The sequence below is a fragment of the Ranitomeya imitator genome, chromosome 6 (assembly GCF_032444005.1).
Source record: "Ranitomeya imitator isolate aRanImi1 chromosome 6, aRanImi1.pri, whole genome shotgun sequence".
NCBI lineage: Eukaryota > Metazoa > Chordata > Amphibia > Anura > Dendrobatidae > Ranitomeya > Ranitomeya imitator.
The window spans coordinates 3058795-3189154 of record NC_091287.1 but is presented as its reverse complement, the minus strand read 5'-3'; the positions used below and the strand labels follow the sequence as shown (position 1 = coordinate 3189154).

The window sequence follows — 130360 nt, the reverse complement described above, 5'->3', positions numbered from 1 at the left end:
ACCGTAAAAGGGAGCGAGACCGAGTGGGAGAGATGGACACAGCTGCGGAGGGAGAGAGACCGAGTGTGAGAGATGGAGACAGCCGCCGAGGAAGCGAGACCGAGTGTGAGAGATGGAGACAGCCATGGAGGGGGCAAGACCGAGTGTGAGAGATGGAGACAGCTGCGTAGGGGTTAAGACCGAGCTAGAGAGAACAACTTTGAGAGAGACCGAATGTTAGATAGACAGCCGCGGAGGGAGAGAGACCGAGCGATAGAGACCGAGTGGGAAAGAGAGTTAGCCTCGGAGGGGGCGAGACCAAGTGTGAGAGATGGAGACAGCCGTGGAGGGAGCGAGACCGAGAGTAAGAGATGGAGACAGCCGCGGAGGGAGCGAGATCGAGTGTGAGAGATGGAGACAGCCACGGAGGGAGCGAGACCGAGTGTGAGAGATGGAGACAGCCGCGGAGGGAGCGAGACTGAGTGTGAGAGACTTAGTGTGAGAGATGGAGACAGCTGCGTAGGGGTCAAGACCGAGCTAGAGAGAACAACTTTGAGAGAGACCGAATGTTAGATAGACAGCCGCGGAGGGAGAGAGACCGAGCGATAGAGACCGAGTGGGAAAGAGAGACAGCCTCGGAGGGGGCGAGACCAAGTGTGAGAGATGGAGACAGCCGCGGAGGGGGCGAGACCGAGTGTGAGAGATGGAGACAGCCGCGGAGGGAGCGAGACCGAGTGTGAGAGATGGAGACAGCCGCGGAGGGGGCGAGATTGAGTGTGAGAGATGGAGACAGCCGCGGAGGGGGCGAGACCGAGTGTGAGAGATGGAGACAGCCGCGGAGGGAGTGAGGCCAAGTGTGAGAGATGGAGACAGCCGCGGAGGGGGCGAGACCGAGTGTGAGAGATGGAGACAGCCGCGGAGGGAGCGAGACCGAGTGTGAGAGATGGAGACAGCCGCGGAGGGGGCGAGATTGAGTGTGAGAGATGGAGACAGCCGCGGAGGGAGCGAGACCGAGTCTGAGAAATGGAGACACCTGCGGAGGGTGCAAGATCGAGTGTGAGAGAGACAGCGGCGGAGGGGGAGAGACTGAGCGAGAGAGACAGCCACGGAGGTAGCGAGACCTAGTGTGAGAGATGGAGACAGCCGTGGAGGAGGAGAGACCAACCGAGTGTGAGAGATGGAGACAGCTGCGTAGGGGTGAAGACCGAGCTAGAGAGAACAACTTTGAGAGAGACCGAATGTTAGATAGACAGCCGCGGAGGGAGAGAGACCAAGCGATAGAGACCGAGTGGGAAAGAGAGACAGCCTCGGAGGGGGCGAGACCAAGTGTGAGAGATGGAGACAGCCGTGGAGGGAGCGAGACCGAGAGTAAGAGATGGAGACAGCCGTGGAGGGAGCGAGACCGAGCGTGAGAGATGGAGACAGCTGTGGAGGGGGCGAGACCGAGTGTGAGAAATGGAGACAGCCGCGGAGGTGGCGAGAGTGAGAGATGGAGACAGCCACTGAGGGAGCGAGACAGAGTTTGAAAGACCAAGTGTGAGAGATGGAGACAGCCATGGAGGGGGCGAGACCAAGTGTTAGAGACGGAGACATCCGTGGAGGGAGCGAGACCAAGTGTGATAGAGGGGCGGAGGGGGCGAGACCGAGAGAGACAGCCATGGAGGAGTCGAGACCGAGTGTGAGAGAGACAGCCACGGAGGGAGAGACCGAGCAATAGATACCAAGTGTAAAAGAGAGACAGCCTCAGAAGGGGCGAGACTGAGTGTGAGAGATGGAGACAGCCGCGGAGTGGGCGAGACCGAGTGTGAGAGAGAGACACAGCTGCGAAGGGAGCGAGACCGAATGTGAGAGATGGAGACAGCCGTGGAGGGGGCGAGACCGAGTGTTAGAGATGGAGACAGCCGTGGAGGGGGCGAGACCGAGTGTGAGAGATGGAGACAGCCACTGAGGGAGCGAGATTGAGTGTGAGAGATGGAGACAGCCGTGGAGGGGGCGAGACCGAGTGAGAGATGGAGACAGCCACTGAGGGAGCAAGACTGAGTGTGAGAGATGGAGAAAGCTGCGCAGGGGGCGAGACCGAGTGTGAGAGATGGAGACAGCCGCAGAGGGAGCGAGACCGAGTGTTAGAGATGGAGACAGCCACTGAGGGAGCAAGACTGAGTGTGAGAGATGGAGACAGCCGCCGAGGGAGCGAGACTGAGTGTGAGAGATGGAGAAAGCTGCGCAGGGGGCGAGACCGAGTGTGAGAGATGGAGACAGCCGCCGAGGGAGCGAGACTGAGTGTGAGAGATAGAGAAAGCTGCGCAGGGGGTGAGACCGAGTGTGAGAGATGGAGACAGCCGCGGAGGGAGCGAGACCGAGTGTGAAAGATGGAGACCGTTGCGGAGGGGGCGAGACTGAGTATGAGAGATGGAGACAGCCGCGGAGGGAGCGAGACCGAGTGTGAGAGATGGAGACAGCCGCGGATGGAGTGAGACCGAGTGTGAGAGATGGAGACAGCCGCGGAAGGGGCGAGACCAAGTGTGAGAGATGGAGACAGCTGCGGATGGGGCGAGACCGAGTGTGTGAGATGGAGACAGCCGCGGAAGGGGCGAGACCAAGTGTGAGAGATGGAGACAGCCGCGGAGGGAGTGAGACCGAGTGTGAGAGATGGAGACAGCCGCGGTAGGGGCGAGACCAAGTGTGAGAGATGGAGACAGCTGCGGATGGGGCGAGACCGAGTGTGAGAGATGGAGACAGCCACGGAAGGGGCGAGACCAAGTGTGAGAGATGGAGACAGCCGCGGAGGGAGTGAGACCGAGTGTGAGAGATGGAGACAGCCGCGGAAGGGGCGAGACCAAGTGTGAGAGATGGAGACAGCTGCGGATGGGGCGAGACCGAGTGTGTGAGAGATCCAGTGTGAGATGGAGACAGCCGCGGGTGGGGGGGCGAGACTGAGTGGGAAAGATGGAGACAGCCGCGGAAAGGGCGAGACTGAGTTTGAGAGATGGAGACAGCCGGGGGGGGGCAAGACCGAGTGTGAGAGATAGAGACAGCCGCGGAGGGAGCGAGATCGAGTGTGAGAGATGGAGACCGTTGCAGAGAGAGCGAGACTGAGTGTGAGCGATGGAGACAGCCGCGGAGGGAGCGAGATCGAGTGAGAGAGATGGAGACAGCCGCGGAGGGAGCGAGATCGAGTGTGAGAGATGGAGACAGCCGCGGAGGGAGCGAGATCGAGTGTGAGAGATGGAGACAGCCGCGGAGGGAGCGAGATCGAGTGTGAGAGATGGAGACAGCCGCGGAGGGGGCGAGATCGAGTGTGAGAGATGGAAACAGCCGCCGAGGGAACGAGATCGAGTGTGAGAGATGGAGACAGCCGCGGAGGGAGCGAGATCGAGTGTGAGAGATGGAGACAGCCGCGGAGGGAGCGAGATCGAGTGTGAGAGATGGAGACAGCCGCGGAGGGAGCGAGATCGAGTGTGAGAGATGGAGACAGCCGCGGAGGGAGCGAGATCGAGTGTGAGAGATGGACACAGCCGCGGAGGGAGCGAGATCGAGTGTGAGAGATGGACACAGCCACGGAGGGAGCGAGACCGAGTGTGAGAGATGGAGACAGCTGCGGAGGGAGCGACACTGAGTGTGAGAGATGGAGAAAACCGTAAAAGGGAGCGAGACCGAGTGGGAGAGATGGACACAGCTGCGGAGGGAGTGAGACCGAGTGTGAGAGATGGAGACAGCCATGGAGGGGGCAAGACCGAGTGTGAGAGACCGAGTGTGAGAGATGGAGACAGCTGCGTAGGGGTTAAGACCGAGCTAGAGAGAACAACTTTGAGAGAGACCGAATGTTAGAGAGACCGAGCGATAGAGACCGAGTGGGAAAGAGAGTTAGCCTCGGAGGGGGCGAGACCAAGTGTGAGAGATGGAGACAGCCGTGGAGGGAGCGAGACCGAGAGTAAGAGATGGAGACAGCCGCGGAGGGAGCGAGATCGAGTGTGAGAGATGGAGACAGCCACGGAGGGAGCGAGACCGAGTGTGAGAGATGGAGACAGCCGCGGAGGGAGCAAGACTGAGTGTGAGAGACTTAGTGTGAGAGATGGAGACAGCTGCGTAGGGGTCAAGACCGAGCTAGAGAGAACAACTTTGAGAGAGACCGAATGTTAGATAGACAGCCGCGGAGGGAGAGAGACCGAGCGATAGAGACCGAGTGGGAAAGAGAGACAGCCTCGGAGGGGGCGAGACCAAGTGTGAGAGATGGAGACAGCCGTGGAGGGAGTGAGACCGAGCGTGAGAGATGGAGACAGCTGTGGAGGGGGCGAGACCGAGTGTGAGAAATGGAGACAGCCGCGGAGGTGGCGAGACCGAGTGTGAGAGATGGAGACAGCCACTGAGGGAGCGAGACAGAGTTTGAAAGACCAAGTGTGAGAGATGGAGACAGCCATGGAGGGGGCGAGACCAAGTGTGAGAGATGGAGACAGCCGCGGAAGGAGCGAGACCGAGTGTGAGAGATGCAGACAGCCACGGAGTGGGCAAGACTGAGTGTTAGAGACGGAGACATCTGTGGAGGGAGCGAGACCAAGTGTGATAGAGGGGCGGAGGGGGCGAGACCGAGAGAGACAGCCACGGAGGGAGAGACCGAGCAATAGAGACCGAGTGTAAAAGAGAGACAGCCTCAGAGGGGGCGAGACCGAGTGTGAGAGAGAGACACAGCTGCGAAGGGAGCGAGACCGAATGTGAGAGATGGAGACAGCCGTGTAGGGGGCGAGACCGAGTGTTAGAGATGGAGACAGCCGTGGAGGGGGCTAGACCGAGTGTGAGAGATGGAGACAGCCGCCGAGGGAGCAAGACTGAGTGTGAGAGATGGAGACAGCCGTGGAGGGGGCTAGACCGAGTGTTAGAGATGGAGACAGCCACTGAGGGAGCAAGACTGAGTGTGAGAGATGGAGACAGCCGTGGAGGGGGCGAGACCGAGTGTGAGAGATGGAGACAGCCACTGAGGGAGCGAGACTGAGTGTGAGAGATGGAGACAGCCACTGAGGGAGCAAGACTGAGTGTGAGAGATGGAGACAGCCGCCGAGGGAGCGAGACCGAGTGTGAGAGATCAAGTGTGAGAGGTGGAGACAGCCACGGAGAGAGCGAGACCGAGTGTGAGAGATCAAGTGTGAGAGGTGGAGACAGCCGCGGAGGGAGCGAGACCGAGTGTGAGATCAAATGTGAGAGGTGGAGACAGCCGCGGAGGAGGCGAAACAGAGTGTGAGAGATGGAGACAGTTGCGGAGGGAGCGAAACCGAGTGTGAAAGATGGAGACCGTTGCGGAGGGGACGAGACTGAGTATGAGAGATGGAGACAGCCGCGGAGGGAGCGAGACCGAGTGTGAGAGATGGAGACAGCCGCGGAAGGGGCGAGACCAAGTGTGAGAGATGGAGACAGCTGCGGATGGGGCGAGACCGAGTGTGTGAGATGGAGACAGCTGCGGATGGGGCGAGACCGAGTGTGTGAGAGATCCAGTGTGAGATGGAGACAGCCGCGGGTGGGGGGGGCGAGACTGAGTGGGAAAGATGGAGACAGCCGCGGAAAGGGCGAGACTGAGTTTGAGAGACTGAGTTTGAGAGATGGAGACAGCCGGGGGGGGGGGGGGGGGTTTGGGGCAAGACCGAGTGTGAGAGAGGGAGACAGCCATGGAGGGAACGAGATTGAGTGTGAGAGATGGAGACAGCCGCGGAGGGAGCGAGATCGAGTGTGAGAGATGGAGACAGCTGCGGAGGGAGCGAGATCGAGTGTGAGAGATGGAGACAGCCGCGGAGGGAACGAGATTGAGTGTGAGAGATGGAAACAGCCGCGGAGGGAACGAGATCGAGTGTGAGAGATGGAGACAGCCGCGGAGGGAGCGAGATCGAGTGTGAGAGATGGAGACAGCCGCGGAGGGAGCGAGATCGAGTGTGAGAGATGGAGACAGCCGCGGAGGGAGCGAGATCGAGTGTGAGAGATGGAGACAGCCGCGGAGGGAGCGAGATCGAGTGTGAGAGATGGAGACAGCTGCGGAGGGAGCGACACTGAGTGTGAGAGATGGAGAAAACCGTAAAAGGGAGCGAGACCGAGTGGGAGAGATGGACACAGCTGCGGAGGGAGTGAGACCGAGTGTGAGAGATGGAGACAGCCGCCGAGGAAGCGAGACCGAGTGTGAGAGATGGAGACAGCCATGGAGGGGGCAAGACCGAGTGTGAGAGACCGAGTGTGAGAGATGGAGACAGCTGCGTAGGGGTTAAGACCGAGCTAGAGAGAACAACTTTGAGAGAGACCGAATGTTAGAGAGACCGAGCGATAGAGACCGAGTGGGAAAGAGAGTTAGCCTCGGAGGGGGCGAGACCAAGTGTGAGAGATGGAGACAGCCGTGGAGGGAGCGAGACCGAGAGTAAGAGATGGAGACAGCCGTGGAGGGAGCGAGACTGAGTGTGAGAGACTTAGTGTGAGAGATGGAGACAGCTGCGTAGGGGTCAAGACCGAGCTAGAGAGAACAACTTTGAGAGAGACCGAATGTTAGATAGACAGCCGCGGAGGGAGAGAGACCGAGCGATAGAGACCGAGTGGGAAAGAGAGACAGCCTCGGAGGGGGCGAGACCAAGTGTGAGAGATGGAGACAGCCGCGGAGGGGGCGAGACCGAGTGTGAGAGATGGAGACAGCCACGGAGGGAGCGAGACCGAGTGTGAGAGATGGAGACAGCTGCGGAGGGGGCGAGACCGAGTGTGAGAGATGGAGACAGCTGCGGAGGGGGCGAGACCGAGTGTGAGAGATGGAGACAGCCGCGGAGGGAGCGAGACCGAGTGTGAGAGATGGAGACAGCCGCGGAGGGAGCGAGGCCAAGTGTGAGAGATGGAGACAGCCGCGGAGGGGGCGAGATTGAGTGTGAGAGATGGAGACAGCCGCGGAGGGAGCGAGGCCAAGTGTGAGAGATGGAGACAGCCGCGGAGGGGGCGAGACCGAGTGTGAGAGATGGAGACAGCCGCGGAGGGAGCGAGACCGAGTGTGAGAGATGGAGACAGCCGCGGAGGGGGCGAGATTGAGTGTGAGAGATGGAGACAGCCGCGGAGGGAGCGAGACCGAGTCTGAGAAATGGAGACACCTGCGGAGGGTGCAAGATCGAGTGTGAGAGAGACAGCGGCGGAGGGGGAGAAACTGAGCGAGAGAGACAGCCACGGAGGTAGCGAGACCTAGTGTGAGAGATGGAGACAGCCGTGGAGGAGGAGAGACCAACCGAGTGTGAGAGATGGAGACAGCTGCGTAGGGGTGAAGACCGAGCTAGGGAGAACAACTTTGAGAGAGACCGAATGTTAGATAGACAGCCGCGGAGGGAGAGAGACCAAGCGATAGAGACCGAGTGGGAAAGAGAGACAGCCTCGGAGGGGGCGAGACCAAGTGTGAGAGATGGAGACAGCCGTGGAGGGAGCGAGACCGAGAGTAAGAGATGGAGACAGCCGTGGAGGGAGCGAGACCGAGCGTGAGAGATGGAGACAGCTGTGGAGGGGGCGAGACCGAGTGTGAGAAATGGAGACAGCCGCGGAGGTGGCGAGAGTGAGAGATGGAGACAGCCACTGAGGGAGCGAGACAGAGTTTGAAAGACCAAGTGTGAGAGATGGAGACAGCCATGGAGGGGGCGAGACTAAGTGTTAGAGACGGAGACATCCGTGGAGGGAGCGAGACCAAGTGTGATAGAGGGGCGGAGGGGGCGAGACCGAGAGAGACAGCCATGGAGGAGTCGAGACCGAGTGTGAGAGAGACAGCCACGGAGGGAGAGACCGAGCAATAGATACCGAGTGTAAAAGAGAGACAGCCTCAGAGGGGGCGAGACTGAGTGTGAGAGATGGAGACAGCCGCGGAGTGGGCGAGACCGAGTGTGAGAGAGAGACACAGCTGCGAAGGGAGCGAGACCGAATGTGAGAGATGGAGACAGCCGTGGAGGGGGCGAGACCGAGTGTTGGAGATGGAGACAGCCGTGGAGGGGGCGAGACCGAGTGTGAGAGATGGAGACAGCCACTGAGGGAGCGAGATTGAGTGTGAGAGATGGAGACAGCCGTGGAGGGGGCGAGACCGAGTGAGAGATGGAGACAGCCACTGAGGGAGCAAGACTGAGTGTGAGATGGAGAAAGCTGCGCAGGGGGCGAGACCGAGTGTGAGAGATGGAGACAGCCGCCGAGGGAGCGAGACTGAGTGTGAGAGATAGAGAAAGCTGCGCAGGGGGTGAGACCGAGTGTGAGAGATGGAGACAGCCGCGGAGGGAGCGAGACCGAGTGTGAAAGATGGAGACCGTTGCGGAGGGGGCGAGACTGAGTATGAGAGATGGAGACAGCCGCGGAGGGAGCGAGACCGAGTGTGAGAGATGGAGACAGCCGCGGAGGGAGTGAGACCGAGTGTGAGAGATGGAGACAGCCGCGGAAGGGGCGAGACCAAGTGTGAGAGATGGAGACAGCTGCGGATGGGGCGAGACCGAGTGTGTGAGATGGAGACAGCCGCGGAAGGGGCGAGACCAAGTGTGAGAGATGGAGACAGCCGCGGAGGGAGTGAGACCGAGTGTGAGAGATGGAGACAGCCGCGGTAGGGGCGAGACCAAGTGTGAGAGATGGAGACAGCTGCGGATGGGGCGAGACCGAGTGTGAGAGATGGAGACAGCCACGGAAGGGGCGAGACCAAGTGTGAGAGATGGAGACAGCCGCGGAGGGAGTGAGACCGAGTGTGAGAGATGGAGACAGCCGCGGAAGGGGCGAGACCAAGTGTGAGAGATGGAGACAGCTGCGGATGGGGCGAGACCGAGTGTGTGAGAGATCCAGTGTGAGATGGAGACAGCCGCGGGTGGGGGGGCGAGACTGAGTGGGAAAGATGGAGACAGCCGCGGAAAGGGCGAGACTGAGTTTGAGAGATGGAGACAGCCGGGGGGGGGGGGAAAAGGGGGCAAGACCGAGTGTGAGAGATAGAGACAGCCGCGGAGGGAGCGAGATCGAGTGTGAGAGATGGAGACCGTTGCAGAGAGAGCGAGACTGAGTGTGAGCGATGGAGACAGCCGCGGAGGGAGCGAGATCGAGTGTGAGAGATGGAGACAGCCGCGGAGGGAGCGAGATCGAGTGTGAGAGATGGAGACAGCCGCGGAGGGAGCGAGATCGAGTGTGAGAGATGGAGACAGCCGCGGAGGGAGCGAGATCGAGTGTGAGAGATTGAGACAGCCGCGGAGGGAGCGAGATCGAGTGTGAGAGATGGAGACAGCCGCGGAGGGGGCGAGATCGAGTGTGAGAGATGGAAACAGCCGCGGAGGGAACGAGATCGAGTGTGAGAGATGGAGACAGCCGCGGAGGGAGCGAGATCGAGTGTGAGAGATGGAGACAGCCGCGGAGGGAGCGAGATCGAGTGTGAGAGATGGAGACAGCCGCGGAGGGAGCGAGATCGAGTGTGAGAGATGGAGACAGCCGCGGAGGGAGCGAGATCGAGTGTGAGAGATGGACACAGCCGCGGAGGGAGCGAGATCGAGTGTGAGAGATGGAGACAGCCACGGAGGGAGCGAGACCGAGTGTGAGAGATGGAGACAGCTGCGGAGGGAGCGACACTGAGTGTGAGAGATGGAGAAAACCGTAAAAGGGAGCGAGACCGAGTGGGAGAGATGGACACAGCTGCGGAGGGAGTGAGACCGAATGTGAGAGATGGAGACAGCCGCCGAGGAAGCGAGACCGAGTGTGAGAGATGGAGACAGCCATGGAGGGGGCAAGACCGAGTGTGAGAGACCGAGTGTGAGAGATGGAGACAGCTGCGTAGGGGTTAAGACCGAGCTAGAGAGAACAACTTTGAGAGAGACCGAATGTTAGAGAGACCGAGCGATAGAGACCGAGTGGGAAAGAGAGTTAGCCTCGGAGGGGGCGAGACCAAGTGTGAGAGATGGAGACAGCCGTGGAGGGAGCGAGACCGAGAGTAAGAGATGGAGACAGCCGCGGAGGGAGCGAGATCGAGTGTGAGAGATGGAGACAGCCACGGAGGGAGCGAGACCGAGTGTGAGAGATGGAGACAGCCGCGGAGGGAGCAAGACTGAGTGTGAGAGACTTAGTGTGAGAGATGGAGACAGCTGCGTAGGGGTCAAGACCGAGCTAGAGAGAACAACTTTGAGAGAGACCGAATGTTAGATAGACAGCCGCGGAGGGAGAGAGACCGAGCGATAGAGACCGAGTGGGAAAGAGAGACAGCCTCGGAGGGGACGAGACCAAGTGTGAGAGATGGAGACAGCCGTGGAGGGAGCGAGACCGAGTGTGAGAGATGGAGACAGCTGTGGAGGGGGCGAGACCGAGTGTGAGAAATGGAGACAGCCGCGGAGGTGGCGAGACCGAGTGTGAGAGATGGAGACAGCCACTGAGGGAGCGAGACAGAGTTTGAAAGACCAAGTGTGAGAGATGGAGACAGCCATGGAGGGGGCGAGACCAAGTGTGAGAGATGGAGACAGCCACTGAGGGAGCGAGACAGAGTTTGAAAGACCAAGTGTGAGAGATGGAGACAGCCGCGGAGGGAGCGAGATCGAGTGTGAGAGATGGAGACAGCCGCGGAAGGAGCGAGACCGAGTGTGAGAGATGCAGACAGCCACGGAGTGGGCAAGACTGAGTGTTAGAGACGGAGACATCTGTGGAGGGAGCGAGACCAAGTGTGATAGAGGGGCGGAGGGGGCGAGACCGAGAGAGACAGCCACGGAGGGAGAGACCGAGCAATAGAGACCGAGTGTAAAAGAGAGACAGCCTCAGAGGGGGCGAGACCGAGTGTGAGAGAGAGACACAGCTGCGAAGGGAGCGAGACCGAATGTGAGAGATGGAGACAGCCGTGTAGGGGGCGAGACCGAGCGTTAGAGATGGAGACAGCCGTGGAGGGGGCTAGACCGAGTGTGAGAGATGGAGACAGCCGCCGAGGGAGCAAGACTGAGTGTGAGAGATGGAGACAGCCGTGGAGGGGGCTAGACCGAGTGTTAGAGATGGAGACAGCCACTGAGGGAGCAAGACTGAGTGTGAGAGATGGAGACAGCCGTGGAGGGGGCGAGACCGAGTGTGAGAGATGGAGACAGCCACTGAGGGAGCGAGACTGAGTGTGAGAGATGGAGACAGCCGCAGAGGGGGTGAGACCGAGTGTGAGAGATGGAGACAGCCGTGGAGGGGGCAAGACCAAGTATGTGACAGAAGGAGGAGGCGAGAACAACAGAGAGAGACCGAGTGTAAAAGAGAGACAGCCTCAGAGGGGGCGAGACCGAGTGTGAGAGATGGAGACAGCCGCGGAGGGAGCGAGACCGAGTGTGAGAGATGGACACAGCCGCGGAGGGAGCGAGACTGAGTGTGAGAGACTTAGTGTGAGAGATGGAGACAGCCGCGGAGGGAGCGAGATTGAGTGTGAGAGATGGAGAAAACCGTGAAAGGAGGCGAGACCGAGTGGCAGAGATGGAGACAGCCGCCGAGGGAGCGAGACCGAGTGTGAGAGATGGAGACAGCCATGGAGGAGGAGAGACCAACCGAGTGTGAGAGATGGAGACAGCTGCGTAGAGGTCAAGACCGAGCTAGAGAGAACAACTTTGAGAGAGACCGAATGTTAGATAGACAGCCGCAGAGGGAGAGAGACCGAGCGATAGAGACCGAGTGGGAAAGAGAGACAGCCTCGGAGGGGGCGAGACCAAGTGTGAGAGATGGAGACAGCCGTGGAGGGAGCGAGACCGAGCGTGAGAGATGGAGACAGCTGTGGAGGGGGCGAGACCGAGTGTGAGAGATGGAGACAGCCGCGGAGGGAGCGAGACAGAGTTTGAAAGACCAAGTGTGAGAGATGGAGACAGCCATGGAGGGGGCGAGACCAAGTGTGAGAGATGGAGACAGCCACTGAGGGAGCGAGACAGAGTTTGAAAGACCAAGTGTGAGAGATGGAGACAGCCATGGAGGGGGCGAGACCAAGTGTGAGAGATGGAGACAGCCGCGGAAGGAGCGAGACCGAGTGTGAGAGATGCAGACAGCCACGGAGTGGGCAAGACTGAGTGTTAGAGACGGAGACATCCGTGGAGGGAGCGAGACCAAGTGTGATAGAGGGGCGGAGGGGGCGAGACCGAGAGAGACAGCCATGGAGGAGTCGAGAACGAGCGAGAGAGACCGAGTGTGAGAGAGACAGCCACGTAGGGAGAGACCGAGCAATAGAGACCGAGTGTAAAAGAGAGACAGCCTCAGAGGGGGTGAGACTGAGTGTGAGAGATGGAGACAGCCGCGGAGTGGGCGAGACCGAGTGTGAGAGAGAGACACAGCTGCGAAGGGAGCGAGACCGAATGTGAGAGATGGAGACAGCCATGGAGGGGGCGAGACCGAGTGTGAGAGATGGAGACAGCCGTGGAGGGGGTGAGACCGAGTGTGAGAGATGGAGACAGCCACTGAGGGAGCAAGACTAAGTGTGAGAGATGGAGACAGCCGCCGAGGGAGCGAGACCGAGTGTGAGAGATGGAGAAAGCTGCTCAGGGGGCGAGACCGAGTGTGAGAGATGGAGACAGCCGCGGAGGGAGCGAGACCGAGTGTGAGAGATCAAGTGTGAGAGGTGGAGACAGCCACGGAGAGAGCGAGACCGAGTGTGAGAGATCAAGTGTGAGAGGTGGAGACAGCCGCGGAGGGAGCGAGACCGAGTGTTAGATCAAATGTGAGAGGTGGAGACAGCCGCGGAGGAGGCGAAACAGAGTGTGAGATGGAGACAGTTGCGGAGGGGGCGAGACAGAGTGTGAGAGATGGAGACAGCCACGGAGGGAGCGAGACCGCGTGTGAGAGATGGAGAGAGCCGCGGAGGGAGCGAGACCGAGTGTGAGAGATGGAGACAGCCGCGGAGGGAGCGAGACCGAGTGTGAGAGATGGAGACAGCCGCGGAGGGAGTGAGACCGAGTGTGAGAGATGGAGACAGCTGCGGATGGGGCGAGACCGAGTGTGTGAGATGGAGACAGCTGCGGATGGGGCGAGACCGAGTGTGTGAGAGATCCAGTGTGAGATGGAGACAGCCGCGGGTGGGGGGGGGCGAGACTGAGTGGGAAAGATGGAGACAGCCGCGGAAAGGGCGAGACTGAGTTTGAGAGATGGAGACAGCCGGGGGAAGGGGGGGGGGGGGCGAGACCGAGTGTGAGAGAGATCAAGTTTGAGAGATGGAGACCGTTGCAGAGGGAGCGAGACCGAGTGTGAAAGATAGAGACAGCTGCGGAGGGAGCGAGATCGAGTGTGAGAGATGGAGACCGTTGTAGAGAGAGCGAGACTGAGTGTGAGAGATGGAGACAGCCGCGGAGGGAACGAGATGGAGTGTGAGAGATGGAGACAGCCGCGGAGGGAGCGAGATCGAGTGTGAGAGATGGAGACAGCTGCGGAGGGGGCGAGATCGAGTGTGAGAGATGGAGACAGCCGCGGAGGGAACGAGATTGAGTGTGAGAGATGGAGACAGCCGCGGAGGGAGCGAGACCGAGTGTGAGAGATGGAGACAGACGTGGAGGGGGCGAGATCGAGTGTGAGAGATGGAGACAGCCGCGGAGGGAACGAGATTGAGTGTGAGAGATGGAGACAGCCACGGAGGGAACGAGATTGAGTGTGAGAGATGGAGACAGCCGCGGAGGGAGCGAGATTGAGTGTGAGAGATGGAGACAGCCGCGGAGGGAGCGAGACCGAGTGTGAGAGATGGAGACAGCTGCGGAGGGGGCGAGATCGAGTGTGAGAGATGGAGACAGCCGCGGAGGGAACGAGATTGAGTGTGAGAGATGGAGACAGCCGCGGAGGGAGCGAGACCGAGTGTGAGAGATGGAGACAGACGTGGAGGGGGCGAGATCGAGTGTGAGAGATGGAGACAGCCGCGGAGGGAACGAGATTGAGTGTGAGAGATGGAGACAGCCACGGAGGGAACGAGATTGAGTGTGAGAGATGGAGACAGCCGCGGAGGGAGCGAGATTGAGTGTGAGAGATGGAAACAGCCGCGGAGGGAGCGAGATCGAGTGTGAGAGATGGAGACAGCCGTGGAGGGGGCGAGACAGATGTAAACAGACGTCTCTAAAGACCACCGCAACCAAGAAAGAGAGAGCATCGGAGAACATGACAATGAGTAACTGGGGAAGCTCGGCCCAAAGAGAGGGCAGTGGTGTAATCATCTGCAGGATATATCACTATGTGTCTGTCAGGAGGTGGAGGAGCGATGCTCTGCATTATTATATCCCAGAGCTGCACGTTATGAACATGCTCAGTAGTGAGTGGTGCTGGCAGTATTATACCCCAGAGTTGCACTTTATGCACATGCTCAGTAGTGAGTGGTGCTGGCAGTATTATACCCCAGAGCTGCACTTTATGCACATGCTCAGTAGTGAGTGGTGCTGGCAGTATTATACCACAGAGCTGCACATTATGCACATGCTCAGTAGTGAGTGGTGCTTGGTGCTGGCAGTTTTATACCCCAGAGTTGCACTTTATGCACATGCTCAGTAGTGAGTGGTACTGGCAGTTTTATACCCCAGAGTTACATTTTATGCACATGCTCAGTAGTGAGTGGCGCTGGCAATTTTATACCCCAGAGTTGCATTTTATGCACATGATCAGTAGTGAGTGGTGCTGGCAATTTTATACCCCAGAGTTGCATTTTATGCACATGCTCAGTAGTGAGTGGTGCTGGCAGTATTATACCCCAGAGCTGCGCTTTATTCACATGTGCAGTAGCGTCTGGTGCTGTGCGGTTTTATACCCTAGAGCTGCACATTATGCACATGCTCAGTAGTGAGTGGTGCTGGCAGTTTTATACCCCAGAGCTGCACATTATGCACATGCTCAGTAGTGAGTGGTGCTAGCAGTTTTATACCCCAGAGTTGCACTTTATGCACATGCTCAGTAGTGAGTGGTGCTGGCAATTTTATACCCCAGAGTTGCATTTTATGCACATGCTCAGTAGTGAGTGGTGCTGGCAGTATTATACCCCAGAGTTGCACTTTATGCACATGCTCAGTAGTGAGTGGTGCTGGCAGTATTATACCCCAGAGTTGCACTTTATGCACATGCTCAGTAGTGAGTGGTGCTGGCAGTATTATACCCCAGATCTGCACTTTATGCACATGGTCAGTAGTGAGTGGTGCTGGCAGTATTATACCCCAGAGCTGCACTTTATGCAAATGCTCAGTAGTGAGTGGTGCTGGCAATTTTATACCCCAGAGTTGCACTTTATGCACATGCTCAGTAGTGAGTGGTGCTGGCAGTATTATACCCCAGAGTTGGATTTTATGCACATGCTCAGTAGTGAGTGGTGCTGGCAATTTTATACCCCAGAGTTGCACTTTATGCACATGCTCAGTAGTGAGTGGTGCTGGCAGTATTATACCCCAGAGCTGCACTTTATGCACATGGTCAGTAGTGAGTGGTGCTGGCAGTATTATACCCCAGAGTTGCACTTTATTCACATGCGCAGTAGTGTCTGGTGCTGTGCGGTTTTTTTACCCTAGAGCTGCACATCATGCACATGCTCAGTAGTGAGTGGTGCTGGCAGTTTTATACCCCAGAGCTGTACATTATGCACATGCTCAGTAGTGAGTGGTGCTGGCAGCTTTATACCCCAGAGTTGCACTTTATGCACATGCTCAGTAGTGAGTGGTGCTGGCAGTATTATACCCCAGAGCTGCACTTTATGCACATGCTCAGTAGTGAGTGGTGCTGGCAGCATTATACCCCAGAGCTGCACCTTATGCACATGCTCAGTAGTGAGTGGTGCTGGCTGTATTATACCCCAGAGCTGCACTTTATGCATGTGCTCAGTAGTGAGTGGTGCTGGCATGCTCAGTAGTGAGTGCTGCTGGCAGTATTATACCCCAGAGCTGCACTTTATGCACATGCTCAGTAGTGAGTGGTGCTGGCAGCATTATACCCCAGAGCTGCACCTTATGCACATGCTCAGTAGTGAGTGGTGCTGGCTGTATTATACCCCAGAGCTGCACTTTATGCACATGCTCAGTAGTGAGTGGTGCTGGCAGTATTAAACCCCAGAGTTGCACTTTATTCACATGCGCAGTAGCGTCTGGTGTTGTGCGGTTTTATACCCCAGAGTTGCACTTTATGCACATGCTCAGTAGTGAGTGGTGCTGGCAGTATTATACCCCAGAGTTGCACTTTATGCACATGCTCAGTAGTGAGTGCTGCTGGCAGTATTATACCCCAGAGTTGCACTTTATGCACATGCTCAGTAGTGAGTGGTGCTGGCAATTTTATACCCCAGAGTTGCACTTTATGCACATGCTCAGTAGTGAGTGGTGCTGGCAGCATTATACCCCAGAGCTGCACCTTATGCACATGCTCAGTAGTGAGTGGTGCTGGCAGTATTATACCCTAGAGCTGGACTTTATGCATGTGCTCAGTAGTGAGTGGTGCTGGCATGCTCAGTAGTGAGTGGTGCTGGCAGTATTATACCCCAGAGCTGCACTTTATGCACGTGCTCAGTAGTGAGTGGTGCTGGCAGTATTATACCCCAGAGTTGCACTTTATTCACATGCGCAGTAGCGTCTGGTGCTGTGGAGACGGGAGTCAGGGAAATTGAGGTATCGGAGGTTTGGTTTACAGTCCTGCTAATCTACGTGCTTCGCATCCTTTTAATGCTTTAAATTGAATGAGGTAAAGTAAGTGGAGTGTCTACAGGACGCCCGGCCCTTACACAAATGAGCCAGCCCCTCTCCCCAAACATCACACCTAACACGAGGCCTCTCCTGGTTGTAGAATGGGGCTTCCACGCCGCTCATACAGGAGTGATGGTCATGGAGTATGGCGGCAGAAAGAAGATCCCTCATGAGTTATGGTTTCCGACCCCAGGTTTCAGAGTCGTCATTTCACATATTTTAATGATACAACAATCACAGTATAAAAGTGCTTCTGAGAAGACATTGTACACCGAGCGGGCACGGACAGCAGTCTTAGTGTTCAGGGAGTGTCAGCCGCCCCGGCAATGACTGTTTCACCCTCCACAAATAATCAGAGAATAAATAATAGTGATCCTTCACTCTAGACCGGAGATGCAGCCAATGTCCTCCACAACGCCCACGTCTCGGCATCATGGATGTGTCTATGGTCAGCTCCTCCAGAAACAGCTACGATATCTGGAGAATATGGGAGCGGCAAGTTCCTCCATGATGAACGCACCAGGTTGGTGATAAGTACGGACTGGTGGTAAACAATTGACCAGTCCTGGGGTGTCCTCCTGCCTCTTCCCAGACATATACGTAGGTGCAGACACTTACCTTTATCTTTCCACCTCAGAACTCTACCCATAACCCTGTAAAATGTTTGTGAATGAGAAGCCCCAGGATAAAATCTACAGGACGCCATACTGTCCCTTACAGCGTCTCATGTTCGGTGCACACTGGATGTTGTCAGACTCCATATGACTGTGGCACCTGGTGCATATCCTCTTACACGAACCCCACCATCTTCTTCCTTACTTGGGCATTTGCCCAGGAAGTCGAGACATTGAGAACTTAGTAATAATGCTCCTCCTACATTGGGGAACGTGCTGAGCACCAGGTCCATCATGGAACGCAACACAACCTCATAGGACAAACATTAAAAGAGACATGATTGGAGCAGAAATGGTACACGGGCTGAAAGATCGGCATGCAATCAGGACTACAGAGCGCAGGAACGGTGCATCCGCCCCAAAGTGCACACGGGCGTAGGCTAACCATCAAGTATAAATAGTGAGGGGGACAGGAAGGGGGCAACCAGCTCCTGTCTGTCCCAACAGACTGCAGAGTATGGCCTGAAGTGAGAACACTGTGGGGACGGGGGTCTCCTATACTTTCCATTAGCACCTGGAATTCAAGAACTCGGCTCATCAAGCAGGTGGATTACACCCGTGACAGTTTTTTTTTCTTCTTATGAAATCATCTTTGGAATGGGGTGACCCCAATAATCCCCATTAACCACAGGCAGCCCCAACAATACTGTGCAGATCTCACATCATGGCACGCAGCGCCAGGTGGCTGTCTGGAGTGTGCGTTCTCTGGTGGATGAGGAGGTGGGAACTTTGGCGGAAGCTCTTTCCACATTCTGCACAGGTGTATGGCCGCTCTCCCGTGTGCACCCTCTGATGTGTCACAAGTGAAGAGTTGCGACTGAAACACTTTCCACAAACGTTACACACAAAGGGTTTCTCTCCGGTGTGGATGCGCTGGTGGATGACCAGATAGGAGCTCTGGCTGAAGCTCTTTCCGCACTCCTTACAGGTGTAGCGCTTCTCTCCACGGTGCACTCGGTGGTGCCGGTTGTAGTCAGAACTGTGGATGAAGCCCTTTCCACATTCAATGCAGATGTAAGGCTTCTCACCTGTGTGGGTCCTCTGATGGGTCACCAGGGTGGAGTTACAGCTGAAGCTCTTCCCGCAGCGCAGGCAAGTGTAGGGTTTCTCACCTGTGTGGATTCTCTGGTGAGTCACTAGCTGAGAACTTCTCCGGAAACACTTTCCACAATCAGCACAAGTAAAGGGCTTCTCGCCAGTGTGTGTCCTCTTGTGTCGCAGATACGCGGACTCGTACCGGCTAGTTTTTCCACACTCCACACAGATATATTTTTTGTCCTTTGAGTCCGTGTCCTGTAATATTTTAATCGCCTTAAATGCTTTTAAGCGTTGATCAGAAGAGTGTGAGCGCCCCCTCGGGGAGGCCAGATTGTCACCATGACCTTCGAAAGAAATACCATGTGAATCGTAGGCAAACGAGCTCTCGCCCATCTGAAAGGCGACTTCCTCCTCAATCTCAGATTCCCTGCGGGACGACTCACGCTTGCTGGCCAAGTTCTGTAGATGAGCTATGATATTAGACAGCTTACTTGCCCCTTTGGTACTGGGGCCCGCTTTGACTGATCCACTGTATGTTGATCCGTGCTTCTTTTCAGACTCAAAGAAACTTTCCTCAATTTCTTCACCAGGAGCAGATTGTGAAATATCATCATCATCATGACAATCCAATAGCACACCGCACTGCTGAATATATAGCGAGCTCTCATCTTCAGTTCCATTCATAGTCCCAAAAGAATCTACAAAAGAGGAACACATCACTAACAAAAAGCTGAGATTCATTCCTGCTCCCAGCCCTCCCTTACCACCGGCATCCCTGCAATCAGCCCTCCCTTACCACCGGCATCCCTGCAATCTGCCCTCCCTTACCATCTGCATCCCTGCTCTCAGCCCTCCCTTACCACCGGCATCCCTGCTCTCAGCCCCCCCCTTACCACCGGCATCCCTGCAATCAGCCCTCCCTTACCATCTGCATCCCTGCTCTCAGCCCCCTTTACCACCGGCATCCCTGCTCTCAGCCCCCCCCTTACCACCGGCATCCCTGCTCTCAACCCCCCCCTTACCACCGGCATCCCTGCTCTCAGCCCTCCCTTACCACTTGCATCCCTGCTCTCAGCCCCCCCTTACCACCGGCATCCCTACTCACAGCCCTCTCTTACCACCGGCATCCCTACTCTCAGCCCTCCCTTACCACCGGCATCCCTGCTCTCAGCCCCCCTTACCACCGGCATCCCTGCTCTCAGCCCCCCTTACCACCGGCATCCCTGCTCTCAGCCCCCCCTTACCACCGGCATCCCTGCTCTCAGCCCCCCCTTACCACCGGCATCCCTACTCACAGCCCCCCTTACCACCGGCATCCCTACTCACAGCCCCCCTTACCACCGGCATCTCTGCTCTCAGCCCCCCTTACCACCGGCATCCCTGCTCTCAGCCCCCCTTACCACCGGCATCCCTGCTCTCAGCCCCCCCTTACCACCGGCATCCCTACTCACAGCCCTCCCTTACCACCGGCATCCCTGCTCTCAGCCCCCCTTACCACCGGCATCCCTGCTCTCAGCCCCCCCCCCTTATCATCTGCATCCCTGCTCTCAGCCCTCCCTTACCACCGGCATCCCTGCTCTCAGCCCCCCCCCTTATCATCTGCATCCCTGCTCTCAGCCCTCCCTTACCACCGGCATCCCTACTCACAGCCCTCCCTTACCACCGGCATCCCTGCTCTCAGCCCCCCTTACCACCGGCATCCCTGCTCTCAGCCCCCCCCCTTATCATCTGCATCCCTGCTCTCAGCCCTCCCTTACCACCGGCATCCCTGCTCTCAGCCCCCCTTACCACCGGCATCCCAGCTCTCAGCCCCCCCCCCTTATCAGCTGCATCCCTGCTCTCAGCCCTCCCTTACCACCGGCATCCCTGCTCTCAGCCCCCCCTTACCACCGGCATCCCTGCTCTCAGCCCCCCCTTACCACCGGCATCCCTGCTCTCAGCCCCCCCTTACCACCGGCATCCCTACTCACAGCCCCCCTTACCACCGGCATCCCTGCTCTCAGCCCCCCTTACCACCGGCATCCCTGCTCTCAGCCCCCCTTACCACCGGCATCCCTGCTCTCAGCCCCCCCCTTACCATCTGCATCCCTGCTCTCAGCCCTCCCTTACCACCGGCATCCCTGCTCTCAGCCCCCCCTTACCACCGGCATCCCTGCTCTCAGCCCCCCCTTACCACCGGCATCCCTACTCACAGCCCTCCCTTACCACCGGCATCCCTGCTCTCAGCCCCCCTTACCACCGGCATCCCTGCTCTCAGCCCTCCCCCTTATCATCTGCATCCCTGCTCTCAGCCCTCCCTTACCACCGGCATCCCTGCTCTCAGCCCCCCCTTACCACCGGCATCCCTGCTCTCAGCCCTCCCTTACCACCGGCATCCCTGCTCTCAGCCCCCCCTTACCACCCGCATCCCTAGAACGGAGCCGTAATCCATTTTGGCTATCATTGAGGTGCTGTTAGATTGATCTTGCATTTAACAACTGTTCTGTAAATAACCTACTTAGACCGGAATATCACTCACAATTGCATTTCCCATTAAGTACATTTATCTGAAAACAGGATATGTGAACAGCATTTTAAAGTGCCGCCTATGCACACGGGGGACGTGGGAATTGCCAGCAGAGGTGAGATCAATAGACAAATTCTTACAAAAAATAAATAAAAATCTTCCAATGAATGAAGGTGTAGACTCTCATCCCATCTTACCCATGTCTGGTACCCACACCTGCCCCCTTGTCCCTCCTCTCCCTGTACACATCTGGTACGCGCACCTGACCCTCAATCCTCCCCATAGACGTCTGTTACTTGAATCTGCCCCTCATTCCTATTTGTACAGATCTGGTATCCGCACCAGCCCCTCATTTCCGCCAGTTCTGTACATGTCTGGTACCCACCTGCCCCTCATTTCCACCCTACCTATCTGGTGCCCACCTCAATCCTCTTCGTAGCTGCCCGCAGCTGCCCTTCATTCCTCCCTGTACACGTCTGGTACCTGCCTCTCATTCTGCCCTGTACACGTCTGGTACCTGCTCCTGCCCCTCATTCCTCCCGGTACACGTTCGGTACTTGCACCTGCCCCTCATTCCTCCCCGTACATGTCTGGTACCTGCCCCTGCTTTTCATTCCTCCCCGCACATGCCTGGTAACTGCCCCTCATTCCTCCCCATAGATGTCTGGTACCTGCTCCTCAATTCTTCCCATACACGTCTGGTATCTGCCCCTCATTCCTCCCCGTACACATCTGGTAACTGTCCATCATTCCTCCCTGTACACGTCTGTTACCTGCCTCTCATTCCTCCCCGTACATGTCTGGTACCTGCCCCTCATTCCTCCCAGTACATGTCTGCTACCTGCCCCTCATTCCTCCACGTACATGTCTGCTACCTGCCCCTCATTCCTCCACGTACATGTCTGCTACCTGCCCCTCATTCCTCCCTGACACATCTGGTAACTGCCCCTCATTCCTCCCCGTACATGTCTGGTACCTGCTCCTCATTCCTCCACGTACACGGTCTGGTACCTGATCCTCATTCCTCCACGTACACATCTGGTACCTGCCCCTCATTCCTCCCAGTACATGTCTGGTACCTGCCCCTCATTCCTCCCCGTACACATCTGCTACCTGCTCCTCATTCCTCCACGTACACGGTCTGGTACCTGCCCCTCATTCCTCCCCGTACACGTCTGCTACCTGCCCCTCATTCCTCCACGTACACGGTCTGGTACCTGCCCCTCATTCCTCCCTGACACATCTGGTACCTGCTCCTCATTCCTCCCCGTACACATCTGGTACCTGCTCCTCATTCCTCCCCGTACACATCTGGTACCTGCTCCTCATTCCTCCACGTACACGGTCTGGTACCTGCCCCTCATTCCTCCCTGACACATCTGGTACCTGCCCCTCATTCCTCCCCGTACACATCTGGTACCTGCTCCTGCTTCTCATTTCTCCCATACACATCTGGTAACTGCCCCTCATTCCTCCCAGTACATGTCTGGTACCTGCCCCTCATTCCTCCCAGTACATGTCTGGTACCTACCCCTCATTCCTCCCATACACATTTGGTACCTGCCCCTCATTCCTCCCCGTACACATCTGGTACCTGCCCCTGCTTCTCATTTCTCCCATACACATCTGGTAACTGCCCCTCATTCCTCCCAGTACATGTCTGGTACCTGCCCCTCATTCCTCCCAGTACATGTCTGGTACCTACCCCTCATTCCTCCCATACACATTTGGTACCTGCCCCTCATTCCTCCCCGTACACATCTGGTACCTGCTCCTCATTCCTCCACGTACACGGTCTGGTACCTGCCCCTCATTCCTGCCAGTACATGTCTGGTACCTGCCCCTCATTCCTCCCAGCACATGTCTGGTACCTGCCCCTCATTCCTCCCAGTACATGTCTGGTACCTGCCCCTCATTCCTCCCATACACATCTGGTACCTGCCCCTCATTCCTCCCATACACATCTGGTACCTGCCCCTCATTCCTCCCCGTACACATCTGGTACCTGCTCCTCATTCCTCCACGTACACGGTCTGGTACCTGCCCCTCATTCCTCCCAGTACATGTCTGGTACCTGCCCCTCATTCCTCCACGTACACGGTCTGGTACCTGCCCCTGCTTCTCATTTCTCCCAGTACACATCTGGTAACTGTCCATCATTCCTCCCCGTACACATCTGGTACCTGCCCCTCATTCCTCCCAGTACATGTCTGGTACCTGCCCCTCATTCCTCCCAGTACATGTCTGGTACCTGCCCCTCATTCCTCCCCGTACACGTCTGCTACCTGCCCCTCATTCCTCCACGTACACAGTCTGGTACCTGCCCCTCATTCCTCCATGACACATCTGCTACCTGCCCCTCATTCCTCCCCGTACACATCTGGTACCTGCCCCTCATTCCTCCCCGTACACGTCTGCTACCTGCCCCTCATTCCTCCACGTACACGTCTGGTACCTGCCCCTCATTCCTCCACGTACACGTCTGCTACCTGCCCCTCATTCCTCCACGTACACGGTCTCATACCTGCCCCTCATTCCTCCCATACACATCTGGTACCTGCCCCTCATTCCTCCACGTACACAGTCTGGTACCTGCCCCTCATTCCTCCATGACACATCTGCTACCTGCCCCTCATTCCTCCCCGTACACATCTGGTACCTGCCCCTCATTCCTCCCCGTACACATCTGGTACCTGCCCCTCATTCCTCCACGTACACGTCTGGTACCTGCCCCTCATTCCTCCCCGTACACGTCTGGTACCTGCCCCTCATTCCTCCCTGACACATCTGGTACCTGCCCCTCATTCCTCCCCGTACATGTCTGGTACTTGCCCCTCATTCCTCCCTGACACATCTGGTACCTGCCCCTCATTCCTCCCCGTACACGTCTGGTATCTGCCCCTCATTCCTCCCTGTACATGTCTGGTGTTGAATATATTGAGACCTTTAGAAGGATATTACTAAACTAGATGGTGGCCCGATTCTAACGCATCGGGTATTCTAGAATATGCATGTCCACGTAGTATATTGCCCAGCCACGTAGTATATTGCCCAGCCACGTAGTATATTGCCCAACCATGTAATATTGCTCAACCATGTAATATTGCCCAGCCACGTAGTATATTGTGCACACGTAGTATATTGCAGACACGTAGTATATTGCACAGACACGTAGTATATTGCACAGACACGTAGTATATTGCACAGACACGTAGTATATTGCACAGACACGTAGTATATTGCACAGACACGTAGTATATTGCCCAGCCACGTAGTATATTGCCTAGCCACGTAGTATATTGCCCAGCCACGTAGTATATTGCCCAGCCACATAGTATATTGCCCAGCCACGTAGTATATTGCCCAGCCACGTAGTATATTGCCCAACCATGTAATATTGCCCAGCCACGTAGTATATTGCCCAGCCACGTAGTATATTGCAGACACGTAGTATATTGCACAGACACGTAGTATATTGCCCAACCATGTAATATTGCCCAGCCACGTAGTATATTGCACAGACACGTAGTATATTGCACAGACACGTAGTATATTGCCTAGCCACGTAGTATATTGCCCAGCCACGTAGTATATGGCCCAGCCACGTAGTATATGGCCCAGCCACGTAGTATATGGCCCAGCCACGTAGTATATTGCCCAACCATGTAATATTGCCCAACCACGTAGTTATTTGCACAGCCACATAGTATATTGCCCAGCCATGTAGTATATTGCCCAGCCACGTAGTATATTGCCCAACCACGTAATATTGCTCAGCCACGTAGTATATTGCCTAGCCACGTAGTATATTGCCCAGCCACGTAGTATATTGCCCAGACACGTAGTATATTGCACAACCACGTAGTATATTGCCCAGCCACGTAGTATATTGCCCAGCCACGTAGTATATTGCCCAGCCACGTAGTATATTGCCTAGCCACGTAGTATATTGCACAGACACGTAGTATATTGCCCAACCATGTAATATTGCCCAACCACGTAGTATATTGCCCAGCCACGTAGTATATTGCCCAGTCACGTAGTATATTGCCCAGCCACGTAGTATATTGCCCAACCATGTAATATTGCCTAGCCACGTAGTATATTACCCAGCCACGTAGTATATTGCCCAGCCACGTAGTATATTGCCCAGCCACGTAGTATATTGCACAGCCACGTAGTATATTGCCCAGCCACGTAGTATATTGCCCAGCCACGTAGTATATTGCCTAGCCACGTAGTATATTGCACAGACACGTAGTATATTGCCCAGCCACGTAGTATATGGCCCAGCCACGTAGTATATTGCCCAACCATGTAATATTGGCCAACCACGTAATTATTTGCACAGCCACGTAGTATATTGCCCAGCCATGTAGTATATTGCCCAGCCACGTAGTATATTGCCCAACCATGTAATATTGCTCAGCCACGTAGTATATTGCCTAGCCACGTAGTATATTGCCCAACCATGTAATATTGCCCAACCACGTAGTATATTGCACAGCCACGTAGTATATTGCCCAGCCACGTAGTATATTGCCCAGCCACGTAGTATATTGCCCAGCCACGTAGTATATTGCACAGACACGTAGTATATTGCACAGACACGTAGTATATTGCCTAGCCACGTAGTATATTGCCCAGCCACGTAGTATATGGCCCAGCCACGTAGTATATGGCCCAGCCACGTAGTATATTGCCCAACCATGTAATATTGCCCAACCACGTAGTTATTTGCACAGCCACGTAGTATATTGCCCAGCCATGTAGTATATTGCCCAGCCACGTAGTATATTGCCCAACCATGTAATATTGCTCAGCCACGTAGTATATTGCCTAGCCACGTAGTATATTGCCCAACCATGTAATATTGCCCAACCACGTAGTATATTGCCCAGCCACGTAGTATATTGCCCAGTCACGTAGTATATTGCCCAGCGACGTAGTATATTGCCCAGCCACGTAGTATATTGCCCAGTCACGTAGTATATTGCCCAGCGACGTAGTATATTGCCCAGCCACGTAGTATATTGCCCAGCCACGTAGTATATTGCCCAACCATGTAATATTGCCCAGCCACGTAGTATATTGCCCAGTCACGTAGTATATTGCCCAGGCATGTAGTATATTGCCTAGCCACGTAGTATATTGCACAGACACGTAATATATTGCCCAGCCACGTAGTATATTGCCCAGCCACGTAGTATATTGCCCAGCCACGTAGTATATTGCCCAACCATGTAATATTGCCCAGCCACGTAGTATATTGCCCAGCCACGTAGTATATTGCCTAGCCACGTAGTATATTGCACAGACACGTAGTATATTGCACAGACACGTAGTATATTGCACAGACACGTAGTATATTTCCCAGTGACGTAGTATATTTCCCAGTGACGTAGTATACAGCACAGAGCCACGTAGTATATTGCCCAGTCACGTAGTATATTGCCCAGTGACGTAATATATTGCCCAGTGACGTAGTATACAGCACAGAGCCACGTAGTATATTGCCCAGTGACGTAATATATTGCCCAGTGACGTAGTATACAGCACAGAGCCACGTAGTATATTGGCCAGTCACATATATTGCCCAGCCACGTAGTATATTGCCCAGCCTGGTTTGTCACAGGTTAAAAAATAAACATATACTCACCATTCCGAGGGAGCCCTTGTAGTCCACGGCAGCTTCCGTTCCCAGGGTTTGTATGAGAGCGCAGGACCAGTGATGATGTCGCGGTCAAATGACCGTGACGTCATGGCAGGTCCTTCTGCCACCAGAACCTGCAACGGAAGATGGCGGCCGGCGTGAGCGGCTCAGCGGACAACGGAGGGTGAGTATAGCAGGTTTTTTTTATTTATTATTTTTAACATTCCGGACTGTGCCTGTCGCTGATTGGTCGCGGCAGCCATGACAGGCAGCTGCCGAGACCAATCAGCGAATGAATAACCGTGACAGAAAGACAGACAGAAGTGACCCTTAGACAATTATATAGGAGATGGGAAACTGAGAACAGCAGAAGTAGTTTACAAAAAGGACTAAACAAAGATCAAAACTACAATCTTCAAAGTAGATTCCTGGAATGTGTCCTTTCTGGTGACAATCCTAGAATGTTAGCGTTGGAAGGGACCTCCAGGGTCATCGGAACCTCCAGGGTCATCGGAACCTCCAGGGTCATCGGAACCTCCAGGTCATCGGAACCTCCAGGGTCCTCGTGTCCAACCCCCTGCTCACAGCAGGAGTCACTAAACCATCTCAGACAGGTGTCTGTCCAGCCTCTGTGTGAAGACTTCCATTGAAGGAGAACTCACCACCTCTCGTGGCCGCCTGTTCCACTCATTGATCACCTCACTGTCAAAAGTTTTTTCTAATATCTAATCTACATCTTCTCCCTTTCAGTTTCCTTCCATTGCTTCTCGTGTTTCTATGTGTAAATGAGAATAGCGATGATTCCTCTACACTGTGACAGCCCTTCAGATATTTGTACACAGCTATTAAGTCTCCTCTTAGACTTCTTTTTTTGCAGCTAAACATTCCCAGATCCTTTAGCCCCTTCACCCCAAACCTATTTGCACCTTCATGACCGGGCCAAATGTTACAATTCTGACCACTGTCCCTTTATGAGGTTATAACTCTGGCGCTTGATCGGTGATTCTGACACTGTTTTCTCATCACATATTGTTCTTCATGATACTGGTAACATTTTTTCGATATGACTTGCATTTGTGAAAATATCAGAAATTTGGCAAAAATTTAGCAATTTTCAAACTTATGCCCTTAAATCAGAGTTAATTCACACAAAATAGTTAATAACATTTCCCACATGTCAATCCCTAATCCTCTCCAAACAACAATAGAGGCAGCCGTGGATTGCACCTAACTCTGCCTATGCAACTCGGCACAGCCTGAGAAACTAACTAGCCTGAAGATAGAAAATAAGCCTACCTTGCCTCAGAGAAATACCCCAAAAGAAAAGGCAGCCCCCCACATATAATGACAGTGAGTTAAGATGAAAAGACGAACGTAGAGATGAAATAGATTCAGCAAAGTGAGGCCCGACTTTCTTAACAGAGCGAGGACAGAAAAGGTAACTTTGCGGTCTACACAAAACCCTAAAGAAAACCACGCAAAGGGGGCAAAAAGACCCTCCGTACCGAACTAACGGCACGGAGGTACACCCTTTGCGTCCCAGAGCTTCCAGCAAAAAATTAGACAAGCTGGACAGAAAAAATAGCAAACAAATAGCAAAGAAGAACATAGCTATGCAGAGCAGCAGGCCACAGGAATGAGCCAGGGAAAAGCAAGTCCAACACTGGAACATTGACAGGAAGCCAGGATCAAAGCATTAGGTGGAGTTAAGTAGAGAAGCACCTAACGACCTCACCAGATCACCTGAGGGAGGAAACTCAGAAGCCGCAGTACCACTTCCCTCCACCAACAGAAGCTCACAGAGAGAATCAGCCGAAGTACCACTTGTGACCACAGAAGGGAGCTCTGCCACAGAATTCACAACAGTACCCCCCCCTTGAGGAGGGGTCACCGAACCCTCACCAGAGCCCCCAGGCCGACCAGGATGAGCCACATGAAAGGCACGAACAAGATCGGGAGCATGGACATCAGAGGCAAAAACCCAGGAATTATCTTCCTGAGCATAACCCTTCAATTTAACCAGATACTGGAGTTTCCGTCTAGAAACACGAGAATCCAAAATCTTCTCCACAATATACTCCAATTCCCCCTCCACCAAAACCGGGGCAGGAGGATCAACAGATGGAACCATAGGTGCTACGTATCTCCGCAACAATGACCTATGGAATACGTTATGTATGGAAAAAGAATCTGGAAGGGTCAGACGAAAAGACACAGGATTAAGAACCTCAGAAATCCTATACGGACCAATGAAACGAGGTTTAAACTTAGGAGAGGAAACCTTCATAGGAATATGACGAGAATATAACCAAACCAGATCCCCAACACGAAGTCGGGGACCCACACGGCGTCTGCGATTAGCGAAACGTTGAGCCTTCTCCTGGGACAAGGTCAAATTGTCCACTACATGAGTCCAAATCTGCTGCAACCTGTCCACCACAGTATCCACACCAGGACAGTCTGAAGACTCAACCTGTCCTGAAGAGAAACGAGGATGGAACCCAGAATTGCAGAAAAATGGCGAAACCAAGGTAGCCGAGCTGGCCCGATTATTAAGGGCGAACTCAGCCAAAGGCAAAAAGGACACCCAGTCATCCTGATCGGCAGAAACAAAGCATCTCAGATATGTTTCCAAGGTCTGATTGGTTCGTTCGGTCTGGCCATTAGTCTGAGGATGGAAAGCCGAGGAAAAAGACAAGTCAATGCCCATCCTACCACAAAAGGCTCGCCAAAACCTTGAAACAAACTGGGAACCTCTGTCAGAAACGATATTCTCTGGAATGCCATGTAAACGAACCACATGCTGGAAGAACAATGGCACCAAATCAGAGGAGGAAGGCATTTTAGACAAGGGTACCAAATGGACCATCTTAGAAAAGCGATCACAGACCACCCAAATGACTGACATCTTTTGAGAAATGGGAAGATCAGAAATAAAATCCATAGAGATATGTGTCCAAGGCCTCTTCGGGACCGGCAAGGGCAAAAGCAACCCACTGGCACGAGAACAGCAGGGCTTAGCCCGAGCACAAATCCCACAGGACTGCACAAAAGTACGCACATCCCGCGACAGAGACGGCCACCAAAAGGATCTAGCCACTAACTCTCTGGTACCAAAGATTCCAGGATGACCAGCCAACACCGAACAATGAACCTCAGAGATAACTTTATTGGTCCACTTATCAGGAACAAACAGTCTCTCCGCTGGACAACGATCAGGTTTATTAGCCTGAAATTTTTGCAGCACCCGCCGCAAATCAGGGGAGATGGCAGACACAATTACTCCTTCCTTGAGGATACCCGCCGGCTCAGACAAACCCGGAGAGTCGGGCACAAAACTCCTAGACAGAGCATCCGCCTTCACATTTTTAGAGCCCGGAAGGTACGAAATCACAAAGTCAAAACGGGCAAAAAACAGCGACCAACGAGCCGGTCTAGGATTCAACCGCTTAGCAGACTCAAGATAAGTCAAGTTCTTATGATCAGTCAATACCACCACGCGATGCTTAGCTCCTTCAAGCCAATGACGCCACTCCTCGAATGCCCACTTCATGGCCAGCAACTCTCGGTTGCCCACATCATAATTTCGCTCAGCAGGCGAAAACTTCCTGGAAAAAAAAAGCGCATGGTTTCATCACTGAGCAATCAGAACCTCTCTGCGACAAAACAGCCCCTGCTCCAATCTCAGAAGCATCAACCTCGACCTGGAACGGAAGAGAAACATCTGGTTGACACAACACAGGGGCAGAAGAAAAACGACGCTTCAACTCTTGAAAAGCTTCCACAGCAGCAGAAGACCAATTGACCAAATCAGCACCCTTCTTGGTCAAATCGGTCAATGGTTTGGCAATACTAGAAAAATTGCAGATGAAGCGACGATAAAAATTAGCAAAGCCCAGGAACTTTTGCAGACTTTTCAGAGATGTCGGCTGAGTCCAATCATGGATGGCTTGGACCTTAACAGGATCCATCTCGATAGTAGAAGGGGAAAAGATGAACCCCAAAAATGAAACCTTCTGCATACCAAAGAGACACTTTGATCCCTTCACAAACAAAGAATTAGCACGCAGGACCTGAAAAACTGTTCTGACCTGCTTCACATGAGACTCCCAATCATCCAAGAAGATCAAAATGTCATCCAAGTACACAATCAGGAATTTATCCAGGTACTCTCGGAAGATGTCATGCATAAAGGACTGAAACGCTGATGGAGCATTGGCAAGTCCGAATGGCATCACTAGATACTCAAAATGACCCTCGGGCGTATTAAATGCAGTTTTCCATTCATCGCCTTGCTTAATTCGCACCAGATTATACGCACCACGAAGATCTATCTTGGTGAACCAACTAGCCCCCTTAATCCGAGAAAACAAATCAGATAACAATGGCAAGGGGTACTGAAATTTAACCGTGATCTTATTTAGAAGGCGGTAATCTATACAAGGTCTCAGCGAACCATCCTTCTTGGCTACAAAAAAGAACCCTGCTCCTAAAGACGATGACGGGCGAATATGCCCCTTCTCCAGGGATTCCTTCACATAACTGCGCATAGCGGCGTGCTCAGGCTCGGATAAATTAAACAGTCGACCTTTTGGGAATTTACTACCAGGAATCAAATTGATAGCACAATCACAATCCTTATGCGGAGGTAGGGCATCGGACTTGGGCTCATCAAATACATCCCGGTAATCAGACAAGAACTCTGGAACCTCAGAAGGGGTGGATGACGAAATAGTCAGAAATGGGACATCACCATGTACCCCCTGACAACCCCAGCTGGACACCGACATGGATTTCCAATCTAATACTGGATTATGGACTTGTAGCCATGGCAACCCCAACACGACCACATCATGCAGATTATGCAACACCAGAAAGCGAATATCCTCCTGATGTGCAGGAGCCATGCACATGGTCAGCTGGGTCCAGTACTGAGGCTTATTCTTGGCCAAAGGTGTAGCATCAATTCCTCTCAATGGAATAGGACACTGCAAGGGCTCCAATAAAAACCCACAACGTTTAGCATAATCCAAGTCCATCAAATTCAGGGCAGCGCCTGAATCCACAAACGCCATGACAGAATACGATGACAAAGAGCAGATCAAGGTAACAGACAGAAGAAATTTTGACTGCACCGTACCAATGGTGGCAGACCTAGCGAACCGTGCGCTTAGGACAATCAGAGATAGCATGAGTGGAATCACCACAGTAGAAACACAGCCCATTCAGACGTCTGTGTTCTTGCCGTTCAACTCTGGTCAAAGTCCTATCGCACTGCATAGGCTCAGGTTTAAGCTCAGGTAATACCGCCAAATGGTGCACAGATTTACGCTCACGCAAGCGTCGACCGATCTGAATGGCCAAAGACAGACTCATTCAAACCAGCAGGCATAGGAAATCCCACCATGACATCCTTAAGGGCTTCAGAGAGACCCTTTCTGAACATAGCTGCCAGCGCAGATTCATTCCATTGAGTGAGCACGGACCACTTTCTAAATTTCTGACAATATACCTCTATCTCATCCTGACCCTGACAAAGAGCCAGCAAATTTTTCTCTGCCTGATCCACTGAATTAGGTTCATCGTACAGCATTACGAGCGCCAGGAAAAACGCATCGATATTACTCAATGCAGGATCTCCCGGCGCAAGAGAAAATGCCCAGTCCTGAGGGTCGCCGCGCAAAAAAGAAATAACAATCAAAACCTGTTGAACTGGATCAGCAGAGGAGCGAGGTTTCAAGGCCAGAAATAATTTACAATTATTTTTGAAACTCAGAAACTTAGTTCTATCTCCAAAAAACAAATCAGGAATAGGAATTCTTGGTTCTAACATAGATTTCTGATCAATAGTGTCTTGAATCTTTTGTACTCTTGCCGAGAGCTGATCCACAAATGAAGACAGACTTCTAATGTCCATTGCTACACCTGTGTCCTGAACCACCCAAATGTCTAGGGGAAAAAATGGCAAAACACAGTGCAAAGAAAAAAAATGGTCTCAGAACTTCTTTTTTCCCTCTATTGAGAATCATTAGTACTTTTGGCTTCCTGTACTGTTATGAAAGGCAATTCAGTACCACAATGGACATAGCGGAATGTTCTGTGCTTAAACAGTGGAAACTCCCCACAAGTGACCCCATTTTGGATACTGACCCCTTAAGGGAATTTATATGTGTGGTGAGCATGTTCTTTTAGCCCCAACCTTTTTTTTCACAAGGTTAACAGGGAAAAACATACCCCCAAATTTCTTGCAAAATTTCTCCCGAGTACGCAAATGCCCCATAGTTGGTCGAAAACTACTTTTGAGGCACAGTGCAAAGCTCAGGAGGGAAGAAGCACCATAATGTTCAGAGTTTGCTAGACTGATTTGGGGGTGCTATGTCCCACAATTTCTACTGAACGTGGCAATACCTCTCATTTGGCTGTACAGTACTGCTTAGCCATATGGCGATACGCGGGAGAGACGAAGCGCTATTTACCTCCTAGAGCACAGATTTTCCAAGAGTAGTTTGCGGACTCTATATACAGAGCCCCTAAGTGATAGAAGAGCAGAACCCCCCCTCAAATGACTCCAGTTTGTAAATTATACCCCTTTGGGAATTTATGTACAGGTGTAGTGACAATTTTTACTCCATGGGTGTTTTCCAGAAAAAAAGCAGCAATGAATGTTTCCAACTGAAAATTGCCAACTGCCGTTGTAGTGACCAGTACGTTGTAGTGACCAGTACGTTGTAGTGACCAGTACGTTGTAGTGACCAGTACGTTGTAGTGACCAGTACGTTGTAGTGACCAGTACGCTGCAGTGACCAGTACGCTATGCTCATCACGTGCTTCTGGAGACATGCACTAGTAAGTCAGGCAGGCTCTCATCGCTTCAGAAATGCTAAGCGTGGACACTAGATGTGGTTTAGGTACACTGTGGGGCTCAGAAGGGAGGGGAACTTTTGGATTTGGGAGCTCAGAATTTACTGAATTTATTTTGGGGGGTGAGGAGCCATTTCACTTTTCCAGAGCCTTTGTACTACCAGTAACGTGGAAGCCCTCTATTTCCATTGACAGGTGACAGACCTGAGTGGGGACTTGCTTTTTTTGTGGATTGAGTTGAAGCATTTATTGGGAACATTTTACATAACATTTGGGATCACATTTATCCTGCGCACTTTGCTGAGCACTTACATTGGAGTCTCCATCTAAATCTCTGAGTGACGTGATTCAGATGAAACCCCTGAGGGATCCATTCACTATAATGCAGCAGAGTTACTCTGGACTCTGTCTGGCCTCTGTTCAGTGTTGTCCTTATTAGAAGTGCCCACAACTGTAGTGGACCGCACTTTTATGCAATCCTAAAAAGATGGACACCTCCAGATCACAGGTCCTATGGCGTCTGCAGTGCTTCCCTCTACCTCATTATAGGGAATCTTCTGCCAGGGGTTCTGTCTGAACCACCTATTTCAGAGATTTACATGGAAACCCCGCTGTAAGCACTCAGAGCAGGATAAATGTGCACTGAGCCTTAGGGTACCGTTACACTATACGATTTACCAACGATCACGACCAGCGATACGACCTGGCCGTGATCGTTGGTAAGTCGTAGTGTGGTCGCTGGAGAGCTGTCACACAGACAGCTCTCCAGCGACCAACGATGCCGAGGTCCCCGGGTAACCAGGGTAAACATCGGGTTACTAAGCACAGGGCCGCGCTTAGTAACCCGATGTTTATCCTGGTTACCAGCGTAAAAAAAACCAAAACACTACATACTTACATTCCGGTGTCCGTCAGGTCCCTTGCCGTCTGCTTCCCGCACTGACTGACTGCCGGCCGTAAAGTGAAAGCAGAGCACAGCGCGCTGTAGGAGGCAGAATAAACAAATCAACAGCATATGAAGAATTGGTTTTATTTTTTATTCCGTTCCTCATGCTGTATAAGTGATTAGGCGATTTTATTCTTCAGGTCGGTGCGATTACAGAGATACCAGATTTATATCGGGTTTTTATGTTTGGCTGCTGTCACTAAAAAGCTTTTTTTCATCGTCCTATTTAGACGGCTATAATGTTTCCATATTTTGGCCCACTGAGTCGTGAGAGCTTGGTTCTTTTTGGGGGGGATGAGTTGACGTTTTTATTGGTACCAAATTCTGGCACATAACTTTTTTTTGATCGCTTTCTATACAGAATGAACAAAAAACAGCAATTCAGGAACTGTTTTTTTTAGTCGTTCCACATGTGGTAAAATTGATAAGGAAGCTTTATTCTTCGGGTCAGTCCGATTACAGCGATACCACATTTATATCAGCTTTCTTTGTGTTTTGGCGTATTTACATAATATAAAGCCGAGACCTGCATTTGATTGCGATGGCGCTCAGCGTGAAGCTACACGATCATGACGCAGTATATATAAGACAATTTGTGGGAACGCAACTCCAGCAGTGAAGTATATATACGGTGCATGTCGGGAAGGGGTTAACTGCTCCTCGAAGGACATACTCTGTAGTCCACTCACCATCCTGGTCGCTCTTCTCTGAACTTGCTCCAGTTTTTCAGTGTCTTTTTTAAAATGTGGAGCCCAGAACTGGACCCAGTATTCCAGATGAGACCTGACCGAGGAGGAGTAGAGGGGGAGAATTACGTCACGTGACCTAGACTCTATGCTTCTCCGAAGATGCCAGACGCGAAACGCGCGTTAGGGGTGATGATCTTGGCACCTTTGATCCCTCCCTGGGTAAATATGCCACTGTAGCTGCATTTCTATTGGAATCTGTGTGTGCTAATATTGGGTCTGAATTTACTGACTATCTGCATATTATGTCATTACTAATGGTGGGATAGCTCTCACTTTTATCTATGGTGGGATATCCTTATTTGTAGGATTTTTTTATCCACCCATTAACACAAAATATGCACATACCCACTGTGTATTCAGGTGAGAGTGTTTCCTCCTATAAGCATTGTATACCCAATCTTCTGTTATGGATGCTGCTCAGTACAAAAGCAAACAATATGTCCTTAATTAATGGAAGGCGTCTTTCATTGTCTCAAAGTATCTATACGCTGATCAAATTTTACTGAAATAAGACAGCAGTTGATTAATATTGCAAACCTCAACGCTTGGTTAGATTTGTCTCTGTTCCAGCATCTCCCTTTTATAGAAATGTCATTTTGTATGTTCTTTGACTTAATAAAATGTATTTGCATTACTCCTAGTTCTTCTTTGTAGATTTTTCATTCTTTTAATACATCCTAGTACTGTGTTTGCCTTTTTTGCTGCTGCATCACTGTTGACTCATGTGCAGTCTGTGATCGATTAGTATACCTGTCTTTTTCACACGTGCTGTTGCTTAGTTCTATTTCTCCCATTCTGTAGATGTAATTTTCATTTTTCCTGCCCAGATGTAGAATCTTGTATTTCTCCCTATTAAATACCATTCTATTAGTCGCTGCCCATTGATCAAGATAACTCTCTACTACAACATATCAGACTCTTGCCGACCATCGAAACCTTCAAAAAGAGCCTGAAGACCCACCTCTTCTGACAAGCCTACAACCTGCAGTAACCACCGATCGACCAAACCGCTGCATGACCAGCTCTATCCTCACCTACTGTATCCTCACCCATCCCTTGTAGATTGTGAGCCCTCGCGGGCAGAGTCCTCTCCCCTCCTGTATCCTCACCCATCCCTTGTAGATTGTGAGCCCTCGCAGCCAGGGTCCTCTCTCCTCCTGTATCCTCACCCATCCCTTGTAGATTGTGAGCCCTCGTGAGCAGGGTCCTCTCTCCTCCTGTATCCTCACCCATCCCTTGTAGATTGTGAGCCCTCGTGAGCAGGGTCCTCTCTCCTCCTGTATCCTCACCCATCCCTTGTAGATTGTGAGCCCTCGCAGCCAGGGTCCTCTCTCCTCCTGTATCCTCACCCATCCCTTGTAGATTGTGAGCCCTCGCGGGCAGGGTCCTCTCTCCTCCTGTATCCTCACCCATCCCTTGTAGATTGTGAGCCCTCGTGAGCAGGGTCCTCTCTCCTCCTGTATCCTCACCCATCCCTTGTAGATTGTGAGCCCTCGCGGGCAGGGTCCTCTCTCCTCCTGTATCCTCACCCATCCCTTGTAGATTGTGAGCCCTCGCGGGCAGGGTCCTCTCTCCTCCTATATCCTCACCCATCCCTTGTAGATTGTGAACCCTCGCGGGCAGGGTCCTCTCTCCTCCTGTATTCTCACCCATCCCTTGTAGATTGTGAGCCCTCGCGGGCAGGGTCCTCTCTCCTCCTGTATCCTCACCCATCCCTTGTAGATTGTGAGCCCTCGCGGGCAGGGTCCTCTCTCCTCCTGTATCCTCACCCATCCCTTGTAGATTGTGAGCCCTCGCGGGCAGTGTCCTCTCTCCTCCTGTATCCTCACCCATCCCTTGTAGATTGTGAGCCCTCGCGGGCAGTGTCCTCCTCCTGTATCCTCACCCATCCCTTGTAGATTGTGAGCCCTCGCGGGCAGTGTCCTCCCCCTGTATCCTCACCCATCCCTTGTAGATTGTGAGCCCTCGCGGGCAGGGTCCTCTCTCCTCCTGTATCCTCACCCATCCCTTGTAGAGTGTGAGCCCTCGCGGGCAGGGTCCTCTCTCCTCCTATATCCTCACCCATCCCTTGTAGATTGTGAACCCTCGCGGGCAGGGTCCTCTCTCCTCCTGTATCCTCACCCATCCCTTGTAGATTGTGAGCCCTCGCGGGCAGGGTCCTCTCTCCTCCTGTATCCTCACCCATCCCTTGTAGATTGTGAGCCCTCGCGGGCAGGGTCCTCCCTCCTCCAGTACCAGTTATGACTTGTATTGTTCAAGATTATTGTACTTGTTTTTATTATGTATACCCCTCCTCACATGTAAAGTGCCATGGAATAAATGGCGCTATAATAATAATAATAATAATAATAAATATATCTAGTCTGTCCAGTTGTCCTATGGTAAACACCTACAATAGTGTCCTGGATCGATAAGTCACAACAAGTGATAGAAGCTTCTTCACAACTTCATCTACATAAAGTTCTTACTGATGGAAGCAGAACTGCAGAAGGCTCTGGGGACAAGGAAGCATCACACACAGTAAAGGACATGTTGCGTGCGTCCAGTTTAGGAGAATGACTGCTATTCATAAAGCGTATGACAGCTGAAGGACTCATGTACAATTCCAAGGAGATGAATTGGTAAATCCTGGGCGGAGGGCGGAAGAGTTCCGGAATGTTCAGCAAAGCGGAGGGGGCGCAGGAGTGCTCAGCAGAGGGGGCAGGCTTTGAGCAGTTCTATAAATTTACGGTGGGCTGTCATATGGGGTTGGGGCTTGGACTCCAGTGCCTAGTGCTGCCTTGGACCTGCGACATCGAGACTTGATCCTCGCTCCTCCGAGGTCATACAAAAAGGCGTTATGCATGGCGGCCAAAACACAGCATTCCAAGAAAAACACTTGCTACCCACAGTAAAATTTGGTGGAGGTTCCATCATGCTTTGGGGCTGTGTGGCCAATGCCGGCACCGGGAATCTTGTTAGGCTATGTGCACACTTTGCAGTTTCCACTGCGGATTTTTCCGCAGCGGAATTGCAAAATCCGCAGTGAAAACCCATCGCGGTTTTTACTGCGGATTTATCGCGGTTTTTACTGCGTTTTCTTCTGCGGATTTTCAACTGCAGTTTTCTATTGGAGCAGCTGAAAATCCGCAGAAAAGAAGTGACATGCTGCGGAATGTAATCCGCAGCGTTTCCGCGCGGATTTTTCTGCAGCATGTGCACAGCGTTTTTTGTTTCCCATAGGTTTACATTGAAATGTAAACTCATGGGAAACTGCTGCGGATCCGCAGCGGTCAAATCCGCTGCGGATCCGCAGCAAAATCCGCAAAGTGTGAATATAGCCTTAAAGTTCAGGGACGCATGGATTCCTCTCAGTATCAGCAGATTCTTGACAATAATGTTCATGAATCAGTGACTTAAAGTACCTTCACACTGAGCAACTTTCCAACGAGAACGATAGCGATCCGTGACGTTGCAGCGTCCTGGATAGCGATCTCGTTGTGTTTGACACGCAGCAGCGATCTGGATCCCGCTGTGACATCGCTGGTCGGAGCTAGAAGTCCAGAACTTTATTTGGTCGTCAGGTCGGCATGTCTCGTCATGTTTGACAGCAAAAGCAACGATGCCAGCAATGTTTTACATGGAGCGAACAACCAGCGAGAATGAGAAGTGAGTCGCCGTTACGTCACTGGATCGCTCCTGCATCGTTCTGCTGTTGCCGGTGTTTGACGTCTCCTAGCGACCTAAACAGCGACGCTCCAGCGATCGGCTCGTTGTCTATATCGCTGCAGCGTCGCTTAATGTGACGGTACCTAAAGTTGAAGTTACGCAGGGGATGGATCTTTCAGCAAGACAATGATCCAAAACACTGCTCCAAATCTACTCAGGCATTCATGCAGAGGAACAATTACACTGTTCTGGAATGGCCATCCCAGTCCCCAGACCTGAATATCATTGAACATCTGTGGGATCATTTGAAGAGGGCTATCCATGCTCGGCGACCATCAAACTTAACTGAACTGGAATAGTTTTGTAAAGAGGAATGTTCAAAAATACCTTCATCCAGGATCTCATTAAAAGCTACAGGAAGCGACTAGAGACTGTTATTTTTGCAAAAGGAGGATCTACTAAATATTAATGTCACTTTTCTAGTGGGGTGCCCATACTTATGCACCTGTCAAATTTAGTTTGAATGCGGATTGCACATTTTCTGTTAGTACAATAAACCTCATTTCAAGGCAGAAACATTACTGTGTCCAACAGTTATTAGATATATGAAACTGAAACATTAAGCTTAAGATTAATAGGGGTGCCCAAACTTTTTCATATAACTAACTCTGGAAAGCTTCAACAAATCCCAGTGATTTTGAGATTGTTTTTTCATGACACATTATACTTTATGATAATAAGTTTCTGTCTATATGTTTTGTGTTTATAAAAAAAAAATCAGAAATTTGAGAAAAATGTTTAAAAATTAGCAATGTTGAGACGTAGAATGATTATCCCTTTAATCCAGATGGTCATACAACAGCAAACCATTAATAAATAATATTTCCCACATGTCGGCTTTACATCAGCACCATTTGTAAAATTTTCTTTTATTTTGTTAGCATTTTAGGAGGTTTAACCCCTTTATCCCCAAGGGTGGTTAATGACCGGGCCAATTTTTACAATTCTGACCACTGTCCCTTTATGAGGTTATAACTCTGGAACGCTTCAACGGATCCCAGTGATTCTGACATTGTTTTCTCGTGACATATTGTACTTCATGTTACTGGTAAAATTTCTTTGATATTACCTGCGTTTGTGAAAAAAAACGGAAATTTGGCGAAAATTTTGAAAATTTTGCAATTTTCCAACTTTGAATTTTTATGCAATTAAATCACAGAGATATGTCATGTAAAATACTTAATAAGTAATATTTCCCACATGTCTACTTTACATCAGCACAATTTTGGAACCAAAATTTTTTTTTTGTTAGGGAGTTATAAGAGTTAAAAAAGTTGACCAGCAATTTCTCATTTTTACACCATTTTTTTTTTTAGGGACCACATCTCATTTGAAGTCATTTTGAGGGGCCTATATGATAGAAAATACCCAAGTGTGACACCATTCTAAAATCTGCACCCCTCAAGGTGCTCAAAACCACATTCAAGAAGTTTATTAACCCTTCTGGTGCTTCACAGGAATTTTTGGAATGTTTACATAAAAATGAACATTTAACTTTTTTCACAAAAAATTTACTTCAGCTCCAATTTGTTTTATTTTACCAAGGGTAACAGGAGAAAATGGACCCCAAAAGTTGTTGTACAATTTGTCCTGAGTACGCCGATACCCCATATGTGGGGGTAAACCACTGTTTGGGCGCATGCGAGAGCTTGGAAGGGAAGGAGCGCCGTTTGACTTTTCAAGGCAAAATTGACAGGAATTGAGATGGGACGCCATGTTGCGTTGGGAGAGCCCCTGATGTGCCTAAACATTGAAACCCCCACAAGTGACAACATTTTGGAAAGTAGACCCCCTAAGGAACTTATCTAGATGTGTGGTGAGCACTCTGACCCACCAAGAGCTTCACAAAAGTTTATAATAGAGCCGTAAAAATAAAACAAAAAATCTTTCCCACAAAAAATTTTTTAGCCCCCAGTTTTGTATTTTCCCGAGGGTAACAGGAGAAATTGGACCCCAAAAGTTGTTGTCCAATTTGTCCTGAGTACGCCGATACCCCATATGTGGGGGGAACCACCGTTTGGGCGCATGGCAGAGCTCGGAAGGGAAGGAGCGCCATTTGGAATGCAGACTTAGATGGAATGGTCTGCAGGCGTCACATTGCGTTTGCAGAGCCCCTGATGTACCTAAACAGTAGAAACCCCCCACAAGTGACACCATATTGGAAACTAGACCCCCAAGGAACTTATCTAGATGTGTTGTGAGAACTTTGAGCCCCCAAGTGTTTCAGTACAGTTTATAACGCAGAGCCGTGAAAATAAAAAATATTTTTTTCCCCCACAAAAAATATTTTTTAGCCCCCAGTTTTGTATTTTCCCAAGGGTAACAGGAGAAATTGGACCCCAATAGTTGTTGTTCAATTTGTCCTGAGTACGCTGATACCCCATATGTTGGGGTAAACTCCTGTTTGGGTGCATGGGAGAGCTCGGAAGGGAAGGAGCACTGTTTTACTTTTTCAACGCAGAATTGGCTGGCATTGAGATCGGACACCATGTCGTGTTTGGAGAGCCCCTGATGTGCCTAAACAGTGGAAACCCCCAATTCTAACTGAAGCCCTAATCCAAACATACCCCTAACCCTAATCCCAACAGTAACCCTAACCACACCTCTAACCCTGACACACCCCTAACCCTAATCACAACCCTATTCCCAACCGTAAATGTAATCCAAACCCTAACCCTAACTTTAGCCCCAACCCTAACTGTAACTTTAGCCCCAACCCAAACTGTAGCCCTAGCCCTAACCCTAACCCTAGCCCTAACCCTAGCCCTAACCCTAGCCCTAACCCCAATCCGAGCCCTAACCCTAACCCTAGCCCTAAACCTAACTGTAGCCTTAACCCTAACCCTAGCCCTAACCCTAACTTTAGCCCCAACCCTAACTGTAGCCTTAACCCTAACCCTAGCCCTAGCCCTAACCCTAGTCCCAACCCTAGCCCTAACCCTAGCCCTAGCCCCAACCCTAACCCTAACGGGAAAATGGAAATAAATACATTTTTTTATTTTTCCCTAACTAAGGGGGTGATGAAGGGGGGTTTGATTTACTTTTATAGCGGGTTTTTTAGCGGATTTTTATGATTTGCAGCCGTCACGCGCTGAAAGACGCTTTTTATTGCAAATAATAGTTTTTGCGTCTCCACATTTTGAGAGCTATAATTTTTCCATATTTGAGTCCACAGAGTCATGTGAGGTCTTGTTTTTTGTGGGACGAGTTGACGTTTTTATTGGTAACATTTTCGGCCAAAAACCAAAAACCAGCTATTGATGAATTTCTTTTGGGGGAGGCGTTTATACCGTTCCGCGTTTGGTAAAGTGGATGAAGCAGTTTTATTCTTCGGGTCAGTACGATTACAGCGATACCTCATTTATATCATTTTTTTTATGTTTTGACGCTTTTATACGATAAAAACTATTTTATAGAAAAAAATTATTTTTGCATTGCTTTATTCTGAGGACTATAACTTTTATGTTTTTGCTGATGATGCTGTATGGCGGCTCGTTTTTTGTGGGACAAGATGACGTTTTCAGCGGTACCATGTTTATTTATATCCGTCTTTTTGAGTGCGTGTTATTCCACTTTTTGTTCGGCGGTATGATAATAAAGTGTTGTTTTTTGCCTTTTTTTCTTACGGTGTTTACTGAAGGGGTTAACTAGTGGGACAGTTTTATAGGTCGGGTCGTTACGGACATGGCGATACTAAATATGTGTACTTTTATTGTTTGCTTGTTTTTATTTAGATAAAGAAATGTATTTATGGGAATAATATTTTTTTTTCTTTATTTAGGAATTATTATTATTTTTTTTTTTTTTTTACTTTTCTACTTTGTCCCAGGGGGGGACATCACAGATCGCTGATCTGACAGTTTGCACAGCACTCTGACAGATCACCGATCTGACTTAGAGCAGTGCAGGCTTACCAAGCGCCGGCTCTGAGCACGCACTTGGTAAGCCACCTCCCTCCCTGCAGGAGTAATTTTTCAAGGAAATTTACAAAATGTATTTTTTTAGGGACCTATCCATGTTTGAAGTGCCTTTAGGGGTCCCATATATTGGGAAACCCCCAAACGTTATACCATTTTAAATACAGCACCCCCTAGACATATTGAAGACTGCAGTCAGGTAGTTTATTAACCCTTCAGGTGATTTTCAGGAATCAATACAAAGTGACATGACAAATGACTGTGTATTTTTACCAGCTAAATGTCTCTAACTTCTGAACAGGTTACAACAGCCGTCAGACTCTAAGGCCGCTATTTGCTCGTGAATTGCCGGCAAACATCAGGACCACACAATCATGATCTGAGGGCACCAGTTGGGATAAAGAGGAAGCACCCACACTCTGTTAACCATTTATAATGATGCAGCCACTATTGACAGCAGCGTCTAAGGGGTTAAACAGATTTGGACGGTGCAAACACTGATCGTGGGTGATACAGCAAGTTGTCAGCTATAGTGGACAGCCGACAGATGCTGGATTGTCACCTGTATGGGGAGGCTATTCTCTTATATCTCAGGTCAGTTAAAAGACGTATTGGAGGTCATTAAGGGGTTAATGTTTGAAAATGGCAAATTTTTCAAAATGTTTGTAAATATCCTATGTCATGTATATACAGCAGTCTCGGCGTCTCCTATGATGTATACACAGCAGCCTCGGCATCTCCCACTATGCATATACAGCAGCCTCGGCATCTCCTATGTGATGTATACACAGCTGTCTCTGCGTCTCCTATGTGATGTATATACAGCAGTCTCGACTTTTCCTACGATGTATGTACAGCAGTCCTATGATGTATACACAGCAGCCTCGGCATCTCCCACTATGCATATATAGCAGTCTCTGCGTCTCCTATGTGATGTATACACAGCAGTCTCGACGTCTCCTACGATGTATACACAGCAGTCTCGGCGCCTCCTACAAAGTATATACAGCAGTCTCGGTGTATCCTACGATGTATACACAGCAGTCTCGGCGTCTCCTGTGATGTACATGCAGCAGTCTCGACGTCTCCTATATGATGTATACGCAGCAGTCTCGGAGTCTCCTAAGTGATGTATACACAGCAATCTCGGTGTTTCCCACGATATATACACAGCAGTCTCAGCGTCTCCTATGTGATGTATACACAGCTGTCTCGGAGTCTCCTAAGTGATGCATACACAGCAGTCTCAGCACCTCCGATGTATACACAGCAGTCTCTGCGTCTCCCACAATGTATACACAGCAGTCTCTGTGTCTCCCACAATGTATACACAGCAGTCTCGGCGTCTCCCATGATGTATACACAGCAGCCTCGGCGTCTCCCACGATGTATACACAGCAGCCTCGGCATCTCCCACGATGTATACATAGCAGTCTCAGCGTCTCCCACGATGTATACACAGCAGCCTCGGCGTCTCCCACAATGTATACACAGCAGCCTCAGCATCTCCCACGATGTATACACAGCAGTCTCGGCATCTCCTGCGATGTACACACAGCAGCTACGGCGTCTCCCACGCTGTATACAGAGCAGCCTCGGCGTCTCCCACGCTGTATACAGAGCAGCCTCGGCGTCTCCCACGCTGTATACAGAGCAGTCTCGGCGTCTCCCACAATGTATATACAGCAGTCTCTGCATCTCCCACGATGTATACACAGCAGCCTTGGCGTCTCCTTAGATGTACTCACAGCAGCCTCAGTGTCTCCCACGATGAATATACAGCAGTCTCGGCGTCCCCCATGATGTAGATACAGCTGTCTCGGCGTCTCCTACGATGTACACACAGCAGTCTCGACGTCTCTTATGTGATGTATACATACTGCAACCTCGGTGTCTCCTAAGATGTATATACAGCAGTCTCTGCGTCTCCCACGATGTATATACAGCAGTCTCAGTGTCTCCCACGATGTATATACAGCAGTCTCTGCGTCTCCTACGATGTACACACAGCAGCCTCGGCGTCTCCTACGATGTACACACAGCAGTCTCGACGTCTACTATGTGATGTATACACAGCAGCCTCGGCGTCTCCTATGATGTACACACAGCAGTCTCGGCGTCACCTATGTGATGTATACACAGCAGCCTCGGTATCTCCTATGATGTACTATATAATTGTCCAAGGGTCACTTCGGTCTTTCTGTCCTTCTTTCTGTCTGTCTGTCATGGATATTCATTGGTCGCGGCCTCTGTATCATTGAAATCCAAGTCGCTGATTGGTCGTGGCAAAAAACCCACGACCATTGCCACGACCAATCAGTGACGGGCATAGTCCGGCGGCAAAATGGCCGCTCCTTCCTCCCCGCAGTCAGTGCCCGCTCCAGACTCCCCTCCAGTCAGCCCTCACACAGGGTTAATGGCAGCGTTAATGGACCGTGTTATGCCGCGGTGTAACGCACTCCGTTATGCAGCTATTAACCCTGTGTGACCAACTTTTTTGCCGCATACGCAGCATCAATAGTAAAAAGAACTAATGTTACTAATAATAATAATAGTAAAAAAAAAAAAAAAACACTGATGAGGGGCAAATACCCCGAAACAGCTGTCTGTGGATGGATACCATGTTTTGGCATAGGTGGCTTTCCCTTTTGGATGTTGCCCTTCCCGTGGTTGTTCCTTCCCGGTGAAAGACCTGGCTATTTATTGCTTGCGGTGAGAAACACGTGATGGTGTCTCAGCGGTGTTGGATGTTTTGATCTCCCCGAGGTCATTCATCCTTATGTTTAAAAAAGCGAGGTATCCACCAATCAAAAAACAGTATGTCATAGCAGGGTATGTGTCATGATTCCAATGGAAGGAATCACAAAAGGACAAGCACCAACGAGCTCTAGGGTGATGGAACCTGAGCTGACCGCGACCCTAAACCTGAACACACAAATAACAATAGCTGGGGAACGTGCCTACGTTGGTCCTAGACGTCTCGCACCAGCCGAAGATCTAACTTCCCCTATTAGAAGAAACACAGACCTCTCTTGCCTCCAGAGAAATACCCCACAGAAAAAACAGCCCCCCACATATAATGACGGTGAAATGAGAGGAAGGCACATACACAGTATGAAAACAGATTCAGCAAAATGAGGCCCACTAAAACTAGATAGCAGAGGATACAAAAGTAAACTGCGCGGTCAGCAAAAAACCCTTCAAAAAACCATCCTGTAATTACTTGAACTCATGTTCCAACTCATGGAACATGAGGAGCAATTACAGCCCACTAGAGCAACCAGCAACAAGGAATCAAATAACTGCAAGCTGGACAAGACAAAAATAAAGCAAAACGTGGAACAAGAAAATCAAAAACTTAGCTTTTCCTGAAGATTACTGAAGCCAGAAGCTGAGGTAACAAAACACTCTGATAACCTTGATAGCCGGCGGGGAAAAGACAAGAAAGCCCGGTTAAATAGGAAACTCCCAAATGCTAATAGAACAGGTGGACACCAGAGACAGCAGAACACAAATCACCCAGTACCATCAGTAACCACCAGAGGGAGCCCAAAAACAGAACTCACAACAGGTGTGACTATTATAAAAAATAACTTTTAATATATTTTTGCTATAAATGGTATGACCAACCACATAAGAATATAACAAAATAAACATAAAGGACTCAAAGAAAAAAATCCGCATTCAAAGGGAATGAAAAAACCACCAAATCCCCGAGATCTTATGAACAACCATTAGTATGTCAATCTCTTAGGGGAGAAAGTATCAAATCATATAAGAAAACACATGACACGTTGTGGGAATATAGCTCATCAGGGATCTCTACTTTGGCCCAAGCAGGTGGCTATGGAGTCACAACGAACAATAGCAGGCTAGCGAGTTCCACACAGGTATGTGTCAGGTGTATTTATTGTACACATTTGCCGTACAATGTTACACGTGCCAAACATGAAATAAAGTGTCTAAGGCCGTCTGGCCACTAACTAACAACAAGATACTAACTACAAAATAAACCTACACAACAAGAAAGAAGTTTGTGCAACCTTACTGTGTCAGCTCCCAGACCAGCAGATGAGAGACTGAGATCCCAGCAGTTCCTTGATTATATCAGCTGAAGCAAAAGCTGGATCGTATGTGGAAGGGAAGCACCAGAGCTTTCAGGCTGATCACTAAAGAAACCAGGACCGGATTACAGAGAAATAAACAGCTTCACAATCAATACCGTGATACATATGAAATGAAACGGGGAGAAACATATCTGTTTTCTAGTACTTCTCCCCTTGGTACCTCACATACCCCCTTCCTTTGTTCGAGCCTGTAGGGTCGGACACGATGAGTCACTAAGCAGTGTGTTCTGGATAACGCATCTGCATTCCCGTGCGCTGCGCCTGCCCTGTGCTCAACGGAAAAGTTAAAAGGTTGTAATGCCAAGAACCAGCGTGTCACCCTCGCATTGCCCTCTTTTGCGCGGGACATCCATGTCAGGGGTGAATGGTCCGTTAGTAGCCTAAATTGGCGACCTAGTAAATAATAGCGTAAGGTGAATAGGGCCCATTTCACAGCCAGGGCTTCGCGCTCAACCACGCTATAATTCTTTTCTGCCCTGGTAAGCTTCCTACTCAGATAGCTTACTGGGTGTTCCTCGCCATTCACTTCCTGTGACAACACTGCACCGAGGCCGACACCAGAGGCGTCCGTTTGGACAATAAACTCCCATTTAAAGTCAGGGGCAACCAACACTGGATGGTCACAGAGGACCGTTTTCAAATACTGAAAGGCCTTCTCTGCTTCTGCGTTCCACTTTATTGTGATAGATTTTGAGCCCTTGGTAAGCTCTGTGAGAGGGGCCGCGATGGTGGCAAAATTTTTAATGAAGCGCCTATAATAGCCAACGATCCCTAAAAAGGCTCCGACCTGTTTTTTGTTGACCGGTCGTGGCCAATTCTGAATAGCGTCCACTTTATTGGTCTGTGGCTTTACGACTCCTCGCCCTATGCTATATCCCAGATAGCGAGCCTCTTCCAATCCCAAGGTACATTTCTTAGGATTGGCAGTTAACCCAGCAGTTTTTATCGAGTCTAAGACGGCTTGTACTTTTGACAAATGTGTGTCCCAGTCATCACTAAAGACAATGATATCGTCCAATTATGCGGACGCATACCGGACGTGGGGTTTAAGGACAATATCTATTAGACGTTGGAAGGTGGCTGCAGCACCATGCAACCCAAATGGCATATCACGGTACTGGAACAGTCCCTGGGGCGTTACAAAGGCCGTTTTCTCTTTGGCTGAATCCGTGAGGGGAATCTGCCAATAACCTTTTGTTAAGTCGATAGTAGATATGTACCTGGCCGAACCCAGTCTCTCTATAAGTTCATCAACTCTCGGCATCGGGTAGGCATCGAATTTTGATACCTCATTTAATTTCCGAAAATCATTACAAAACCTAATAGTCCCATCGGGTTTGGGCACTAGCACGATTGGGCTAGCCCAATCACTCCGGGACTCTTCAATAACTCCAAGTTCTAACATTTTCTCGACTTCCTGGGCAATGGCTTGTCTCCGAGCCTCCGGAATTCGATATGGTTTTAGTCGTACACGGACCTGTGGATCAGTAACAATGTCGTGTTTAATTAAGTGAGTACGACCAGGAAGCTCTGAAAAAACCTCTGCGTTTTTCTGTATAAATTCCTTAGTCTCTCGTTTCTGACTTTCGGATAGTGTCTCTGCAATACCCACCTCTGGCAATGCTACCTGGGGGTCATTTACCACAGATGGGGGTGCCCTACGAGATCCACCAATAAGGGTGGCTTTTGTCATTAGACTCTCCCTATCCCGCCAGGCCTTAAGCAAGTTTATGTGGTAGATTTGTTCGGTTTTCCTCTTGTCTGGTTGATATATCTTATAATTCACTTCACCTATTCTCTCCAACACCTCGTATGGGCCCTGCCACTTCGCAAGAAATTTATTTTCTACAGTGGGTACTAATACTAACACCCTGTCTCCGGGTTGAAAGACTCGTGTTTTAGCCGCTCGGTTATATACCGTGCTTTGGGCCTGTTGCGCACGTTCTAAACATTCTTTAACTATTGGCATGACCGCCTCAATTCTATCTTGCATAAGCATTACATGTTCAATTACACTGCGATGAGGAGTCACCTCTTGTTCCCAAGTCTCTTTAGCAATATCTAACAGGCCTCTAGGACATCGCCCGTAAACTAACTCAAAAGGCGAAAAGCCTGTGGAGGATTGGGGTACTTCCCGTATAGCGAACAGGAGATATGGTAGGAGAGCATCCCAATCCCTCCCGTCCTTATCTACCACCCTTTTCAACATTCCCTTCAGGGTTTTATTAAATCGCTCCACCAACCCGTCAGTCTGAGGGTGATATACTGAAGTACGCAAGTGGGAGATTTTTAGTAGCTTACACAAGTCCTTAAGTATTCGAGACATAAAGGGGGTTCCCTGATCTGTTAGTATTTTTTTCGGAATGCCGGTGCGAGAAAACATATTAACAAGCTCCTTTGAAATTGCTTTCGCATTGGCATTCCGCAGAGGCACTGCTTCAGGGTAACGAGTGGCATAATCTAGTACTACCAAAATGTACTGATGTCCCCTGGCAGATTTAACTAATGGACCCACTATATCCATTGCTATCCTCTCGAAGGGCACCTCTATTATTGGTAAGGGCACAAGGGGGCTTCTAAAATGTGACATAGGTGTGGTCAATTGACACGTAGGACAGGACTGACAATACCGGGTCACGTCCCCCCCTAGACCCGGCCAAAAGAAACGCTGCAGAATACGGTGTTTTGTTTTTTCTCCGGCCAGGTGTCCCCCCAAGGGATGTTTATGTGCCAGTTCCAAAACTACCTGGCGAAAGGACTTGGGCACCACTAGTTGCTCTACCGCCACCCCCCGCACTTTGTCTATATGATACAGCATACCCTGTTGCACAGCTAGGTGTGGGAACTCATTTTGAGCCCCTGGGTATAATGGTCTTCCCTCAGAGACCTTTACATTTTCCCATGCCCTTGCCAGAGTAGGGTCCTGGTGTTGAGCGGTCCCGAACTTACCACGGGCCACCTCAAGACCTGGCATTTCTATAGCCTCCTCTAGTTCACTTGCGTCACCTGCATATACGGCCAGAGGTGAGTCTACAGATTCTGGAGTTACCTCTGAGATGGACTCCCCCCCCTCTTGCTGCAATAGCTCAGGGGTTAGCCCCACGGCACCCTCCTCAACTAGAGTGCTCATGCCATTTTTAAGGTTCCACAAGTCCCAAAATAAGGGAAAGTCTCTCCCCAATATTACATCATGTCCCATAGACTTTAGGACTGCCGCTTGATGTCTTTTGGTTCCTACTGGCGTGGCAAGGGTGACCCAGGCAGTGGGGTAGTTTTTTATATCGCCATGGATGCAACTAATGCCCAGGGTTGAGTTCGTTAGGGCTCTAGGGTCCACCAAACTGGCATGTACCAGAGTTACTTGACTGCCGGAATCCAAGACGGCATTCACACTATGGCCGTCGACCTCGAGGCAACACACGTGTCGTTCATTTCCTGTGAGGACCTCTGCAACACAGACTGACTGTACATATAACGAAAGGCGTCTCATAGCGTTACAGTCCATTGGCTCTGTAGTCATTGGGCAGTTAGCTGCTACATGGCCAAGCCCGCGACATCGCCAACATTGTATAGGTCCTTGCTTCCTCGCCGGAGACGTCTGATAGGGTCTGCTGAATTGCTGTGAGACTGTACCGCCTCCATAGTTCTTTGTGGGTCTGCTACCCTTTATTGCAACGTTCTCTTCTTTTGAAGATGAAGTAGGTGTCGCAGTATTTTCTGGCGATTTCTTGGGAGCCCAGCGAGGTGATAACGTCCCTTGGAGTAGGCTTTCGGAAGCATTGTAGCGTTCGACCATATTCACCAACTGGTCGGCTGTATATGGGTCACCTTGTCCAACCCACCTCTGTAACTTAGGGGGCAAGGACCGCAGGTACTTGTCTAGAACAACACGTTCCACCATCTCTGCAGATGTCAAAATCTCTGGTTGCAGCCATTTTTTTACTAGATGGATAAGATCATGCATTTGTGAGCGGGCTGGCTGATCTTCCACAAAAGTCCATAAATGTACCCTCTGTGCTCGTACATATGTGTTTACTCCCAGCCTTGCCAGGATTTCGCTTTTTAATTTGGTATAGTCCATAGCATCCACTCCACTTAAATCGTAATAGGCCTTTTGTGGATCTCCACTCAGAAATGGCGCAACCACTTCAGCCCACGTGTCCACCGGTAAATGCTCACGTTCTGCAATACGTTCAAATACGGTGAGATACGCTTCTACATCATCGTCAGCAGTCATTTTAAGCAGGGTTTTTTGTACGGCTTTCCGTGCACCAGCAACACTTTGTGCATGATCCCTCTCATCTCGGGGCTGCCGAATCAAAGCCTGCTTTATTGCATTCAACTGCTCTTGCTGAATCTGGTTTTGCTGGTCCAGGGCTTGCTGGAAGTAAGTATTGGTCTGCTGTTGTTGCACATTTGCCTGCAATAACTGTTTCACTAGTTCCTCCATATTACTGGACTCTTGGCTCTTCAAAAGCACATGAGCTTTCAGCCAGGACATACACAGAGCACTTTATCTGCAGTCACAGTCCAACAGTCACTATGCCCGCATTCTCCACCATTTGTGGGAATATAGCTCATCAGGGATCTCTGCTTTGGCCCAAGCAGGTGGCTATGGAGTCACAGCGAACAATAGCAGGCTAGCGAGTTCCACACAAGAAAGAAGTTTGTGCAACCTTACTGTGTCAGCTCCCAGACCAGCAGATGAGAGACTGAGATCCCAGCAGTTCCTGATTATATCAGCTGAAGCAAAAGCTGGATCGTATGTGTGGAAGGGAAGCACCAGAGCTTTCAGGCTGATCACTAAAGAAACCAGGACCGGATTACAGAGAAATAAACAGCTTCACAATCAATACCGTGATACATATGAAATGAAACGGGGAGAAACATATCTGTTTTCTAGTACTTCTCCCCTTGGCACCTCACAACGTGTAATATATATAATGATTGATGTATAAAAATATGAACGATCTCACCTCTGAACTTCTTTTTTTTTGGTAAGGGTAAGACCACTCAATACTTCCACAGCGTCTGGGAGGGGGGCACAATTCTGGCCACACACAAGCCCGTCCACGCTGTCAGGAAGATAATTTAACCCCAAAGTACAAGACACCTTCCCTACGCGTTTCGTTATATAAAACTCATCAGGGGAAAATAATGTATCGTCCCACGAACTCTGTGGGGGACACTAAACGCGGGGGTATAGAGGCAATCGCTGTGGAGCAGCCCGCCCAGTGCTAACCCGAGCTCACCGGCTGATGTCATGTCCTGTGCGCCCAGCACGGAACGCAGCTCTTGGACCGCACGCGTCACTTCCGGCGGCGCGCGCCGTTTAGTTCCCATGGCAGCGTACTGCCGGGCCGCATCGCGAACGCCCACCATGGAGCGCATCGCTGTACCCTGCGCGTCACTTCCGGTGACGCGCACCAGTCCGGTTACCATAGCAGCACGACGCCCGACCGTATCCTCAGGTCCAGGCGCCCCAGCCGCTTATTGATTTCCGGAGTCCCGGTACGACGCCGCATTGGGCTAAATAGAGGCCCAGATGCCGCGTTATATTGAGAAGTATATTAACCCCTACATGGTTGCCGACCAACGCTGATCAAAGCGTATTGCACCATTTATTAAAGCAGGGCCATTTCTCGGCTAGCTGATACTGATCCTACCATAACCTTCTCATGACCTCGGGCATGTGCTAGCTGTATCTCCCAAGGGGGAAAGAAACCGAGCAAGGGGGCCAATGGATTTGGAAAAAGACCGTACAGAATTCATGTCAATTGCCCAAAAAAATGGGCTCGAAAAAAGGTCGCTATGCGGAACCAAGGAAAAACGTTTTGTGGAGAGATGGAGGGGGTAGACATGAAGACCGGCGCACAGAAGAAAGCAGGCAGAGGGATAGTATCATGTACTATACAGGCTCCTACGTCCATCACCTGCCGAGCAATGGAGGTTGGCCCCTAGGATAGAGACGCAAGCTTGGCGCCCCCATTCCACGACGGCCGTCCCTATTACTGGTCCTACTGAGCCCTAATGGAAAGATAAAAGGGGGAAGGAAGAATAGATGTTGTGTTCTTCAGATTACGGAGTCTAGCTTTCCAGGAAACAGCGATATCTTAGAGTTTCATTCAGGCCTCCTGGTGTTGGTGTCTTAAGGCGGAAAATCCACCTTGTCTCGCACTGTAATAGCATTTGATCCCAATTCCTCCCCTCTTGGGTGCACCAATCCTGTCAACCCCCATGAATTTAAGCCCCGACTGTCACCATTGTGCTCAGTATCGATATGTCTGGCCAGGGATGTGCCCCTATTTAGGGCAATATCTCTCAGGTGTTCCCCAACACGTCTTCTAAATTCGCGTATCGTTTTGCCAATGTACTCCAGGCCACACAGGCAGACTGCTCTATACATCACTCCTTTAGACCTACAGTTTATGAAGTGATACATTTCATATTCTCTCCCCGTCACTCTGCTTTGGAACTTCGATCCCCCTGCAATTACCGGGCATGCTACACAACCACTACACTTGTAGCATCCCTTTGGTGGATTTGGGAGCCATGTGTCCTTCACTGGCGGAGAGTAGTGGCTGTGTACGAGTCTGTCCCCAACGGATCTACCTTTCTTAAAAGTGACTCTCGGGAACTCCCCCACCATCTCTCCAATGTCCTCATCCATGTTCAGAATGGACCAATATTTCTGCAATATTGTCCGTATTTTTTGAGCCCCATTGTTGTAGTTAGTGATGTATCTGCAAACCGGCATTTCTTCTCTCTTTGGAGCTGGCACCAGTAAACTAATCCCATTAATACCTTTCACCTCATTGTAGGCCTTCCTTAGGAATGGGGACGCCGTAACTCTGACCAACTTTGTGTCTAAACTAAACAATAACCAGTTGGGACTTGGGCTTGGGCTGTGCAATATACTACCTGGCTCTACAATATACTACGCGGCTGACCAATATACTATGTGGCTGACCAATACACTATGTAGCTGTGCAATGCACTACGTGGCTATGTTATAAACTACGTACCTGTGTTATATACTACGTAGCTCTGTTATATACTACACACGCTGTATTACATACTACGTAGCTGTTATATACTCCGTCGGTTGTGTTATATCTACGTCACTGTGCAATATAGTACGTAGCCTGTGCTATATACTACCTACATTATTGTAGAATACCCGATACGTTAGAATCGGGCCACCATCTAGTGTATATACAACAGTCTCGACATTTCCTATGTGATGTATACACAGCAGTCTCGGCGTCTCCTATGTGATGTATGCACAGCAGTCTCGGCGTCTCCTATGTGATGTATATACAGCAGTCTCGGCGTCTCCTACGATGTACACACAGCAGACTCTACGTCTCCTATGTGATGTATACACAGCAGTGTCGGTGTCTCCTACGATGTACACACAGCAGTCTCGACGTCTCCTATGTGATGTATATACAGCAGTCTCGGTGTCTCCTACGATGTACACACAGCAGTCTCGGTGTCTCCTACGATGTACACACAGGACTCTCGACGTCTCCTATGTGATGTATACACAGCAGTCTCGGTGTCTCCTACAATGTACACATAGCAGTCTCTACGTCTATGTGATGTATGCACAGCAGTCTCGGCGTATCCTATGTGATGTATACACAGCAGTCTCGGCATCTCCTACGATGTACACACAGCAGTCTCGGTGTCTCCTACGATGTACACACAGCAGTCTCGGTGTCTCCTACGATGTACACACAGCAGTCTCGACGTCTCCTATGTGATGTATACACAGCAGTCTCGACGTCTCCTATGTGATGTATACACAGCAGTCTCGACGTCTCCTATGTGATGTATACACAGCAGTCTCGGTGTCTCCTACGATGTACACACAGCAGTCTCGGTGTCTCCTACGATGTACACACAGCAGTCTCGGTGTCTCCTACGATGTACACACAGCAGTCTCGGTGTCTCCTACGATGTACACACAGCAGTCTCGATGTCTCCTATGTGATGTACACACAGCAGTCTCGACGTCTCCTATGTGATGTATATACAGCAGTCTCGACGTCTCCTATGTGATGTACACACAGCAGTCTCGACGTCTCCTATGTGATGTATACACAGCAGTCTCGACGTCTCCTATGTGATGTATACACAGCAGTCTCGACGTCTCCTATGTGATGTATACACAGCAGTCTCGACGTCTCCTATGTGATGTATACACAGCAGTCTCGACGTCTCCTATGTGATGTATACACAGCAGTCTCGACGTCTCCTATGTGATGTATACACAGCAGTCTCGACGTCTCCTACGTGATGTATACACAGCAGTCTCGACGTCTCCTATGTGATGTATACACAGCAGTCTCGACGTCTCCTATGTGATGTATACACAGCAGTCTCGACGTCTCCTATCTGATGTATACACAGCAGTCTCGACGTCTCCTATGTGATGTGTCTGAAGAGACTTCTAATGGACCCTCTTAGACCAGGAATTCTCAGCGGACGGTGCTGCCCAATCGAGGATGTGATAACTGAAGCGAGCCTGCATTACTGAGAAGGGGTGAATACAACAGCTGCAGAGGACGGAACAGTCTCCTACAATGTCTAACTGCTGAAATCTGCTACTTCTGGAACCCCGGCCCCTCTTATCCCCGGCCCCTGACTTCTCCCTCTGCTCCCCACTCCCCTCTGGCCCCCGCCCCTCATTCCTCCCTTCCCCCGCACGCCCCATCACTTACACATCGCTCATCTCTACCTGTATAAGGCAAGGGGCAGTCATCGTCATCATCGGAGCCGGGCGGGTCCCACCTGTGTGCGCCGGGCAGCCGCTCACTCATGGCCTCTTCCTATGACTGGAGACGAGGCTGTCAGCAATGAAGAAGCATCAGTACAAGGTGCATGTGTCCTGGCCCAAGAGACCACCCACAGACCACCCAGAAAAGCCTCCCCTGGCACACACGGGGTTAACCCTCCGCCCCTCCTTCCCCGGCACTCACGGGGTTAACCCTCCGCCCCTCCTCCCCCGGCACACACGGGGTTAACCCTCCTCCCCGGCACACACAGGGTTAACCCTCCGCCCCCTCCTCCCCAGCACACACGGGGTTAACCCTCCGCCCCTCCTCCGCCCCGGCACACACAGGGTTAACCCTCCGCCCCTCTTACCCGGCACTCACGGGGTTAACACTCCGCCCCTCCTCCTCCCCGGCACACACGGGGTTAACCCTCCGCCCCTCCTCCCCCGGCACACACGGGGTTAACCCTCCGCCCCTCCTCCCCACACGGGGTTAACCCTCCGCCCCTCCTCCTCCCCCAGCACACACGGGGTTAACCCTCCTCCTCCCCGGCACACACGGGGTTAACGCTCCGCCCCTCCTCCCCCGGCACACACGGTGTTAACCCTCCTCCTCCCCCCGGCACACACGGGGTTAACGCTCCGCCCCTCCTCCCCCGGCACACACGGGGTTAACCCTCCTCCTCCCCCCGGCACACACGGGGTTAACCCTCCGCCCCTCCTCCCCCGGCACACACGGGGTTAACCCTCCTCCTCCCCCCGGCACACACGGGGTTAACCCTCCTCCTCCCCCGGCACACACGGGGTTAACCCTCCTCCCCCGGCACACACGGGGTTAACGCTCCGCCCCTCCTCCCCCGGCACACACGGGGTTAACCCTCCTCCTCCCCCCGGCACACACGGGGTTAACCCTCCTCCTCCCCCCGGCACACACGGGGTTAACCCTCCGCCCCTCCTCCCCCCGGCACACACGGGGTTAACCCTCCTCCTCCCCCCGGCACACACGGGGTTAACCCTCCTCCTCCCCCCGGCACACACGGGGTTAACCCTCCTCCTCCCCCCGGCACACACGGGGTTAACCCTCCTCCTCCCCCCGGCACACACGGGGTTAACCCTCCTCCTCCCCCCGGCACACACGGGGTTAACGCTCCGCCCCTCCTCCCCCGACACACACGGGGTTAACGCTCCGCCCCTCCTCCCCCGGCACACACGAGGTTAACCCTCCTCCTCCCCCCGGCACACACGGGGTTAACCCTCCTCCTCCCCCGGCACACACGGGGTTAACGCTCCGCCCCTCCTCCCGCACACACGGGGTTAACGCTCCGCCCCTCCTCCTCCCCCAGCACACACGGGGTTAACGCTCCGCCCCTCCTCCCCCGGCACACACGGGGTTAACGCTCCGCCCCTCCTCCCCCGGCACACACGGGGTTAACCCTCCTCCTCCCCCGGCACACACGGGGTTAACCCTCCTCCTCCCCCGGCACACACGGGGTTAACGCTCCGCCCCTCCTCCCCCGGCACACACGGGGTTAACGCTCCGCCCCTCCTCCCCCGGCACACACGGGGTTAACGCTCCGCCCCTCCTCCCCCGGCACACACGGGGTTAACGCTCCGCCCCTCCTCCCCCGGCACACACGGGGTTAACCCTCCTCCTCCCCCGGCACACACGGGGTTAACCCTCCTCCTCCCCCGGCACACACGGGGTTAACGCTCCGCCCCTCCTCCCCCGGCACACACGGGGTTAACGCTCCGCCCCTCCTCCCCCGGCACACACGGGGTTAACGCTCCGCCCCTCCTCCCCCGGCACACACGGGGTTAACGCTCCGCCCCTCCTCCCCCGGCACACACGGGGTTAACCCTCCTCCTCCCCCGGCACACACGGGGTTAACGCTCCGCCCCTCCTCCCCCGGCACACACGGGGTTAACCCTCCTCCTCCCCCCGGCACACACGGGGTTAACCCTCCTCCTCCCCCGGCACACACGGGGTTAACGCTCCGCCCCTCCTCCCCCGGCACACACGGGGTTAACCCTCCTCCTCCCCCCGGCACACACGGGGTTAACCCTCCTCCTCCCCCCGGCACACACGGGGTTAACCCTCCTCCTCCCCCCGGCACACACGGGGTTAACGCTCCGCCCCTCCTCCCCCGACACACACGGGGTTAACGCTCCGCCCCTCCTCCCCCGGCACACACGGGGTTAACGCTCCGCCCCTCCTCCCCCGGCACACACGGGGTTAACGCTCCGCCCCTCCTCCCCCGGCACACACGGGGTTAACCCTCCGCCCCTCCTCCCCCGGCACACACGGGGTTAACCCTCCTCCTCCCCCCGGCACACACGGGGTTAACCCTCCTCCCCCGGCACACACGGGGTTAACCCTCCTCCGCCCCCGGCACACACGGGGTTAACCCTCCGCCCCTCCTCCCCCGGCACACACGGGGTTAACCCTCCTCCCCGGCACACACGGGGTTAACCCTCTTCCTCCCCGGCGCACGCGGGGTCTCCCGGCCTCTCCGCACGGGCTCCTGTCGCGGCCGCACGTTTCCTTTTTACCTTTCTCATTACCTTGATGGGATTTGCACAGGGAGGCTCCATTCATCGGAAGTGCCGCATCGCCCCGCCTCTTCCGGTGCGGTGTCCCCACCCACTGCTTGCCCCGTTACTTTCCCTGAGGCAGCCTCTGGGTTCGCGTTGCATGTTGGGATGTGTAGTTTTACGGAACTGAATCCTTAGTGTCAGAGGCATGCAACACGTCTCCCGGCGACCCTTGCGGTTACCACCTGTCAGAGCTCTTCGCGCCATGCTTTCTGGGTGTTGTAGTCCGGATAGTTGGATAGTCCATGACCTCAGGAAGAGAAAGGACTACAAATCCCAGGACGCAGCGCGACTCCGTGTCCTGTGCGGAGACTCAGCTGAGCTGTAAACCTGGAGTGTGTGAGAGGCGAGAGTGGCCCCGGGTGACGGGAGCTGCAGAGTGCGGGCCCGGGGCGCGGAGAGCGGAGAGCGCGGAGCAGGTGAGAGCCGGCGGGGCGGAGAGCAGGCCGGGGCCTCCGTGTACACAGGCAGGGGCTCCACACACCGCATACAGCCGGCAACAGTGAGGAGACCGGACCGTCCGCCTGGCTCCATGTCTGGCGGCCAGTCCGGTGTAATCCACCCGCAGGGTGACCCCAATTATTATTCCATGTGAGGAGGGGGGAGGGGTACATAATAAAAACAAGGGCTCACAGTCTACAGGAGGAGAGAGGACCCTGCCCCCGAGGGCTCACAGTCTACAGGAGGAGAGAGGACCCTGCCCCCGAGGGCTCACAGTCTACAGGAGGAGAGAGGACCCTGCCCCCGAGGGCTCACAGTCTACAGGAGGAGAGAGGACCCTGCCCCCGAGGGCTCACAGTCTACAGGAGGAGAGAGGACCCTGCCCCCGAGGGCTCACAGTCTACAGGAGGAGAGAGGACCCTGCCCCCGAGGGCTCACAGTCTACAGGAGGAGAGAGGACCCTGCCCCCGAGGGCTCACAGTCTACAGGAGGAGAGGACCCTGCCCCCCGAGGGCTCACAGTCTACAGGAGGAGAGAGGACCCTGCCCCCGAGGGCTCACAGTCTACAGGAGGAGAGGACCCTGCCCCCGAGGGCTCACAGTCTACAGGAGGAGAGAGGACCCTGCCCCCGAGGGCTCACAGTCTACAGGAGGAGAGAGGACCCTGCCCCCGAGGGCTCACAGTCTACAGGAGGAGAGAGGACCCTGCCCCCCGAGGGCTCACGGTCTACAGGAGGAGAGAGGACCCTGCCCCCCGAGGGCTCACGGTCTACAGGAGGAGAGAGGACCCTGCCCGCGAGGGCTCACAATCTACAGGAGGAGAGAGGACCCTGCCCCCCGAGGGCTCACGGTCTACAGGAGGAGAGAGGACCCTGCCCCCGAGGGCTCACAGTCTACAGGAGGAGAGAGGACCCTGCCCCCGAGGGCTCAGTCTACAGGAGGAGAGAGGACCCTGCCCCCGAGGGCTCACAGTCTACAGGAGGAGAGAGGACCCTGCCCCCGAGGGCTCACAGTCTACAGGAGGAGAGAGGACCCTGCCCCCGAGGGCTCACAGTCTACAGGAGGAGAGAGGACCCTGCCCCCGAGGGCTCACAGTCTACAGGAGGAGAGAGGACCCTGCCTCCGAGGGCTCACAGTCTACAGGAGGAGAGAGGACCCTGCCCCCGAGGGCTCACAGTCTACAGGAGGAGAGAGGACCCTGCCTCCGAGGGCTCACAGTCTACAGGAGGAGAGAGGACCCTGCCTCCGAGGGCTCACAGTCTACAGGAGGAGAGAGGACCCTGCCCCCGAGGGCTCACAGTCTACAGGAGGAGAGAGGACCCTGCCCCCGAGGGCTCACAGTCTACAGGAGGAGAGAGGACCCTGCCCCCGAGGGCTCACAGTCTACAGGAGGAGAGGACCCTGCCCCCGAGGGCTCACAGTCTACAGGAGGAGAGAGGACCCTGCCTCCGAGGGCTCACAGTCTACAGGAGGAGAGAGGACCCTGCCCCCGAGGGCTCACAGTCTACAGGAGGAGAGAGGACCCTGCCCCCGAGGGCTCACAGTCTACAGGAGGAGAGAGGACCCTGCCCCCGAGGGCTCACAGTCTACAGGAGGAGAGGACCCTGCCCCCGAGGGCTCACAATCTACAGGAGGAGAGGACCCTGCCCCCGAGGGCTCACAGTCTACAGGAGGAGAGAGGACCCTGCCCCCGAGGGCTCACAATCTACAGGAGGAGAGAGGACCCTGCCCCCGAGGGCTCACAGTCTACAGGAGGAGAGAGGACCCTGCCCCCGAGGGCTCACAATCTACAGGAGGAGAGAGGACCCTGCCCCCGAGGGCTCACAGTCTACAGGAGGAGAGAGGACCCTGCCCCCGAGGGCTCACAATCTACAGGAGGAGAGAGGACCCTGCCCCCGAGGGCTCACAGTCTACAGGAGGAGAGAGGACCCTGCCCCCGAGGGCTCACAGTCTACAGGAGGAGAGAGGACCCTGCCCCCGAGGGCTCACAGTCTACAGGAGGAGAGAGGACCCTGCCCCCGAGGGCTCACAATCTACAGGAGGAGAGAGGACCCTGCCCCCGAGGGCTCACAGTCTACAGGAGGAGAGAGGACCCTGCCCCCGAGGGCTCAGTCTACAGGAGGAGAGGACCCTGCCCCCGAGGGCTCACAGTCTACAGGAGGAGAGGACCCTGCCCCCGAGGGCTCACAGTCTACAGGAGGAGAGAGGACCCTGCCTCCGAGGGCTCACAATCTACAGGAGGAGACAGGACCCTGCCCCCGAGGGCTCACAGTCTACAGGAGGAGAGAGGACCCTGCCCCCGAGGGCTCACAGTCTACAGGAGGAGAGGACCCTGCCCCCGAGGGCTCACAGTCTACAGGAGGAGAGAGGACCCTGCCCCCGAGGGCTCACAATCTACAGGAGGAGAGAGGACCCTGCCCCCGAGGGCTCACAGTCTACAGGAGGAGAGAGGACCCTGCCCCCGAGGGCTCACAATCTACAGGAGGAGAGAGGACCCTGCCCCCGAGGGCTCACAGTCTACAGGAGGAGAGAGGACCCTGCCCCCGAGGGCTCACAGTCTACAGGAGGAGAGAGGACCCTGCCCCCGAGGGCTCACAGTCTACAGGAGGAGAGAGGACCCTGCCCCCGAGGGCTCACAATCTACAGGAGGAGAGAGGACCCTGCCCCCGAGGGCTCACAGTCTACAGGAGGAGAGAGGACCCTGCCCCCGAGGGCTCAGTCTACAGGAGGAGAGAGGACCCTGCCCCCGAGGGCTCACAGTCTACAGGAGGAGAGAGGACCCTGCCCCCGAGGGCTCACAGTCTACAGGAGGGGAGAGGACCCTGCCCCCGAGGGCTCACAGTCTACAGGAGGGGAGAGGACCCTGCCCGCGAGGGCTCACAATCTACAGGAGGAGAGAGGACCCTGCCCCCCGAGGGCTCACAATCTACAGGAGGAGAGAGGACCCTGCCCGCGAGGGCTCACAATCTACAGGAGGAGAGAGGACCCTGCCCCCCGAGGGCTCACAGTCTACAGGAGGGGAGAGGACCCTGCCCGCGAGGGCTCACAGTCTACAGGAGGAGAGAGGACCCTGCCCCCGAGGGCTCACAGTCTACAGGAGGAGAGAGGACCCTGCCCCCGAGGGCTCACAGTCTACAGGAGGAGAGAGGACCCTGCCCCCGAGGGCTCACAGTCTACAGGAGGAGAGAGGACCCTGCCCCCGAGGGCTCACAGTCTACAGGAGGAGAGAGGACCCTGCCCCCGAGGGCTCACAATCTACAGGAGGAGAGAGGACCCTGCCCCCGAGGGCTCACAATCTACAGGAGGAGAGGACCCTGCCCCCGAGGGCTCACAGTCTACAGGAGGAGAGGACCCTGCCCCCGAGGGCTCACAATCTACAGGAGGAGAGAGGACCCTGCCCGCGAGGGCTCACAGTCTACAGGAGGAGAGAGGACCATGCCCCCGAGGGCTCACAGTCTACAGGAGGAGAGAGGACCCTGCCCCCGAGGGCTCACAGTCTACAGGAGGAGAGAGGACCCTGCCCCCGAGGGCTCACAGTCTACAGGAGGAGAGAGGACCCTGCCCCCGAGGGCTCACAGTCTACAGGAGGAGAGAGGACCCTGCCCCCGAGGGCTCACAGTCTACAGGAGGAGAGAGAACCCTGCCCCCGAGGGCTCACAATCTACAGGAGGAGAGAGGACCCTGCCCCCGAGGGCTCACAGTCTACAGGAGGAGAGAGGACCCTGCCCCCGAGGGCTCACAGTCTACAGGAGAGAGGACCCTGCCCCCCGAGGGCTCACAGTCTACAGGAGAGAGGACCCTGCCCCCGAGGGCTCACAGTCTACAGGAGGAGAGAGGACCCTGCCCCCGAGGGCTCACAGTCTACAGGAGGAGAGAGGACCCTGTCCCCCGAGGGCTCACAGTCTACAGGAGGAGAGGACCCTGCCCCCGAGGGCTCACAATCTACAGGAGGAGAGAGGACCCTGCCCCCGAGGGCTCACAGTCTACAGGAGGAGAGGACCCTGTCCCCCGAGGGCTCACAATCTACAGGAGGAGAGAGGACCCTGCCCCCGAGGGCTCACAATCTACAGGAGGAGAGAGGACCCTGCCCCCCGAGGGCTCACAGTCTACAGGAGGAGAGAGGACCCTGCCCCCCGAGGGCTCACAGTCTACAGGAGGAGAGAGGACCCTGCCCCCCGAGGGCTCACAGTCTACAGGAGGAGAGAGGACCCTGCCCCCGAGGGCTCACAATCTACAGGAGGAGAGAGGACCCTGCCCCCGAGGGCTCACAGTCTACAGGAGGAGAGAGGACCCTGCCCCCGAGGGCTCACAGTCTACAGGAGGAGAGAGGACCCTGCCCCCGAGGGCTCACAGTCTACAGGAGGAGAGAGGACCCTGCCCCCCGAGGGCTCACAGTCTACAGGAGGAGAGAGGACCCTGCCCCCGAGGGCTCACAGTCTACAGGAGGAGAGAGGACCCTGCCCCCGAGGGCTCACAATCTACAGGAGGAGAGGACCCTGCCCCCGAGGGCTCACAATCTACAGGAGGAGAGAGGACCCTGCCCCCGAGGGCTCACAGTCTACAGGAGGAGAGGACCCTGCCCCCGAGGGCTCACAGTCTACAGGAGGAGAGAGGACCCTGCCCCCCGAGGGCTCACAGTCTACAGGAGGAGAGAGGACCCTGCCCGCGAGGGCTCACAGTCTACAGGAGGAGAGAGGACCCTGCCCCCGAGGGCTCACAGTCTACAGGAGGAGAGAGGACCCTGCCCCCGAGGGCTCACAGTCTACAGGAGGAGAGAGGACCCTGCCCCCGAGGGCTCACAATCTACAGGAGGAGAGAGGACCCTGCCCCCGAGGGCTCACAATCTACAGGAGGAGAGGACCCTGCCCCCGAGGGCTCACAGTCTACAGGAGGAGAGGACCCTGCCCCCGAGGGCTCACAGTCTACAGGAGGAGAGAGGACCCTGCCCGCGAGGGCTCACAGTCTACAGGAGGAGAGAGGACCCTGCCCGCGAGGGCTCACAGTCTACAGGAGGAGAGAGGACCCTGCCCCCGAGGGCTCACAGTCTACAGGAGGAGAGAGGACCCTGCCCCCGAGGGCTCACAGTCTACAGGAGGAGAGAGGACCCTGCCCCCGAGGGCTCACAGTCTACAGGAGGAGAGGACCCTGCCCCCGAGGGCTCACAATCTACAGGAGGAGAGAGGACCCTGCCCGCGAGGGCTCACAGTCTACAGGAGGAGAGAGGACCCTGCCCCCGAGGGCTCACAGTCTACAGGAGGAGAGAGGACCCTGCCCCCGAGGGCTCACAGTCTACAGGAGGAGAGAGGACCCTGCCCCCGAGGGCTCACAGTCTACAGGAGGAGAGAGGACCCTGCCCCCGAGGGCTCACAGTCTACAGGAGGAGAGAGAACCCTGCCCCCGAGGGCTCACAATCTACAGGAGGAGAGAGGACCCTGCCCCCGAGGGCTCACAGTCTACAGGAGGAGAGAGGACCCTGCCCCCGAGGGCTCAGTCTACAGGAGAGAGGACCCTGCCCCCCGAGGGCTCACAGTCTACAGGAGAGAGGACCCTGCCCCCGAGGGCTCACAGTCTACAGGAGGAGAGAGGACCCTGCCCCCGAGGGCTCACAGTCTACAGGAGGAGAGAGGACCCTGTCCCCCGAGGGCTCACAGTCTACAGGAGGAGAGGACCCTGCCCCCGAGGGCTCACAATCTACAGGAGGAGAGAGGACCCTGCCCCCGAGGGCTCACAGTCTACAGGAGGAGAGGACCCTGTCCCCCGAGGGCTCACAATCTACAGGAGGAGAGAGGACCCTGCCCCCGAGGGCTCACAATCTACAGGAGGAGAGAGGACCCTGCCCCCCGAGGGCTCACAGTCTACAGGAGGAGAGAGGACCCTGCCCCCCGAGGGCTCACAGTCTACAGGAGGAGAGAGGACCCTGCCCCCGAGGGCTCACAATCTACAGGAGGAGAGGACCCTGCCCCCCGAGGGCTCACAGTCTACAGGAGGAGAGAGGACCCTGCCCCCCGAGGGCTCACAGTCTACAGGAGGAGAGAGGACCCTGCCCCCGAGGGCTCACGGTCTACAGGAGGAGAGAGGACCCTGCCCCCGAGGGCTCACAGTCTACAGGAGGAGAGGACCCTGCCCCCGAGGGCTCACAATCTACAGGAGGAGAGAGGACCCTGCCCCCGAGGGCTCACAGTCTACAGGAGGAGAGAGGACCCTGCCCCCGAGGGCTCACAGTCTACAGGAGGAGAGAGGACCCTGCCCCCGAGGGCTCACAGTCTACAGGAGGAGAGAGGACCCTGCCCCCGAGGGCTCACAGTCTACAGGAGGAGAGAGAACCCTGCCCCCGAGGGCTCACAGTCTACAGGAGGAGAGAGGACCCTGCCCCCGAGGGCTCACAGTCTACAGGAGGAGAGGACCCTGCCCCCGAGGGCTCACAGTCTACAGGAGGAGAGAGGACCCTGCCCCCGAGGGCTCACAGTCTACAGGAGGAGAGAGGACCCTGCCCCCGAGGGCTCACAGTCTACAGGAGAGAGGACCCTGCCCCCGAGGGCTCACAATCTACAAGGGATGGGTGAGGATACAGGAGGAGAGAGGACCCTGCCCCCGAGGGCTCACAGTCTACAGGAGGAGAGAGGACCCTGCCCCCGAGGGCTCACAGTCTACAGGAGGAGAGAGGACCCTGCCCCCGAGGGCTCACAGTCTACAGGAGAGAGGACCCTGCCCCCGAGGGCTCAGTCTACAGGAGGAGAGAGGACCCTGCCCCCCGAGGGCTCACAGTCTACAGGAGGAGAGAGGACCCTGCCCCCGAGGGCTCACAGTCTACAGGAGGAGAGGACCCTGCCCCCGAGGGCTCACAGTCTACAGGAGGAGAGGACCCTGCCCCCGAGGGCTCACAGTCTACAGGAGGAGAGAGGACCCTGCCCCCGAGGGCTCACAGTCTACAGGAGGAGAGAGGACCCTGCCCCCGAGGGCTCACAGTCTACAGGAGGAGAGAGGACCCTGCCCCCGAGGGCTCACAGTCTACAGGAGGAGAGAGGACCCTGCCCCCGAGGGCTCACAGTCTACAGGAGGAGAGAGGACCCTGCCCCCGAGGGCTCACAGTCTACAGGAGGAGAGAGGACCCTGCCCCCGAGGGCTCACAGTCTACAGGAGGAGAGAGGACCCTGCCCCCGAGGGCTCACAGTCTACAGGAGGAGAGAGGACCCTGCCCCCGAGGGCTCACAGTCTACAGGAGGAGAGAGGACCCTGCCCCCGAGGGCTCACAATCTACAGGAGGAGAGAGGACCCTGCCTCCGAGGGCTCACAATCTACAGGAGGAGAGAGGACCCTGCCCCCGAGGGCTCACAGTCTACAGGAGGAGAGGACCCTGCCCCCGAGGGCTCACGGTCTACAGGAGGAGAGGACCCTGCCCCCGAGGGCTCACGGTCTACAGGAGGAGAGAGGACCCTGCCCCCGAGGGCTCACGGTCTACAGGAGGAGAGGACCCTGCCCGCGAGGGCTCACGGTCTACAGGAGGAGAGAGGACCCTGCCCCCGAGGGCTCACGGTCTACAGGAGGAGAGAGGACCCTGCCCCCCGAGGGCTCACGGTCTACAGGAGGAGAGAGGACCCTGCCCCCCGAGGGCTCACGGTCTACAGGAGGGGAGAGGACCCTGCCCCCCGAGGGCTCACGGTCTACAGGAGGGGAGAGGACCCTGCCCCCCGAGGGCTCACGGTCTACAGGAGGAGAGAGGACCCTGCCCCCCGAGGGCTCACGGTCTACAGGAGGAGAGAGGACCCTGCCCCCCGAGGGCTCACGGTCTACAGGAGGGGAGAGGACCCTGCCCCCCGAGGGCTCACGGTCTACAGGAGGGGAGAGGACCCTGCCCCCCGAGGGCTCACGGTCTACAGGAGGAGAGAGGACCCTGCCCGCGAGGGCTCACGGTCTACAGGAGGAGAGAGGACCCTGCCCGCGAGGGCTCACGGTCTACAGGAGGAGAGAGGACCCTGCCCCCGAGGGCTCACGGTCTACAGGAGGAGAGGACCCTGCCCGCGAGGGCTCACGGTCTACAGGAGGAGAGGACCCTGCCCGCGAGGGCTCACGGTCTACAGGAGGAGAGAGGACCCTGCCCCCGAGGGCTCACGGTCTACAGGAGGAGAGAGGACCCTGCCCCCGAGGGCTCACGGTCTACAGGAGGAGAGAGGACCCTGCCCCCGAGGGCTCACGGTCTACAGGAGGAGAGAGGACCCTGCCCCCGAGGGCTCACGGTCTACAGGAGGAGAGAGGACCCTGCCCCCGAGGGCTCACGGTCTACAGGAGGAGAGAGGACCCTGCCCCCGAGGGCTCACGGTCTACAGGAGGAGAGAGGACCCTGCCCCCGAGGGCTCACGGTCTGCAGGAGGAGAGAGGACCCTGCCCCCGAGGGCTCACGGTCTGCAGGAGGAGAGAGGACCCTGCCCCCGAGGGCTCACGGTCTGCAGGAGGAGAGAGGACCCTGCCCCCGAGGGCTCACGGTCTACAGGAGGAGAGAGGACCCTGCCCCCGAGGGCTCACGGTCTGCAGGAGGAGAGGACCCTGCCCGCGAGGGCTCACAATCTACAGGAGGAGAGAGGACCCTGCCCCCGAGGGCTCACGGTCTGCAGGAGGAGAGGACCCTGCCCGCGAGGGCTCACAGTCTGCAGGAGGAGAGAGGACCCTGCCCGAGAGGGCTCACAATCTACAGGAGGAGAGAGGACCCTGCCCCAGAGGGATCACAGTCTACAGGAGGAGAGGACCCTGCCCGAGAGGGCTCACAGTCTACAGGAGGAGAGAGGACCCTGCCCGAGAGGGCTCACAGTCTACAGGAGGAGAGAGGACCCTGCCCGAGAGGGCTCACAGTCTACAGGAGGAGAGAGGACCCTGCCCGAGAGGGCTCACAGTCTACAGGAGGAGAGAACCCTGCCCGCGAGGGCTCACAGTCTACAGGAGGAGAGAACCCTGCCCGCGAGGGCTCACAATCTACAGGGGATGGGTGAGGGTACAGTAGGCGAGGGTAGAGCTGGTCATGCCGCTGTTTGGTGGATCGGTGGTTACTGCAGATTGTAGGCATGTCGGAAGAGGTGGGTCTTCAGGTTCTAATTTAACGAAGGAAAGTACCCTGCTGTGGTGTTCAGAATCCTCTTGCAATAGGACTTATTGGATGGCAAAAGAGGTGCTAGTAATATCCCAAAAGTAATAGGAATTAAAAAAATAACAACCATGCCAAAAGAGTTGAAAAGAATGGCTCATTTCTCGCTTTACTAGCAGAGGGACACAGCGTCATGTTGCCTCCATCCTTAAAATTTCTAAGACGGCAGTCCATTACAATAATGTCACGCAGCAGACATTGGGGACAACAAAGCTACAGACCGGCAGAGGGCGAAAACGACTCTCCACTGACCAGGCTGATCGTCCTCTTATTCCAATGTCACTCGGCAACCGCAGGATGACATCAAGTGACCTACAAAAGGAACGGCAAATGGCAGCTGGGGTGAAGTATATGGCAAGAACAGTTCGTAACAAGCTCCTAGAGGCAGGACTTAAAGGGAACCTGTCACCCCAAAATCGAAGGGGAGCTGTGGCCACCGGCATCAGGGGCTTATCTACCATATTCTGTAATGCATTCTGTAATGCTGTAGATAAGCCCCCGATGTATCCTGAAAGATGAGAAAAAGAGGTTACATTATACTCAATCAGGGGCGGTCCGTTCCTATGGGCGTCGCGGTCCGGGGCCTCCTATCTTCTTACGATGACGTCCTCTTCTTGTCTTCCTGCCTCGGCTCCTGCATAGGCGTACTTTACCCTCCCTGTTGAGGACAGAGCAAAGTACTGCAGTGCGCAGGCGCCGGGAAAGGTCTGAGAGGCCCAGCGCCTGCGCACTGCAGTACTTTGCTCTGCCCTCAACAGGACAGACAAAGTATGCCTGCATCAGAGTGGCAGCGTGAATACAAGAAGAGGACGTCATTGTAAGAAGATGGGAGGCCCCGGACCGTGAAGCCCATAGGACCGGACCGCCCCTGGGTGAGTATAATGTAACCTCTTTTTCTCATCTTTCAGGATACATCGGGGGCTTATCTACAGCATTACAGAATGCATTACAGAATGCTAGAGATAAGTCCCTGATGCCGTTGGGCTTAGCTCATCTTCCATTTTGGGGGTGACAGGTTCCCTTTTAGTCATGTAAAGCGAGGAAAAAGCCTTTCATCAGTGAGAAGCAAAGGAGAGCCAGGCTGAAGATTGCCAAAGACCATAAGGACTGGACCATAGAGGACTGGAGTAAGGTAAACTTCTCTGATGAATCTAATTTTCAGCTTTGCCCAACACCTGGTCGTCTAATGGTTAGACGGGACCTGGAGATGCGTACCAGCCACAGTGTCTTGCACCCACTGTGAAATTTAGAGGAGGATCGGTGATGATCTGAGGAGGCTTCAGCAAGGCTGGAATTGGGCAGGTTGTTCTTTGTGAAGGACGTATGAATCAAGCCGCATACAAGGTGATCCTGGAAAAACAGTTGATTCTGCTCAGGCAATGTTCCCCAACTCTGAGGACTGGTTTTTCCAGCAGGACAATGCGCCGTGCCACACAGCTAGGTCAATCAGGGTGTGGATGAAGGACCACCACAGCAAATCCCTGTCATGGCCGCCCAATCTCCAGACCTGAACCCCATTGAAAACCTCTGGAATGTAATCAGGAGGATGATGGATCGTCACAAGCCATCAAACAAAGAAGAACGTCTGACATTATTGTACCAGGAGCGGCATAAGGTCACCCAGGAGCCGTGTGAGAGACTGGTGAAGAGCATGCCAAGACGCAGGAAAGCTGGGATTAACAATCATGGTTATTCCACACAATATTGATCTCTGAACTCTTCCTGAGGTAAAACATTAGTATTGTTGTTTCTAAATGATTATGAACTTGCTTTCTTTGCATTATTTGAGGACTACAATGCATTTTTTTGTTATTTTGACCATTTCCCATTTTCAGGGAAAAAAAATACAAAATTTATTGCTTGGAACTTCGGAGACATGTTGTCAGAAGTTCATAAAAAGAAAATAACAATTTACATTTTATTCAAAAATATACATATAAAGAGGAAAATCAGACAAACTGAACATTTTGCAGTGGTCTCTTCATTTTTGCCAGAGCTGTATGTGAGTGAAATGGAGGCAGAGCCCACCGCTGCTACCAATCATCAGGACAATTACACGAGTGACGGACGAGGCCGCGGCTTCCAGTACTTGCCCAGTTATTGGAGGTATGGTATTTATTCCTCCAATTCCAGCACATGGAGTTCATATACCCGATACGGCCCCTGCCAGACTACTCGCCTCCACCACCACTCGTGTTTTGTACAGGCTGACTGGAGGCCAGGTTCTGGTAGGTACTGTATGGCTTCGGGGTGCGGGTTACAGAACAAAAGGAACAGACCTATTACATTTTATATTTAATCCAGAATGATAGACAATGTTTATAGAAAATATCCAAAAGGTTTAACAAAGGGGACAGAACAATACAGAGTAAACAATGACAAAAAATAAAAGGGGTTAACGGGAGAACTTACTGCACTGGTCACCAAGATGATTGGGCTTAGCGAAGGAGAATGCTTTGATTGGAAACATCCAGTGAACGTCAGGGCTGCCACTAGGAATTTTGGGGCCCTATACTGGCAACATTTTTGGGCCCCCTTGAGACTCCAGGCTCCACCCCAGCCCCACTTCCACACCTCGAACCATCCACAGTCCCACCGTCCACTCTCGGAAAAGCTCATCTTCTGCACCACATCCTCACCAATCTATTAAAAGTTCCCATCACCAGATCACATATATAGCCGGCAGCTTTTGTTTTGGCCAAAATAATTTTTTTAAGCCGCCACCACAACAAGGTCGATTCTTTTGGCCGGGCCCTACTCTACTCTACCCTATTAAACATTTCTTCAAATATCCAATACTCTTTTTAGGTATAGTTTTATTTGTTTTTCTTTAAGGGAATGAGTAACGTATATATTTTTTTTTTTTTTAGAATAACCCTTTACCCCCAAGGGTGGTTTGAACGTTAATGACCGAACCAATTTTTACAATTCTGACCACTGTCCCTTTATGAAGCTATAACTCTAGAACGCGTTTCTTGTGACATATTGTACTTCAGGTTGGTGGTAAAATTTCCTCGACATTACTTGTGTTTACTTGTGAAAAAAAAATGGAAATTTGGTGAAAATTTAGAAAATTTTGCAATTTTCCAACTTTGAATTTTCATGTCCTTAAATCACGGAGATATGTCACACAAAATACTTAATAAGTAACATTTCCCACATGTCTACTTTACATCAGCACACTTAATAAGTAACATTTCCCACATGTCTACTTTACATCAGCACAATTTTGGAACCAAAATTTTTTTTTGTTAGGGAGTGAAGAGTTAAAAGTTGACCAGCAATTTCTCATTTTTACACCATTTTTTTTCTTTATGGACTACATCACATTTGAAGTCACTTTGAGGGGTCTATATGATAGAAAATACCCAAGTGTGACACCATTCTAAAAACTACACCCCTCAAGGTGCTCAAAACCATATTCAAGAAGTTTATTAACCCTTCAGGTGTTTCACAGGAATTTTTGGAATATTTAAAAAAAAAATTAACATTTAACTTTTTTCACAAAAAATTTACCGTATATGCTCGAGTATAAGCCGAGATTTTCACATTTTTTTTAGGCTGAAAGTGCCCCTCTTGGCTTATACGCAAGGCATTGTTGGAGGGGGAGGGGTGGCTGTGACATACTAACCTGCTCCCGGCGCGGTCCCTGGCAGCTTCCCTGATGGTCTCCGGGCGCTGACAGCTTCTTCCAGCGTTGAGCGGTCACATGGTACTGCTCTTTGCAGTAATGAATATGGACCCGACTCCACTCCCATAGGGGTGGAGCCGCATATTCATAACTGTAATGAGCAGTACCATGTGACCGGTCAACGCTGGAAGAAGCTGTCAGCGCCCGGAGACCATCAGGGAAGCTGCCAGGGACCGCGCCGGGAGCAGGTGAGTATAATGGGGGCGGGGGGAGCACGGAGATATTCACCTGCTCCTCGTTCCACCGCCGGGCTCCGTCTTCCGCATCCTCTGCTGTGACACTCGGGTCAGAGGGTATGATCACGTGGTTAGTGCGCGCCCTCTGCCTGAACGTCAGTGCAGAGACCCGGAAGACACAGCGGCGTGCAGCGGTGGAACGAGGACAGGTGAATATTGCAAGTGGTGGGAGCCTGAGCGATGAGAGGTGAGTATGTCATGGTTTTCTTTTCGCAGCAAGAGCATATGGGGCAAATATCTATGGGGCATCTTGTGGGGCCATAATTAACCTTTGTGCAGCATTATATGGGGCATATTTTATTATGGAACATCTTATGGGGCCTATGATAAAATTTATGGGGTGTATTTTGTACGGAGCATCTTATGGGGCCCATCATGAACTGTATGGAGCATTATATGGGGCGTATTTTGTATGGAGCATTATATGGGGCTCATCATGAACTGTATGGAGCATTATATGGGGCTCCTGATTCAATATGGATATTCTAATACACTTAACCTACTGATGTCTCAATTAATTTTACTTTTATTGGTATCTATTTTTATTTTTGACATTTACCAGTAGCTGCTGCATTTCCCACCCTAGGCTTATACTCGAGTCAATAAGTTTTCCCAGTTTTTTTATGGCAAAATTAGGGGGGGTCAGCTTATACTCGGGTTGGCTTTTACTTGACTATATACGGTATTTCAGATCCAATTTGTTTTATTTTCCCAAGGGTAACAGGAGAAATTGGACCCCAAAAGTTGTTGTCCAATGTGTCCTGAGTACGCTGATACCCCATATGTGGGGGTAAACCCCTGTTTGGGCGCACGGGAGAGCTCGGAAGGGAAGGAGCACTGTTTTATTTTTTCAACGCAGAATTGTCTGGAATTGAGATCAGACGCCATGTCGCGTTTGGAGAGCCCCTGATGTGCCTAAACAGTGGAAACCCCCCAATTATAACTGAAACCCTAATCCAAACACATCCCTAACCCTAATCCCATCCCTAACCACACACCTAACCCCAACGGTAAATGTAATCAATGAAAACCCTATATTAAGGGTCACCAATCTAACCCAAGAAGAGGTGCGAAACCGGCTAAATCAGATTAAAATAGATAAATCTCCGGGTCCGGATGGCATACACCCACGAGTACTAAGAGAACTAAGTAATGTAATAGATAAACCATTATTTCTTATTTTTAGGGACTCTATAGCGACAGGGTCTGTTCCGCAGGATTGGCGCATAGCAAATGTGGTGCCAATATTCAAAAAGGGCTCTAAAAGTGAACCTGGAAATTATAGGCCAGTAAGTCTAACCTCTATTGTTGGTAAAATATTTGAAGGGTTTCTGAGGGATGTTATTCTGGATTATCTCAATGAGAATAACTGTTTAACTCCATATCAGCATGGGTTTATGAGAAATCGCTCCTGTCAAACCAATCTAATCAGTTTTTATGAAGAGGTAAGCTATAGGCTGGACCACGGTGAGTCATTGGACGTGGTATATCTCAATTTTTCCAAAGCGTTTGATACCGTGCCGCACAAGAGGTTGGTACACAAAATGAGAATGCTTGGTCTGGGGGAAAATGTGTGTAAATGGGTTAGTAACTGGCTTAGTGATAGAAAGCAGAGGGTGGTTATAAATGGTATAGTCTCTAACTGGGTCGCTGTGACCAGTGGGGTACCGCAGGGGTCAGTATTGGGACCTGTTCTCTTCAACATATTCATTAATGATCTGGTAGAAGGTTTACACAGTAAAATATCGATATTTGCAGATGATACAAAACTATGTAAAGCAGTTAATACAAGAGAAGATAGTATTCTGCTACAGATGGATCTGGATAAGTTGGAAACTTGGGCTGAAAGGTGGCAGATGAGGTTTAACAATGATAAATGTAAGGTTATACACATGGGAAGAAGGAATCAATAAAACCAGGGATTCAAGCTTCAGGAGGCTAATTTGCATATTCCAGGTGCCTTCTGGGAGAAGCGAAGTCTCCCTAAGCTAGAAGATCGTTGGGTACAGCCGGGACCAGCTGCTTCGAAAGCATCACCAAACCAGGGATTCAAGCTTCAGGAGGCTAATTTGCATATTCCAGGTGCCTTCTGGGAGAAGCGAAGTCTCCCTAAGCTAGAAGATCGTTGGGTACAGCCGGGACCAGCTGCTTCGAAAGCATCACCAAACCGCGCGCCGTAATTTTGCCTGTAGGACATTATTGCAAGAGAGCTTGGCTGAGTAGATTACACAAGAAGGAAAACACACAGCAAGTCAGCAGGATCTAGGAGCAACATGGCAGATGTGACAACCTACATGGTGAGCTGCAGCATGTGCTACATGTTCACAGATCGACCAGAAGAAGAATCCAATTTCACCTGTCAGAAGTGTAGACTAGTGGCCCTTTTAGAAGAAAAGGTGCGGGGTCTGGAAGAAAGAATAGCAACTTTGAAACTCATCAAAGAGAATGAAGACTTTCTAGACAGAACAGAAGCATCTCTACTGGTCACAGAAGGTGCAAAAAGTGTCAGAGAACCTCCAAAAGCAGATGAGTGGAAGCATGTGACCAAAAGAAGCAAGAAGACCATGGAGAAATCACCAACCACACAACTGAAGAACCGATATCAAATCTTTGTAGAGGATGAAGATGGCACACCTAAGAATGAAGCAATACCAGCAAGCAAAAAAGAAAAGGGCACACAGCAACAAGTGACAGCAAAAAGTACAGCCAAGAAGCAACGAAGAGTGGTGGTGGTGGGAGACTCACTACTGAGAGGCACCGAAGCAGCCATCTGCAGACCGGACATAACTGCAAGAGAAGTATGCTGCCTTCCAGGTGCGATGATCAAGGATGTGACCGATAGGATACCAAAGCTCTTCAGCTCCAAGGACGTCCACCCATTTCTTCTGATACATGTTGGCACCAATGACACGGCAAGGAAGGACCTACCGACAATCTGCAAGGACTTTGAAGAGTTGGGGAAGAAAGTAAAGGAACTGGATGCACAGGTAGTTTTTTCTTCTATCCTTCCAGTAGACGGGCATGGCACCAGGAGATGGAACAGGATCCTTGATGCAAACAACTGGCTAAGACGATGGTGCAGACAACAAGGATTTGGATTCCTGGACCACGGTGTGAATTACTGGTATGATGGACTCCTCGCCAGAGACGGACTACACCTCAACAAACCTGGGAAACACACATTCGCCAGAAGACTCGCTACACTCATCAGGAGGGCGTTAAACTAGAAGAAGAGGGGACGGGAAGAAAAACATTAGACTCGAACAAAGACGACCCAGGAAAACATACTCAGAAGGGAGGTAAGAACATTTCTAAAACAATCCACAGTGAGGAGATTGGAACAAAACAAAATCCTCTAAACTGCATGCTCGCAAACGCCAGAAGCCTGACAAACAAGATGGAAGAACTAGAAGCAGAAATATCTACAGGTAACTTTGACATAGTGGGAATAACCGAGACATGGTTAGATGAAAGCTATGACTGGGCAGTTAACTTACAGGGTTACAGTCTGTTTAGAAAGGATCGTAAAAATCGGAGAGGAGGAGGGGTTTGTCTCTATGTAAAGTCTTGTCTAAAGTCCACTTTAAGGGAGGATATTAGCGAAGGGAATGAGGATGTCGAGTCCATATGGGTCGAAATTCATGGAGGGAAAAATGGTAACAAAATTCTCATTGGGGTCTGTTACAAACCCCCAAATATAACAGAAACCATGGAAAGTCTACTTCTAAAGCAGATAGATGAAGCTGCAACCCATAATGAGGTCCTGGTTATGGGGGACTTTAACTACCCGGATATTAACTGGGAAACAGAAACCTGTGAAACCCATAAAGGCAACAGGTTTCTGCTAATAACCAAGAAAAATTATCTTTCACAATTGGTGCAGAATCCAACCAGAGGAGCAGCACTTTTAGACCTAATACTATCTAATAGACCTGACAGAATAACAAATCTGCAGGTGGTTGGGCATTTAGGAAATAGCGACCACAATATTGTGCAGTTTCACCTGTCTTTCACTAGGGGGACTTGTCAGGGAGTCACAAAAACATTGAACTTTAGGAAGGCAAAGTTTGAACAGCTTAGAGATGCCCTTAATCTGGTAGACTGGGACAATATCCTCAGAAATGAGAATACAGATAATAAATGGGAAATGTTTAAGAACATCCTAAATAGGCAGTGTAAGCGGTTTATACCTTGTGGGAATAAAAGGACTAGAAATAGGAAAAACCCAATGTGGCTAAACAAAGAAGTAAGACAGGCAATTAACAGTAAAAAGAAAGCATTTGCACTACTAAAGCAGGATGGCACCATTGAAGCTCTAAAAAACTATAGGGAGAAAAATACTTTATCTAAAAAACTAATTAAAGCTGCCAAAAAGGAAACAGAGAAGCACATTGCTAAGGAGAGTAAAACTAATCCCAAACTGTTCTTCAACTATATCAATAGTAAAAGAATAAAAACTGAAAATGTAGGCCCCTTAAAAAATAGTGAGGAAAGAATGGTTGTAGATGACGAGGAAAAAGCTAACATATTAAACACCTTCTTCTCCACGGTATTCACGGTGGAAAATGAAATGCTAGGTGAAATCCCAAGAAACAATGAAAACCCTATATTAAGGGTCACCAATCTAACCCAAGAAGAGGTGCGAAACCGGCTAAATAAGATTAAAATAGATAAATCTCCGGGTCCGGATGGCATACACCCACGAGTACTAAGAGAACTAAGTAATGTAATAGATAAACCATTATTTCTTATTTTTAGTGACTCTATAGCGACAGGGTCTGTTCCGCAGGACTGGCGCATAGCAAATGTGGTGCCAATATTCAAAAAGGGCTCTAAAAGTGAACCTGGAAATTATAGGCCAGTAAGTCTAACCTCTATTGTTGGTAAAATATTTGAAGGGTTTCTGAGGGATGTTATTCTGGATTATCTCAATGAGAATAACTGTTTAACTCCATATCAGCATGGGTTTATGAGAAATCGCTCCTGTCAAACCAATCTAATCAGTTTTTATGAAGAGGTAAGCTATAGACTGGACCACGGTGAGTCATTGGACGTGGTATATCTCGATTTTTCCAAAGCGTTTGATACCGTGCCGCACAAGAGGTTGGTACACAAAATGAGAATGCTTGGTCTGGGGGAAAATGTGTGTAAATGGGTTAGTAACTGGCTTAGTGATAGAAAGCAGAGGGTGGTTATAAATGGTATAGTCTCTAACTGGGTCGCTGTGACCAGTGGGGTACCGCAGGGGTCAGTATTGGGACCTGTTCTCTTCAACATATTCATTAATGATCTGGTAGAAGGTTTACACAGTAAAATATCGATATTTGCAGATGATACAAAACTATGTAAAGCAGTTAATACAAGAGAAGATAGTATTCTGCTACAGATGGATCTGGATAAGTTGGAAACTTGGGCTGAAAGGTGGCAGATGAGGTTTAACAATGATAAATGTAAGGTTATACACATGGGAAGAGGGAATCAATATCACCATTACACACTGAACGGGAAACCACTGGGTAAATCTGACAGGGAGAAGGACTTGGGGATCCTAGTTAATGATAAACTTACCTGGAGCAGCAGCTGCCAAGGCAAACAGGATCATGGGGTGCATTAAAAGAGGTCTGGATACACATGATGAGAGCATTATACTGCCTCTGTACAAATCCCTAGTTAGACCGCACATGGAGTACTGTGTCCAGTTTTGGGCACCGGTGCTCAGGAAGGATATAATGGAACTAGAGAGAGTACAAAGGAGGGCAACAAAATTAATAAAGGGGATGGGAGAACTACAATACCCAGATAGATTAGCGAAATTAGGATTATTTAGTCTAGAAAAAAGACGACTGAGGGGCGATCTAATAACCATGTATAAGTATATAAGGGGACAATACAAATATCTCGCTGAGGATCTGTTTATACCAAGGAAGGTGACGGGCACAAGGGGGCATTCTTTGCGTCTGGAGGAGAGAAGGTTTTTCCACCAACATAGAAGAGGATTCTTTACTGTTAGGGCAGTGAGAATCTGGAATTGCTTGCCTGAGGAGGTGGTGATGGCGAACTCAGTCGAGGGGTTCAAGAGAGGCCTGGATGTCTTCCTGGAGCAGAACAATATTGTATCATACAATTATTAGGTTCTGTAGAAGGACGTGGATCTGGGTATTTATTATGATGGAATATAGGCTGAACTGGATGGACAAATGTCTTTTTTCGGCCTTACTAACTATGTTACTATGTTACTATGTTACCATTACACACTGAATGGGAAACCACTGGGTAAATCTGACAGGGAGAAGGACTTGGGGATCCTAGTTAATGATAAACTTACCTGGAGCAGCCAGTGCCAGGCAGCAGCTGCCAAGGCAAACAGGATCATGGGGTGCATTAAAAGAGGTCTGGATACACATGATGAGAGCATTATACTGCCTCTGTACAAATCCCTAGTTAGACCGCACATGGAGTACTGTGTCCAGTTTTGGGCACCGGTGCTCAGGAAGGATATAATGGAACTAGAGAGAGTACAAAGGAGGGCAACAAAATTAATAAAGGGGATGGGAGAACTACAATACCCAGATAGATTAGCGAAATTAGGATTATTTTGTCTAGAAAAAAGACGACTGAGGGGCGATCTAATAACCATGTATAAGTATATCAGGGGACAATACAAATATCTCGCTGAGGATCTGTTTATACCAAGGAAGGTGACGGGCACAAGGGGGCATTCTTTGCGTCTGGAGGAGAGCAGGTTTTTCCACCAACATAGAAGAGGATTCTTTACTGTTAGGGCAGTGAGAATCTGGAATTGCTTGCCTGAGGAGGTGGTGATGGCGAACTCAGTCGAGGGGTTCAAGAGAGGCCTGGATGTCTTCCTGGAGCAGAACAATATTGTATCATACAATTATTAGGTTCTGTAGAAGGACGTAGATCTGGGGATTTATTATGATGGAATATAGGCTGAACTGGATGGACAAACGTCTTTTTTCGGCCTTACTAACTATGTTACTATGTTACTAATCCCTAACCCTAACTTTAGCCCCAACCCTAATGGGAAAATTGAAATACCGTATATACTCGAGTATAAGCCGAGATATTCAGCCCATTTTTGGGGGCTGAAAGTCCCCCTCTCGGCTTATACTCGAGTCATACCCAGGGGTCAGAGCGGGAGTGGGGGCTGTCTAATTATACTCACCTACTCCTGGCGCTCTGCAGGTCCCTGGCTCCCCGGTGCCGGCAACTTCTTCCTGTACTGAGCGGTCACATGGTACTGCTCATTACAGTAATGAATATGTGGCTCCACCTCCCATGGGATGGAGCCGCATATTCATTACTGTAATGAGCAGTAACATTGACCGCTCAGTACAGGAAGAATCAGCAGCGCCGGGGAAGAAGGGACTGCACAGCGCCAGGAGCAGGTGAGTATAACGGGGAGGGGGAGCGTTGCACTGCGCGATATTCACCTTCTCCCCGTTCCCGGCGCCGCTCTGTCTTCAGCGTCTTCTGCAGTGACGCTCAGGTCAGAGGGCACGGTGGGTGAGGCGGTTAGTGCTCGCCCTCTGCCTGAACGTCGGTGCAGAAGACGCTGAAGATGGAGCGGTGGCTGGAACGAGGAGCAGGTGAATATTGAAAGTGCCGGAGCGACGGAGAGGTGAGTATGTGATTTTTTTTTTTTATCGCAGCAACAGCAAATGGGGCAAGTGTCTGTATGGAGCATCTATGGGGCCATAATCAAGGTTTGTGCAGCATTATATGGGGCAAATGTGTCTATGGAGCATCTTATGGGGCCATCATAAACTGTATGGAGCATTATATGGGGCGTATTTTGTATGGAGCATTATATGGGGCTCCTGATTCAATACGGATATTCAAAAACACTTAACCTACTGATGTCTCAATTAATTTTACTTTTATTGGTACCTATTTTTATTTTTCACATTTACCGGTAGCTGCTGCACTTCCCACCCTAGGCTTATACTGGAGTCTTTAAGGTTTCCCAGTTTTTTGTGGCAAAATTAGGGGTCTCTGCTTATATTCGGGTCGGCTTATACCACAGTATATACGGTAAATACATTTTTTTTAATTTTATTATTTTTCCCTAACTAAGGGAGTGATGAAGGGGGGTTTGATTTACTTTTATAGCGGGTTTTTTAGCGGATTTTTATGGTTGGCAGCCGTCACACACTAAAAGACGCTTTTTATTGCAAAAAATATTTTTTGCGTTACCACATTTTGAGAGCTATAATTTTTCCATATTTGAGTCCACAGAGTCATGTGAGGTCTTGTTTTTTGCGGGACGAGTTGATGTTTTTATTGGTAACATTTTCGGGCACGTGACATTTTTTATTGCTTTTTATTACGATTTTTGTGAGGCAGAATGACCAAAAACCAGCTATTCATGAATTTCTTTTGGGGGAGGCGTTTATACCGTTCTGCGTTTGGTAAAAATTGATAAAGCAGTTTTATTCTTCGGGTCAGTACGATTACAGCGATATCTCATTTATACCATTCTTTATGTTTTGGCGCTTTTATACAATAAAAACTTTTATATAAAAAATAATTATTTTTGCATCGCTTTATTCTGAGGGCTATAACTTTTTTATTTTTTCACTGATGATGCTGTGTGGCGGCTCGATTTTTGCGGGACCAGATGACGTTTTCAGTGGTACCATGGTTATTTATATCCGTCTTTTTGATTGCGTGCTATTCCACTTTTTGTTCGGCGTTTTTTTTGCCTCGTTTTTTGTTTTTTTACAGTGTTCACTGAAGGGGTTAACTAGTGGGATAGTTTTATAGGTCGGGTTGTTACTGACGCAGCGATACTAAATATGTGTACTTTTATTGTTTGGGTTTTTTATTTACATTAAGAAATGTATTTAGTGGAACAATATTTATTTTTTTCCTTTACTTAGGAAATTTTTTGAAAGTATTTTGACAGTGTTTTTTTTTTTCCACTTTTTTACATTGTCTCTGATCTGACACTTTGCAAAGCACTGTGTTATGTCAGCGATCTGACAGGCAGTGCTGGAGGTTTGCCGGTGCCTGCTCTCAGAAGGCACTGACAAACCACCTCCCTGCAGGACTTGGAAGGAACCCGCACTCATTTTGGATCTGAGGCCTTCAGGGAGTGGACAGCGGAGTTGTGAACAGAGGGTCTCGGGGAAGCACACAGGGACCCCCCTCCCTGCGCGATGCTTTCCTATGCCACCGGACGGCTGTGATCATGTTTGATCGCAGTGTTTCAGGGATAAAGTGACCGCCCCTGGCACATAGTGCCCGATGTCAGTTGCGATAATCAGCTGATATTTGACCGTGCACGAGTAATACAGAGATCACCAGTGACATTATGGTCAGGAGCTCTGTGTTACGTGTTATGGAACCACTCAGCACTCATAATATGTTGTGCAGTTATATGTATGTATAATAGGTTCCATGTGAGATGCATCAGCCCACAGGCTGCGCCCCTGGGCAGAGGGGACAAGATATCCCCCTTCTGTCCTCCCCCTACCTTTGTAATTCCCACAGTAAATGTCGGCAGGCTCCGGCCCCCTGCGGCTATTGTAATGTATGTTTGGCCTGCTGCTTTTCTATTGGTCTGCCCTGTGTATCTGTGTTATATATTCTGTGTCCTGTGAATAAAGTGTTGTCAGACTGGAAATACGTGGAGAAGCAGTGATATTTTATATGCTCCCAGGTAACCAAGGAATTCCAGCCAGCATCCTTCATTCAGACTCCAGCCAAAGCAGAGTGGACCTCCTGAAACACGGGGTGGTACTGAAAGAGGTACCCCAGCTTGGTAGACCCTGTTACACTCTGTATATAGTGTATAGGTAATACAGTGATCACTAGTGACATTATACACAGGAGCTCTGCATATAGTGTACAGGTAATACAGTGATCACTAGTGACATTATACACAGGAGCTCTGTATATAGTGTACAGATAATACAGTGATCACCAGTGACATTGACCAGTGACTCCCCCACTTCATTATGTGCAGTTCCCTCCCTCACATCATCATTTGCAGCCCTCATCCATCATTTGCAGCCCCCTCCGTCAATTGCAGCCCCTCATCATTAGCAGCCCCCCCTCATCATTAGCAGCCCCCCTCATCATTAGCAGCCCCCCTCATCATTAGCAGCCCCCTCATCATTTGTAGTCTCCCTCCATCATTTGTAGCCCCCCTTCATCATTTGCAGCCCTCCATCATGTGCAGCCTTCCTCCATCATGTGCAGCCACCCCCTCCTCATCCATTTAATTCATTTTATTAAAAAGAAAACTTTTTTCATACTTACCTCATAAGTGATCTCCAGCAGGCGCAGCTCCACTTCTGGTCACAGTGTCCTTGTACATGTCGGTGCGTACGAGATGACTTCATCGCGTACTCGGCGACACCTGACCAGAAGTCCAAGGAGGGTGGAGGGAGTCGGAGCTGCGTCACCGTCAAGGTTAGACGGTCGTGCACAACTCCGAGAAAGCTCCTGGGCTCCAGCACCGACACGTACAGCACATTAGTGCACGGTGTGGCCCGTTGAGCAGAAGCACAAGAGGCAGGGCCCTGCAGGTTCCCCTGTGTACCGCTGCTCATCGGGTCCCATACAGCAGTAAGGGCAGTAATGCCCTGATGGCGGCCCTGGTGAACGGGATCATGCATGCACTGAAATGTATCTCTACAGGAACACTGGTCATGATTCACCTTGACCTATCAGCACCTAAGGTACCCATACACCTCGTCTTGATGACTCATAACCGTGCTGGTCATGGGATGTGGCTTCAGTTTCCGAAAATTATGAAATTTCCAGGATATCTCTGTTCCTGGAGGTCACAGGCAGGATATATTTCTGACATGTATTTTTAATCATGATTTTTACCATTACTCAGGGCCACTTGGTGCCCTCCCTCCTGGGGCCTTTCATCAAAACATCTTTGGTAGCCAACCCGGTTCCAGGGGCTAGATAGAGAGATTGGGATTTGTATACATCTGATATTTATGGGACATAAAAAAAACAAACGCTTCATACTTACCTTCCACTGTCTGTCCCCGGCGCTGTGCTTTCCTGCACTCACTGTGAGCACAGCGGCCGGAAAGCAGAGCGGTGACGTCACCGCTCTGCTTTCCGGCCGCTGTGCTCACAGCCAGTACAGAGAAGCAGAGCGCCGGGGACAGACAGTGGAAGGTAAGTATGAAGCGTTTGTTTTTTTTACTTTTAGGATGGTAACCAGGGTAAACATCGGGTTACTAAGCGCGGCCCTGCGCTTAGTAACCCAATGTTTACCCTGGTTACCGGCATCGTTGGTCGCTGGAGAGCGGTCTGTGTGACAGCTCTCCAGCGACCAAACAGCAACGCTGCAGCGATCCGGATCGTTGTCTGGATCGCTGCAGCGTCGTTTAGTGTGAAGGTACCTTAAGTGTGAACAGTAGGACTATCAGCTGTGTATCCACCAGACTTCTGCACCACACAACTGATGGTCCCAACCCCATTTATAAGGCAAGAAATCCCACTTATTAAACCTAACAGGGCACACCTTATCAAGAAGCTTATCAAGAGAATGCCAAGAGTGTGCAAAGCAGTCATCAAAGCAAAAGGAGGCTACTTTGAAGAACCTAGAATATAAGACATAATTTCAGTTGTTTCACACTTTTTTGTTCAGTATATAATTCCACATGTGTTAATGCATAGTTTTGATGCCTTCAGTGTGAATGTACAATGTTCATAGTCATGAAAATACAGAAAAATCTTTAAATGAGAAGGTGTGTCCAAACTTTTGGTCTGTACTGTACTTCTTGAACTTCAGGTCTAATCATGCAAGAATGTGCATATTTTCTCATAACTAAGACACCTGTCTATAAGCCCAAATCAATAGTGGCCAGATAACTGACACCAGCCATATCTTGTTTACTAACTATGGAAAGGTAAAATCCCGATAAAAAATATAGTGATGACCTTGAACTTCTGCAGTTGTCAGGAATAAAGATATTGTTAATGTTTGGAATTTCATAAAATCCTGAAGGGCTTAGAACATCTCACATCCCGGCCCACGTGAGGTCATCATGGTCATGGGGGAAGGGGGGCGTAACTTAGGTGCTGATAAAAGGCCAAGGTGAATTATGATCTCTGTTAAATGCTGATGAAGATACATATCAGTGTAGGCTTGATCCCATTAACCAAACCGTATTGATCAATTTGCTTCCATCCGCTAGCTGAGCCATCTCCGTGTCCAATGTAGCAAGTTCTTCTGTTAATCCATTTTTATTTTATGTAACTGTTTATGCTGTATTGTTTTGTCGCCTCTGTAAAATCTTTTATATATTTTTATAAACACTGCCTATCGTTCTGGATTAAATATAAAATGTAATAGTTCTGTTCCTTTTGTTCTGTAAACTGGGCCCCAAAGCCATTTGCCACCAGAACCAGGCCTCCAGTCAGTTTGTATAAACATTGAATGGTCTTGGTTTTTTGGCAGTGACAGACAGCTGGCAGTACGTGGGGGGGGAGGTGTATGTGTGTATGTATGTATGTATGTATATATATATATATATATACTGCTCAAAAAATAAAGGGAACACTTAAACAACAGAATCTAACTCCAAGTAAATCAAACTTCTGTGAAATCAAACTGTCTACTTAGGAAGCAACACTGACAATCAATTTCACATGCTGTTGTGCAAATGGAATAGACAACAGGTGGAAATTATTGGCAATTATTAAGACACCCTCAATAAAGGAGTGGTTTTGGGGGTGGGGACACAGACCACATCTCAGTACCAATGCTTTCTGGCTGATGTTTTGGTCACTTTTGAATGTTGGTTGTGCTTTCACACTCGTGCTAGCATGAGACGGACTCTACAACCCACACAAGTGGCTCAGGTAGTGCAGCTCATTCAGGATGGCACATCAATGCGAGCTGTATCAAGAAGGTTTCCTGTGTCTGTCAGCGTAGTGTCCAGAGGCGCTACCAGGAGACAGACAAGTACATCAGGAGACGTGGAAGGGGCCATAGGAGGGCAACAACCCAGCAGTAGGACCGCTACCTCAGCCTTTGTGCAAGGGGGAACAGGAGGAGCACTTCCAGAGCCCTGCAAAATGACCTCCAGCAAGTCACAAATGTGCATGTGTCTGCACAAACGGTTAGAAACCGACTCCATGAGGATGGTCTAAGTGCCCGACGTCCACAGATGGGGGTTGTGCTCACAGCCCAACACCGTGCAGGACACTTGGCATTTTCCACAGAACACCAGGATTGGCAAATTCACTACTGGCGCCCTGTGGTCTTCACAGATGAAAGCAGGTTCACACTGAGCACATGTGACAGATGTGACAGAGTCTGGAGTCACCGTGGAGAGCGATCTGCTGCCTGCAACATCCTTCAGCATGACCGGTTTGGCAGTGGGTCAGTAATGGTGTGGGGTGGCATTTCTTTGGAGGGCCGCACAGCCCTCCATGTGCTCGCCAGAGGTAGCCTGACTGCCATTAGGCACCGAGATGAGATCCTCAGACCTCTTGTGAGGCCATATGCTGGTGCGGTTGGCCCTGGGTTCCTCCTAATGCAGGATGATGCCAGACCTCATGTCGCTGGAGTGTGTCAGCAGTTCCTGCAAGATAAAGGCATTGAAGCTATGCCTGTTCCCCTGACCTGAATCCGATTGAACACATCTGGGACATCATGTCTCCCACCATCCACCAACGTCACGTTGCACCACAGACTGTCCAGGAGTTGAATGATGCCTTAATCCAAGTTTGGGATGAGATCCCTCAGGAGACCATCCGCCGCTTCATCAGGACAATGACCTTGCATTGTAGGGAGGTCATACAGGCAATCCAATTTCACCTGTCAGAAGTGTAGACTAGTGGCCCTTTTAGAAGAAAAGGTGCGGGGTCTGGAAGAAAGAATAGCAACTTTGAAACTCATCAAAGAGAATGAAGACTTTCTAGACAGAACAGAAGCATCTCTACTGGTCACAGAAGGTGCAAAAAGTGTCAGAGAACCTCCAAAAGCAGATGAGTGGAAGCATGTGACCAAAAGAAGCAAGAAGACCATGGAGAAATCACCAACCACACAACTGAAGAACCGATATCAAATCTTTGTAGAGGATGAAGATGGCACACCTAAGAATGAAGCAATACCAGCAAGCAAAAAAGAAAAGGGCACACAGCAACAAGTGACAGCAAAAAGTACAGCCAAGAAGCAACGAAGAGTGGTGGTGGTGGGAGACTCACTACTGAGAGGCACCGAAGCAGCCATCTGCAGACCGGACATAACTGCAAGAGAAGTATGCTGCCTTCCAGGTGCGATGATCAAGGATGTGACCGATAGGATACCAAAGCTCTTCAGCTCCAAGGACGTCCACCCATTTCTTCTGATACATGTTGGCACCAATGACACGGCAAGGAAGGACCTACCGACAATCTGCAAGGACTTTGAAGAGTTGGGGAAGAAAGTAAAGGAACTGGATGCACAGGTAGTTTTTTCTTCTATCCTTCCAGTAGACGGGCATGGCACCAGGAGATGGAACAGGATCCTTGATGCAAACAACTGGCTAAGACGATGGTGCAGACAACAAGGATTTGGATTCCTGGACCACGGTGTGAATTACTGGTATGATGGACTCCTCGCCAGAGACGGACTACACCTCAACAAACCTGGGAAACACACATTCGCCAGAAGACTCGCTACACTCATCAGGAGGGCGTTAAACTAGAAGAAGAGGGGACGGGAAGAAAAACATTAGACTCGAACAAAGACGACCCAGGAAAACATACTCAGAAGGGAGGTAAGAACATTTCTAAAACAATCCACAGTGAGGAGATTGGAACAAAACAAAATCCTCTAAACTGCATGCTCGCAAACGCCAGAAGCCTGACAAACAAGATGGAAGAACTAGAAGCAGAAATATCTACAGGTAACTTTGACATAGTGGGAATAACCGAGACATGGTTAGATGAAAGCTATGACTGGGCAGTTAACTTACAGGGTTACAGTCTGTTTAGAAAGGATCGTAAAAATCGGAGAGGAGGAGGGGTTTGTCTCTATGTAGTGTCTTGTCTAAAGTCCACTTTAAGGGAGGATATTAGCGAAGGGAATGAGGATGTCGAGTCCATATGGGTTGAAATTCATGGAGGGAAAAATGGTAACAAAATTCTCATTGGGGTCTGTTACAAACCCCCAAATATAACAGAAAGCATGGAAAGTCTACTTCTAAAGCAGATAGATGAAGCTGCAACCCATAATGAGGTCCTGGTTATGGGGGACTTTAACTACCCGGATATTAACTGGGAAACAGAAACCTGTGAAACCCATAAAGGCAACAGGTTTCTGCTAATAACCAAGAAAAATTATCTTTCACAATTGGTGCAGAATCCAACCAGAGGAGCAGCACTTTTAGACCTAATACTATCTAATAGACCTGACAGAATAACAAATCTGCAGGTGGTTGGGCATTTAGGAAATAGCGACCACAATATTGTGCAGTTTCACCTGTCTTTCACTAGGGGGACTTGTCAGGGAGTCACAAAAACATTGAACTTTAGGAAGGCAAAGTTTGAGCAGCTTAGAGATGCCCTTAATCTGGTAGACTGGGACAATATCCTCAGAAATAAGAATACAGATAATAAATGGGAAATGTTTAAGAACATCCTAAATAGGCAGTGTAAGCGGTTTATACCTTGTGGGAATAAAAGGACTAGAAATAGGAAAAACCCAATGTGGCTAAACAAAGAAGTAAGACAGGCAATTAACAGTAAAAAGAAAGCATTTGCACTACTAAAGCAGGATGGCACCATTGAAGCTCTAAAAAACTATAGGGAGAAAAATACTTTATCTAAAAAACTAATTAAAGCTGCCAAAAAGGAAACAGAGAAGCACATTGCTAAGGAGAGTAAAACTAATCCCAAACTGTTCTTCAACTATATCAATAGTAAAAGAATAAAAACTGAAAATGTAGGCCCCTTAAAAAATAGTGAGGAAAGAATGGTTGTAGATGACGAGGAAAAAGCTAACATATTAAACACCTTCTTCTCCACGGTATTCACGGTGGAAAATGAAATGCTAGGTGAAATCCCAAGAAACAATGAAAACCCTATATTAAGGGTCACCAATCTAACCCAAGAAGAGGTGCGAAACCGGCTAAATAAGATTAAAATAGATAAATCTCCGGGTCCGGATGGCATACACCCACGAGTACTAAGAGAACTAAGTAATGTAATAGATAAACCATTATTTCTTATTTTTAGTGACTCTATAGCGACAGGGTCTGTTCCGCAGGACTGGCGCATAGCAAATGTGGTGCCAATATTCAAAAAGGGCTCTAAAAGTGAACCTGGAAATTATAGGCCAGTAAGTCTAACCTCTATTGTTGGTAAAATATTTGAAGGGTTTCTGAGGGATGTTATTCTGGATTATCTCAATGAGAATAACTGTTTAACTCCATATCAGCATGGGTTTATGAGAAATCGCTCCTGTCAAACCAATCTAATCAGTTTTTATGAAGAGGTAAGCTATAGGCTAGACCACGGTGAGTCATTGGACGTGGTATATCTCGATTTTTCCAAAGCGTTTGATACCGTGCCGCACAAGAGGTTGGTACACAAAATGAGAATGCTTGGTCTGGGGGAAAATGTGTGTAAATGGGTTAGTAACTGGCTTAGTGATAGAAAGCAGAGGGTGGTTATAAATGGTATAGTCTCTAACTGGGTCGCTGTGACCAGTGGGGTACCGCAGGGGTCAGTATTGGGACCTGTTCTCTTCAACATATTCATTAATGATCTGGTAGAAGGTTTACACAGTAAAATATCGATATTTGCAGATGATACAAAACTATGTAAAGCAGTTAATACAAGAGAAGATAGTATTCTGCTACAGATGGATCTGGATAAGTTGGAAACTTGGGCTGAAAGGTGGCAGATGAGGTTTAACAATGATAAATGTAAGGTTATACACATGGGAAGAGGGAATCAATATCACCATTACACACTGAACGGGAAACCACTGGGTAAATCTGACAGGGAGAAGGACTTGGGGATCCTAGTTAATGATAAACTTACCTGGAGCAGCCAGTGCCAGGCAGCAGCTGCCAAGGCAAACAGGATCATGGGGTGCATTAAAAGAGGTCTGGATACACATGATGAGAGCATTATACTGCCTCTGTACAAATCCCTAGTTAGACCGCACATGGAGTATTGTGTCCAGTTTTGGGCACCGGTGCTCAGGAAGGATATAATGGAACTAGAGAGAGTACAAAGGAGGGCAACAAAATTAATAAAGGGGATGGGAGAACTACAATACCCAGATAGATTAGCGAAATTAGGATTATTTAGTCTAGAAAAAAGACGACTGAGGGGCGATCTAATAACCATGTATAAGTATATAAGGGGACAATACAAATATCTCGCTGAGGATCTGTTTATACCAAGGAAGGTGACGGGCACAAGGGGGCATTCTTTGCGTCTGGAGGAGAGAAGGTTTTTCCACCAACATAGAAGAGGATTCTTTACTGTTAGGGCAGTGAGAATCTGGAATTGCTTGCCTGAGGAGGTGGTGATGGCGAACTCAGTCGAGGGGTTCAAGAGAGGCCTGGATGTCTTCCTGGAGCATAACAATATTGTATCATACAATTATTAGGTTCTGTAGAAGGACGTAGATCTGGGTATTTATTATGATGGAATATAGGCTGAACTGGATGGACAAATGTCTTTTTTCGGCCTTACTAACTATGTTACTATGTTACTATGTATGTTACATGAAGGCCACACACTACTGAGCATCATTTCCTTGTCTTGCGGCATTTCCACTGAAGTTGGATCAGCCTTCAATTTGATTTTTCACTTTGATTTTGAGCATCATTCTAACTCCAGACCTCTGTGGGATATTAGTTGTGATTTACATTCATCATTTTAGGTTTCATTGTTCTCAACGCATTCCACTATCTTATGAATAAAGATTTGCATTCAGTGATATCTAGGATGTGGGATTTTAGTGTTCCCTTTATTTCTTTGAGCAGTGCATGTGTGTGTGTGTGTGTGTGTATGTATATATGTGTATATATATATAATATAATATACATATTATTTATACCCACTCACACAAGTTGGAATCTGAGGTATATAGCATACGCGTGCTGTTAGTTTCCCAATAACCGGCCTAGTAGTGGAAACAGCCTGTGGCCTTCTCCGTTAATATTCTGTCAATCGCGTAACTGTCCGGACAATAGGGGGCAGCAGAGAGCTGTTTGTGACACAAAAATAACAGTGTGGGTGTTGAGTTCGTTCCCCGGCTGTGATCTTTGACAATTGGTGGTGCTTGTCCCTTGTCAAAGGGTGTTATCAAAGTATTGATCAGCTTATAGACTAGATATGAACAAGAGAAAATCTTTTTTTCCTTGTCCCGGTAGCAGAACAGAAATGTGGGGTTCATACCATGATATTACTTAGGATAAAGGGTTAGATAGCCCCCAGCCATGCTATCTTGTGATGCTCCATTGAACCCAGAAGACCAGACCTTAGTATCTCATGGTGGTGACTGACTACAACTGCCCTGCATTGTAACTGGCTCCTCTTTGTCTGAGGCTTCCTTATGATGAGTGCCGGCCTCTTCCCGGCCACGTATAGTTGGTCAGTGGGAGGCCATGTGGTGTATGGCTGCTATGATGCAGTATTTTCTGTCATGTGCCCCCCCCCCCCTCAAACAGGTCTGAGGACATGCTGACAACTCTACCATGCAACTTGGTGAGGTCCACAATGATTGACTGTTTTGTGCTGTGAGTTACCATTAGTCTGATTACTGATCATTAATTGCCCGCAGGACTCTTGTAGCTCTGTGAGAACCTCAGTAGAGTTTGCATGGATGCTATGAACGATGGCCGAGGGCGTTCTTCAGGGACCGGATGATGGCATGTTCGACCTTGGTTTGTTCTCCTTCTTCGGTACGTTGGTAATGTTGCACTAATGCTGTATGTGATGGGAGACGTGTTTTCCTTTGTGGAGGTCCATTACATTGCACGTTTCGAAGCCTTTGAGTGTTGATTCTTTCTCCAGGCACAGAGGCTTCAGCCGTACACCCGGAGATGCCTCCAGCCTCCATGTTAGAAAAGGGAGTTGTGTCCTGTGCCAGCAACATGCAGATGGCCGGTGGACCTGCTGTACATGGACTCCCTGGTGAGTAGGTGACCCCCTTAATGGACATGTATTCCTTGTAGATGTCATGGTCTTAATGTTTTTAACAAAACCGAGGTCATCTGTGTGCCATTCCCATGTTTGAGGCCACACCACATTCTGTCCAAAGATCAGGATGTGCCTGGTATCTCGTGGACATGCCGCCTTCCGTCCCTAGATCCCTATGTGACTGGCGTCTCGGTGTGCATGCCACTTTCTGTCCCCAGATCTGGATGTGACTGGCGTCTCGGTGTGCATGACATGCAACACCAGATCCGGATGTGACTAGCTTCTTGGTGTGCACAACGCGTTCTGCCTCCAGATTTGGAGAAGACTGTAATCTCGGCATCAACAATGCCTTCAGTGCCCAGATGCGGAAGTGACTGGCGTCTCGGCGTGTACGAATTTTAGGGTTAACCTAGTCACTTAGTAGTTTATAAAGCACCAGCTGATTAAACCAAATCAGTGCCGCAGTCAATCTTCGAGAGAATTTTAGTGTTTTGATCAAAGTAGATGTCTATTCCAGTGGTCATCCCACCCCCCCCACAGTGTGACTGTAAGGTAGTAATGGGTCATCATGGTAACCAAGCTACTAATGAAGACCCCCGATGCCAAGATTTGGTATAGTAATAACACCTAATGCAGGATGTACTTCAAGTCTGGGAGAATAACTGAAAAGTAATACAAAATAAATTAGATGAGTCAGACACCTTAATATTTAAATTGTATTTATTTTAAAATTGGTAAATGAACAAACAAAATACAAAAAAAATTCACATTCGATACTGCTGGGTCTGTAAAAATCCGATCTTCAGAAATAAAATTAATCAACCCATATGATAAACGTTGCAAAGAAAAATTAGAATTGATGCTTTACAGTCACCGCACAGACCTGCCCCACACACAAAAGCAATGTAAATGTCGTATGCACCCCGAAAAACAAGCCCTTACCCAGGCCTATATATAAAAAATGGCAACACAAAATATAATTTTTCCAAATATTAGAAATTTTTTTAAGCCACTAAAATATAAAACTGTTGGAGATTTTGGTCTAATCGCACTGAGCTGCAGAAATCGCATCAGGTCACTTTTGCCACACAATGAACAAATAAAAAAGCAAAACAAACCACATTTGTGGGATGACCTTGCTTTCCACCATTTTACCCTGGTTGGGATGTTTCCCATCATACGGTGGAAGTCAAAACTACAACTATTGATAGAAAGACAAGATGTCTCACGACTGGGTCAAAGGGAAAAAAATAACTTGTGTGTCAGGAGTTAAACCTTAAAGACTGTTCAGTCTCGGGGCCTGTGGCTTTGTACGTGTCGTGTTCCTATCTACAGTGTGTAGGTGTTGCAGCACTACATTACATCAGGAGTGGGGTTACATTTTTGCTCTGACGTTACTTAGCAATGTCTCGTTCTCTCTTTCAGGGGGCACCTCCACAACCTCTGCTCAGCATGGTTTGGGACCCTCTCCGTTAATGTCCCATACAGCTCCAATTACGAACAACGACGTCTCCCTGGGCTTTCCTAGAGATTCATCCTGGGGTGTTTGCAACTCCAGTAATTTTCCTCAAACTCCCCCAAGCAGCTCTATGGATAAAGCCACCCAGGAGGAACGCAGTCCTAGTGACATCACCAGCATCATCGCACATCTTCGGAGTCTTGCAACTGAAACCTCAAATAATTGTTCCAAAGCTGAAACAGAGAAATCTCTGTCAAAACCAAGTGCAGAGGCCGAAAGTTCCGGTACCTCTGATAGTTTATTCAGCCAACGAAATGTGGGGTCTGCAGCTTCTGGCCTAAGAGACAGTAGTGACAATCAGACGAATCTCAAGGCAGATCTCTATGATGAAGTTGTCGACAAGCACTATCAATTTGGAAATATGGGATCAGACTTCAAAAAGAAATTGAACACTAAGATTTACATCTGCTCAGAATGTGGTAAAACCTGTCCTTGTCAGTCTGCATATGTCCGGCACCAGAGGATTCACACCGGGGAGAAGCCCTATGCCTGCTCCGATTGCGGCAAGAGCTTTATTCAGGTATCTGATTACAACAACCATGTCCGGTCTCATACAGGAGAGAAACCCTACACCTGTGCAGAGTGCGGGAAGAGCTTCAGCCGGAGCACTTACTTGGTGACACACTCGAGAATCCACACAAAAGAGAAGCCGTACACCTGCAGTGTATGCAATAAAAGCTTCATCCAGCACTCCCATCTCTCGCTGCATCTGCGCATCCACAGTGGAGAGAAGCCCTACATCTGTATTGAATGTGGCAACAGCTTCAGCCGGAGTTCAACCCTCGTAAAACATAAGAAGTCCCACAGGAGGAAAACGCTTCACTTCAGTAAGAAAAAAAAGGAAGATATTCCTCAAAAATTCACCCATAACAACCCACCCACTTGGGGAACAGTCCCAGACCAGGATGAACCACCCGAATCCCCACCTAGAGCGGAAACGCCACATGTCAAATCTGAAACAGATGATGCAGCAGGGTGTGGTCAACTGGCAGCAAATTGTAGAAAACCTCACAAGGACAGTAAGAAAACTGTCCACAAACCCATACGAATCACGTTAGAAAAATACCTGATCACTGACGTGACAGCAGGAGAAGATCATCATCCACTATTGCTGCACCATAAGAAATTTATATGGAAAAAGAAGTCCCAGCAATCGGGCAAGGACAATGAAGAGGGGCCTGATGTAGGAAAAATGGAGGCATCAGACAATGGTGTGCCTGAAACTGGCATTGAAATGAGAAGGGTTAAAAGTCCAAAAATTGAGTATAACTATTCACCTTCTCAAGAAGTAAACCAGATGAGTGAGAACAGTGAGAACCTGAACCCAGAGGGATCATGTCCATCACCGCAGCCCGACCATGTGAGGGACACTCAATTAGATGACTCTGAAGATCATTACTCTGTTGTAAATGGAAAGGTCACCAAGTTTGAGGAGATAGAATATCCTAATGACATTGTGGAATCGACGTACAATAACGTGTTCACGGCCTCTGACAATATGTCTATTATCAACACTTTAGAGAAACCCCATAAAGAATCCTTGTTCATCTGCAGTTACTGTGGAAAGAGCTGTCCATGCAAATCAGCTTTCATCCGACACCAGAGGATTCACACCGGGGAGAAGCCCTACGCCTGCTCCGACTGTGGCAAGAGCTTTATTCAGGTGTCTGATTATAATAACCATATACGGTCTCACACAGGAGAGAAACCCTACACCTGTGCAGAGTGCGGGAAGAGCTTCAGCCGGAGCACTTACCTGGTGACCCACTGTAGAACCCACACAAAAGAGAAGCCGTACACCTGCCGAGAATGTGGCAAAAGCTTCATACAGCACTCGCATCTTTCTATTCACATGCGCATCCACAGTGGTGAGAAGCCGTACTCATGTTTTGAGTGTGGGAAGAGGTTCAGTCGAAGCTCAACCCTTGTTAAGCATGAGAAATCCCACAGTAGAACTTACTAGTGGAGAGACTAACATACAGAGGCACACGAAGCCTAGGCTAGCAGGTTCATCTGCAAAAATCTGAACCTGTAAGTCTTGCTAAACCAAGGAGGAACACACTGTAAAGATAGCAATGTTGCTTGGTTGAATCTTCACCGCAATCGTTGGACTGCCTTTGCTCGATTCGAGTTTGATGGCATGATCTTCCTTGTCCAGTACATCTTCTCATTTGCTAAACTTATCTTTTATTTTATAGCATACTAAGCTATGCCAGGCTCTATACTATGATGGTCTGCCAAAATCACAGTAAGGTCTTCCATGAGCATGACCAGTTAATGGACCATAACTGCAGACGATTGGTGCCAGAGCCGTAAGTGCAATATGATGCTCCCGGAGTGACATCGGTGGTATAGTCTCCCAGCCCTCCTACAATCACATGAGCTGTGAACCTCATGTGTGTCCTGCATCAAGCTCCTGGTTTATACCGGCAAAGTCCTAGTGAAATTCTCAGACTCTGTGATTTATCAATAAGATCCATAAATTAATAGAATTTGCATTTAGCGACTCTTGAGAAAAGAGTGTTCAAAACACAATAAATTTGGTGCGCATCATGTACTCTGTTCCTTGGGCTTTTTGGTTACTTTCCCTTGTTTATGTAAAATATATGGTGGGAATTGACCTAAATGGTGGGAATCGACTAGAGCATTTCCAGAGTGAATTCCACCAGTGTGCAGATAAAGACTGGAACAGACCAGGCCCACCCTCTCTATTGGCTAAGTCCCTCGTGATGTCTGTGTGGTCCATGTATGGCCCCTGGGACATCCTCTGTATTGGCTAAGTCCCGGTGATGTCTGTATGGCCCGTGTATGACTTCTGGGACATCCTCTCTATAGGCTAAGTCTCGGTGAGGTCTGTATGGCTGCAGAGACATCCTCTCTATTGGCTAAGTCCTGGTGATGTCTGTATGGTCCGTGTATGGCCGCAGGGACATCTGCTCTATTGGCTAAGTCCTGTTGATATCTGTATGGCCGCAGGGACATTCTGCCATCCTGACCTGAGGAGCAGTGCATCTGGGCTCTGAAGACATGGCGTGCTGCTACCACCGCCTCTGTGATGATATTTTGCTGCTGTTCCCCAGTATGAGAAGCATATATTGGGTTTCCGTACTGGTAGTTTGTATTCTTGTGTCCTTGCTGGAATATAATCACATTATGTATGTATTTCTGAGATTGGGATTCTGCTGTGTCCAGGTCTGCTCAGATCTCGGTGTTAGTACAGGAGAAGCAGCAACAAGGGGGGTGTACTAATTTACGTCCAGAATTGTTTATCTTCTCGTTCTCCGGTTACAGTCAGGACTTCAGTTTAGATCTTTGTCTTCCAAGGATTAATTGATCCACAATCTACGCACTCTGGACTATTATTGCCTTTTTTTGTCTGTTTTTTTTTTTGCTGTTTTTCTCTTGCTCCTCATTCTTTTAATAGTTTTTTTTTTTAGTTTATTTAGTGTGCACCTATTTTTGTAATTTTTCATGTTGTGGGCGATTTTGGGGTTTCCAGGTGTTTTCGACTGATTCATCAATTGCAACTTTTTAAAAAGTGTGAAAGAAATTGCAAAACTGTCTCCAATCATCCTAAAGAGATTTTTTTGCACGTCTGAATTTCTGCTGCATATTTTGCAGCATTCTAGTGGAGCACGTGACTTCATGCGTTAAAAAGGAACGAAAACGTATAAAGACAGAAATAAAGAGCATTTTTTATTGTGTGCAAAAATTCATGAACAGCCAAATGTTGAAGAATTTGGCCAAAAAATGTCAAACACTACTAAAAGCCAAAAAAGATGATTTAAAATGGAAATGATGTAGACAATTACGGTATGTGACCCCATCCACATTCCACCTGCTAGATATTTTTGGATCTCCCATTCTACATCCATAGACATTAACTCCTTAATTTCATGGACAGTTATTATTTTTCTGTTATAGCCGTATGGTGGATTGTACTTTGAGAGACTATTTCTAATTTTCAATGAAACTGTCAAGGATATCAATTTGTCAGGACTTAATCCCACAAATCCCTGATACCACAGGCCGGGAAGGTCACGAGTACCACCCGCTGTGATTTCTGGCCAACGATCAACGGAGAAGGCCGCAGCCTGTTCACACCACTAGGCTGGCTATCGGTAAACTAACAGGGAGCGTTTGGTATATACACCTCCGGATTCCAACACATGGAATATGTGTATACGTCCTGGCAAGGTCACCACTAACTCTCCGATAACCCCAGATTACTCGCTGTTACCACCATTCGTCTCGGTTGATAAGACACCTACGGCAGCTTATGCTTTCGAAGCGTAGTTTACAGAACTTTTAAATTTTATATATAATCCAAAGGGGGGCAGTGTTTATGAAAAATATACAAAAGATTTTACAAGGGGGACAAAACAACACAGCATAAATCGTTAGGCTGGGTTCATATTGCGCTAATGCAGTCCGTTAACGCTGCCATTAACCCCTACTATCGGGCGCATCACCAACACATGCCATAATCGTCATGCGCTAGCGATGTGCCGTCATTCAGTGACGGAGTCTCGGGCGCGGGCTGCAGCGTCTGAGGCTCCATCACCGCTAGCACAGATGAATGATCTGCGCTAGCGGTATAGCATAACGCGATGGCGTGTATGCTATAGCGTTAATACAGCCCGGCAACGCTATGCGTTGAACGGGCTGCTTTAGCACAATGTGAACCTGGCCTTACATAGAATGAAAGGGATTAACAGAAGAATTTATTACACCGATTGCAGAGGCAATTCAGTTTAGTTGAAGGAGAGCGCTTCGATTTGGCTGTCGATAAACAGGGTCCCTGCATACATGACATGTAACTCTGCACGAACACTGATCATAATTGGGATTGATCTTTTATCAGATGCTGAGTCCCACCAAGACCCCCCTGTGATGACCTCACAAGGTCCCAGCTGTGGGCCGGACTCAGCTCTTAATGATTTTAGAAAATCCCAAATTTCTGCAATAACTCCTCATAGAGCGATCACAGAAGACTGATGACTGATGTCATCTGTGGTATCAGGATTTTATCTATGCTCAGAGACCAGACATGGCCTAGCATGGCCCCTATGGATTTGATGCCTTTTGGTGGGGGTTATAATTATAAGAAAATGTGTATTTTTGCCTAGTGCAGAAAGTGTACGTGTCATTAATATCGGATAGATAGAAAATCCAATATTCTATATTTTCTCGCAGAGATGTACTGTCTGAGCTGACTTATTGTAACTGCAGTGACCGTGGCTATTTGTAAAGGTGTCAGATCTTCTTTGATCCACTCAAAATCTAATAAGACCTTTCCTGTCTCGCTCATTAGACAATAGACATCCTCTTCAGTTGCCTGGACATAAAGAGGAATCCTCTCATTGTAATTAATCTGTAATTAATTATACCGTTCCACATTTGGTAAAATTGATAAAGCAGTTTTATTCTTCGGGTCAGTACGTTTACAGTGATATCTCATTTATATCATTTTTATATATGTTTTGGCGCTTTTATACGATAAAAACTTTTATAGAAAATAATTATTTTTGCATCGCTTTATTCTGAGGACTATAACTTTTTTATTTTTTTGCTGATGATGCTGCATGGCGGCTCGTTTTTTGCGGGACAAGATGACGTTTTCAGCGGTACCATGGTTATTTATATCTGTCTTTTTGATGGCGTGTTACTTCACTTTTTGTTTGTCGGTATGGTAATAAAGCTTTTTTTTTTTACGGTGTTCACTGAAGGGGTTAACTAGCGGGACAGTTTTATAGGTCGGGTTGTTACGGATGCGGTGATACTAAATATGTGTACTTTTATTGTTTTTTTATTACTTAGATAAAGAAATGTATTTATGGGAACAATATATATATATATATTTTTTTGGCACTTCTAAATATATATATATTTTTACATTGTCCCGGGCGGACATCACTATATAGTGACAGATCGCGGATCTGACACTTTGCAGAGCACTGTGTCAGATCAGCGATCACACAGGCACTGCAGGGACGCTTGCAAGCGCTGGCTCTGAGCAGGCGCTGGTAAGCCACCTCCCTGCAGGACCCGGATGTAGCCCCGTAGCCATTTTGGATCCAGGGCCTGCAGGGAGTAGACGCTCGGTACAAGGTGAGCACATCGCCTTTTACCGAGGGTCTCTGGGAGAGCCCCCTCCCTGCGCGATGCTTCCCTATGCCCCCGGAACGCTGCTATCATGTTTAATCGCAGTGTGCTGGGGGTTAATGTGCCGGGGGCGGTCCGTGACTTCTCCTGGCACATAGTGCCGGATGACACCCCCGTGAGCGCGGCCGATCGCATATCACGTACTATCCCGTCACTGGGAATTAAGTCCCTGGTCACCTCGACGGGATAGTACGTCATATGGGATTAAGGGGTTAAGGTTAGTGGCTACACATCTTCACCCATAGTCTATAACTCCACTGGTCCGGCTCATGCGCGTCCCTATCCTCTTTTGCATGTGCAGTAACAATTTCCTGGCATTCTGGTGTCCAGGTCAGTAGGATTTTGGCAATGCCAAATCTGTATTCATTTTATTTTACCCCAAAAATTTCTTAGAAATTTGTAAGAAATTAAAAAAAATAAATCTTCTGAGGGCTGTAACTTAATTGTCCCTTAGTTTGAGCTGTGAGGGCTGGTTATGTTATAGCTTCGGCTGAAGGTGTTTACTGACATCATTTTGGGCTACACACGATATTTTGATCACTTTTTATTGTATTCGTTTTCAGCGGTGACTGACCGACTTCTGGCGGTTTGATATATTTTTTATAGTGTTTACAGGTTAAATAATTTTCGGTATATCTTTTACTCTTGAGAAAAACCAGGGGTGATTATAATTTTTTATATTCCTAAAACCTTTTTTTTTTAACCCTTTACCCCCAAGGGTGGTTTGCACGTTATGGACCGGGCCAATTTTTACAATTCTGACCACTGTCCCTTTATAACTCTGGAACGCTTCAACGGATCCTGGTGATTCTGCCATGTCGCATTTGGAGAGCCCCTGATGTGCCTAAACAGTGGAAACCCCCCAATTCTAACTGAAACCCTAATCCCAACCATAACCCTAGCCACACCCCTAACCCTGACACACCCGTGACCCTAATCCCAAACCTTAAATGTAATCCTAACATTTGCACCAGCCCTAACCCTAGCCCTAACTTTAGCCCTAACTTTAACCCCAACTCTAACCCTAATGGGAAAATGGAAATAAATACATTTTTTAATTTTATTATTTTTCCCTTACTAAGGGGGTGATGAAGGGGGGTTTGATTTACTTTTATAGTGGGGTTTTTAGCGGATTTTTATGATTGGCAGCTGTCATACACTGAAAGATGCTTTTTATTGCAAAAAATAGTTTTGCGTCTCCACATTTTGAGAGCTATAATTTTTCCATATTTTGGTCCACAGAGTCATGTGAGGTCTTGTTTTTTGCAGGACGAGTTGACGTTTTTATTGGTAACATTTTCAGGCACGTGACATTTTTTGATTGCTTTTTATTCCGATTTTTGTAGGGGAGGCGTTTATACCATTCCACATTTGGTAAAATGGATAAAGCAGTTTTATTCTTCGGGTCAGTACGATTACAGAGATACCTCATATCATTTTTTTATGTTTTGGCGCTTTTATACGATAAAAACTTTTATATAAAACAATTATTTTTGCATCGCTTTATTCTGAGGGCTATAACTTTTTTATTTTTTCGCTGATGATGCTGTATGGTGGCTCGTTTTTTGTGGGACAAGATGACGCTTTCAGCGGCACCATGTTTTTATCCATGTTTTTGAACGCGTGTTATTCCACCTTTTGTTCGGCGGTATGATAATAAAGCGTTGTTTTTTGCCTCTTTTTTTTACGGTGTTCACTGAAGGGGTTAACTAGTGATATAGTTTTATAGGTCGGGTCGTTACAGACGCGGTGATACTAAATATGTGTACTTTTATTGTTTGTTTTATTTATTTAAAGAAATGTGTTTATGGGAACAATATTTTTTTTCTTTATTTTAGGATTTTTTTTTTTTACACATGCAAATATTTATTTTTTTTACTTTGTCCCGGGGAAGTCATGACTATATAGTGTCAGATCGCTGATCTGACACTTTGCAAAGCACTGTGTCAGATCAGCGATCTGACAGGCAGTGCTGCAGGCTTGCCGGCGCCTGCTCTCAACAGGCGCTAGTAAGCCACCTCCCTGCAGGACCCGGAATGAGCCCCGCAGCCATTTTGGCCACCGGAACGCTGCGATCCTGTTTGATCACAGTGTTCTGGGGGTTAATGTACCGGGGGCGGTCCGTGGCCGCTCCTGGCACATAGTGGCGGACGTCAGCTGTAATAATCAGCTGACACCCGGCTGCAATCGGACGCGCTCCCCCGTGAGCGTGGCTGATCACCAAAGACTTACTATCCCATCCCTGGGAATTAAGTCCCAGGTCACCTTCGACGGGATAGTACTTCATATGGCAGAAAGGGGTTAAACCCCATTATCCCCGAAGGTGGTTTGCACATTAATGACTGGGCAATTATGACCACTGTCATTTTATGTGGTTTGTCACGATATGGTATGAAATATCATAACTAGTTCTCTTGCTAGCCTGCGTGGGCTAAGCCCCCCTTCTTGGAGTAACAGTTTGTAGCTGCAAATTCCTGGCTTTCCTTCTCTGAGAGTATGGGGGAAGAGAGGTTTTATTGCCGAATGGAATTTACGACTGGCATTTCCTGTGTAAGCTCTTGTTCAGCTATAAGGAAAAGTGGCTCCAAAAATTCACGAAAGATTCTTTGTTTAGTTTTTGTTAGATATTAGGCAAACGATTTAAGCTAGAAATACGAAAATATATATTCTTATCCTCACTCGGTGTATCTACACATCCCATGAAACTCGGGCTTCTAACTCCATCTGGTAAAGAAGTAGGGTTTTCTCTGTAAATATGTATCCCAGTTAGGACATATTTGATCTCATTAGAATGCTCACGTTAATCCGAGATGAATGATAGGTTGAGTCTGACTCTGTCATGTTTTGTAGCAAAGTTATAGCAAGTAGATAAATTTAAGATTGAAGTACTCAGAATGTAGAGAGAGGAGGGTCTGGATAAACCAGCCCTTCTGTGATGTCACAGCCTTGAAAGTATAACTGGCTGCACACATCCCCAGCTGACTCTCTCGGCTAGATTTCTTCCTGACTTCTTGTCTTCTCCTGAAGCCAGCAGCATCCCATGGACTGGGATATATGGAAACTGCCCTAGCCTGATTGCCTGCAATGCTTTTAACATGTGAGTGTTATCTTTTCTCATTTATTCCCTTTATGTTATAATTACCCATGTACAGATTTGCAATTGTCTCATTTGTAACTTCTTTATAAAATATTTTTGATAGAGCACTGCCTAATTCTTTATGGGATATAATATTATATATTAGTCCGTTCTCCTGTTCTAAACCGTACCCTAAGTCTCCTGAAGGGAAATACGCTACTGTTACTGTTGTGTTGGGTTAGCTTCGGACCCGTTTAATCGAAGCTGGTGGCAGCGATATGTGTGCCGACTGTTGAGGGATGCTGTAGTGATTGCGGCGTTAATAATTATTGTTCCTGCCTGAGTGGGAGTAGTTATCGCATCGCTGCAGCGTGCCCAATAGCCAGTACATAGCAGGCAGCCTTTCTGGCAACTAATTACCCAGGGTGCAGTACCTAATCTGACCTGAGAGTAAGGGGGGCGCCAGAGAGCTGCAAGTGTTAAGTGGAACTGTAAGCGGGATATACATAAATCCCTGCAGTTTGTGGTATATTGAAAGCAGTGGGATACCTAGAATAAGCCCCTGCTGTAAACTAAGAGGTCAATAGCCTGTGTGTGTTTCTTTCATCACATCGTGGAGTGGAGGGATAACTAAGATAAGCCCCCCTGCACATGTGATAGCCGTCTGTTGGCCTAAAGCACCTCAATCCGTGACGTAGGGGTGACGGTCACGGTGTGAATCTTGACCAATTGGTGACAGCGGTCAGGGGAATCGTGACAATTGGTGGCAAGGCGGTGGGATATCTTAGAGCATTAGTGATTTGGTTTGAGCAATCATTCCTCTCACTAAAAACTTGCAGAAAGTTCTTGCGAGGACTCTGCGCAAATAAGTTTGGAGAACGAACTCCGTGCTTTTTAGTTGTGAGACAATTGCGTACTGGTAATTATCCCTTCCCTTTCTCTTCGTTTTTCTATCCTATCTTTTATTTGGCAACCATGGCTGCGAAAGGGGAAGCCTGGTACAACCAGCAGAAGAAGGACATTCTTGCTGGGATATGCACGTACCATGGCCTGAACCCCCAGGGTAAGACCAAGATCCAAATGGTCGCTGAACTGGTGCAATTTGAAGCCGACCAAGCCAGGTCACAGAGGCCGCAGAAGCCAGCACCAGCGAACATGGTGCTGCAGCAGAGGTCCAACCACTGAATGCCGGCCCTGTTAGCAATCTGGGCGAATTGGACCCCCACCTGCAGGCGGCCTTGGAAGAACTCCCCACTGATGACCATGAGGGACGCCTACGGCTGATTCAGCAGTATCGGCAGGAGGCCTGAGCCGAACGAGAGGCCGAGCGCCAAGCCCAGCGAGAACATGAACTGGAGATGCTCCGGCAGGGGAGGATGCCCTCCACCGCCCAGAGAAGTGAGCTCAGCAGCACTCAGATACCGAAGCCCCGGCCCGATCACTTCCCTGTTATGGAGAAGGACGGAGACTTGGACGCTTTTCTGCGGGCCTTTGAGAAAGCCTGCAGACAGTACCGGCTGCCTACAGATGAATGGGCACGATACCTGACACCAGGGCTGAGAGGTAAAGCTCTGGAGGCGTTTGCTGCCCTCCCTCAATAACAAGATGGTGACTATGAGGCCATCAAGCAGGCTCTGATAGCCAAGTACCAGCTTACACCCAAGGTGTACCGTAGAAAGTTTCGGACCCTCCAACGTGGCCCACACGACAGTTACAGTGATGTGGCGCATGGACTGGGGACCCACTTTGACCAGTGGACCCAAGGACTGTCAGTGACCACCTTTGCACAGCTGCGAGACCTGATGATCAAAGACCAGTTCTTTCATCTTTGCCCAGCTGAGGTGCGACAGTTCGTGATGGACAGAAAACCCAAAGACGTGACGAAAGCAGCGCAGATTGCCGATGCCTATGAGGCCAACCGTAGATCGGAAGTGCGGAAGCCAGTCACCACCAGCTGGAGAGGGGGTAAGCCTGCAACCAACGCCAGTACCCCTGCCAGCCAACACACCAGAGGTCCTGGCCCTGTGGCCAACAACACCAGACCTACCACCGAACCGCGCAAGTGTTTCACCTGCAATCAGACTGGTCATATCAGTACCTACTGCCCAGCCAAGCAGAAGAACACCCCAGCCAAGGCCCCAGGGCCTAATGCAGCAGTTCTTTTGGTGGGTGGTGTGGTTGGGAGGGTGTGTGACAATGTACAGCACGTCACTGTGGGAGGCCATGTTGCGACAGGCCTCAAGGACACCGGGGCTGAACGAACCCTCATCCGACCCGAACTGGCGGCCCCTGAAGAAATCATTCCGGGGAAAACCCTAACTGTCACTGGGATTGGGGGCATCAGCTGTCCCTTACCGATGGCCCGGGTTTTTATTGATTGGGGTGCTGGGAGCGGGGTGAAGGAAGTGGGGCTGTCTGATAATTTGCCCACTGATGTTTTGTTGGGGACTGATTTGGGGAGGATGGTTGCATACTACGTCCCTGACACCCCTCCCCAATCTACTAATGAGGGTAAAGTTAACCCTGATGATGATGATGATGGGAAATCGCATGTGTTACCTGACCATGCTTTATCTTGTAATGATGCATCTAATAACCATTTTTTCCCTAGGATTGATGGTGAAAATGTTGTACCTGTGCCAGCTGAACCTGATAATGATTTTTCTGTGAAGGTTAATGTGTCCATAGGTACAGGCGTGCCCAGCCACGTCGCTCTGCGGAGTGAGACGGCTGAGGAACCCCTAACAGGGGCAAGTGTCGGTGCTACAGGAAATGGGGAGATGCATGGGAACCGTGAGGAAGGTGATGCCATGAAAGTGACCAGTGCCACCGAGGAAGGTAACTGGCCCATAAGTAGCACTGCCCCTGGAGTGTTGGGGGTGGATGGGGAGGTAGAGCCCATAGCAGCGCCGGCTGATGGGTCTATAGAAACCCCCGGGGAGACAGCCTACGTAGCTGCTGTCACCCGCAGTCAGAGTGCCCGGAACGCAGATAACTGTCTGCCTTCCGGACCCTCCTCAGTCATTACTGTGACTGAACCAGAGGTGGACCCAGAGCAGGTCCAAGAGGGTTCCCGTGGGGAAGGGGCCCTGACGTCGCTTTTGGCTTCCCCTAGCCAGGAGTTTCAGGCCGCTCTGCACACAGATGCGAGCCTAGAGAGTTTGAGACAACTTGCCGGGACGCTCTTCTCCGAGACTGATAAGGAGAAGGTGTTCTGGGAACGAGGAAGGTTGTACCGGGAGATAGTACCCGGAGAATCACAAAAGGAGTGGTTGAGGGAAAGACAGCTGGTCGTCCCGCAGCAATTCCGGGGTGAGTTGTTGCGGATTGCCCATGAGATCCCGCTAGCTGGACACTTGGGGATCAGCAAAACTAAGGCCCGGCTGTCTCAACACTTCTATTGGCCTAAGATGGGGACAGATGTGTCAAACTACTGCCGCTCCTGTATCACTTGTCAAAGAGTGGGGAAGGCGGGGCCTGCTCTTAAGGCTCCCCTGATCCCTTTGCCAGTGATAGAGGAGCCTTTCCAGAGGATCGCGGTGGACATTGTGGGACCGCTGGCCGTCCCCAGCAGCTCTGGAAAGCAATATATCCTTACTGTGGTAGACTATGCTACCCGGTACCCAGAGGCAGTAGCTCTGTCGTCAACTAGGGCAGATAAGGTGGCGGATGCCCTGTTGGCCATCTTTTCATGTGTAGGGTTTCCCAGGGAAATGCTTACTGATCAAGGGACCCAATTTATGTCTCGCCTAATGGAGGCTCTCTGTAAGAGAATGCAGGTGAAGCACCTGGTATCGAGTGCGTATCACCCACAGACCAATGGCTTGTGTGAACGCTTCAATGGTACCCTCAAACAGATGCTACGCATGCTGGTTGAGACTCAAGGGCGCGACTGGGAGCGGTACCTCCCACACCTGCTGTTCGCTTACCGAGACGTTCCGCAGGCCTCGACGGGGTTCTCCCCCTTCGAGCTCCTGTACGGCAGGCGAGTCCGGGGACCCCTGGGGTTGGTAAGAGAGTCCTGGGAAGAGGAGCCGAACCCTTCTGAAGTGTCCATAGTGGAGTATGTCATGCGCTTCCGTGACAAGATGCAGACCTTGACGCAGTTGGTGCATGACATGACGCAGGCTCAGGCTGATCAGAAGCACTGGTACGACCAGAACGCCCGGGAGCGGACCTACCACGTGGGTCAAAAGGTGTGGGTGCTGGTCCCCGTACCAACGGATAAGCTTCAGGCCGCCTGGGAGGGCCCGTACGTCGTCCACCAACAGCTCAACCCGGTCACTTATGTGGTCACGCTTGACCACGCTCGGGGTAGGCGAAAGGCCTTTCACGTCAACATGATGAAGGCTCATCACGAACGTGAACCTTTCGTCCTGCCGGTCTGCAGCTTGCCTGAAGACGGTGCGGAAGACACCCTCCTGGACTTGCTGGCCCAAGCCAAGGCCAATGGGTCCATCGAGGATGTGGAGGTAAGCGCCTCGTTAACTGAACCCCAGCGGGTGCAGTTGCAAACCACACTGGAACCTTTCCGGGTCGTGTTCTCCAACCGACCTTGGAGGACTGAGTTAGCAGTCCACGAGGTGGACACCGGGAATCACGCCCCACTACGGCGAACACCCTATCGAATCTCTGACCAGGTGCAGCAGATTATGCGCCAAGAGATCGATGAGATGTTACAGCTGGGGGTGATTCGACGGTCAAAGAGTGCGTGGGCCTCACCTGTAGTTCTCGTGCCAAAGAAGGACCCGACCACCCGGTTCTGCGTGGACTACAGGGGGCTCAACGCCATCACAGCCTCTGACGCGCACCCCATGCCGCGCATTGAGGAGCTGCTTGAGAAGTTAGCTGGCGCAAAATACCTGACAATAATGGATTTGAGTAGAGGATACTGGCAGATTCCCCTGAGCCCCGAGGCGCAGGAGAAGTCCGCCTTTATCACGCCCTTCGGACTGTACGAGTCCACGGTCAGGCCCTTCGGCATGAAGAATGCCCCTGCCACTTTCCAGCGGATGGTCAACCTCCTGCTTCAGGGACTGGAGACGTACGCCGTGGCGTACTTGGATGACATTGCCATCTTCAGTCCCTCCTGGAAGGAACACCTGCAGCATCTCGAGGAGGTGCTCAGGCGAATTCACCAAGCAGGACTGACTATCAAGCCGGGGAAGTGCCAGATGGGCATGAGGGAGGTTCACTACCTGGGGCACCGGGTAGGCGGGAACACCCTGAAGCCAGAGCCTGACAAAGTGGGAGTGATCGTGAACTGGCCCACTCCCGTGACCAAGAAACAGGTGATGTCCTTCTTGGGCACTGCAGGGCACTATAGGCGCTTCGTACAGCACTATAGTAGCCTGGCAAAACCTTTGACGGACCTCACCAGGAAGAAGCTACCCCACATCGTCAACTGGACAGATGGCCGTGAGGGGGCCTTCCAGGCATTGAAAACCGCACTGTGCAACGCCCCTGTGTTGAAAGCAGTCGACCGTTCTTGGTGCAGACCGACGCCAGCGAGTTTGGCCTTGGTGCTGTGCTCAGCCAGGTTGACTCGGAGGACCAAGAGCACCCCGTGTTATTCCTGAGCTGGAAACTTTTGCCGAGGGAAGTGGCCTACTCCACAATCGAGAAGGAGTGCCTGTCCATAGTCTGGGCCCTGCAGCGCTTGCAGCCCTACTTGTACGGTCACACTTTCACTGTGGTGACCGACCACAACCCTCTGCGTTGGCTAAACGCCATGTGTGGAACCAACGGCAGGTTGCTACGCTGGAGCCTTGCCCTTCAGCAGTTTGACTTCACCATTGAACACAAAACGGGCAGGGAGCATGGGAATGCAGATGGACTCTCCCGCCAGGGTGAACCTACTGAGGTGCCCATGGAGGCATACCGTCGGGTTCTACCTCCCTAGCGCACACCAAAAGGGGGAGGTGTCACAATATGGTATGAAATATCATAACTAGTTCTCTTGCTAGCCTGCGTGGGCTAAGCCCCCCTTCTTGGAGTAACAGTTTGTAGCTGCAAATTCTTGGCTTTCCTTCTCTGAGAGTATGGGGGAAGAGAGGTTTTATTGCCGAATGGAATTTACGACTGGCATTTCCTGTGTAAGCTCTTGTTCAGCTATAAGGAAAAGTGGCTCCAAAAATTCACGAAAGATTCTTTGTTTAGTTTTTGTTAGATATTAGGCAAACGATTTAAGCTAGAAATACGAAAATATATATTCTTATCCTCACTCGGTGTATCTACACATCCCATGAAACTCGGGCTTCTAACTCCATCTGGTAAAGAAGTAGGGTTTTCTCTGTAAATATGTATCCCAGTTAGGACATATTTGATCTCATTAGAATGCTCACGTTAATCCGAGATGAATGATAGGTTGAGTCTGACTCTGTCATGTTTTGTAGCAAAGTTATAGCAAGTAGATAAATTTAAGATTGAAGTACTCAGAATGTAGAGAGAGGAGGGTCTGGATAAACCAGCCCTTCTGTGATGTCACAGCCTTGAAAGTATAACTGGCTGCACACATCCCCAGCTGACTCTCTCGGCTAGATTTCTTCCTGACATGTCTTCTCCTGAAGCCAGCAGCATCCCATGGACTGGGATATATGGAAACTGCCCTAGCCTGATTGCCTGCAATGCTTTTAACATGTGAGTGTTATCTTTTCTCATTTATTCCCTTTATGTTATAATTACCCATGTACAGATTTGCAATTGTCTCATTTGTAACTTCTTTATAAAATATTTTTGATAGAGCACTGCCTAATTCTTTATGGGATATAATATTATATATTAGTCCGTTCTCCTGTTCTAAACCGTACCCTAAGTCTCCTGAAGGGAAATACGCTACTGTTACTGTTGTGTTGGGTTAGCTTCGGACCCGTTTAATCGAAGCTGGTGGCAGCGATATGTGTGCCGACTGTTGAGGGATGCTGTAGTGATTGCGGCGTTAATAATTATTGTTCCTGCCTGAGTGGGAGTAGTTATCGCGTCGCTGCAGCGTGCCCAATAGCCAGTACATAGCAGGCAGCCTTTCTGGCAACTAATTACCCAGGGTGCAGTACCTAATCTGACCTGAGAGTAAGGGGGGCGCCAGAGAGCTGCAAGTGTTAAGTGGAACTGTAAGCGGGATATACATAAATCCCTGCAGTTTGTGGTATATTGAAAGCAGTGGGATACCTAGAATAAGCCCCTGCTGTAAACTAAGAGGTCAATAGCCTGTGTGTGTTTCTTTCATCACATCGTGGAGTGGAGGGATAACTAAGATAAGCCCCCCACATGTGATAGCCGTCTGTTGGCCTAAAGCACCTCAATCCGTGACGTAGGGGTGACGGTCACGGTGTGAATCTTGACCAATTGGTGACAGCGGTCAGGGGAATCGTGACATGGTTATAATAAGTGATGAGCGAATTTGTTCGGAAAACGAACACCGAACATAAATTCAGCACAAATATGGCACATTCGGATCCGTGATCTGAAACACGAGCAAATTGTTATCAAATCGTGAAAAATCGATAACATTTGGTAAAAGTGCGAGACAATATTTGCTGTGCCACGAAAGAATTTTCAGCTGGAATAATGGTGGTGTATGATGAGTGTTTGATGGGGGGGACGGGGTTTGCAGAGCTCAGCGGCGCCGCGTTCTTGTAACCAGTCATTTTTTCCCCCCTAACTTTGTGTGCGCACATTGCAGCTAGCGCAGGAAACACCCACAATTCCCTGACACAACGGCTTGTGTCATTGGCTGCTGAAATCACATGTCCTTCTCCATACAAAGAGCGGACATCTTGTTTTAGCGCCATTTTGACACTGTGCAGAGAGGCTGCTCCTGATGCTGGCACTATTAGCAGCAAGATTTTAGCTAGTTAGGCGGTTGTATGTCAGTCAGGTAGTGTAGCTATCTATTGTCCAGTGTGGCTGTAAAATTTACCTTCCAGCACTTTTTTTTGGCCATTGCGGAGGTCCACAGACAAAGCCATCAGGGCGCATGTCCTACAAGTGTGCTGTGCTCCGCTTCTATTGTGCTCCATGCACGACTATAGCATTCTAATTAATTAATCACTAGCTAAATGTGAAACAACCCGCAATATCCCAGGCTTTGTCATTTAATGCTGTGGTGACATTGCTGTGATTTGAGCTGTTGCCCAGTAAAAAGAAAATATTTTGGCTGTTGCTACCATGATATAGCCAGTCCACAGAGCTCATGCACATTGAAAAAAAAATTTCTGTTGCTAAATGTGATACAGCCCACCACATCCCAAGTTGTAATTTTGTGGCAGTGAAATTCAGCTGTCTGCAGACTACAAGCACGTTAAAAAAAATATATATTTTCTGTTACAAGCATGATACAGCAGGCTAGATCTGAGTTTGAAATTGTTTTGGGTATATATTCGATTGTATACAGGCCTCATCCACAGTTAAAAATGTTACTTACTGGCAATGGGTTTATTCAGATCCCATGACATCACCACCAGGGATTCAAGCTTCAGGAGGCTAATTTGCATATTCCAGGTGCCTTCTGGGAGAAGCGAAGTCTCCCTAAGCTAGAAGATCGTTGGGTACAGCCGGGACCAGCTGCTTCGAAAGCATCACCAAACCAGGGATTCAAGCTTCAGGAGGCTAATTTGCATATTCCAGGTGCCTTCTGGGAGAAGCGAAGTCTCCCTAAGCTAGAAGATCGTTGGGTACAGCCGGGACCAGCTGCTTCGAAAGCATCACCAAACCAGGGATTCAAGCTTCAGGAGGCTAATTTGCATATTCCAGGTGCCTTCTGGGAGAAGCGAAGTCTCCCTAAGCTAGAAGATCGTTGGGTACAGCCGGGACCAGCTGCTTCGAAAGCATCACCAAACCAGGGATTCAAGCTTCAGGAGGCTAATTTGCATATTCCAGGTGCCTTCTGGGAGAAGCGAAGTCTCCCTAAGCTAGAAGATCGTTGGGTACAGCCAGGACCAGCTGCTTCGAAAGCATCACCAAACCAATTTTTGCCTGTAGGACAGTATTGCAAGAGAGCTTGGCTGAGTAGATTACACAAGAAGGAAAACACACAGCAAGTCAGCAGGATCTAGGAGCAACATGGCAGATGTGACAACCTACATGGTGAGCTGCAGCATGTGCTACATGTTCACAGATCGACCAGAAGAAGAATCCAATTTCACCTGTCAGAAGTGTAGACTAGTGGCCCTTTTAGAAGAAAAGGTGCGGGGTCTGGAAGAAAGAATAGCAACTTTGAAACTCATCAAAGAGAATGAAGACTTTCTAGACAGAACAGAAGCATCTCTACTGGTCACAGAAGGTGCAAAAAGTGTCAGAGAACCTCCAAAAGCAGATGAGTGGAAGCATGTGACCAAAAGAAGCAAGAAGACCATGAAGAAATCACCAACCACACAACTGAAGAACCGATATCAAATCTTTGTAGAGGATGAAGATGGCACACCTAAGAATGAAGCAATACCAGCAAGCAAAAAAGAAAAGGGCACACAGCAACAAGTGACAGCAAAAAGTACAGCCAAGAAGCAACGAAGAGTGGTGGTGGTGGGAGACTCACTACTGAGAGGCACCGATGCAGCCATCTGCAGACCGGACATAACTGCAAGAGAAGTATGCTGCCTTCCAGGTGCGATGATCAAGGATGTGACCGATAGGATACCAAAGCTCTTCAGCTCCAAGGACGTCCACCCATTTCTTCTGATACATGTTGGCACCAATGACACGGCAAGGAAGGACCTACCGACAATCTGCAAGGACTTTGAAGAGTTGGGGAAGAAAGTAAAGGAACTGGATGCACAGGTAGTTTTTTCTTCTATCCTTCCAGTAGACGGGCATGGCACCAGGAGATGGAACAGGATCCTTGATGCAAACAACTGGCTAAGACGATGGTGCAGACAACAAGGATTTGGATTCCTGGACCACGGTGTGAATTACTGGTATGATGGACTCCTCGCCAGAGACGGACTACACCTCAACAAACCTGGGAAACACACATTCGCCAGAAGACTCGCTACACTCATCAGGAGGGCGTTAAACTAGAAGAAGAGGGGACGGGAAGAAAAACATTAGACTCGAACAAAGACGACCCAGGAAAACATACTCAGAAGGGAGGTAAGAACATTTCTAAAACAATCCACAGTGAGGAGATTGGAACAAAACAAAATCCTCTAAACTGCATGCTTGCAAACGCCAGAAGCCTGACAAACAAGATGGAAGAACTAGAAGCAGAAATATCTACAGGTAACTTTGACATAGTGGGAATAACCGAGACATGGTTAGATGAAAGCTATGACTGGGCAGTTAACTTACAGGGTTACAGTCTGTTTAGAAAGGATCGTAAAAATCGGAGAGGAGGAGGGGTTTGTCTCTATGTAAAGTCTTGTCTAAAGTCCACTTTAAGGGAGGATATTAGCGAAGGGAATGAGGATGTCGAGTCCATATGGGTTGAAATTCATGGAGGGAAAAATGGTAACAAAATTCTCATTGGGGTCTGTTACAAACCCCCAAATATAACAGAAAGCATGGAAAGTCTACTTCTAAAGCAGATAGATGAAGCTGCAACCCATAATGAGGTCCTGGTTATGGGGGACTTTAACTACCCGGATATTAACTGGGAAACAGAAACCTGTGAAACCCATAAAGGCAACAGGTTTCTGCTAATAACCAAGAAAAATTATCTTTCACAATTGGTGCAGAATCCAACCAGAGGAGCAGCACTTTTAGACCTAATACTATCTAATAGACCTGACAGAATAACAAATCTGCAGGTGGTTGGGCATTTAGGAAATAGCGACCACAATATTGTGCAGTTTCACCTGTCTTTCACTAAGGGGACTTGTCAGGGAGTCACAAAAACATTGAACTTTAGGAAGGCAAAGTTTGACCAGCTTAGAGATGCTCTTAATCTGGTAGACTGGGACAATATCCTCAGAAATAAGAATACAGATAATAAATGGGAAATGTTTAAGAACATCCTAAATAGGCAGTGTAAGCGGTTTATACCTTGTGGGAATAAAAGGACTAGAAATAGGAAAAACCCAATGTGGCTAAACAAAGAAGTAAGACAGGCAATTAACAGTAAAAAGAAAGCATTTGCACTACTAAAGCAGGATGGCACCATTGAAGCTCTAAAAAACTATAGGGAGAAAAATACTTTATCTAAAAAACTAATTAAAGCTGCCAAAAAGGAAACAGAGAAGCACATTGCTAAGGAGAGTAAAACTAATCCCAAACTGTTCTTCAACTATATCAATAGTAAAAGAATAAAAACTGAAAATGTAGGCCCCTTAAAAAATAGTGAGGAAACAATGGTTGTAGATGACGTGGAAAAAGCTAACATATTAAACACCTTCTTCTCCACGGTATTCACGGTGGAAAATGAAATGCTAGGTGAAATCCCAAGAAACAATGAAAACCCTATATTAAGGGTCACCAATCTAACCCAAGAAGAGGTGCGAAACCGGCTAAATAAGATTAAAATAGATAAATCTCCGGGTCCGGATGGCATACACCCACGAGTACTAAGAGAACTAAGTAATGTAATAGATAAACCATTATTTCTTATTTTTAGTGACTCTATAGCGACAGGGTCTGTTCCGCAGGACTGGCGCATAGCAAATGTGGTGCCAATATTCAAAAAGGGCTCTAAAAGTGAACCTGGAAATTATAGGCCAGTAAGTCTAACCTCTATTGTTGGTAAAATATTTGAAGGGTTTCTGAGGGATGTTATTCTGGATTATCTCAATGAGAATAACTGTTTAACTCCATATCAGCATGGGTTTATGAGAAATCGCTCCTGTCAAACCAATCTAATCAGTTTTTATGAAGAGGTAAGCTATAGACTGGACCACGGTGAGTCATTGGACGTGGTATATCTCGATTTTTCCAAAGCGTTTGATACCGTGCCGCACAAGAGGTTGGTACACAAAATGAGAATGCTTGGTCTGGGGGAAAATGTGTGTAAATGGGTTAGTAACTGGCTTAGTGATAGAAAGCAGAGGGTGGTTATAAATGGTATAGTCTCTAACTGTGTCGCTGTGACCAGTGGGGTACCGCAGGGGTCAGTATTGGGACCTGTTCTCTTCAACATATTCATTAATGATCTAGTAGAAGGTTTACACAGTAAAATATCGATATTTGCAGATGATACAAAACTATGTAAAGCAGTTAATACAAGAGAAGATAGTATTCTGCTACAGATGGATCTGGATAAGTTGGAAACTTGGGCTGAAAGGTGGCAGATGAGGTTTAACAATGATAAATGTAAGGTTATACACATGGGAAGAGGGAATCAATATCACCATTACACACTGAACGGGAAACCACTGGGTAAATCTGACAGGGAGAAGGACTTGGGGATCCTAGTTAATGATAATCTTACCTGGAGCAGCCAGTGCCAGGCAGCAGCTGCCAAGGCAAACAGGATCATGGGGTGCATTAAAAGAGGTCTGGATACACATGATGAGAGCATTATACTGCCTCTGTACAAATCCCTAGTTAGACCGCACATGGAGTACTGTGTCCAGTTTTGGGCACCGGTGCTCAGGAAGGATATAATGGAACTAGAGAGAGTACAAAGGAGGGCAACAAAATTAATAAAGGGGATGGGAGAACTACAATACCCAGATAGATTAGCGAAATTAGGATTATTTAGTCTAGAAAAAAGACGACTGAGGGGCGATCTAATAACCATGTATAAGTATATAAGGGGACAATACAAATATCTCGCTGAGGATCTGTTTATACCAAGGAGGGTGACGGGCACAAGGGGGCATTCTTTGCGTCTGGAGGAGAGAAGGTTTTTCCACCAACATAGAAGAGGATTCTTTACTGTTAGGGCAGTGAGAATCTGGAATTGCTTGCCTGAGGAGGTGGTGATGGCGAACTCAGTCGAGGGGTTCAAGAGAGGCCTGGATGTCTTCCTGGAGCAGAACAATATTGTATCATACAATTATTAGGTTCTGTAGAAGGACGTAGATCTGGGTATTCATTATGATGGAATATAGGCTGAACTGGATGGACAAATGTCTTTTTTCGGCCTTACTATGTTACTATGTTACTATGGTACCACCTGAGAGAGGGGATCTGCCCATCAAGGGCAGGAAATCTACTGAATAAAAAGGCGGTACCTCCGCATCAGTTGGGTTTCAGAGCATGCGACCTCCAGACAGCTAGTAAAAACAACCATCACCAATAAACTTTTTTTTTCACTCTCTTAAAGTGCACACCAACTATTGATAAGAAGGGAGGGAATATAAGGGTGCTGTCATGGGCACTGTATAAATCCCATAACCGGTAAGTAACAAAGATTTTTCCCTTTCTCCCATGACAGCATCACCTGAGAGATTTAGATAGACTAATAACACCTTGGGAAGAGTTTACCGCTTTCAACACCATTCTCCCAAAGTACAGATCGTCAGGGGAAGACAGATTGTGAGTAATGTTTATACAGTGCCTTGCGAAAGTATTTGGCCCCCTGGAACTTTTCAACCTTTTCACACATATGATGCTTCAAATATAAAGATACCAAATGTAAATTTTTGGTGAAGAATCAACAACAAGTGGAACACAATTGTGAAGTTGAACGAAATTTATTGGTTATTTTTTTTTTTTTTTTGTAAATTCTTTAGAGTAAAGACTGGGAACATTACATACAGTTTATGAAAGAGTAAATAAAAGTGTTACCGATTCAATAATGGCATAATGTAAGCCCAGACTGACAACAGTGGGGAAAGGAAGGAAAGGAGAAGGTAAAAAGGGGGAGGGGAAAGGAAGGATGAAGGAAAGGGAAAAGGGCCTGGGAGGAAATGACAAGGAGAGGGAAAATTGGGAAAAGGGGGAAGTGGGAGAACAAATAACATAAGTTCACGTGTGCATGATCTGTTAACGTCCAATAATATACAATACAGTAGTTTAGCCTTTCAAAGAAGCAAGAAACAATGCAGTTATGCAGCAACCTTAGGGCACCCCGGATCTAAACATTTTCCAGGGGAGCCAATTCGAGGTAAAGCGTTCATGGGCATGCGCTTCCCAGCTTGAGAGTTCCTCCAGTCTATAAATATGGTCAATTTTGTTGAAGAGAAAACATCCGAAAAAAATGGACAAAAGGGAAAATCAAAAACCGTGTAACATATACTCCCTTTAAAACATATATATTTTATTTAGAGATAATCTAAAAAGTACCACTTCCCAGTGAATACAGAAAAAATGAAATACACAAAACGAATCTAATAGTGCACCTTTCCTCACAAATGCCCTACACTCGCCTGCTATCCCTTCCTAGCAGTGGAGGTTGGCACCCTGATAGATTTTTGGCGCCCCCACTCCGCGACGGCTGACACCTGCTATCCCTATTAATGTAACTAGTCAGCTATAGGAGGGAAAACAATGAGCAATAAAAAGAAATGAAGGAAGATGTAGGGTAGAGAAAAACTAAGGTGCACACAAAACCTATATACCGTCCTCCCTCAGTGCCATCCCATATTGCATCACAAGACACGAGACAGAAATATAAATAACAGTATGCTCACAGCGTTACAATGTAACGGTCCCATTGTACATCAGCACGGGACATGACTATGTGCATAGGTGGTGAGATGACAGTGGGAAGGCCGGTATACAAATGACAAAAGACCCGGTTAAGTCTACGTTAGACAAAATGCATGGCAGTACCCCCTTGGCAAAAACGGTCAGTGTATTTCAGAATGTAGAACAATGCAACACATCTCAATATAATTACAGCATAGTGCTATATTGGTAGAGAAAAATCCCAAAGGAATATTATGAGCTACACACTAGGTGAGCTACACAACATCCAGTGGGCTATAGTGACCAGTAGTAGGTACCTATACACATGCATAGTCAAACCGCCAAAAATGGATAATTTCAACAGCAGCCAGTGGAAGGGGTGTTAACCCAAAAATAGACACTTAGCTGTCTGTATAGCGCCCCGACGCATTTCCCCGTCATACGGTTCCTCAGGGGGCAGAGATGATAAACCGGAGGTCATAGATGCAGGTGCCCTGATGTCCAGGCAGACCTGACTAGATCCTAGAGGAAGGAGATTTATATAGTAGGATATGTCACCTGCTGACCAATCAGCAAGGGACAGCCCCTTCCTCCTCCCAGAGTCCGGAGACACCGGGTGTGTTTAATCCAAGTCCATGGATACGGACCATCGGATAAACATATGTCCATTATAGTATGGGGTTCCCGCCCCCCAGCCACAAAAACAGATCATTAATTATGTAAACAATAGAGATCATACCGCACCGGACCCCAATCCCAGAGAACGCTCCTGGCCGCATGATTATAGTTGGGCGCCGCCATTGTGTATCCAAGACGCCAGATCGCGCACGCGCACAGCTCCCATGTCAGTCTGAAGGGGCGGCGCCTGCGCATTAGGACCTGAGAAAATTTAGTTGAACCATTCTCCTAGTGTAGGGGGTTATTCACTCTTCCACCGAGTGGTTATTAAAAGCTTTGCTGCACTAAGCATTAGGGAGAGGATGCCATGTCTAGATGGTCTAAAATTATTTGTCGGGCACGAGAGAATAGCCTCAACAGCCATAAGATTAGTTTTAGTAAGTTTTAATTTTTTTAAGTGTTGAATCAACTCCCTCCCAGAACTTTCTAATGATAGGACATTCCCAGAATATGTGTGAATGGCTTCCTTGGACAACCCGACACCTCCAGCATAAGTCGGAGTCAGACAAACCAAGATGAAGAAGCTTGACCGGCGTCATGTGCCATCTGGTTAGTATCTTATGAGTTCTCCTGAAGCAGAATGCAACGAGAGAAACCTCGGGCAAACCTCAACATCTTAGAAACCTGGTCGTCCGAGAACGTGAAGTTCAGCTCAGATTCCCAAGAGTATATGAAAGAGGGTTTAAATGGTAGAGAAGGAGTAATGAGTCGGGAGTACATGCGCGATATGACTTTATATCTGGCTGAACTTGTCTTAAACATAAGGTCCAGCCACGACCAGTTGGACTTGTGTGGGAACCGATCTCTGAATTGAATAAGTGTACATTTGATGTGATGTTCTTGTAAAAAGTTTCTCGGAGATGCCAAGGTATTGCTAGGCCAGGTGTTGTTTTGGAGGATTTTAGCATCGTAGAAGCTAGAGAGAGATTCCATAGGGAGCTTCGACCACAGATTATAAGAGTCCACAAAATTAGGATCAATTAAATATGGAATGGTAGCGATAGGGGTTAAGGATGATGGGAATGATTCTGGAGGCAAATCGTTCATAAGAGCGTCTAATATGTAGGGTTGCTAAAGTTATTTCATCTAAACCTAAAAAAGACGCTGGCTTTGAGCGCGACCACACGAATGGGATTCCCCTCCTGTCCAGTAAAGCAGCGTCTACCGTGTCAATTATGTCTTTCTCTAGGCTAACTGCCAATCTCAGCCATCTGCTTAAATGTATGGCCTTGTAGTAGACGTGAGGGTCAGGTAGTCCCAAACCACCACATGAGATGGGGTATGACAATAATTTAAAAGGTAGCCTGGCTGGTTTATTTCTCCATATGAATTTGGATATTAAGGTCTTTATATTTTTAAAGAAAATGAGAGGAAGACGAATGGGTACCATGTTCATAAAATACAATATCAGAGGCATAAGATAGGCTTTAAATACATTGACACGTCCTATCCACGATAATGTGGGCAAGTTGTATAATTTCATCTGCATTTCTATTTTCTTAAGTAAGGGTGAAAAATTGGAGTCGAATAGGTTTATGGGGTCTCTGGTGATATGGACGCCCAAATATTTAATTGATGACGTGGACCAGGAGAAGGGGGTTAGTTTACGCAAATTTGTTAGCTGGGAGTCCGGTAGGGTGATGTTGAGTGCTTCTGATTTAGTGTTATTAATTTTGAAGTTTGATAATTTGCCAAAATAATTTAGTATATTGATGATGATGGGAAATGCTTCTAGCGGGTTGGAAATAAGAAAAAGCAGGTCATCCGCGAATGCTAGTGTTTTTAATTCCAATCTACCTATCCGTAGTCCCTGAACTTGATTGTCTTGCCTAATTCTCTGTATTAGCGTTTCTATCACTAGTATAAATAAGGAAGGGGATAAGGGACAACCCTGCCTGGTGCCGTTACTGATGGTAAAGGCGTCTGATAGAACACCGTTCACTCGGACTCTGGCAGTGGGGAGAGAGTAAAGGGACAAGACCGCTGTGACATACTGGGGAGGGAAGCCAAACCTATGTAAGACCCTCTCCATATATCTCCAGCTTACTCTGTCAAACGCCTTCTCGGCGTCAGTAGATAGAAGGGTCAGTGGTAAATTCCTCTTTTTAACGTACATTATAGATTGAAGGACTTTAGTTGAATTGTCCCTTCCTTCTCTATCCCGCACAAAACCCGCCTGGTCCGAGCGAATCAATCTGGGGAGTATGTTACCTAACCTAGTCGCTAAGAGTTTTGCCCATAGCTTCGTATCCGTGTTGAGGAGTGATATAGGCCTATAGCTAGAGCAGGAATTAGGGTCTTTCCCTTCTTTTGGTAACACTGTAATAAAAGCTTCTAAGGCTTGTTTTGGGAGTGGTTGCTCTGCTAGGAAAGAATTAAATAATGTTACTATATGGGGTAGAAGGGCTTTTATTAATTTCTTATAAATGATAGTGAGGCCATCGGGGCCCGGGGCTTTCCCATTAGGAATACTGGAAAGAATCTCCAGTACCTCTTCAGGAGTGACTGGAGCAATTAGAGAAGAAGAGTCCTCCAGGGACAAGGAGGGGAGTTTCAAGGATGATAGGAAGGTGTCTATTGTTTCCAGAGCTGTACCGGGATCTCCCATGTCCTCAGGTGTATCTAAATTGTAAAAATTCTCATAGAAGCATTTGAATTCATTAGCAATGTCTTTGGTCTCGGAGATAACCAGGCCATTTGAACCTTTCAGCTGTGTGATGAAAGTACGTCCCCTGCGTTTTCTCAGAAGAGAAGTCATAAGTTCGCTTCCTCTATTGCCGTGAAGGTAAAACTGCTGTTGACTTCTCATATAAGCCTTAGCTGAATGTATGTTCAAAAGATCTTTCAGTGATCTTCTGAGTGAGACGAGCTCCGTCTGATATTTATCTGTTTGAGAACGTTTGTGTAACTTTTCCACAGAGCCAATCTGGTGTAAAATAGCCATTACCTCTTTGGACCTTTCTTTTTTCAAATATGAGCCCAGAGCTATAAATTCTCCTCTCAATACCGCCTTATGAGTCTCCCAAACCAGAGACATGGGAGTGCCCGGAAGACAGTTCTCTTTGAAGAAAAGATTGATCGAGGTGGAGAACTTAGTCACATAAGAATTAGATCCCAGTAGAGTTTCATTTAGTGTCCAAGTAAAAGAAGTAGGGGGAAGGGATTTAATATATATTTCTAAAAGGATCGGAGCATGGTCTGAAAGGGATATGACGTCTATTTTTGTAGATTTCACCAACTGGAGGTAGCAGGATTGAATTAGAAAATAGTCTAATCTATGGTAATTGTTATGGGGTGGGGAGAAGAAAGTGAAATCTTTAGTTGTTGGGTGTAGCGTTCTCCACGGGTCAATTAAATTTAAAGATTGTAGATTGATATGAAGTTTCCTAAGTGCTTTTTGTGAAATAGAGGATTTTCCTGATGAAGAATCTATCAATGGATTGAAAGTGATATTGAAGTCGCCCCCCAGAATTATAATCCCTTCTTTAAATAGTTTAAGGGTGTTCAAAACATGACACAACCAACCAATTTGGTTCTGATTCGGGGCGTAGATGTTGCAAAGGGTGACTTTTGTGTTTGCTAATAAACCTTTTAACATATATCTCCCATCAGCATCCGACAGAGTGTCTATCAAGGTGAAGGGAACATTTCTTTTGAATGCTATACTAACTCCTCTTGAAGCAGTGGATCCAGTATTATGATACCATGTGGGGAATTGGGTTATTGACATATCTGGGGTCCTACCTTTTTTAAAATGAGAGTTTCTTGGAAAAATGCGATGCTAGAATTTTTAGATTGCAGAAATCTCAACAGTTGCCCTCTTTTCCTTGGGGAGCGCATGCCCTTCACATTGTAGGAAGCCAACACCAAGGTGGCTGCATTTGGAACACTACCGGTCATGAGTTATAAAATGAAGTAAAGTGACATCTATACACGTGTGATGAGCAAACAGTTTAAGTATAACAACAGCAAGAAAAACCTGGGGAAAAGAGTATAACATATAACCAATACAGATCCCGTCTATGGCGGAGGCCGGGGCACGAAACATCCTCCTAAAAAAAACCAGACAGGACAGTCCATTGCAGGCGCACAAGCAGCAAACGGTATATTAATTTTACCTGTTAACAAATTCTAAAGTAAAATCTATAGTAAAGGCCATGTGGAGAGAAAAAAAAAAAAAAAACTTTATCGACCTATTTATACTTTTTGGATCTATCTCCGATCTAAAACATGGTAAAGAGATCGGATTTACTCAGCAAACCAAAATAAGGGGCAAAAATGTTACACTATCTTCTCAAGGAGGGAGTTTCTTCTTAGGTCCAACCTTGCTGTTTCGGAGACTTGGCTGGAGACCACTCTCCCTGGTCCAACAAAGGGCGGAGATTAGGAGGGACATCTAGCACCATGTCCATAGGCAGCCAAGAGGGGACAGCAACTGCCTCGATGTTGAACGTGGACCAAACTTTGGTGAGGTCATCTGGATGGCGGATTATGACTTGCTTACTTCCTCCATATATAGCCAAACCGAAGGGAAATAAACACTTGTATAGTATCTTGTTTGTACGTAGAACATCCAGCAGGGGCTTCAGGACCCTTCGTTTAGCAAGCGTCGAAGGTGCCAAGTCTTGATACAGTTGAATGGAAGATCCTTCGTAGGATAAATTTTTGTTGTCTCTGGAAGCATTTAAAATGGCCGAAGTATCTAGATAGTTCAGAAGACCACATATCACGTCTCTTGGGGGGTCCGTGAGTTTAGGTTTAGGTCTGAGCGAGCAATGTATCCTCTCAATGACCATTTGATCGCATCGTTCCTGAGGCAATAGAGAAGAAAATATTTCCTTGGCTGACTTTTCAAGTATCTCATTAGAGACACTCTCAGGGATTCCTTTAATTCTGACATTCTTCCTGCGGCTCCTGTTTTCCTGGTCCTCTATATTCAGAGCCACCGTGTTTGAGACTTGTGGAAGTCTAAGTGATCATTAATTTATTAGAATGACTTATGAGGGAGGACTGAGTGGCTTCTAGAGATTCTACCCTATTGCCAATTTGTTGAATATCTTGTCGTAGGCCTGAGACTTCCGCGATCAGTGGTTTCATTGCTTGAATTAGAGCTTTTTTAAGGAAGGATTTTGAGATACTTCCAGAGTCTATTTGTGTAGTGTCACTTCCTGAAGCTTCCTCACTGGAATCTAGGTCATCTGCAGGGTCGTCTATTTTCATGTTAGGGTGGGAGATCTTGCGGGCAGATCGGGCTGACGAAGATTTATGTTTCAAATATTTCTCCATGGCACTTTGTCTTGTTGTGTAGCAGATATAGAGGGTTTCCAGCGCTCTTTATGAATTTTTACCATTCTATCTAGATATAGCGCTTGCTCTCAAGAATACCGCCTGTGCGCCAGCAGCACTTTTAGTTCTTCATATCCATGTTTACAGTTGAAAGAAGCTAGATATTGGCGCCATTTGAGTAGGAAGGATTAATAACACCAAAAATTCTATGATGGCCAGTTAAAGAGATAGGATGTAGGTCTTTTATGTTGCCACTAGATGGCAGGGTAGCACAACAGAAGTCTCTTCTATTGCTGGCTATTAGAGGCTGTGCTCCTGGAAGAGATTTTCTAACATTACCAGTAAATGAAATGATGTATATCAAATCAGGCAGAGGGTGTCACTTCTACCTTAGGTTAGGATAGCCTTCTATAGCTGTGCAGAGAAAAGAAAAAAAAAAGAAAAAAGAACTTGCACGTGTAGGTGTTAAGCTGGGGGTAGTATATTATAGATCAGGCAATGTACATCATGTAAGATGCTGAATTTAGGTTAGTGTGGAGCAGCAGATGGCAGGCAATCCGTGGGAGGTATCAGCACACACTTATGGAGCTGGAGCAGGGTTTGCTCAGGAGGGACCAAGATGGCGGCTTGTGGCGGGAAAAGAGGTGACAGAGGGGAAAAAGGTGTTTCCCCTCACCGTCAGGCTGTCGGTCGTTATGATCTGGCACCAAACCTGGGAGAGCTGGGCACACCGCAACAGCGAGTCCTCAGCTCCCGCTCGAAGTGGACGTGGACCGCGGGAGCCTCCGACACAAGGGGACCGCGGCAGCAAGCAGGGAAGACCGCGAGGTGCTCCGGCGGGCGCACCCGCGAGACCGGCGCTGGAACGCGCGCAGGGACCTCCAGACGCAGCCTGTCCAGGCCAGGGAGGACGAAGCGGCGGCACCCTATGGTACGTTCTCTGCGTAGCGGTTCCTCTCACCTCGCAGCGGCAGCAAGATGGCGCTTTACCGTCTCGACCTCTCACTCCCCAGGTGGGTAGCAGGAGAGGCAGCATCCAGGGCACGGCTGCTCAACCGGATGGGTCCTCGGTCTCCAGGGACGTGGGGGGGATCTCCTTCGCGAGATGTTTAACCCCTTAATGACCGCCAATACATCTTTTAACTGACCTGAGATATAAGAGACTAGCCTCCCCATACAGATGACAATCCAGCATCTGTCAGTTGTGCACTATAGCTGATAACTTGCTGTATCAGCCACGATCAGTATTTGCACCATCTAAATCTGTTTAACCCCTTAGATGCTGCTGTCAATAGTGACTACATCATTATAAATGGTTAACAGAGTGTGGGGGGCTTCTTCTTTGTCCCAATTGGTGCCCTCATATCATGATTTTGTGGTCTCGATGTTTGCCGGCAATTCATGGCCAAATAGTGGTCTTAGAGTCTGTCGGCTGTAGTAATCTGTTCAGAAGTTAGTGGCATTTAGGTGGTAAAAATACACATTTTCATTTCGGTCATACCACTTTGCATTAATTCCTGTAAAGCACCTGAAGGGTTAATAAACTACCTGACAGCAGTTTTCAATATGTTTAGGGGTGCTGTTTTTAAAATGGTATCACGTTTGTGGGTTTCCCAATATATGAGACCCCTAAAGTCACTTCAAACATGGATAAGTCCCTAAAAAAATAAATTTTGTAAATTTCTTTGAAAAAATGAAAAATTGCTGCTACATTTTTAAACCTCCTAAACTGCTAACAAAATAAAATAACATTTTACAAATGGTGCTGATGTAAAGCTGACATGTGGGGAATGTTATTTATTAATGGTTTGCTGTGGTATGACTATCTGGATTAAAGGGATAATCATTCAAATTTAGAAAATTGCTAATTTTTTAACATTTTTCTCAAATTTTTGATATTTTTTATAAATAAACACAAAAAATGTTGAACAAAATTTACCATTATCATAAAGTATAATGTGTCATGAAAAAACAATCTCAAAATCACTGGGATTTGTTGAAGCGTTGCAGAGTTATTACCACATAAAGTGACACTGGTCAGATTTCAAAAATTTGGCTCGGTCACTAAGGGGTTAACACAGTTCCTGCTCCAATCTCAGCAGCAACAGTTGGGTGAGATGTGCCTTCAGCGGCACCAGTGCCCTCCGTGGGTGACGAGGTTCCCTTGTGAACCCAGCACGGAGTCGCACTCCAAAAAGTTCAGAAACACTTTCTGAAGGAAGGTTTAGTTAAATGTGCCTTCCCGGGGGATGGATGGGCTGTATAAGTCTCTAATTTAGTTGGATTATGGTGGTCAGCAGAGGAGCCTCAAGAAAGCACGTCCTGCTCCCTCAGCTGCTGGCCACGCCCAATTTATTGGTTATTTTTAGTGATGAGCGAGTGTGCTCGTTGCTCGGGGTTTTCCTGAGCACGCTCGGCTGACCTCCAGGTATTTATGACTGCTCAAGCCCAGAAAGAAACTGAACCTGCTAGCAGAGCTATCATGAAGAGCATCAGATCAACTAACCTCTCCGAACATGATCTCCGACGAAAAGCAAACTAAAACATGAAGAGAAACATACACTGGACTATAGATTTTTGCAGTTTATTGCAAGTTTAGATATATTTAATAAGTACTTGCCTTAATCCTGTTCACACTAGCAGTTCTTGAGATGAGAGCAGGGCTGCAGGCATTCCTTATCAGTGGCTTTTTGTTCTGATCTGTAGATGAGGAGCTTCACTACTGAACATGGACATAAAGTGCAGCACAGATTCATCTCAACTAAAAGCAGAGATCCTGAGATCAGGAACAGAAATTTATGGGACATTTCATAACTTTCCCAAATTAGGAAAAAATATTCAGCACATACTGAATTTAAATACTGTACCCAATTTATTATATATTTTAAGAGTCGGTCTATTTTATTCTGACTGCACCAAAATGGACACTGATTCACACTCCACTGCTTTGCAGCAATTGAACCTTAAGTCTAGAGGCCACGGACGTCATCATCTCTAGAGTTCTGCGTGAGGCTTTGCAGCACTGACAGCCTGGAGGCCACCATCGCTGGTTTCCTCCGGTGTGAGGCTTTGCCGCCTTTACTGCAGTGACTTTAGATGTTGCTTGTTTGCGTCAATTCTGCAGCTAGATGGGCTAAGATCTGGTGATGACTCTGCCATATCAGAATCTTTCCTTTCGCAGGATGTTTTGGATCATTATCTGTCCTGTGAAGCGTTGTCCAATCAACCTTGCTCTATTTGGGTGAATCTGAGCAGAAAGTAATCACCCTGCCATTTCAGAATTCATCCCGCTGCTTTTATCTTCAGTCACATCATCAATAACCACTAGTGACCCGGGGCCACGTGATGCCTGCATTCCCGGGTCATCACACCACCTCCGCCATGTGTTACATAGGATGTGCAGAGGATCAGGAGCCGCTCCAAACTTACTCCAGACTTTCTTCTTACCATCATTCTTGTACAGGTTGCTCTTTGCCAAATGCCTAGTTCTGCGAAAGAAAAACAAAGTCTAATCTTCCCTTTCTATCTTCCAGATGATTAATAGTTTGCAACTTGGGGCAATCCCTCTGCATTTGCTCTCATGAAATCTCTTTATGGTAAACTTAGATACTGAGACATCGACTTCCTGGAGATTGTTCTTTACTTGGGTGGATGTTGTGAAGGGGTTTTTCTTCACCATTTGATGAATACTACGATTACACACCACTGCTGTCTTTCGTGGACGTCAAGGCCTTTTTAAGTTCCCAAGCTCACCAGTGCACTTTTTTTTGCAGAATGTATCAAACCACTGATTTGGCAGCTACTAACATTTCTGTTTTGATGGATTTCTTCTAATGATGATCTGTTTCTCTTATCGAGAGCTCCTTTGCCCGTATGTTGTGGGTTCACAGCAACCGCTTCCAAATGCAAATACTACACCTGGAATCAACTCCAGACCTCTTACATGCTTAACTAATCATGAATTAACAAGATAAAAGCCCATGCAGCTCATTAAAGAGTTTTTGAGATAATTGTCTAATTATTATGGTCCCTTTTAGCTATAACTCCTAAACCCTTCCTCCAAGTAAGATGTGAATCTACTCAAATTAAAGCTTAGAGTTAGCATTTTAAGCCTAAATTGGTTATAGAACTGGATCTTGAATATGTTGTGGCAAACATATAAAATGGTAAAACTTGTGTCACTGCTTAAATATTTCTGGACCTAAAGGTAGCTCTCCGATTACACTTGAATATGTTCAGCAGCCAATGATATGAATGTCTCATCCACTAAACTTTACTGTGATGGTGAATCCTTCACCATGGATTTCAAACAGCCATGTTCAGTGACATCAGGATCCTCTACCCCATCAAAACCTTGGCTTGAAGATCTCAAGACCCACATTTAATTATATCCATGCCTTTCTGGTGCATTTTATTCCACAATAGTTTCTTTTTAGGTGACATTTATTAATCAGTTTCTTGACCTTATGAAAACAGGTTTTTGAAAAGGCCACAAAATATAGTGGCATTTCTGCTCCACAGAACTTGTCATGAAGAAGTTGAGATCAACTTAGCCATGTGATGGATGTGGCTTGGGCCTGATAGCAATCTGTCAATAAATGAGCTGAGCTGTAACTTAAAGAGTCAGCAGTGTGATAAGCCCATGCTCCTTACATTGGTTGGACACAAATTCTGTATCCATCCTCTGATTGCTGCCTTGTGAACATGGATTGAAACTGGCCTGTGAGGCGCCAGAATTATTTCTAGCCTGTGTGTTTACTGGCTCGGATGATGACTTCACCCACTGGAGCCAATGGCAACACCCCAGAATAAGACGTGTCCTCAGGTCCAATCCAAACCCAAGACCCCCTTACTGCAAGATAAGATGAAACAGTCGACTCTGATAGACGTTGCAGTGATACAGAGCAAACAGCTGTTTGTGAGATCATCTGGTGACTCCGGCTCCAATCACAGAATAAATCATTTATTAGAGGTGAACTAAGGTGTAATTATAATCTGCTGCTGGAGGGGTCATGGTGGCGGGTGAAGACACACAAGATGTTCAGAGGATACTTGATGATAGGCATTAAAGGTGATGGAGCGCTCTCGCCCACACCGTGTCACAACTCTCCCATGATCCCTGTCCCCAGAAGATCACAATCTAATACCTTCATCACATTGTTTGAAATTAAATATTACTGGCCTAAACGTATCGTAACACAAGACAGGCAGAAGATGAGCCAAAGTCCCAAAGGTCTCTGTGGCCTTTGAGGTTCAACATTTCACCAATATCATGGCACACACCCATTAAAAAGCCGATGCTGAAGAATTTTTCTCCATAGACTTCATAAGTGTTCTAAACATCAATGTGGCATCCCTACATAGCATATCTCCCCAATATATTATGTACATACAGTAGTGTTCAAAATAACAGCCGTGTGATCAGAAACATGAGTGCTCACGCAATCTCTCTCCTAGTTATTTCCAGCATTGGGACTATTGCTCACTGTTATGTAGATCATTTAGAACTACTTTACAGAAAATAACAATTAATGAGCATTGTTCTGTTCTAATAACCAGCAGCGTCTGCATTTGTCTTCGCAAACTCACAATATCTATTATTTTGTGGATTTCGCATTCCTGGGAATCACTGACCTGATATTTAGTTGTTACTCAGTTTTTTAGACCGGCCTCACATCTATGTTGCATAGATAGAGTCACCAACTTCTGGCCACTGTCACCTATTGTTCCAGCCCAGGATGCTTGGACTACATCCCACTATTTTTTGGCATTTGTTGGCTTTGCCTCAGAAACGGCATTTTTGATGTCACCCCACAAGTGCTCTATCAGATTAAGGTCCGGGGATTGGGCTGGTCATTGCATAACCTCAATTTTGATGGACCAAGATTTTGCTGGTTTCCTGGTGTGTTTAGGGTCGTTGTCTTGTTGAAACCCCCATTTCAAGGACATGTCCTCTTCAGCGTAAGGCAACATGACCTCTTCAGCGTATTGTAATATATGATCTGGTCCATGATCCTTGGTATGCAGTAAATAGGTCTGGCACCATAGTAAGAGAAACATTCCCATATCATGATGCTTCACCACCATGTTTCACTGTCTTCAGAGGGCACTGTGGCCACAGAGTTTGGGGGTCGTCTGATGAACTGTCTGTGGCCCTGGGACCCAAAAAGAACAATTTTAATTCATCGGTTCACAAAATGTTTCTCCATTTCTCTTTAGGCCAATTGATGTGTTCTTTTGGCACATTGTATCTGCTTTATTTAGTACATGTCTTTTTTTTTTATCAGTGGGACTTTGTGGGGACTTCTTGGTAGGAGATTAGCGTTACACAGGCGTCTTCTGTCACGGTCCTCACAGGTAATTTGAGAATGTCTGTGATCATCCTGGAGCCGATCACTGGTAACGTGAGACTGTGATCATCCTGGAGCCGATCATTGGTAACGTGAGACTGTGATCATCCTGGAGCCGATCATTGGTAACATGAGACTGTCTGTGATCATCCTGGAGCCGATCATTGGTAACGTGAGACTGTGATCATCCTGGAGCCGATCATTGGTAACGTGAGACTGTCTGTGATCATTCTGGAGCCGATCATTGGTATCGTGAGACTGTGATCATCCTGGAGCCGATCATTGGTAACTTGAGACTGTCTGTGATCATCCTGGAGCCGATCATTGGTAACGTGAGACTGTGACCATCCTGGAGCCGATCATTGGTAACGTGAGACTGTGATCATCCTGGAGCCGATCATTGGTAACGTGAGACTGTGACCATCCTGGAGCCGATGATTGGTAACGTGAGACTGTGATCATCCTGGAGCCGATCATTGGTAACGTGAGACTGTGATCATCCTGGAGCCGATCATTGGTAACGTGAGACTGTGATCATCCTGGAGCCGATCATTGGTAACGTGAGACTGTCTGTGATCATCCTGGAGCCGATCATTGGTAACGTGAGACTGTCTGTGATCATCCTGGAGCCGATCATTGGTAACGTGAGACTGTCTGTGATCATTCTGGAGCCAATCATTGGTATCGTGAGACTGTGATCATCCTGGAGCCGATCATTGGTAACGTGAGACTGTCTGTGATCATCCTGGAGCCGATCATTGGTAACGTGAGACTGTGACCATCCTGGAGCCGATCATTGGTAACGTGAGACTGTGATCATCCTGGAGCCGATCATTGGTAACGTGAGACTGTCTGTGATCATCCTGGAGCCGATCATTGGTAACGTGAGACTGTCTGTGATCATTCTGGAGCCAATCATTGGTATCGTGAGACTGTGATCATCCTGGAGCCGATCATTGGTAACGTGAGACTGTCTGTGATCATCCTGGAGCCGATCATTGGTAACGTGAGACTGTGACCATCCTGGAGCCGATCATTGGTAACGTGAGACTGTGATCATCCTGGAGCCGATCATTGGTAACGTGAGACTGTCTGTGATCATCCTGGAGCCGATCATTGGTAACGTGAGACTGTCTGTGATCATCCTGGAGCCGATCATTGGTAACGTGAGACTGTCTGTGATCATCCTGGAGCCGATCATTGGTAACGTGAGACTGTGATCATCCTGGAGCCGATCATTGGTAACGTGAGACTGTCTGTGATCATCCTGGAGCCGATCATTGGTAACGTGAGACTGTGATCATCCTGGAGCCGATCATTGGTAACGTGAGACTGTGACCATCCTGGAGCCGATCATTGGTAACGTGAGACTGTGATCATCCTGGAGCCGATCATTGGTAACGTGAGACTGTGATCATCCTGGAGCCGATCATTGTTAACGTGAGACTGTCTGTGATCATCCTGGAGCCGATCATTGGTAACGTGAGACTGTGATCATCCTGGAGCCGATCACTGATAACGTGAGATTGTCTGTGATCATCCTGGAGCCGATCATTGGTAACCTGAGACTGTGATCATCCTGGAGCCGATCATTGGTAACGTGAGACTGTGATCATCCTGGAGCCGATCATTGGTAACGTGAGACTGTCTGTGATCATCCTGGAGCCGATCACTGGCTGAGTCTCTGCCATTCTGGTTATTCTTTCATCCATTTGATGGTCGTCTTCTGTTTTCTTCCTTGTCTCTCTGGTTTGGTTTCCATTATGAAGCATAGAGATTATTGTAGCTGATCCGCCGATCATTGTCTGCACTTCTTTATAAAAGTTTTACTTTCTCCAATAAACTATAATCAGAGTTCCGCTGTGGTTTTGTGTGATTAGGAAGTTTCACTGATTGATATAGGATCTTATTAAGTAATCTTATAATCAGAGTCCGCTGTTCTTCTGAACAATGTGACAAACGCCCCATATATCTCAGGCTTTCCAGGAGG

The 130360-nt window shown here is 49.3% G+C and overlaps 2 protein-coding genes across 11 annotated transcripts; one reads left to right on the top strand and one right to left on the bottom strand.

Annotated features, from left to right (window-relative positions):
- Positions 1 to 16786: 16786 nt before the first annotated feature.
- LOC138641585 (zinc finger protein 664-like) lies at positions 16787 to 58241 on the bottom strand. Of its 6 annotated transcripts, none has more exons than XM_069729073.1 (3): positions 58116 to 58241; positions 55518 to 55626; positions 16787 to 19023 (listed from the first exon to the last, which is right to left on the bottom strand). In XM_069729073.1, exons 2-3 carry the CDS (start codon positions 55597 to 55599, stop codon positions 17924 to 17926), a joined length of 1182 nt encoding a protein of 393 aa, XP_069585174.1. In that variant the 5' UTR covers positions 55600 to 55626; positions 58116 to 58241; the 3' UTR covers positions 16787 to 17923. The 6 variants fall into 6 exon arrangements, with proteins under 6 accessions (XP_069585174.1, XP_069585176.1, XP_069585179.1 ...); XM_069729075.1 differs by having other exon boundaries at positions 16787 to 19002; XM_069729078.1 differs by having other exon boundaries at positions 16787 to 19002; positions 55501 to 55626; positions 58116 to 58196.
- Positions 58242 to 58382: 141 nt separating this feature from the next.
- On the top strand, positions 58383 to 94870 carry LOC138641578 (zinc finger protein 271-like). Of its 5 annotated transcripts, none has more exons than XM_069729060.1 (5): positions 58383 to 58564; positions 69713 to 69824; positions 90436 to 90556; positions 90669 to 90788; positions 92220 to 94870. In XM_069729060.1, the coding sequence occupies exons 3-5, from the start codon at positions 90490 to 90492 to the stop codon at positions 94274 to 94276; spliced, it is 2244 nt and encodes a 747-aa protein (XP_069585161.1). In that variant the 5' UTR covers positions 58383 to 58564; positions 69713 to 69824; positions 90436 to 90489; the 3' UTR covers positions 94277 to 94870. The 5 variants fall into 5 exon arrangements, with proteins under 5 accessions (XP_069585161.1, XP_069585160.1, XP_069585159.1 ...); XM_069729059.1 differs by having other exon boundaries at positions 69692 to 69824; XM_069729058.1 differs by lacking the exon at positions 69713 to 69824.
- The last annotated feature ends 35490 nt before the right edge of the window (positions 94871 to 130360 follow it).

What these genes read in the sequence shown, in the direction of transcription:
- LOC138641585 (XM_069729073.1), bottom strand. Translation starts at nt 55,599, where the DNA reads ATGAGTGAGCGGCTGCCCGGCGCACACAGGTGGGACCCGCCCGGCTCC. An exon ending in CTGCCCCTTGCCTTATACAG is followed by an intron (nt 19,024 to 55,517) that starts GTAGAGATGAGC and finishes GCTTTTTGTTAG; the next exon opens with TGATGTGTTCCTCTTTTGTA.
- LOC138641578 (XM_069729058.1), top strand. Translation starts at nt 90,490, where the DNA reads ATGGCCGAGGGCGTTCTTCAGGGACCGGATGATGGCATGTTCGACCTT. An exon ending in TGGTTTGTTCTCCTTCTTCG is followed by an intron (nt 90,557 to 90,668) that starts GTACGTTGGTAA and finishes TTCTTTCTCCAG; the next exon opens with GCACAGAGGCTTCAGCCGTA. An exon ending in TGCTGTACATGGACTCCCTG is followed by an intron (nt 90,789 to 92,219) that starts GTGAGTAGGTGA and finishes TCTCTCTTTCAG; the next exon opens with GGGGCACCTCCACAACCTCT.